This window comes from Balaenoptera musculus, chromosome 10 (genome assembly GCF_009873245.2).
Source record: "Balaenoptera musculus isolate JJ_BM4_2016_0621 chromosome 10, mBalMus1.pri.v3, whole genome shotgun sequence".
Classification (NCBI taxonomy): Eukaryota; Metazoa; Chordata; class Mammalia; order Artiodactyla; family Balaenopteridae; genus Balaenoptera; species Balaenoptera musculus.
This window is the reverse complement of record NC_045794.1, coordinates 41,807,514-41,931,186: the sequence shown is the minus strand read 5'-3', so window position 1 is coordinate 41,931,186 and position 123,673 is coordinate 41,807,514. Positions and strand designations below refer to the sequence as shown.

At 51.0% G+C, this 123,673-nt stretch overlaps 3 protein-coding genes and 1 pseudogene across 8 annotated transcripts; 1 reads left to right on the top strand and 3 right to left on the bottom strand.

The window, feature by feature from the left end:
- Window positions 1–24,963: 24,963 nt before the first annotated feature.
- ACVRL1 (activin A receptor like type 1) lies at window positions 24,964–39,761 on the bottom strand. Of its 4 annotated transcripts, none has more exons than XM_036866854.1 (11): window positions 39,372–39,761; window positions 37,495–37,731; window positions 34,753–34,821; window positions 33,929–34,180; window positions 33,531–33,742; window positions 33,185–33,284; window positions 32,658–32,804; window positions 32,091–32,366; window positions 31,303–31,500; window positions 28,629–28,759; window positions 24,964–27,420 (listed from the first exon to the last, which is right to left on the bottom strand). In XM_036866854.1, the coding sequence occupies exons 3-11, from the start codon at window positions 34,814–34,816 to the stop codon at window positions 27,286–27,288; spliced, it is 1,515 nt and encodes a 504-aa protein (XP_036722749.1). In that variant the 5' UTR covers window positions 34,817–34,821; window positions 37,495–37,731; window positions 39,372–39,761; the 3' UTR covers window positions 24,964–27,285. The 4 variants fall into 4 exon arrangements, with proteins under 4 accessions (XP_036722749.1, XP_036722750.1, XP_036722751.1 ...); XM_036866855.1 differs by having other exon boundaries at window positions 37,562–37,731; XM_036866856.1 differs by having other exon boundaries at window positions 37,495–37,703.
- An 11,947-nt stretch (window positions 39,762–51,708) lies between these two features.
- Window positions 51,709–54,709, bottom strand: ANKRD33 (ankyrin repeat domain 33). Of its 3 annotated transcripts, XM_036864737.1 has the most exons (5): window positions 54,631–54,709; window positions 54,256–54,381; window positions 53,934–54,074; window positions 52,417–52,812; window positions 51,709–52,222 (listed from the first exon to the last, which is right to left on the bottom strand). In XM_036864737.1, exons 2-5 carry the CDS (start codon window positions 54,374–54,376, stop codon window positions 52,071–52,073), a joined length of 810 nt encoding a protein of 269 aa, XP_036720632.1. In that variant the 5' UTR covers window positions 54,377–54,381; window positions 54,631–54,709; the 3' UTR covers window positions 51,709–52,070. The 3 variants fall into 3 exon arrangements, with proteins under 3 accessions (XP_036720632.1, XP_036720630.1, XP_036720631.1); XM_036864735.1 differs by having other exon boundaries at window positions 51,709–52,812; XM_036864736.1 differs by lacking the exon at window positions 53,934–54,074 and having other exon boundaries at window positions 51,709–52,812.
- Window positions 54,710–60,585: 5,876 nt separating this feature from the next.
- On the bottom strand, window positions 60,586–91,755 carry LOC118902769 (annotated as a pseudogene).
- A 2,747-nt stretch (window positions 91,756–94,502) lies between these two features.
- FIGNL2 (fidgetin like 2) lies at window positions 94,503–120,406 on the top strand. The gene is made up of 2 exons (XM_036864807.1): window positions 94,503–94,687; window positions 117,761–120,406. Exon 2 carries the CDS (start codon window positions 117,772–117,774, stop codon window positions 119,740–119,742), a length of 1,971 nt encoding a protein of 656 aa, XP_036720702.1. The 5' UTR covers window positions 94,503–94,687; window positions 117,761–117,771; the 3' UTR covers window positions 119,743–120,406.
- Window positions 120,407–123,673: the final 3,267 nt, after the last annotated feature.

The window sequence follows — 123,673 nt, the reverse complement described above, 5'->3', positions numbered from 1 at the left end:
TACTTTCAAATTTAGAAAAAAATGCTTATAAAAGGTAAACTGAATCACCCATAACTTTCTGAAAAGAGTTCACTTTCCTTAGCTTGAAAAAGCACTTGAGATCACAAAAAGGACAGGGTTTTGGACCCAGAGTTCTGGATCTGAAATCTCCTTTTCTTACTAAGTGACATGAAAACTTAGGCAAGCTTTTTAACCTCTCTAAGCACAGTTTCATCATCCGAGATGTAGGGGTGGAGAGGATGACCAAAGGTGGGAGTCGGGGTAGAGGGGAGCTTCTCAAATGGAATCCCCACCTTTGAAGTTGTCACAAACCTGAAGAACACCCCTCCTCATATAAAGAAAACAACTGGACTGTAGAGACACTCCCCAGACACAACTCACACACAAACACACGTGTACAAAGTCTTACAGAGGCACCATGTACACAAGGGTCAGTAGCTGGATGAGCAAACACCTTACTTTTATACTGCTCTGCCTCACGCCCCCAAAATGGGCATTGCCCCTCCATTTTATCTAACTGGTCTCCCAAACTCTGTTCCACCCACCCTTAAGGGCTCCCAGCTGTGGTGGGCACAGTGTAAGCTTACTGTGTTAGTTTCCTAGGGCTGCCTTAACAGAGTACCACGAACTGGGTGGCTTAAAAGAACAGAAATTTATTCTCTCAGTTCTGGAGGCTAGAAATCTGAAACTAAGGTGTCAGAAGCCCCATCCTCTCTCTGAAGGCTCTAGGGAAGAATCCTTTCTTGTCTCTAGTTTCTGGTGGTTCCCAGAATTCTTAGTGTTCCTTGGCTTGTGGAAGCATAACTTCAATCTCTGCCTCCGTCTTCACATGGCTGTCTTCCCTCTGTGTCTGTATCTCTGTGTCCAAATTTCTCTCTTCTTATAAAGACCCCAACCAGTCATCGGATTAGAGCCCACCCTAATCCAGTATGAGTTAAAATCATTTTAACTTGATTGCATCTGTGAAGATCCTATTTCCAAATAAAATCACATTCACGGGTTCTGAGTAGACATGAATACTGGGGGCACACTATTCAACACAGGACATTCACCAACACATGCAGTTGGGAAGGGAAAGCTGACCCCTCAGGAGCACATTACTGAGACCAAGACAGAGGAACTGTCCTTCCTTATACCTTGCTAAGTGCTGCCACTGTGGCTGCAAGACCCAGAGTCGCAGAGGGGACCTGTGGTTGCTTTACTCCTAAATTACAAGGGCAGTCACATAACTGAAGGTAAAGCCCAGGGAATCAGAACGCTGGGTCCACAGACCAAATACCAGCTCACTTGATAGCCTTTGACTTTGGACAAGATATTTTACCTCCCTAAACCTCAATTCCCTCATCTGTAAATTGGAACTGATGTTAGTTCTACCTCATGGAGATATTGTGGGGATGGATGAAGATACTGTCTTTAAAGCATTTGGCACAGTCTCTGACACCTAGGAAGTGATATAAAAAGAAAAGCTATTGTGATGATGATGATTTAATCTTTACTATAATCCTATGAAGTGGTTGAGGCATGTCAGGGTGTGCTCAATTTACAGGTGAGGCAACTGAGACCTAAGGAAGGTGAGCCACTCGCCCAAGCTCACGTCTAATTAAGTGTTGAAGCCACAGCCTTCTGGTCCTGTGCTTCTTCAACATCACAGCATCTCATGCTTTTCCAGGGACTGGTTTTCAAGAGCCAGCTGAAGGTGGGAAATTAGACTTGAAGGGGTCGGGGAGGGGTGCGTTATACTCCTCATACCCTATTCCTGAGAGTTTGCAACATCTCCTCAAGTCAGAGTTTTACCAGATGATGCATCTACCTTCCCTTTTAGGTCCCAGGCAGTACGGAGACAGACCGCCCAATCTCCCTGTGCTGCCTCCCACAGCCTGGCTCTCCTCCCATCCCTGAAGACCTCAGCAAAGCATCCATTTCTGTAAGCCTCCTGAATCTTAGGACTGGACCCACATCACATCTACGAACTACTCATCCGCCTTGCCCTGTCCCTTTGTCATGGGATTCCCCAGAGCTACCAGGATTTACTTCTCCAGGAAAAAGTCTTACTCCCCAAGTTCCACTGACTAGACCACCCAGTGTTACAGCTGCCATCTTGTTTACAACACACCAAGACACTCCACCTCCTGGGGGATTCAGCACAGTTTGCCTTGGTGAGCAGCAGGGTCATTAATTCCAAGAAGACAATAGCTCATCTTCATCCGTTCTGCAAGTGCATATTGAGCACTGGCAGTACACCAGGCGTAACTTATAAACGTGGATAAGTCATGGTCCTTGCCGCCCGTGAAATTTACAATCTAATAGAGATGAGAGTGAAAAAAAACACAACATATTATATATGCTATAACACACCTGTAAAGGGTCAGCAGGGAGACTCAGGAACGGCATGGATGGTGCAACTCTGGAAGGCTAAGGAGGTGGGAAAGGTTTCACGAAGAGACCATGCTCCAGCTGACTCCTGGAAGATCTAAGAGTGTTCCTTAGATAGACAGGCTTGTGTGGGGCAGGGGAAGGCGGGAGATCATTCCTGGCAGAGGGAGCAGTATGAGCAAGATACCAAGGTGCAATTGCCCGATGTTTAGGCATGGCAGCACGCGCAGAGGGTGCAGGGTGAAGGGGGCTGGTGGTGGAGCTGAAAGGTAATGTGGGAGAGAGAGACAGATGTGGAAGTCCACATGCAAGTGTCCTTTTCTCCAGTATTCCTGGATGGGTTCTAAGCAGGGGGGTAAAGTGATCATATTTGTATTTTAGAAAGACCACTTTGTTGAACCAAATGACCTTGAACTTTGTGCAGATGGTTTGGTGGTAAGGAAACCAAAGAGCCAGTAGCTCAGACAAAATAGGAGGAGGACCTGACCCTAGGCAGCAGCAATGGAGATGGGAAAGAAAAATAGATTCAAGAGATTTTAAAGAGGTAGAAACTACAAGATTGATTGGATGTGAGAAGTGAGGAGGAAACAGAGAAGCCCATTATGTTTCCAGTATAATCTGATGTGGGTGACTGGCTGCTTGGTGGCTAATTCAGCAGATTAGCAAGAGCAAGTTTGGGAAAAAGATGATGAGCTCCCCATTGGACATACTGAGTTTGAAGGGCCTCTTGTAGGAACCTGGAGCCATGGAGCTGTTGATTGGAAATCAGCAGCATATCATAGTTATGCAGACAGCTCAGGGGTGTGCAGTAGTTCTGGAAGCACAGCAACAAAGACAGGAAAGAGGAGACAGAGAAGAAACAGTCAGAGAAATAGGAAAAGAACCTGGAAAAAAACAGAATCATGGAAACCAAGGCAGGAGAGGGTTTCAAGAGATCAGTAGTTTCCAATGTTGAGAAGGAGTCAAGTAAGTTGGGAAACAAAGAATGTCTAGGATTTGATAACTTGAAACCCAGTGGTGACTTTTACTTGAGCAGGTTCAGTGGAAGGTGGAGTGGAGGCCTAACTTCAGGGGACTACAAGTAAACGAAAGGTGAAAGCTTAGAAAGACTGAGTGTCAGACTTCCCTGGTGGCGCAGTGGTTAAGAATCCACCTGCCAATGCAGAGGACACGGGTTCGAGCCCTGGTCCAGGAAGATCCCACATGCCGCAGAGCAACTAAGCCTGTGGGCCACAACTACTGAGCCTGTGCTCTAGAGCCCGCGAGCCACAACTACTGAGCCCGCATGCCACAACTACTGAAGCCTGCATGCCTAGAGCCCGTGCTTCGCAACAAGAGAAGCCACCACAATGAGAGGCCTGAGAACCGCAACAAAAGAGTAGCCACCGCTCGCCACAATTAGAGAAAGCCCACATGCAGCAACGAAGACCCAACACAGCCAAAAATAAGAGAGAAAGAAAGAAAGAAAGAAAGAAAGAAAGAAAGAAAGAAAGAAAGAAAGAAAGAAAGAAAGGAAGAAAGAGAAAGAATTAAAAAAAAAAAAAAAGACCGAGTGTCATCTGTTCTTTAAAAGAACTTGGCTGTGATGGGAGGGGGAGATTTGAATTTCCTTCAGAATGATAGACCAGGTTCCCTGAGCAAAATTTCTGCTAAAGAAACAACCCAAAATGCTTGGTAAAGTAGGAAGAAAGTGAAGAATACTCAAGTCAAAAACTAAGGAACAAAGAGAGGAAAGCAGAGAACCAAAGCTGGCTTTCACCTTGAGAGCATTTGTATACCAGGTGAACTTGAACTTTGGTGTTCTGAAGGTGAGCAGGATGCAGGGGACAAAAGAGAAAGTCCAGGACTGCCCAAGGTGTGGGAGTCTAATAAATTTTCCTCTGCTCAAATCTGAGACCCACAAGAGATAAGACGACACTCGGTCAAAGGATGAACTAGAAATTATTCACTCCTCCAGGAGGCTGCCAGGAAAACTGCCTGACTTGAACCTTGGTTCTGAGTGAGAAAAGGGGAAAATCTTCCCTGAGAATTCTGAACTACAAGTTGGCCTGCATCATTTAATTTCATTCCAAATTAACCCTACCTGGGTGGTCTGAAAAACTATACACTATTTAGATTCAAGTGGGCCTGGGCTGGTAGTACCCCGTGGTAGTACCTGGAAGAAAGAAGAGCAAATAATCTCTAGAGGACCCACCTTCAACTCAGGCTACAAGGAATTCTCACAGACAAAATTCCAAGAAATATAATCTATGTAGTCAAAAATCCAAAAACAAGTAGGGCTGAGAGAAAAATAACAGTCAACCTAGAATTATATACTCGTAGAAAATGTCTTTAAAAAATGTATAAATTATGTATGAATTCATGCCTACTTTACAAATTGTCAGATATTCCCTAATAGAAGAGAAACAGACTATATAACTTCCAGGTTAAGAGAAGGAAAAAGATAGAATAAGAAAATATAAGCAATCCTGGGCTTCCCTGGTAGCATAGTGGTTAAGAATCCGTCTGCCAGTGCAGGGGACACGGGTTCGAGCCCTGGTCTGGGAAGATCCCACATGCCGTGGAGCGACTAAGCCCATGCGCCACAACTACTGAGCCTGCACTCTAGAGCCCCCGAGCCACAACTACTGAGTCCCGTGTGCCACAACTACTGAAGCCCGCACACCTAGAGCCTGTGCTCTGTAACAAGAGAAGCCACTGCAATGAGAAGCCCGCACACTGCAATGAAGAGTAGCCCCCACTTGCCACAATGAGAGAAAGCCCGTGAGCAGCAACGAAGACCCAACACAGCCAAAAATAAATAATAAATAAATAAATAAATTCTTTAAAATAAATAAATAAAGGGGGGAAAGAAAGAAAATAAAAGCAATCCAAAAGAAGGCAAGAAAGGGGGAAAAAAAGGATAGTATTAAGGTGAGATAAATAGAATGCACAAAATAAGATGGTGAAAGTAAATTCAAATACATCTGCGATACAATAAATATGAATGGGCTAAATAATCCAAATTAAAAATACAGATTTCTAGACTAGAGAAGAGAAAGAGAGAAAAGGGGATTTCCAGAGGATATACAAGGTCAAAGAAGTGTTTGCTGTGTTTTGTTGCTTTAATAAGAAGGGAGAGATTGCAACTTAGACTGCAATAAAGGAGCCAGGAAGAGTTCAAAAATATGGAAGAAGAAGAAGTAAGTGATGGAGCCAGAAGCTGGAGGAGGAGGTGAAAGGAAGTTTATAGGCATGAGAGGGTCACCTGGATGTTCTCAGTCAAGTTTCGGGCATGGCCTGTTTTGATACAACATGGTCAGGAGGCAGGATAGCATATGATGGAGGACATGCTTGAAGAGAGTAGGGAGAATTTGCAAAAGCCACTGTGGGGAATGGGATGGTGTCCAGGAACATAGGAAAGCAGAAGGTAATTGCCAGGGTGGCTCTGGGGCCCAGCCAGAGTTGCCGAACATTAAGTTGAGGTCATAACAAGCCTCTTTGATGGTACAGTTTCTTCCAGAAATGCTCAGCATCCCAGAGTGGGAGCTGAAGAGGGGATGTTTGGAGGCTGAAGGGGTGGGGGAAGTGGTATAGGGTCTGGTGGGAGAATGGGTGGGCCAGGGATTTGAGGGAAGCGGAGGGAGGGCAGCTAAGGCAATGGAAGGGACAGGAATGTGATGTAGCTGGTGGCTAAGGATGGGAGGCTGGCTAGAGGCACTGTTATGGGCCTGAGAATCCCGAAGGCCCCAGTCAGTGTTAGGGACCTGACAGAGTCAGCGGCTGCAGTCTGTGCTCAGGGGCCCCATGGGATGGTGCTGAGCTCTGCTGTTCTTGAAAAAAACCCTCCCCAGGCTTTTCCCCCTCACTTTCTGCTCCAGAGGCCATGGCATGATTGTAGATTACTATAACCCCCACACTGACCTCGTTCCACCCCAGTGCCTCCTTGGTAAACAGGCCCGGTGCCCTCAGCCTTGACGATTCATACATTAGTTCTATCCGGACATGCCCAGTGGCCAAGCAGGATGTCTCTCCTGGTCATTCTCCTTTTGCTGTGGACCTCTGAGCTTTTGCCTATCTGTACCCGCCTCTTCTCCATGCCCCTAAAGAAGCCCCCATCCAGAGCCTCATATCATACACCACTGATACTGCTAGCACTGTAACCTCCCCACCTCCTGGTCACCCTTCCTGCAGTTACCAGGCATGCCATGGCAAACCCATGTTCCCTCTCACTTTGTCATCTGCCTTCCTGAGAACATACGGGCTACCTATTGCCCATGACACCAAGCCAAAAGCATGGCATTCTAAATCTGCAGGGGATTTCTAGAGATTATTTAGTCTGACCTCATTGTTTTACAGATGGAAAAACTGAGGTCCAGAGAAGATAAATGACTTTTCCAGGGCAAAACCAAAACTGGCAGTCAAGACCTCTACACGACAAGCCCTTAATATCCATCCAGACTTACTTCCCCTACACATAAAAAATAGCATACAGAGACTGACCATGTACTCTCCTAAGAGCCCTTTGTGGATTATTTATTTAATCTGCACAACAACCCCGTGGGAACAGTACTACTGTTCACCCTATTGTAGAGATGGAGAACTGAGGTACAGAGAGATCAGATAATTTGCCCAAGATCACCCAGCTAATCCCAGTTCTGACAGCTCCCCTGTCATCCTGGCTCCTCTCTCTCTCTCTCTCAATCCCTCCCCCTTTTACACACTTATACACTTGCAAGCACACCTGCCAAGTCCTCAGTCATAGTCTTCCCCCTGCTTGGACAACCCCTGCTCCCTTTTTTTCCATGTGGATTACAAGGGTGTATAGCTCTCACCTGCCTACACCCCCTTCTCCTAGATGAATACATGGTCTGCCCTCTGGCCACAGATGATTGCACCAGGGTTGGGCATCTGAACCAAGGGAAAGTAGTAAATAGACTGGCTGAGTTATTCAGCTTCTCTTTCATGAGCATTTGAACTAAGGAGGCGTAGAAACTGTGTTACTTAGATGGTGGCAGGAGCTACAGAGTAGTAACTGGAAACCATGTGGTATCAGGATGAGCTAGGAGAAGAGAATGGAATGGAGCTGAGGCAGGGAGAAGGCTGGGGGTGGTCACCAAGGTGTGCTTGTGCACACGCACCCCCAGCCTCAGCCACTCTAACAGTCAAATTGTCCTCCACACATACCCAGTCCAGTGTCTTCAAGACCCCATGAGATCTGGCCATATTTTCCCATTACCAGTTTCTCTGAGACTCCCATGTATCTTTCCAGGAAATCCTCTTTTTTCACTTCTACTGGTTTGAGTGTGTTAATCCTTGTAGCCTAGGGTTCCTGGCTAGAATCCCAGGTCAAGGAGTTCTACCCATCGTTCAGAAGAAGCACAGAGCCTGACTACTCTAGGAAGCCTTCCCCCTTCCTGGGTGTGTAGCCTCTCCTTCCTCAGACAGATCATTAACCCTACCACTTCCATCTCCCTCCCAATGTTCAGGAAATACTAACTTTGGGGCACCCAGTTCTGATTTTGCCATTTGAAGCTGGACTATCTTTATTGTTATCATTTTATGTTCTAGCAAATCCATGGATCCAGGCATCATTTATTCATCCTGGAACATGTTTCGAGTGTCTTTGTGCCAGGCACCGGGCAAGGCCCTGGGAATGATTCAGATGAAGTTCTTAGTTCTTTGCCTTACAGGAGTTCACAGGCCAGGAGGGAAGTCTATATTCCCCTTGCCAAACTGGTCACACCAACACAGCCTCCGGTTTCATGATCCCAGACACACACACACACACACACACACACACACACACCAGACGTGACTATGAATGCTGTCACATTGTCACACACACACACCCAGACACGGGCTGTATCTTGTCTTCTCCTCCCTGTTCCTTCATCCCCTTCCTTATGCCATGTGCCCACCCATCTGGGGCCTGAGCTCACACTCACACTGCTCTCCGCTCAGGAAGATGCCCCGGAGTTCCTGCTCCACTCTCTTTTCGATCATTCTGTGGTACGGGAATTGACACCATAGTCTGAGTGTGTGTGTGCCTTCATGCTATTTTAAGACCCCAGCACTCTGCAAAAACCTGGTGGAGAATACTGCCAAAGCCAGAGGGCGGGGGAGGGGAGGCCAAGCAACCTGAGCCCAGACGGCTGGGCCTCTGAGAACCCGGTTAGCGGAGCCAGCTGCAGACTCCGCTGTGAACTGCTGGTTGCCCGGCCCGGCCTGACCTGGGCCTCTACCATCTCTTTGCCATGTCCAGCCCTCATCCCTCCCCAGGAGTTGTTTTGGAGTTTGCACACCAGGCAGCATGTAAAATTGTTTGTGTTTCTGGAAACGCACGCGCGCGCAGAGAAGTCTTGAAATTCTTCTTGGAACGGTTCCAGGGATTTATTTATGAAATTCCCAGGGGGTGGGAGAAACAGAAGTCTGGACTTTGCAGACTGAGTGCTGTGCCGTCATCTCATCAACATAAACAGCAGCTCTGGTGTGCACTTACTAAATACCCACCGCGAGCCTGGGCCAGGCTGGAGGGGTGGGGGCAGGGGAGCCTGCACAGGTGCTCCGTCCCCAAGGCAGCAGGGGTGCCCTCCCTGCCATCCCACAAGAGGGGAAAACAAACATGATACTGACAGATTTTGGCCATGGTCCCTCCTGCCTCTGCTCTCTCTTCTACCAGCCTCCACTTCCTCACTCTCTGGCTCTCTTTCTCCCGGAACCTGCAGCCTCTCTCCCCCTGCCCTCTCCACTGCGGAGTCCATGCTATCCTGTGGATGGATGTCTCGGTCCTCTAAAGAAAGGCTTCGTGGCTAGTTTCTCCACAAGTGAGAAGCTGAGAGCTGGCTGTCCTGTGCTGCCATCCCCGGGTCGGATCGTTCTGCTCTGATCCCTGGCAGTTTGGCAGGGAACAGAAATGGGGTTGAGGCACAGGCATGGCAGAGTCTGCCAGCTGCTGGAGAAAGCTGAGGTGTCCAGGCCTCTGAGGATGGTTTCTAAGTTGTCCCCCACGACGTGCTGTGGGAGCTTCCGAGGGGAACTGAATGGAGGCAGATAGTCAAGCTAATGGAGTTGGGGACAGAGCCTTAATTCTGCTCCCAGTGGAAAAGAGTGTAGAAGCTTCCTGCTGCAAGACAGGCTTCAGCAGGTCTTCCAGCCCCAGTCAAACCTTCTGATGACTGAAGCCCCAATCAATGTTATAACTGCAACCTCATGAAAAACCCTGGGCCAGAACCACCAGTAAGCCACTCCCAAATTCTAGAACCACAGAAATTATTATGTGAGATAATAAGTGTTTATTATTGTTGAAAGCTGCTAAAGTGTGGAGTAATTTGTTGCATAGCAACAATACATGACTTCCAGGCTTGCCTGGTATATCCCCTTCTTTGGCCCTTAGACCCCATCGCCTACAACCCTCTCCCTTGTTCATTCAGCTCCAGCCAAAATTTACCTAGTTGGATTTACCAAGTGTTCTTTTTTTTTTTAACATCTTTATTGGAGTATAATTGCTTTACAATGGTGTGTTAGTTTCTGCTATATAACAAAGTGAATCAGTTATATGTATACATATACCCCCATATCCCCTCCCTCTTGCGCCTCCCTCCCACCCTCCCATCCCACCCTTCTAGGTGGTCACCAAGACTGATCTCCCTGTGTTATGCAGCTGCTTCCCACTAGCTATCTATTTTACATTTGGTAGTGTATATATGTCAATGCTACTCTTTCATTTCATCCCAGCTTACCCTTCCCCCTCCCCATGTCCTCAAGTCCATTCTCTACCTCTGCATCTTTATTCCTGTCCTGCCCCTAGGTTCATCAGAACCAGTTTTTAATTTTAGATTCCATATATATGCGTTAGAATACAGTATTTGTTTTTCTCTTTCTGACCTACTTCACTCTGTATGACAGACTCTAGGTCCATCCACCTCACTACAAATAACTCAATTTCATTTCTTTTTATGGCTGAGTAATATTCCATTGTATATATGTGCCACATCTTCTTTATCCATTCATCTGTCGATGGACATTTAGTTTGCTTCTATGTCCACATGACTATTGTAAATAGTGCTGCAATGAACATTGTGGTGCATGTGTCTTTTTGAATTATGGTTTTCTCAGGGTATATGCCCAGTAGTGGGATTGCTGGGTCATATGGTAGTTCTATTTTTAGTTTTTTAAGGAACCTCCATACTGTTCTCCATAGTGGCTGTAGCAATTTACATTCCCACCAACAGTGCAAGAGGGTTCCCTTTTCTCCACACCCTCTCCAGCATTTATTGTTTGTAGATTTTTTGATGATGGCCATTCTGACTAATGTTAGGTGATACCTCACCGTGGTTTTGATTTGCATTTCTCTAATGATTAGTGATGTTGAGCATCCTTTCATGTGTTTGTTGGCAACCTGTATATCTTCTTTGGAGAAGGTTTGGCAACCTGTATATCTTCTTCCTCCCATTTTTGGATTGGGTTGTTTGTTTTTCTGATATTGAGCTGCATGAGCTGCTTGTATATTTTGGAGATTAATTCTTTGTCAGTTGCTTCATTTGCAAATATTTTCTCCCATTCTGAGGGTTGTCTTTTCGCCTTGTTTATGGTTTCCTACCAAGTGTTCTTTAAAATCACTTATAAGCATGAGGTTTTAGAATACAGATCCTAGAAAATAAACTAAGAAACAAAATCATCTATGATTAAGAAATAGACTCACAGATGTAGAAAACAAACTTATGGTATAGTTTGTTTGTATGATATATATATACAAACACTGTATAGTGCAGGGAACTATATTCAAGATCTTGTAATAACTTATAATGGAAAAGAATCTGAAAAAGAATATGTATAATTGAATCACTTTGCTGTATACGTGAAACATTGTAAATCAACTATACTTCAATTAAAATTTTTTTTTAAATCAAAAAAAAAAAAAAAAAAGACAGGCTTCAGGTCTCTGCCCCTTATCTAGCCCACCATCTGAGAGGAACTTGCAGAACTTGAGGTTCTGTGGCCGCCCTTGCAAATATTGTGGTTTAACTTCAAGACCTTAAAGGTAAGCTCCCAGGTGAAAATATGGAATGGTCTGGCAGAGCTGAGACAGAAGGCCACAGAAGGCCACTGTACTTACCGCAGGGGTTGTAGGACTTTTAAAAATAAAAGTCACCACCCAGAAAATAATCAAATCAGGGGACAAGTAATTAAATATATTAAGTAAAAAAGGGACATTGGAAGAATGATAGGGACAATGTCCTTCCAACAGAACCTCCCCTTCCCTAAGCAGCCCAGGTTCCAAGCTCTGAAGTTTAGGCTCCCCACTCTCTTTAGGAAAAAAATCCCCAAAAGTCCCAGTGGCCTCACAGACTTCCGGAAGTTTCTCCCTCTGTTGGGAAGCCCCAGACCTGGTTACTCAGCATGAGCTGGGGTGGGGAGATGTGCCTTCTAGCAGCCTTTCCCAGCTGAGGCAAGCAGGTGTGGGCAAGTTTACTCCTGGGAAGGCTGTTGCGAATGGGCTGGCCCATTCCTGGCTGGAAGGAGGGCAGCTTCTTCAGCCTGCCAGGGCCTGTGTGCATGCATGTGTGTGTGTGTGTGTGTGTGTGTGTGTGTGTGTGTGTGTGTTGGCACAGTGCTAAAGGCACAGAAACACATACCCCCCACACACCTCTAAAGCTGTACTAAGCAACCATGACCTGCCTCTTCAGGCTTTATGGACAAATGTACCCAGGTGAAGATGTGAAGGACCAGATGGATTTCCTTAGTGAGAAGGGCCATGGGCTCTGGGTTCAGACAGATCTGAGTTCATATCCCAGCTCTGTTACTTACTAGCTGTGTGATTTGGGGCCCATCACTTAACCTCTCTGACCTTTGGTTTCCTCATCTGTAATATGGGAATAATGACTTTTATCTTGCAAAAATTTTGTGAGGATAGAATGAAGCTGTCCTTTATCACTTGCCAAAGGCTGTAGGCAGGAGAGTTATGACTTCCAACAGGTCCGTGACGCAGGCACTGAAGTCGGACTGCCAGTTTTTAACCTTACCATGCTGGTCTCCTCACCTGTAAAATAGGTAAAAGAATGGTCCTGCCCCATAGGTTTGTCCTGAGGATCAGACGAGTCAGTACATATACAGCAGCACATTTAATAGTGTCCGGCCACAGGAAGTGTTCCAAACATGTCAGATATTGTTCTATAGACTGCCTAGCACTGAGCCTGAGCTCACACCGCTGTGGTCTTTGTCTCAGGACCCAGCCCCGTCACAGAGCCCCTGTCCCAGCTCGCCTTGCCTGTGGCTTCTGACCAGTTTTTCTTACAGCAAAATCTGGTTTTTCCTCAAGCTGGTCCTTCCCAGGCGTGCTGTTGTCATGGGAACCTTCAGGGGCCGCCTGGGTTTGGGGGAGGAAAGGGTTGTGGATGAAAGCTGAAGAATCCCACCGCTGCTGTTGCAGCCACTACAACAGTAGGCTGGCCACCATTCTAGCCCCCAGAATAGACCCCGACAATGCCAGAGGGGAGAGTTTATGGGCGCTTACTCCTGCCCTGCCCCGGCGCTGGTCAGGTGGGTGAAATCCCATGATCCAACACTCTCCACCGTCATGTCTCCATCCTACTGTCAGAAGTGGATCCTGACACTAAATACCACTGTTTCTTTCTGCGGCTGAACAAATACACAGCTTAGAATAGGGATTTGTAATTGACATATCACTACTTCACCTTCAAGACAAACTATAGGACTCCAGGGTGGGTATAATTAGCCTCACTTTACAGATGGAGAAACTGAGGCCTCAGAACACCTAAGTGACTTGCCTGAGTCATTTAGCCAGGAAAATGTGGAACCAGCCCCTGGAACCCAAGTCTTTTGATCTTTGCCATTGCCCCGAAATGCCTGCGACTGGAGGGGAGTTTGCCCTGGAGGGTGCAGGGAAGGGAGGGAGGAGGGCCAACAGCCAGTCCCCGTAACCCAGTGTGCACCACCTGCCTCTCCTCTGGGAGGTGATTCTGAGAGGACAAAAACCACTCTCCTCTCCTCCCCCACTAAAATTCCACTCAGAAATTCAGGCAGCCTTTTTTTTTTTTTTTGAGTCCTGAAGAATTTCTAAACTCGGACTTCAGAACTCCACTCCTAGGAATTATCCCAAGCATATCCATATACTTCTTGACCCTACAAGTCCAGCTGTAGGAATTCATCCTAAAGAAATATTGTAATCGGACACTTGCATAAAGATTTGAAAATCGGGAATGTCAACACAGCTTCAGCTGAAATAGTAAAATATTGGTAACAAATGAATCTTCAAAAAGAGAGAATCGTTCATGTAAGGTACATCTATACACATGGTTGTAGAAACTTTAATGATGCAACAAGATGTTTATGACATACAGTTAAAAGGGGAAAAGCAGGTTATAAAATATGTACTAAAATATAGTATATTCTAATATTTATGTTTTAATTATCATAAAAAAGAGCTGGAAGGATATTTAGCAAAATGTTTACAAGAGTTATCTCTAGGCAGTGAAATTACAAATATTTTCCTCTTGACTATATTATCAACATTTTCAAAGATGACTATATATTAATTTTACTTTTGTAATTAAAACAATCAATGTAGGTATAAGGTAAGTAAGACACAAGGATGTACTGTAAAGCACAGGGAATATAAGCAATATTTTGTAATAACTTTAAATGGAGTATAATCTATAAAAATATCAAATCACTATGTTGTACACTGGAAATTAATATAACATTGTAAATCAACTATACTTCAACTAAAAAAAGTAAACTGATTTAAAATAGACTTATCCACAAAGATACACATTGCAGCATGATTTACAATAGAAAAAAACAGAAAAGATATGTATATGTATATATATATATGTATATATATATGGAATGACTTAATAAATTACATAATACACTGTTATTAAATATTATGAAATCATTAACATGATGATGAATTCTGTATAGAAATATTAAAATGTTTATGATATAAGTGAAAAATACTGGACACAAAATAGACTGTGCCCCATGATCATAAGTATGTAAAGTATGTATGCAAATATTTGCTTCAATTTGGTAGGGCGAGATTATGCATAATTTTTTTCCTTTCTTTCAAATTTACCAAAATATGATACCTAGCCTTTTCAATAAAACAAAATACTCGGGCTTCCCTGGTGGCACAGTGGTTAAGAATCCGTCTGCCAATGCAGGGGACACAGGTTCGAGCCCTGGTCCGGGAAGGTCCCACATGCCACGGAGCAACTAAGCCCGTGAGCCACAACTACTGAGCCTGCATGCTACAACTACTGAAGCCCGCGCGCCTAGAGCCTGTGCTCCACAACAAGAGAAGCCACCACAATGAGAAGCCCACACACCACAACAAAGAGTAGTCTCTGCTCACCGCAACTACAGAAAGCCCGTGCACAGCAGCAAAGACCCAACACAGTCAAAAATAAATAAATAAAATAAAAAGGGAACAATAAGGTATTAAAAAAAATTTTTTTTTAAATACTCATGGGATGATACAGTGCACTGAACCTTATTTCTGAAACTATTCTAGAGAAATGGGTGCAGAGAGTTCTGACATCCCTTCCTCAGTCATTCATCCTTTGAATGTAAAAATAATAACATTATTGTAATTATTTCTTGATTACTTACTGTATGTATACATACCTCATTTCTAACTTTCACAATAACTCTGTAAGACAGTAGATTACTTAAAACTGTGTTGATTCTAAGTGAATCAAGAAATCCAGTCTAGCTATTTAAGAAAAAACAATTTTTTTTTCTTCTTTAGTTTCTCCCAGACTCAGTGCAGCTGGTCTCAGGCAGTGCCTGGAAGCAGGATATCAAATGGACAAGACTCTTTCTCCGTTTCCACCCTCTTCCTCCCTGGGCCTCTGCTTCATCTGTGCCTCTGCTTCCCTCTTCTCTGATGCAGACCAGCATTCTCTGCATCCCATCCACAAGGAACATATGTCTCCTGACAGTCATTAGGTCTAAGCTCAGTACAGCTGCACAGGAAAGATTGTGCTGTGACGCTCTCTGGGTCACAACTCCTCATTCAGGAGGTAGGGACTGATGGTCCAGCTTGGGTCAAGTGTCAACCTCTGGCCCAAATATCTGTGGGGAGTGGGCTTGGTCATGTTGTACAAACACGGCTATCAGGGACCACCACTGTTCCTATAGAAATAGGGAAGAAGGGGCGATTCCCAGAAAAAGTGTGTGAGCGTGGAGAGGTGGAGGTGGGTCAGGTAGTTGGAAAGAAAAATCTATATATGCTAGACAAAGCAGGTATTACTATTCCTCTTTCTACAGATGAGGACCCAGAGGCTCAGAGAGGTTAGTCTACAGGCTCAACATCATACGCAGAGCTTGAAAACAACAGAGCTGGAATTCAAACCCAGGTCTGCCTCTCTCCGAAGTCCACTTCATCACACCACCACACATATTTACTGATGAATGCAAGTAGTCAGGCCAAGAATGTCCTAGACAGTGGGGAGAGCATATGCAAAGGCCCAGAGACAAAGGGAATGGTGGGTCTAAGGAGCTAAAAGGAAGAAGTCTAGTGTGGCTGGAGCATGAAGATGGAGGAGGGCTGTGGAAAGAGATGTGGTCAGAGCTGCGGGCTAGGTCAGATCGAGCAATAGGGGCCTGTTAATAAGGAGTTTAGACTTTAACCTGAGGGCAGTGACATTCAGTGGAGAGCATTATGGAGTGTCCATTTGTATTTTAGAGGAACGTCTCCAGCCTTCAGTGTAAAGGATGAATTGGAAGGGCTAGATGTATGCAGGAGAGCAGGGGGACGTTCCACTAACCTAGAGGAGGGAGGCTGGTAGCTGGGACCAGGATGGGGACAGAAAGAGGTGGATGGAGTTGGAAAGATGACTGGGAGGTAGAATGGACAAGAATTTGTGTTTAATTGATGGGGGCGGGGGTTGGTGTTTGGGAGAAGGTGGTCATAAACGGATCTCCTGTGTTTTCTTGGATAGTAACACCTTTCTCTGAACATCAGGGGCAGAGCAGGTTTGGGGTGACAGATAACGAGTTCTGTTTTGGACATGATGCATTTGAGATGTCTGGGAGACATCCAAGGAGCCGTTCGGAAACAGCTGGGTCTTGAGGTCTAGAGCTCAGGGTGGAGGTGGGGGCTGGAGACACAGATCTGAAAGTCGTCATCAATGAGCCTTAAAGCCAAGGTGTGATGAGCTTACGCAGTAGGCGTGTGCAGATGGAGAAGAGGACCTCGGACTGAAAGCCAGGAACACCAGCATTTACAGGAGAGGTAAAGAGAGGCCTTCAAAGACATCTGAAAAGGAGCCGCCAGAAAAGCTGGAGAGAGACCGGCAGCGTGTGGCAGGAAAGCCAAGAGGCGGGAGTGGTCAGCGGTCAAATGTTGCCGAGAGGTCGAGTTAAAAAAGGAAGGACTGATAAGGGTGCACGGGATTTCGCAACAAGGAGGCCAGGGGTAACCTCCAGGAGATCAGTTTCCATGGCAGAGCCAGCAGGTGGTGGATTGAGGAGTGAGTGGGAGGTGCGGAAGCAGAGACTTCACCAATAAATAGGACCATGAAGGCAAGGGGAGAGGGGTTGGGGTGGTTGGAAGGGGGTGGGGCTGAGACTATTTGGTTTGCAGCAAGTTTATACCCTGGTGGGAAGGACTCCATAGAGAAGGGCAAGTAGAGGATTCATTTTGAAAAGTGAAGGGCCCTTAAGAGTGAGGACCTGAGAGGGGGACCTGAGGAGGGAGAGGTACGAGTGCAGTGAGTCCATGGGTTTGGTGTCTGCAGTTGTGGGCATCCTGGGGCTTACCATTTTCTATGCAGGAAAAGGCAAAATCAGCGGAAATCTGAGAGTCGCAAGCCTCTCATTTACACAACTGTGATAAATCCGTTTTTGTGTTTTTACCTCAATACTATGGGATCAAATTTGAAAAAAAAATTCAAATTTTTATTGAAATACAATAAAAGTGCAGATCCAGTAGCACTGTGGAAAGGCTAGTTTGAATGAGTATTGGTTACAAAATAATAATAATTTTATTCATTTCAGGTACATACAGTAACACAAAATATTACCTAGTGGTTGGGAAAGAATCATTTGTAATTAGCATAGAAATTGTTTGGAATGTAAATTAGTTTTTCTGAAGTACTTGACTATGCTTAAAAACAGTACTTTAGTATTTTAAGAATTTCCCTTGTGGGGTGAAACCACTTTATATCTATTTTAAGACGTTGTTAAGTCTGCTTAAATGTAGTTATTTTTTTTTTTTTTTCTGGAAAAGGTACTGGCTACATCAGAAAACAGTTTCTGGCAAAGGTAAGATTGTGCAACTGTGCACCGCATGGCACTTTCCAAAGGCCATTTCCACCAGAGAGCAGATCTGATTGCCGGAGATTGTTACTAAGGAAACGGTGGGCGTGAATATAAATTTCATTTCACAAAAGACCTAACCAAAGTATTGATCCAAAAGGAGCAGCCAGGAAGGACAGGATGAGGAGTCTTCTTCTAATGGAAATAGATACATATATATACATTCATACACATGTACCTATACGTATAGGTGCATATACACATATATCTGCAACCATAAACTTTCACCTTGCCCTGCAAATCTCTCTTTTTAAGCTGCCGCCCAGATGAGGAGGCCGGGGAGATTAGAGAGCCAGGGGCTAGGGAGAGGGTTTGCTTTTCTTTCCCCTGATTTGAGAGAGGGACAAAGCAAGAGTTTTTTTTATTTGTTTGCTGGGTTGTTTTTTTTTTTTGGTGGCACTGCTCGGCATGCGCGACCTTAGTTCCCTGACCAGGGATCACCAGGGATCGAACCCGTGCCCCCTGCAGTTGAAGCGCCGAGTCCTAACCACTGGACCACCAGGGAATTCCCAGCAAGAGGAATTGACGCAAAGCCAGCTTGCAGCTCTGCAGAACCGAAGCCATGAGCAGTACTGGTGAGAAGAGTGCAGTCTCACTGGTATTATTATTCTTTATTGAACAACAGTTCTGGCCAGGCCCCTTGGCCAACATGATCATGATTCCTCACATTATTCCCATTTCAAGGTGAAGAAGCCGAGTATTCTGTGTTGTTTCATGCCCAGGATCACAAGCTTCTGAGCGGCTGAGTCAGGACTCGGACTCTGTGGTTTTGTTGTCTTTTCCGCCTGTACTTATGGGCCTCAGGTTAATCACGCGGTAGCTTGTTACCACCACTGGCCTGTGCAAGGTGGCAAGGCCTCTCTCAGATTGTATTTTCCACCTCTTTCTCCGATCCCCTTTTCAATCTCCGTCCACCTTGCTCCCCTCACTGCACAAACATTCTAGCCAGCTTGTGTCCTTAAGTACAGGGGTATCCTTGTTAAGAATGTAGTGTTGTTTTGAATATGTATGAATTCTATTCTTATTGTGTGTGTGTGTGTGTGTGTGTGTGTGTGTAAGAACACTTGACATAAGGTCTCCCCCGTAGCATATTTTTAAGTATACAATACAGTATTATTAACTAGAGGCTCTTTGCTATACAGTAGATCTCTAGACCTTGTTCATCTTGCATAAATTAAACTTTGTACCCTTTGACTACTACCACCCCATTTCCACCTCACCCCAGCCCTGGGAGCCACCATTCTACTTTTTTCTTCTATGAGTCTGACTATTTTAGATTCCTCATCTAAGTGGTATCCTGTAGTATTTGTCCTTCTGTGTCTGGCTTATTTCACTTAGCACGACGTTCTCCATGTTCATCTATGTTGTCGCACACAGCAGGATTTCCTTCTTTTTATTTTTAAATATTTATTTTATTTTATTTTATTTTTTTGCCACACGGCATGCGGGATCTTAGTTCCCTGACCAGGGGTCGAACCAGCACCCCCTGCACTGGAAGCGTGGAGTCTTACCCACCGAACCACCAGCGAAGTCCCAAGATTTCCTACTTTTTAAATATTCATATTAAAATTAATTAATGGCTGGATAATATTCCTTTGTTTGTATATACTACATCATTTTCTTTGTCCATTTGTCTGTCGATGGACATTATTTTGTTTCATGTCTTGGCTATTGTGAGTAATGCTGCAATGTACACAGAAGTGCAGAGGTCTTTTTAGGATCCTGATTTCAATTCCTTTGGATATATACCCAGAAGTAGGATTGCTGCATCATAGGATAGTTCTATTATGCATTCCAAATTTATGTAAAAGGCACTGTGCTATAGCCCGCCTTCTCTTTCTGCCAATCAGTTCTATATTTTAAAGATCTATCCACGTTGCTGTATGTATATCTGGTTCCTTGCTTCTGATGGATGACATAATGCTCTGAAATATTCATCCACAACATTTTACTTATCTGTTCCCCCAGTGATGGACACCAAGGTTGGCTCCAGCTCCCTGCTACCACAAGCACTACTGTGTTGAACGTCCTCATGCATGTCCCCCTGGGGACTTGTATGAGAATTTCTCTGAGATGCGACCCAGAAATGGTATCACGAGGCATAGGCACACCCATTCTCACTAAGCAATGCTACAAAGGCTACACCAGTTTATACTTTATAAGAACTGAACAACAGTTCCTATTTCCCCACCTCCTTGCTAATACTTGGCACTACTCACTTTTCTAATTTTGCCATTTTGATAGATATTAGTTTTATGTCATTTGAATACGCATTTCTCTGACCCCTAGTGAGTCTTAGCATTCCTTTTTATACTTGTTAGTCATTTGGGTTTCCTTTTTTGTGAATGAACTCTTCATGTATTTTGCCCATTTTTTTATGGAGTCTTGTTGATTTGAAGGAGTTTCTCATATATTGTAGATAGTATTCTCATATCTTGTAGATATTAATGCTTAACAGTCTTTTAGGGATCGTAAATATCTTTTGGTCTACCATTTATCTATTAATTTTATTAATTCATTAATGTTAAATTTATGGTGTATCTTTGAAGAGTATACTGATATCATCATATCCATATAGTTCTTCGCTTTGTAGTTTGTGTTTTAAGAGTCTTGTTTAAATCCTTCCTCATACCTAGGTCACAAGGATGTTCTCTTCCATTTTCTTTTTTTCTTAAATTTATTTTATTTATTTATTTTTGGCTGCGCTGGGTCTTGGTTGCTGCGCACGGTCTTTCTCTAGTTGCAGCGAGCGGGGGCTATTCTGCATTGCGGTGCGTGGGCTTCTCATTGCAGTGTCCTCTCTTGTTGCGGAGCACAAATTAACCTAAAATAAGGGAATATTGACTTAGCTCTTCATGAATTTATATTTTCCATATAAAATTTAGAATGCATTTATTGAATTACTAAAAAAAATTACTGATTCACTTTATAACAAAGTGAATCAGTTATACATATACATATGTTCCCATATCTTCCATATGAAATTTAGAATACATTTATCGAATTACTAAAAAAAAAAATCCAAGTCTTGACTAGGATAAAACCCTCTGCTCCTCCCCTCAAGGGTCAGAAGTACGCTGACAGCTTTGAGGGCCTGAAGCCAAGAGAAGGCCCTGGTCAGGTGGTAACCAGGACTGGAAACAGTTTCGAATTCAGGAGAAAGACCTCAAGTTGTAGATGGCTGTTGGTTTTCTTTTAAACCCTGGCCATTTAGAACCATCTATTCTGCTCCTTTATGTTTGCCTGACTGTTTTATTAAGGAATGATCTCTCCAGGGAAGAGGGGAAAAGAAGTATCTAGTATAAATCTTTAAAACAATCCTGTCTGAACTTCCCTGGTGGTGCAGTGGTTAAGAATCCGCCTGCCAACACAGGGGACACGGGTTTGAGCCCTGGTCCGGGAAGATCCCACATGCCGCGGAGCAACTAAGCCCATGGGTCGCAACTACTGCGCCCATGTGCCACAACTACTGAAGCCTGGGCACCTAGAACTCGTGCTCCGCAACAAGAGAAGCCACTGCAATGAGAAGCCCGCGCACCGCAGTGAAGACTGGCCCCGGCTCGCCACAACTAAAGCGCGTGCACAGCAACGAGGACCCAACGCAGCCAAAATAAATAAATAAATAAATTAATTAATTAAAAAAAAAAAAAACCCTGTCCATGATCCATGACTACTTGCACTAGTGAGGACAAAGCCTCATCACCCACCTGGTGGCAGGTTATCTTAACTGCAGGCCGAGTGCTTGAGAAAAGGGCCTTTGTTGAGCTGAGCTTACAAAACCAAACCCAAGAAGGGCAGCTGGACACGCTTTGCAAACTTGTTTGTTTTCTTTCCCTAAACATCAGTCCAGCTTCTTGTCCCAAAGGATCATAGACTCCAAATTAGTAGAGTCAAAATTAATGAGATTTTCCAGTAATGAGCCCGAGACTAAAATGATGGAAAATCCACTAATTATAGACTATGCAGCCACCTAACCACGACTTGGATCCAGGCCTCCGGCGGGGAGGGAGGAGAAGGGAAGAGGGAAGGTCGTGGATGCAACCTGCGCCTGACAGTCCTTCCTTCCTGCTGCCACTGCCCTTTTCCCTGGACTTGGGGGCCTCGCAGCACCCGGAGTTTCCTGCCTCTGAACTCCTACCCACCTCCTGCCCCCAGGTCAAACCAGGCCCTGCTTCTAAGGGCTCTGTAAGGCTAAATTCCTGGAAACTGCAAAATAGGGCCCATAGTGGAGGTGGGGGGTATGTTTTTGCCTCAGTTCTGGGAAGCAGTGGGGGAGGAGTGCAGGGAGAAGGAAGAAGGGTAGAAAAGGCAGACAAAATGCCCATTATACCCAAGCCCTGTCAATTTCCTTTTTTCATCTCTTTATCAGTGTTTGTTGACTGAGCTTCTTATCAACAGGAAACGCCTGCCTAAGGGGATGAGGCAGGTCCAGGGGGACTGGACGCCAGGGGCCAGGAGCTCTGGGTGGTATGGTGCTGCTATCCAGCCTGACTGAGTGGCCTCATGATTCCCAGGACCCAGCAAGTCTCCCAGGCTCCTCACCTTGGCATCTGGTGAATCCTTAGGTCTCCGTAGTAAGACACTACAGCAGACAGGCCCTGATGATCCCCTTGCCGGGGCTCCAGCCCTAGCCTTCTGTGACCAAGGACAGGTCACCAAACGGCTCAAGCTGTGACATGAGAATTGTCCTTGCCCCTAAAACCCACCAGCCCCCCTCTTTTCTAGCTGAGAGGCCAAGTGACTTGCCAAGGTCAACAGACGTCTAGTAAGTCACCCTAACTGGCCCTTCTAGCATGTTTGCCATGAGCCCTCAGTGCATGGTGCCTATTCTGGGCATCCAGGCCTGGGACAATTAGGTGCTTGGCACAGACTTCTGAAGGAGAGGAGGGGACTCTAGCATTGATTGACCTCCTACTATGTGCCAGATGCTTTAAAAACATTGATCATCAGACTAGGATACCGGTGTCCCAGGTGGGACTCCCGGGAGAGGGACAGACTGAGGGTCAGATTTCACAGGAGGCTAAGAGCAAGTCTTAGTGCTGAAAGTAAACATCCAAGAGGGATAGCTGGGCCAAGCCAGCTTTATGGTGGCCGAGAGGAACAGGTTTATCTAGATGTCTTCCTTCAAACTGGCAGAAGACTGAATCAACCGTATGGGAACTGGCTGTTCTGGTAGAAGAGGCAGAAAAGGTTTGTGTAGAACAGAATATGGGCCACCTTGCTTCCCGTTCCTTGCCTCTGCTTACCAGTTGCCCCTGAGCAGCCCCACTCTGCTTTTGGTGGTGCTGGTGGTAGTAAAGGAAATGCCAGTGTGCCTCTTGCCCTGCCCCTCTGGCTCCCCAGACAAGCCTGCTCTGGCCCCCACCTCACCACTTGCTCCTGCAGTTGGGGATCTAGGTCAGTAAGAGTGGGTGGGTGAGAAAGAACAGAGAAGAGACTCATCCAGACGTGACACCCGCAGGGCAGCAGTGACAACACTTTAACCTGAAAGCTGCCTGAAAATAGACTGTGTGTCTATGACATTATGCAGATCATATGCAAAGACAAGAAGCCCTCTGTCTCTATTTCTAGCAATCTGAACGCGGCCCTGGTAGAAGCAGCTCGTTCCAAGAGTCGCCCACCCGGAGTGATGGCTGCACAGTCAGGATCAGTCCCCGCCCTGGGAGACTGGACTCCGGACGTGCACCCCTCCGCTCCATCCCTAGGGCTGGATCTTTTAGGCATGGGGATTTGCCACTTCTTGGTCTGTTAATCTGGATGTGAGTGAGGCTCTGGAGGGGGAAGAGCCACCCTCTGAGGGTAGATGTGGGGCAGGACTGAGGGAGAACGGTGACCGGGAGAATAGGGAGAACTGGGTACCACGAGGGCTTGGCAGGGGAGGGCGTGGTCCTCAGCATCAAAGCTCATGCTCCAGGAACCAGCTTCACTCTCATTTGGGCATGTTACACAGACGCTCATCACCCCTCAGAGAGAACCCTTACCACACAGATGATCCTCTCCCTCTTTATATACGTAAGGAAATTGGAGCCTGGGGTCCCCCAGGAAAGCAGAACAAAGCTGCGAAGAAGTTGATGGGTTTTCTTCTTTCAAAGGCAGGCAGGTTCCCTGAGGCTCTACGTGGAGGCAGGGGCTTAGATGCCGCGACCTCCCACCGAGTCTTCTAACCCTGGAGGGCAACGAGCCAATTCTCCTTTCCCAGATCCCAGCCTGTCTTCTTGTGATTTCTCTTCTGTAATATTCTTACGGACCTTCTGCCCACACGCCAACCATAATGTGGACATCAGGGTGGGGATTTAAGGACCAGAGACTGACAGGCACAGGAGGAGGGGAAAAGCTGCCTTTGCAGGATGCCAGGAACGCTCTTATTTCCCCAAAGCTGGTGTAAGAGGTCCTCTGGGAAGGAGGGTACTGTCTCTTGTGGAGGTCCATGGACATAGGCATCCAGAGTCCTAGCCGGCTCCAGGCCTGAGGCCGCCTTGGGGTCTGCTGGGAGGAGGGCAGGTCCTCGTGGTAAAACGATTTGGGATACCTTTTTACCAAGGGTACCCCTTTCTGTGGCTCCCTAAGGGGGTCTCTACTGCAAAGGCACAGATTTTCTAGGCTGGGCGGTCAAATGGAAAAGTCACCTCTTGTCTTCTTTCAGTACCTGCCTCCTCCATGGTATGTCCCCGCCCCCAATTTCCCGGGGTTGGGGGAGAGGGAAAGGTGCTGTCTGAGCCCGCCCAGGACGCCAAGGTGGGTTCCCGAGGATGGCGGTCACCTTCTCATTCTGGGGATGAAGACTGACTCCAGGCAAGGCGGGGGGCCCCATTTAAGGAGGGGATTGAGAACAGGGAATTAAGGCGGGCGGGTCCAAGCTGCCTCTGAGTGAGGACGCAGCTCCTTTCTAGATGTGGTTTTCGGGGGACAGTCCCTACAGAACAGAAGCATGGGGAAGGTCAAGCACGCTAGCGCCGGGTGAGGAGCTCCTGGGCGGGTAAAGGCAGGCGATCCCCCGCGCGGGGGCGGGGCGGGAGGCGGCCGCTGGGTAGCCCTTCGGCCAGCAGAGGGCGATCCGGAGGCGCCGCGAGCAGGCTACTCCCAGCCGGCGGTGGGAACTGAGATTTGGCTCCAAGTAGGGGCCTGAGCCAACTGTGACTTGTCTCTCAAGGGCAAAGCCCGGGCAGGATACCCTGGGACCCTCTCCTTCCCCGTACCCTCTGGTTCCCTCTGCGATGGGCCACTGCAGAGGCACCGGGCTGCGAAGACTCAGCAGGAGCTCCGGACCTTCAACCATGCTTTATTGAGGACCTACTATGTGCTAAGCACGAGCTAAATGCTCCCACGAACAGTATCTCCAGGTTAAGAGACTGTCATTTCGGCCTTGGAACCCCGTCCTGAATTCAGAAGCATTATGCAGACTGCTCTCACCAATGCCTCCTTCTCTCCCTGGCCACAGCTGCCCTCCCAACTCTGGCCCCTTCCCTCAACCCTCCCCCATCACTCCGCCTCTTGCCTCAGACCTTCTCCTCTTAGGGATTTTCCAGCCTTTGGGGAGCTGCTGCCTTCAGTTTCTGGCTGTAGAGTCTCAGGAGACTTTTAACCCCCAAATCCAGTGGAGATAAAACCCTTGAGGAGTGTCCTGATTCCTGGGCTAGGTGGGTTCCAGTGACCAGAAGACGTGACACTACCGGGAAGCAGAGTGCCCCACGACGATGTGGGAACGTGGCAGGTCCATGTAGCTTTCTGTTTCACCCAGTTTCACTTCCTGGTTCTCCTCCGGGCCTTGCACAATGCTGGGAGGCAGCCTGGGAAGGTGCCTCTCTGACGGTGGAAGGAAGAAACACTCGAGAAGCCGAGAAGCTGGCCAGGGAGGCTGTGCTGGGGCGTTTCCAGCAGGAGGGGAAGGAGGCTGTGTTTCCTTAATCTCCTGTGGACAACTGAGGGTCCTTCTCCACCCTGTCCCAGGCTGAGGGCTGCGAGGCCACGTCTTCCCAAGTTTGGGGCTGTCATGTCCCTAGCCGGAGCCCTGCTCCTCACCCCCAACCCTTAGGCCCCACCTCCAGCCCCATCACCCTCCAGCCCATCTACCCGCCTAGGATTCAGGGTAACCTCCTCAGCACATGGACATACACCCTTGATATTTCCAAACGCCGAACTTTCCATGTGTTTCTCTACAGCCACCAGGTTCTTCCTAGACACACACTCTCTGGGGCCCGGTCAAGGGTGTGGGCCCGGGCCAGGGGCCAGTGGGGAGCAGGAACCTGGGTGCTGCAGGCTTGCTGGCTGGAGCCAGATTTCTTCTGAGCTTTGAGGCCCTGCAGGAAGCTGGCCCCTGGCCCCTCTCAGCCCTGGGCGGAGAAGGCGAAGCTACAGAGCAGGTGAGTGGCTGGCTGGCTTGCCTTCCAGAAGGCCCAGGGCTGTGTGAGCCCAAGGATGGCCACAGACATGGGTTAAGGCAGGAACTGGAGCTTGGAGAATTAAACTAGGAGGCATTTCAGACACCCTTGGCCTCAGCTAAAGTTATTTTCAAATCTCCATCTTGAGGCAAATTGCCAGGGGCTGGGGCACAAGGAGTACAAGGGACTGATGAACTGAGTTCTGACACAGGCTAAACATTTCAAAGAACTTTAGAGCTGAAAAAAACCTCAAAAGACATCAGGACCAAATCTTCATCTACAAATCTTTCAATATGTAGATAAAGAAACAAAGGTCCTGGGCCAGCGAAGGCCTCCTTCTTGTCCTGTAGAGCATGCACCCGGACCAGACCCTGGGTCTCCTGACTCCCAGCTGAGCCCTTCCCTGGTGGCCATGCTTGGCTCCGACATCCTCTCAGTTTATTCTGAAAGTCCTGGGCCTTGCCCATCTGACCTGCCACCTCTCCACTGGCCTATGACTCTGCCACACCCGCAGCAAGACTCCTTGGGTTTAATGCCACAATAAGTCAGCTAGGAGGGGAGTGGAGGAGGGCCCCAGGATCAGGCAACCTGCTCTCCTGGGCAGCTAGCATTCAGCTAGCGGGGGTCCTGTCTAGGAGACAGCGGCCCACGGCGGCCTGGAGCTGAGATACAAACCCACGGAGAAAAACCAATGGGCCTGGGTGTCTGGGGCTTGGGACAGAGGCTAAAGCCTGGCAGGGCAGGGTGTCTACTGAAGGCTGGACGGGGCCCTGTGCCACCCTGGCAGCTCTGGTGGGGCGGTGGGGTTGACTGACGGCAGGGGGTAAAGTGCAGGCCCAGACTCTGGGCCCGGGACTGGGATTCCCTGGCTTGGCCACCCTGGCTCTGAGGCCTCTTTTGCATCGGGTCCTGGGGGTGGTAGGGGGTGCACCCAGGGCGTGGGAGTGGGGAGGGAGCCCGGCGTCAGGGAGCCTGCTGCCTTGAGCGGGCCAGACGGTGGCGGGTGAGGTGGGGGGATCGGGTTTCAGCCCAGCTGTATTTTTGGCTGAATGGGCTGGGGGCCGAGTTGGGCAGGCACAGCTGCCCACAGAGGGGCACTCCCCTCCCCAGCACACACACTCACAGAACCTCTACCCAGACAGGCCACCAACCACTGCCCACCACACACACACTGCAGGCAGAGGGGAGTCAGGCTTCAGGCCTGTGGCTAGTGAATCACTTTGGGCTTCTGGAGACCGTTGCTGAGCTTCTGTAGTGTCTTCTTGATCCGCAGCGCAGTGAGGCGGGCAGAGGGGTTTGGATACCAGCACTCCCGCATCATCTGAGCCAGGCCTGAGAGGACCTGTGGGGAGGGAGAGCGAAGCAGAGGAGAGAAAGCAGAGACACGGGTCAGGGAAGGTGGAAAGGAAGAGGCAAGGAGGATGCCCAGTAGTGGGGAGACATGAGCAGAACAGAAAGGATGAGAAGACGGAAACGAGAGTGTCAGAAAGGAGGAGGAGAGGAGGGCCAGAAGTGGTAAGAGGGAGAATGGCAGGAACCAGGCAAGGATGAAAAAGAAAGATAAAAATGGAAGAGGAAGGGAGTGGAGTGAGAAGGGGATGGAGAAAGGCAGGCAGGACGGAAAGAGAGATGTAACTCAGATCTTCGGGGACACCCTCTGGTGAGTACACCCCACCCTCATCTCCACCAAGATCCAGGAAAGGGGAGATCTGCAGGCCTCAGGGCTCCCACATGCCCATCTGCAGCGGGACCCCAGTGTAGAGGGCAGTGGCTCCCAGCACCTCCACCAACCCTGGCTGCGTCCTCAAAATGAATGTGTCTAGGGAGGAACCCATCCCAGGAAGCTCAGCGGTCCCAGAGTGAGCCAGCCTCACTCCACCTCAGAGCTCAAGCCGGTTCCTGAGACAGAGTGTATGTGTGTGTGCACAGGAGTGCATATGAGTGGCTTTTTGTGGATCTGTATGTTGTGCAGAAATATACACGTGTCTATGTATACATACATGTATACACATGTGTACATGTATTCATTCTTTCCATAAACATTTATTGAGTACCTATTGTGTGCCAGGCACTGTGACAGGTAACAGGGAGATAAGGGTCAGCAAAGGAGACACGCTTTTCCTCTTCATGGGGTCAACAGTCTGGCATATATGTGCATGTGTGTGTACCTGTGAGTGTGTGTTTGTGTAGAAGCGCGTGCATGCCCCTGTGTGTCTATATACACATATGCATGTGTCCTGTATAAGTATATGGAGTGTTTTGAGAAAGAACAAAAATGAGCAACAACAACAAAACCTTCATGGCAGGAAATGCAGCAGAGAGACTCTGACTTTTCAGGCGAGGTGAAGGGTTCTGGTTACCAGAATAACCAGAGGGTCCCGGAGGTCCACAGGCAGGGACGTGGGAGGGAGTACCCAGAGAAGTACCCTGGACTCTGTCCCCCAGAATCTATCCAGGTGAAGCAGAGGCCAGACGCAAGTTCCTGGGCCCAGAAATCCCAGCTGTGAGCCACGACCCCACACCATCCCAGCCCCACCAGAGAGGCCTTACCGGGTCCGCAGCCAGCCGGTTGGGGATAGTGGGGGTCTGCTGGTCAACACACACCACCTTCTTCATGTCCTCAAAGCTGGGATCATTAGGCACCACATCATAGAAGGGTGGCCTGTAGTCCTCCACGATGCCTAGGGATGGAGGGCAATGGGACAGTCACTTGGGACCTCAAGGAGGCCCAATATCACCCAGAGGAGAGCCTTGCCCACCCTCTGTCCCAGGGTCCAGGAAACCAGTTGCCTGGCCATGCTACCCCTGAGAGAGACACCATAATATAATAAATATATTTATAAATAATAATAATTACTGACATTTATTTTACATTTACCATATATGCCAGGCATTGTGCTATAAACACTTTACATGCATTATCCTGTTCGTCTTCACAGCAACCCAAAGACCCATTTTACAGATGAAGAAACTGATGCTCAGAGAAGTTGAGTCCAAGGTTAAACAGCTAGTAATGGCAGAGTCAAGACTTAAACTCATTGTATTCCTAGGCCAGATCTTGTTCCAGTCTTTCCACAGCTGCCTCCCACTCAGGGCCTGGGTACTGCTCCGAGGCCCCAACTATCACAGATGCCCCCAAATACCTAATGTTCACTGAGCACTTACTATGTGCCAGGCACTGTCCTAACTGCATGGCATTAAATCCTCACAACAACTCTATGAGGTAAGCAATACTATTAGCTCCACTTTATAAGCAATGAAATTCAGGCCAGAGAAGTTAAGAAACTTGTCTAAAATCACACAGGTAGTAAGTGACAGAGCTAGGATTTAAGCCCAGAAAGTCTAACCAAAGCCCATGCTCTTGACCTCCAAGCTACACTTAAGGAAGGGAGGCTGGTTGACTGCTGGACGAGGATGTGGAATGAGGGAAAGGGGGAGAAAACACATCTCCTCAGAGAAAGAGATTTTTACCCAGGTCCAGATCACATCCACCCACTCTCAGGGATGGCACAGGCCTCTGCTGACCCCTTCAGCCAGCAGCGCCCCCTCCCCTCGTCATCCGAAGTGCGTGGTCCTTAGCAGGAGCTTTCTGAAGATGATGCCTGTGGAGCTGCAGGCACTGGGGCAGAAGAGGCCAGACCCCAGAAAAGCGCCCCAGGCCACACCCTGCTTCTAGCCCCAGGCTGGGAGCCGCGGCCACACAGCACAGCCGCAACCTCGGTAGAGCCCACGCCAGCTGTGCTCCCCGTGGCGGGCTTCCAGGCCAGCCCCTGTGCTGCTCGAGCCCTAATCAGTGCTGCACAGAGGCCTGAGCGTGTCTAATGGGCCTTTAATCAGCGCCGGGGCTGACACCAGATTACAGTGTTTATAATGCGCCACGAATCTGTGTGGGGCTGACAGAGCTTCCCTCCGCTCCAGGAGTCGGCAATCAGCCTCCCCCTCAGCCCAGGCTGGTCCAGCCTTCCTCTCCTGCCTGAGGCCTGGTCCAAGGGGCTTCGGCTCCTTCCAGGTGCCCCCTTCCCCAGCCCCTGCCTCTAGAGCTCATGTCTGAAGGGGCAGGGACCTGAGCCCATCCAGAGGGTGGTCCCCAACCTGTCAGGACTCCCAGCAGCCTCTCCCCATGGACAGCCTCCGCAAAGACTGATCACTTCCCCACCTGGTCCAGACCGTCACCCAGCACCCATCCACCCCAGGGCTGGGAGGGCACCAGCCACAGGGCGGCCCCCTATATGGGGCCATCAGGAACGAGGTCCCTCTGCCTGCTCTCAGCCCCTCCAAATCTGAGTCCCCTGTGGCACCCACGGTAATAAAGAGGCAGCAGGGAATTCTCTGGCAGTCCAGTGGTTAAGACTCTACACTCCCAATGCAGGGGACACGGGTTCGATTCCTGGTCGGGGAACTAAGATCCCACATGCTGCACGGCTTGGCTAATAATAATAATAAGGCAGTAATAAGCAGGCACTGCAAACACTATTATATCCCGCATTTTTGTGGTCAAGGAAACCAAGGACCAGAGAGGTATAAAAAGCACGGTAATAAAGAGCACTGGCCCCCAGAGTCAGATTGCCTGGTTTCAGACCCCAGTGCTGCCTCTAGCCAGCTGTAATTCTGTGCCTCAATCCCCTCATCTGTAAAATGGGGATGATACTGTGTCAAGCATGCGTCATTACAACAATAATTGCCACTAACATTCACTGAGCTACAGAACAGCTCCAGATACTGCCCTGAACACACTATTTGGATTATCTCAACAACTAGAAATTATTTTATTCTCATCTTACAAATGAGGAAACTGAGGCACAGAGAGGTTAAGTACCTTGCACACGGCAAAATCAGGAACTGAACTTAGGCAGTCCGATTCCCAACCCACGCTCTTAACCACTAAGCAATACCACCTCCCTGCCAACAAAGGACGATTCAATAAGATAATACATGTATACAGCGTGGCATCTGGCACATATTTAAACTCAGTAAATGTTAGCTGCTCTTAATATTTTTATTATTATCACTTACCCAAGATTTCACAGCCAGAACCAGACTCAGATGAACCTTAAAAGGTCATTCAGCTGGACCAGCTGGTGAGTGGCAGTAAAGGGAATATGGGAGGTCTGACCACAAGCCCCTCAGGCCACGGGCACCAGCCACGGCAGGAAGTCCCATCTCCTGCCTGTCTATCCACCCACCCTATTCCCCTTTCCCCATCCTGTGCAGGGGGGATCCTCACCATTGACAATGGTCCGGCGGGCGATTTCCCACAGCACCAGGCCAAAGGCCCAGATGTCCGTCCACTTGTAGGACTCGAAGCAGTCAGTTCGGATCTGCTCTTCCAGCACCTCGGGGGCCATGTACCGCTTGGTGCCCACTCGCGGGTTGTTGCCGATGTCCAGGTAGTCACTACCCTGGGAGTGCATTACAGCCAGGCCTGTGGGTACCGGGCCTGTCACTCCTGCCGCTCATCCCAGCCCACAGACAGGATGGGCCCTGGGAGGCTGGGGTCCGGGGGTGAGGTGGGATGGAGAGAGACGGTAGGACATAAGAGGGGCCGGCAAATGGAGACCCGCCCTGAGGTGGGCTGGGAGACAGCAGCCACGGGGAGAATAACTGTCCCAGTTACACTGTGCTTGTGTGGTGCTCTCTAGGTGCAAGAACCCAGCGAGATGTGAGTAGGGGAGGCAGGCATTATGATGCCCATTTCACAGAGCTGAACCCCAAGGCCTGGTGACGGGGAGCGATGTAGTCAGCGAAGCCAGGCTGAGAACCCAGGTTGCTGGCTCCCTGCCCCTTTCTCCTAACTCCTGGAGCTCGGCTGGTGTGGGCTTGAAAAGAACGTTAAGGCAACTTGTGGGGCTCTTGCAGAGGTGAGATGAGACCAAACACATGTCTGTAAGTTTTAAAGCGCCAATCAGTGTCATCACCGATGCCAGGCATCCAAACCAGCAAAGGCAGTACCGCGTGGAAAGGGAGAGCTCACGGACCCCGCCCCCCGCGAAGGGCCCGCCCCTCCCCGCTCACCGAGGTCCGCGATGCAGCACTGCAGGTTGCTCTTGACCAGCACGTTGCGGCTCTTGAGGTCGCGGTGGGCGATGGCCGGCTTGCCCTGTGTGCCGAAGATCTCCACGTGCAGATGCGCCAGGCCGCAGGCCGCGGACACGGCTAGCCTCAGGGCCAGCTGGGGCTCCAGCGTCTGCCTCTGCAGAAAGTCGTAGAGCGAGCCGTGCTCGTGGTAGTGCGTGATAAGCCACAGCTGCGTGCTTGAGTTGCGGGAAGTCATGTCCGAGGCGATAAAGCCTGTGGGCGGAGGGTCAGGTGGCTCACCAAGGGTCTAGGGATGAAGGAGGCTCGACGGGTCAGGGTCAGGGCTGGGGACAGAGGATGGACTAGGTCAGGGCAAAGCTGGGGCTGGGGTGGGGGCTGGTCTGGCTTAGGTCAGAGGGGAAGCTGGAATCAGAGGGCTGAGGAAGCTGAGGGCCGGCTGGGAGTCCTGCAGGGTTAGGTCAGTGTCCAGAGGCGAGGTGGTGGTCCAGCCCTGAGTGCGGGGGGATGAGAGCTGGGGGCCTGGCACAGCACCCTCCCGCTTGCCTAGGATGTTGTCATGTCTGAGCAGCACTGTGTTGTAGATCTCAGTTTCCCGGAACCAGGATTGTTCATCCCTCGAGGAGAAGATCTTGACGGCCACACTCTCACCGTGCCACAGGCCCCGCCATACCTCGCCATAGCGGCCCTTTCCTGATCCGACGGCCGGAGAGGAAGGAGGGGGTCACATACCGGACACACAGAGCCCTTGGGCACAGTAATCCCCAGAGGAGTCCCCCATCATTATGCTGCACTGACTTCATCTGCAGAACCTCTGATGATTATGTTTTAACTTAATCCAGACCCAAAGGCAGCCGGCAGGCCACCCCCATTTGCCTCTTGCTCCACCCCAGCTCCTGCAGAAGGGTCTGGCACTCACCCATCTCCAACCCCCTCCCTGGCCAGCAGAATTCCCATTCGGAGCCAGGCCTGGCCCCCACCCCTGTGACTCCGGAGGCCAAGAGCTCCCTCGCCCCTCCCCCAAGCTCACGGGAGCTCTTGGTCCCCATCCCCCGGGCTCACCCACTGCTCACCCACACACTCCACCAGGGCGACCTGCCGCGCCACTGTCCTCTGCACCAGGAAGGGGAGCCCTGAGCCACTGCCGGTGGTGCACTCACTGTCCAGGAGGTCCTGGGAGCACCGAGAGGCCGCTGAGAGGCAGCACCCACCCAACCCGTTTCTCCCTCCTCAACCTGGGCCCCACTGCTGTGTCTCTCCAGGCTTCTCACTCACCAAGCCCTCCCGTCCAGCGCCCAATCAAATCTCTGAGTGCCTGCCATTGTGCCTTTCTCGGCTACCTGCCCCTCTGGGTCCCCTCTGGCTCTGTCTCCTGTCTACCCTCACCACCCTGTGTCCCAGGGTCTCCCAGTCCCATACCCCCAGCATGCTGTCCCCCTGCTCGGATGCCTTCAGGATGAGGCTGGACTCGCCCAGCTCGCTGTTCAGTCCCCGCTGCTTCTCCTGCCTCCGCCGGACATGCCACAGGCCCAGGGCACCCAGAGCCACGAGGACCAGCAAGGCCAGCACGGGGCCCAGGATCAGAGGCAGCTGGCCATCTTCTCGCGGCTGCTCTGGCGGAGTCTGGGTGGCTGGCACAGGAGGGACACTGAGGCCCAGCTTCCACCGGGCCAGACGCCCCCCACCTTGCCACTCTGCCAGTCAGATCCCAGGGTCCTGCCTCCCCCGCCCTCCAGGCCAGAGCACGAGAGGCAAGCAGGGCGGGGAGGGCAGAGTCTGAGAAGACAGGGAGGGGTTGCTGGAGCAGCTGGACGTACCCTCCAGCTCCAGGGACACGTTGTGGTTGCAGAAGGGGCTGTAGCAACAGTAGTGGTTGAAGAACTCGGTGGGCCGCCCCTTGCAGAGCTCCTGGTTCAGGTTCCCGCAGCCCCGATGTTCCTGGGGGTGTGTGCCCTCCTCCCGCACCAGCACTACTGTGCACCAGGCCCCCTGGCAGGTAGGCCCCTTGCAGTGTGGGTTCGCACACGTGCAGGTCACCAGCGGGCCCCGAGAGGGCTTCACGGGGTCGCCTGGGAGACACACTGGAAGCTCAGCTGCTCTGGGCCCAACTCCCCAGGATGAGCCTAATACCCAGGTGTGCCCCCTGCACACCCCCCCCGCCCCCGCCTTCTGAGCTCTCAAATCTTTGAGGCCTTGGCCCTTCAGTTCCATCCTCAGATTATCCTTCCCTCCAGTGACTTATCCCTGCCAGGGGCAGCTGCCACCAGGGGAACCAGGCTTCTGTCCCTTCCCTGATCCTAGGACCTCCCCTCTCAGTTCCAGGCCCAGCCCAGCCCCCAGTGCCAACTCTGAGGGCTCTCCCAGGCCCTCCCTGCCAACATCCCCACTGCCCGCACCCCCAGATAGCGGTCCCACCCTGGAGTCCGACAGAGCAGCAGTCTGCGGGTTTGGATCAGGAGGACAGCACAGGAGGGTTGGGGTAGCCGGGAGCTTAGTCCCACTGAGCCCGTCTCCCGCCCTCCAGCCAAGCTCCTAAGTCCCCCTCCTCCCCAGCTCCTCAAATTCAGCCCAACAAGAGCTGAGCCCAGATAGCCCTTTCTCCACCCAGGCCCCTGTTCCATACTTGCTCCCCAGTACTCACCCTGGGTCAGGCCCAAAGCCGTCAGTAGCATCAGAAGGGTTCTCCTGGGAGGGTCCAAGGTCATGGTCCCTGGAGAGGAGAAGGGGCGCAATAACATCTATGAAATGTGATCCCTTCAGTGTTTTCAGCCACTGACCGTGGGTCCCTCCCACCCGGAGGAAATCACTGGGAGTTTTTTTGTGGGGGGGGCAGGGAGGCCTCCTCCCTCCTCCCTGTGTCTGGCTTTGGGGAGGGGCCTGCAGGGGAAGTCCTGGTTCACTTCCCCATGGAAACCATCCTGTTAGGGGTAAAGGGTGGGGAGCCATGTTTAAGTGACTGAGAGCTTGGGGGACTCCCAGCTCTCCTGCTGCTGAGTTCAGACTGGAGGGTGCAGAGGGCAGAAGGAGACTACGGGACTAGGGTAGAAAGAGCATCTCTTCAGCAGTACCACCACCCTTCTGTCCCCTGCCCGCTTGCCCACCCCTTCCCAGCCTCCACCCCTGCCCACCCCTTTCCCAGTGCCCCCGCCCCCCCCCCCCCCCGGCCTGGCTGCCTCAAACATAAACAGGCTCCTGTCTTCACTTCCTGCCATTCAGGGTCCCGCCAAGCTGGGAACAGGAATCAAGATTGTTTAGATTGGGGTCTGGATAGAACAGGCAGGAGTCACGCACAGCAGGGAGCAGGACGTATTCTCAGGGCAGGCTGGAGTGGCTACAGGGTCTGCAGGAGCCACCCGGGGCTGGGACACCCCCATGATGGAGTCCTAGGAGGACACCTTGTGAATCACAAAGCCCAGCTCTTATTTTAGAGAAGATGGGGATTAAGACTCAGTCAGGAGAGAAGGCTTGTGCAAGGTCGGGCAGGATTCAGTGGCAATACCAGGAGTACAACCCAGGTGTCCAGACTCCCAGTCCCGTGTTTTTCTACTCCATATCCCAATCCAGGGTGGCTGCCCATGTCTGAGCCCTCAGGGCTGTAACAATGATACAAAGCTTGGACAGTGCTGGGCTGTGCCAGGTGTGAAGGAACCTCTCTGCACCCTCATCAGAGTATAAGACGCCCTCTCCGAGCCACTCCCCGGCCCCCTTCTCTCTCCTTGCCGTCCTGGGAAAGAGTGGGGGTAGGGCCAGTGATGTGGAAGGGAAGTGAAACATACTTAGACGTTGAATGTTTGACCTTCTGTGGCTGGTTGAACTTTTCCAGAAGTTTGGTGGAGAGCATTAGGGGAGTAATTCTGATCTATAACAGTCCCCATCTCAGCTCCCAAACCACCTAGTGCTTCAGAAGCCACCCCCTTCTTCATTTCTCAAAGGTTTAGAATGAGAAGATTAGGGCTGAGGCTGCAGCAAGAAGGACTGAGGTCAGACAGCAAGAAGGACTTTTGAATGGTGGAGAGTATGCAGGTGTGTGCCTGGGGACTGGATCCCCAGGTAGGGGCAGCTGCCACGAGGGAGGGGGAGTGTCTTCTGGCATGACGTGGTAAGGCTGGTAGGGCTGGGCATATGGCCATATAGGCTGCAGAAGACCCCTAGTCTAAGAATGGTGCCAAATGAAGATCCATGATGCTGAGGCTCTGAGGGCAGGATGACTCGGGGGGGGGGCGAGGGGGGCGCTTCGTGGGCCTCTCTGGCTGGTGGCAGCTCTGGCCTTCCTGCCTGGGCTTCCTCTGCCCCAGAGGCCCAGGGCTGGGGGAGGAAACGGAGCCCTGGGCTGCTGCAGCTGTGTCCCCAGCCTCTGCCTGACCTCCTGCCTCTTGCTCCTCCCAGAAGGCAGTGGGGAGTCTGGCAAGCACTCTACAGTGGGACTGGTGGCTGGAGAGGGAGCCCCAGACAAGCTGAATTTGCCCACTGGGGTAAGGGCGAGAATCCATCCTTGGCAGTCTTTGCCCAGAAAGCAGCTAGGGAGACAGTATGCAGCAAGAAGCAAAAGGGGGTAACAATAGGATGATAGCCGGCAGCCTTCTAGAATCCTCTACCCATGCTTTCACTTCTCTGTGCTCCAGTGCACCCTCTCACCTACACAATTACGCAGCAGAATCACCTGAAGTGCTTCATTAGAAATGCACATTCTTTGGTCTCACCCCCACTCCAGATTCTGATTTAGTCCATTGGGACCAGTAAGAAACATGCATTTTAAAAAATTTCCCCAGGTAATTCTGATCAGTTTGTGTGGGTACCACACTTTGAGAACTGGGTCCTACACAGTGCTGACTGGTCCCCGTGCTTTCATTTCACTGGGCAGGACCCCGCTGGGTGAGTGGGAGTGGAGTGCAGGGGGCAGGGACCCTAATTCCTACCCGGGGACCTCTCCCCCCTTCTACTGGAGAAGGGACAGACAAGGCTAAACGCTGGAACCGGGGACTCAGAGACACTGCAGAGGGAGGGCAGGGCGCGGGCTTTGTTCAGGACACGTCCAGCCTCTGGGGCCCAGGAACAGTGCAGGGAGGGCTTGGCAGCATTTGCAGAATCCGCCTCTGGTCTAATCCTGGGAATGTAGTGGAGGCAAACTGCGACTGTCCAATTTTTAACTGGGCCTGACGTAAGATTAAGTACAGGAGGGTGCTGAGTCCAGATCAGTCCCAACTCCGAGCTGACCCTGCCTGATTCGCCCTGAGACTTGGCTCTAGCACAAACAGACTCCTGGAGACTGGTGGACTCCTTTCACGTCTAACAGAACTTCTTGAAAGAACGCCTGCTGACTAGAAGCATCACAGTTTTAAGCCAGAAATCACAAATGCTAAACTAATTTCAAATATTAACTTACCGCTGTGAAATTCTTAGTAATAAGCGTTAAGCTTCTCTGAGTGATACTTATGTGCTAAGCACCGAACCCTGACGGCTGATCTCCGTCCTCACGACAATCCAATAGGGAAACGGAAGCTCGGGGATGTCAGGTTTCTTGCCCAGAATCACCAGGTATGTCTTGATCAACTTAAATTGCTGGTGATAAATCCTCACTTGGTCATTTTATTTCTGCAGTTGTTTGGTGTTAGGTAGGTCCCTCAAAAGAGAAAAAAGAGCAAGCGGGGATTGCATTAAGAGACTGCAGTTTTCATCACCTGCTGCCCAAATGGCGGGTTTGTTTAGAAATCATCTGTTTGCTGTAGGCTTAGCCCTAGTTGGGGAGAAGCAGAGTAGAGCTGTGCTCAGAAGGTGGATGTCAATCCCTTTCTCCCCAGCACACCTGAGGGATTGATATAACCGGCTCGCATCCGCAGCAGTGGCTCAGCACAGCAGTGACTGTCATGGGGCTGGAAGCGCCTTGCTCTGCACATCGGCACAGGACCATAAAGCAGAGGACCAGACTGAGCTGCTCATCCTGGGTTGCCCCTTACCGTCACAAAGGGGCACTTTCATCTGCATCGCTTCACAGCGCTGGGATGTAGCATCAAGTCTGGATTTTAGGATCTCAGACAGAATGCAAATGCAGCACAGTATAGCACAGAGGTCAGGTTGTGGTCTCTGGATCATGTAGACCCGGATTCAAATCCTGCTTCTACCACTTAGGGCTATGAGATTTGGGGCAAGTTACTTGAACTTTCTGAGGCTTAGGCTCCCCTATGAAAAATGGGGAATAATAATAGTGCTCATTTCATAGGTATAATGTAGTAAAATTATTTAGCCGAGTACTAAGTGGTACACAGCAAGCACTTAACAAATGTTACCAAAAACCCAACCATCCACGGAGCTTTGGACAAGTGATTCAAATCTGAATCTCTTTCCTCTTCTGTAGGATGGACATAATAACACCTCTTCTGCTAGGCTGTGGCCAGGATTACATGACAAAAATGTATCTAAGTGTCTACATAGTAAGTACTCAATAAATGGTAGCTATTTTTAACCACCTGATAAGATGAGAGGACAGGTACCAGGACAAACAAACAGTAAGGGGTAAGAGATGTCGGACAGACCCTGACTCAGCCAGAAGCTGCCCGTATAGAGAGGGTGAGAGCTATCGTCCACTCTGCCCTTGTCCTCAGAGAAGAAAAGAGGGGGTGGGTGGCCAGTCTTGAGATGGTCATAACAGCACTGGCCTCCAGACTGACCTCCAGGGCAGACTGAAAACCTGGGGTCCCAGGCTGGAGGGAGACTTGGATCCCCTCTGACCTGGATCCTGAAGGAAGTCCATGCATTGGGGATTATCTGACCACACAGGGTTGGAACTGAGGTTTGGGGGAGGGAGTTACAGTGTCAGATTCCTTTGGCAAGAGTGGCCAGGACTGGTCTGGGAAAGATGGGCTTCAAGGGGAGGCTCAGCAGTGCTGGGAGTAGACACCACCCCCAGGTCAATCCAGGTTCCTGGAAGGACATGTGACCCCCTTCTCTGTAAGTGAAGGAGGGCAGGGATCCTTCTGCCCATTTTATGGATGAGGATGAGAGAAGAGAGAAGCTAAGTGACGGGCCCCAGGAGCAAAGTTTTCTGATTCCCAGTGCGGGTTCGGTCCAGCCCCCTCCAGTCTTAGGTGGGGTGATGGGCAGATGCTGGTGCAGGGCGAGGGGCGGCTTGCACTACGAGGAGCTGGGACTGACCCTACGGCGACCTCTCCGAGGGTCTCTCTGGGATATGCCATGGGGAAGGGCCCACTGGGGTTGGGGTCAGCCGCACCCTCCCAACGGCCCGGCCCGCGGACCTCGACTCACCTCTGGGCCTGCCCTGCGGGCAGCGCGGCGCGAGCGTGCAGCGGGCGGCCTCCTCCCCTCCCCGGCGGCGGCCGCACGACGGGCGCTGGACAGCGGGCCAGGGTCTGGGGTCCGGGCGCGGCCCCGGGCAGGGCTGGGGCCGGGGAGGGGCTGGCTCGGCGCGGCTGGCGCGGCGGCCTCCCGGGACTGGGAAAGGGGCCGGAGCAAAAATGTTTCTTATTCCAGCGTCTTCCTGCCTGGCCCGGCTCCACCACTCCCTCCTAATAAACCGTTTCCTATTGCCCAGCTAGCCGACGGCCGCCCGCTCGACCCTCGCCAGGGCTCAGGGCCGGACCCTCCCCTGCGAGGCTGCAGATCCGAGGGCGGCATCCCCCTCGGCTGCCCCCGCCCGGGATCAAGGCCGCGCTCCCGCCCCCAGCCTCCCACATCCGCCTCCCCGAGGGGGCGGGCCTTGGCCTTGGGCCGCGGGGGTCTCGTGGGGTTCAGGCGCAGAGCCGTGGGGGCCAGTGCTGGGACGCTAGGCACCGTACGAGGGCCGGCCGGGGGAGGGGTGGAGGTGGAGGTGCCCCTCCCCGCTCAGAGCCGCTGAGGGGCGGCCTGGAATCCTGGACGGGTAGGGGGGCACCGAGGGAACGACATGCGGGGAGGGCAGAATGGAGAGAAGTTACCTGTCTTCCCACCCCAAACTCCAGGTCCTCCGCCTAGAAGGCTCAGAAGCACGGGCAGACTTTGGGGCTGGCAGGGTCCGAAATATTTTGGCTCCGCCCTCCCTCCCCCTCCCTCGGGGACTCCCCAGTCTGTCCAAATTCTTCAGCCTCCCCCCTCGGCCCCTTCACCCCCTTCCGCAGCCTCGCACTGCTCAGCGCTCAGCGCAGGGTAAACAGGCCCAGATGGGGCAGCTCTGAGTCAGTGGTGACGGTCTGAGCCCCTCTGGCTGTAGCACAGCTCAGTGACAGGGATACCTCTCTCCACCATGGGCGGCCAGAATGGAGGGAGAGGCTGGGAACTGCCTTGGACTGCCCCCCTTCGAGGCCGGCCCCTCACCCCACCAAATGGAGCTTTAGAGTTGGGGACGGGGAGCCTCCCTCGGGACACTGCTGGGACAAGGCGGACAAGATGCTTTGGGGAGGGGAGCAGAATGGCTTCTCCTGGAGAGAGAAGCAAACCCTTCCTCCTCATGCCCTTGCCTGGGCTCAGAACAGTGACATTGTTGTCTTGCCTTGCTCCAACCACTGTGAGCACCCTGAAGGCAGGACTCCACTTTATCCCTCGCCTCCAGGTTATCCACAAAGACTCTGAAGTCAGAATCCAGACTAGTCGTGTAACCCTAGACAAGTGACAGCTCTCCATGCCTCAGTCCCCCATCTGCTAAATGGGCATAATAAACAGTGCCAGCCTCATAGGGTTGTCAGGAGAATGAAGGGACATGATGCTTATCTCAGTTCATAGCAGAGATGCCAGCTGGCTGAGCCTGGCACAGGACCTCCATGAAAGTGTTTAATTAAATTAATAAATGACAAGGTTGGGGAGGTGATGGCCTCAGAGCCAGGTGGAAAGATGTTGGTGTTAGAAGCAGAAGCAGACTTCCAAGGTGTCTTGCTCTAATATGGGGATTCTGTAAGATGGGCCAGGACATCCCTCCCAGCCCCCCACACCCTCTTCGACAGGAATAGAGGCTGGGGGAGACAATGACTAAAGGCTCAGACAAGCATCAATTGTTGACTGACCTCACTTCCTCTGCTGAAACCCTTCCCAGCCCCCACCCACAGCTGCTTCACAACTTGTGAGCCTTGTGAATTCCAGAACCAAGGCACACCCAAATTTCAGTGTCAGGGCAGAACTGTGTCCTGCAGCCAATAGGAAGTACTATGGGATTACAGTATCTGCTCTTTCAGATTATAGTGGCCGTTTCAGCACACTATTAGCTGGAGAACTGGGAGTGTGGCTGGTGTCCATCTTTCATAGCCACTCTCCCCCATGCCTCGCTGTGGTTTCTGATAAACCCTCCCCAATCCCAGCCCATGGGTCTGTGTCCTGAGAGGTGGAAGGGGGGGCTTCCCCAAGGGAAGCATTCAGTCTGAAACACACACTGAGAACAGAAACATCGAGATGGACAAGAACTGAGCATCGCTGGGGAGAGTCAGTGGGGACGGGGGACTTTATCTGGGAAGAGTTCATGAGACAGATAAAAGGAGAGTAGGGTTTGGAGGAGGAAGACGGGGCCCGATGCAGGGTGGCTGTTCCTCAGTGCTGGAGTCTCCCCACCTCTCCAGAGCATGGAGCCCTCTGGACCCTGACGCGTGCTCTTTGGGGCTTCTTGTGGACCCCATGCTTTCCACAAAACACAGAGAACCTGGGGAAGGCATCAGAGGAGGGACGCAGAGTTGGAGAAAGCACTGGAGACTCAGCCCAGTGAGGAAAGGGAAAAGGAATTACAGACTGCATCCAAGTCTACAAGAATTAATTACTCAAAAGGACCAGCTGTTCCCCATATTCAGTGAGGACAGAATAAGAGGAAACAGGCGTAAATGGCTAAGACTTAGATTCAGACATTCAGAAGAATTTCCCAGCAGTGTGTGAAGCAGAGGCCTGGAGATCCTAGGAAAGGTATGTGGGGTGAAACTTCAAGGAGATTCTCACCTATGGAAGGCAGGTGAAATGAAGGCAGGGGATTGGGCAACTTGACCTTTCAGGACAAGCTGTGAGTATTGAGTTCAAGCATTGATCTTGATACTAGGGCAGGGCCGACTTCGTGCATGTCCAACCTGTACAGACACCACGCTTGGTTTAAAGCTCTGCTGGCACCATCTTGGAATTCTTAATCATGTTTGAAAAGAGGGCCCAGCATTTTGCACTGGGCCCCACAAATTATGTAGCCAGTTCTGCACCGGGATGAGTAGGAAGGAAGAGCAAGGAGTGGGACTTCCCTGGTGGTCCAGCGGTAAAGAATCGGCCTTCCAAGGCAGGGGATGTGGGTTCGATCCCTGGTCTGGGAACTAAGATCCCACATGCCACGGGGCAACTAAGCCCTCACACCACAACTACTGAGCTCGCACGCCTCAACAAGAGAGTCCGCATGCCACAAACTACAGAGCCCACGCGCCCTGGAGCCTGCGTGCCACAACTAGAGAGAGAAAACCCACAGGCCACAACTAGAGAGAAGCTGGCACGCCACAACAAAGACCCATAGCAGCCAAAAATAAAAAACAAACCAAAAAACCCAAATAAATAAAGAAAATAAATAAATATTTAAAAAAAAAAAAAGCAAAGCAAGGAGGGTGGGGCGGTTAGCAGAGGGTGAGGTGGGCTTTGCTCCATTTAAATGGCAGAGTGGGAGATTTAGATCAGACAACCTAGGGAGTTTTTCAAATGAAAACAGTAGAACAGGATACATAAGGAGGAAGAACTGTGGGTCTCCTTTAGGAGAGAAGCGGGGCAGATTCCTATGAAATCCATTTATCCATCTGTTCAAAACAGAGGAGAGAGTCTCAGCTCTGAGGGCTGCAGGGAGAGGACGTGCCCTCCCTAGGTCTCCTCCGCTCAGGCCAGAGGCACCCTTACACCATTACTCCATTACCATGGAGTCCTGAGAAGAGCAGTAAACCAGGGGGCGTGGGGCCTTGGTTCCAGCCTGGCTTAGACCGGATCCTCGCAAAGGTTCTTCCCAGCCTTGTGTTATCTCCTTTGGCTGTAAGATTCAGGAAACCACCTGGTCCTGGGCCCTGACACCACAGCTCAGGTGAAAAGACAGTTTGGCCACTGCTAATGTTTGGGGAGGGGAGGGCAGCCAGAGCTCTGTCCAGCACCTCAGGAAGAGGCTGGCAGACAGGGGCCACACTTTGAGCCACTGGGTCACCTTCCTCTTCCTCTCCAGCTCTTCCAGGATGTCCCCTAGATGGGTCTGGCCACTCCTTGCCCAGCCGGAGCCCTGAGGATGAGTCATCTCAGGAGGGAAGCTCTTAAGAAAGGGACGGCACTTCAGGGCAGGAGGCTGAGATGAGACGGCGCCCGCACAATGCCTCGGGGGCCTGGGCTCTGTTGAGAAGCTGCCCCAGTCCCATCTCCTCCTCGGCAGTCCAGCAACCTGTGGATTGCCCCTCCCCGCGGGCCTCCTCGAGGCCCTGACTCTCCTCCTCCAAACCGGCCCCAGTGCTGGAGGAGGGGACCCAGGCTCAGCCTCTATAACTGTAAAAAGGGGCTGCGAATTCCATCTGTACCACGTTCTCCAAATAAAAGCAAAATACCTGGGAACATTCTTCTCTAGCTGTGCAACTCTCACAGCTGTCTGGTTTTGAGAGAAGGAGACTGAGCTGTGAGGCAGGAGAAGGAGCATGAACTGAGAGTCTCCAGGAGGGCACAGGCTTGCCTGTGTGACAAGGGCCTCAGTCTCCTTACCTGTTCGGAGAGGAGCACTAAATACTGCCTCTTCTATGAATAGCTCTCTGAGGGGTTGCTGTATAGGTGAATGTAGAGCCACTGCAGAGGGCTCTACAGGTTCCTGGCCCCTCCCCTGCCCTTCCTATCCCCTGTGCCCCCAACACGTTGCAGTCCCCCGTCCAACCGGCTCCATACACAGCCTGTGTGACGGTGGTCGAGGCTGCAGAGTCTGTCTAACCATTGGGAGCAGGAGTTAGGGGGTTGAGGGAGGGCCAGGCCTGACCCTCGAGTCCTCGCCACAGACCTAGGTATCATCTGTAACTATGAAATCCATGGTCCCTCTCAGGGAAAGGAGAGAGGTGGTGGGGACTTCCCTGGTGGTCCAGTGGTAAAGAATCCACCTTCCAATGCAGGGGACTGGGGTTCGATCCCTGGCCGGGGAGGCATGGGGCAGCCATTCTGAAAATAACTCAGGAGATCCCAAATAAGCGCAGAATAAATACACCTTAAAAATTCTGCAGAAGAGTTTATAATGAGAAGTGACTGTGTCCATCCCCAGACCCTCTTGCTGGGGCCGTCCCCTTCCCAAAGCTATTTATTTCTCTGACATTTACTTCTATAACTCTAAATAATATGTTTACACTTCTATCTCTAGATTGTTTTCAGCTTTATTGAGGTATAACTGACAAACACAATTGTAAGGTATTTAAAGTATAAACATTGTACATCAACTATACTTCAATTTTTAAACAGATGCAAGGTTTTACCAAAAGATATTTAAAATGTACATCGTGATGATTTGATATACGTATCCATTGTGACTGGATTCTTCCCATCTAGTTAATTAACACATCCATCACCTCACATATTTATCTTTTTATTTTGTTTTTTTTTTGATGAGAAGTTTTTTGGTGAGTAAAATTTAAGTGCTACTCTCTCAGCTAATTTCAATTATACAATAAAGTGTTATCAACTATAGTTGTCACTGAGCAAAGGGCTTGTGGGCCCATCACGCAGAAAGTCCAACTCTGCCAGCAGGAGTTTGCAGCAAAGTAAGGATTTACTGCAGGGCAGCAAGTAAAGGAGGAGGAGAGAAGCCTCAGATCCACTCCCACGTGGTCTCTAAGTTAGGGGTTTTTTTAAGGGGAAGAACAAAGAGGCTAGGATTAATCATCGTCTTCTGACATTTCTGTGACATTTCTTAATCGTAGTTTCGAAAGTCAGGATGTTTCTGGTTTACGATTCTCTGGCTAGTTGGTCCATGGATTAGGGGTCCGTTAGCTGATCTTGCCTTAGAGAAACAACCTAAAGTTTGTACGTTAATGGTGATATTTATAATAACAATTTTAGTCATGAATAATGTTATCAACAACTGCAATTTTAGTCATCTGACTCTGGTTGATTAGTGTTCAGTTAGCACAGGATTGAGGTCAGAGGGGACCAGAAAGGGAATAAATTTTGGATAAAGAGATTAATCATAAACTTGGTAAGGGAACTCGGTTTTAGGGGGACTCAGTTTCATAGTCACCATGTTATATGTTAGATCCTCAGACCTTATTCACCTTACAGCTGAAAGTTTGTACCCTTTACCAACCTCTCCCTGTTTCTTCACCCCTCAGCCTCTGGCAAGCACTTTTCTACTCCCAGTTTCTATGAGTTTGACTTGTTTTTAGATTCCACGTGTAAGGGATCCCATGCAGTATTTGTCTTTCTGCTATCTCTAGATTTAAAAGCTTTGGAATTTAGGTCATTTAGGTTCTCTCCCTTCTAATTATTGATCATATGTTATTCTTTTGTAAATTTAATAATATACCTTTAGTTCCTTTCTGTTGGTATCACACAGTATCTCTTGACTCTTCACTAAGTCAGAAGCATGGTATCTCCACTCTTCCCTAGAGTTGCAATTTTGCTGCAATAAAGGAAGATGTGTCCACTAGCTGAGGTGAATGATCTTGTTTTGGGGGGATGTTCCACTGAGTCTCAGGACTTGAAGATGTCCTGAGGGTCTGGCTGAGCGTTTTGGGTGTCACAGGAGTTCCCAGGGGCATCAAGACTTTTGCCCACTCTAAACACAAGCAGGACCTGAGTTTGCTGTGGTGAGAGTGGGCAGAGTTGCCTGGCAAGGGGGTAGAGGCCTGGCAGGCTCTTGGGTGCTACTGCAGGGACCCTTGCTGCCTGAGGAGAGAGTCTGAGGAGTTAAAGGAACCATCCCCAATGGAGAAGGCTTGTTATTTGGACAAGGAGGGGGTCCCCAGGATTTGAGAGCTGGTAATGGCCCCAGCTGGGACAGTCATTGTTTGAAAGAGAGGCTGAGTGGCTGGGTGAGGCCAGAGGCCAGCGGGATTTCCTTCAGCTCCAGCCACTCGGGTGGGTGGGACCAGATTGCTGGAGCTGGACACAGGAATGTGCCTTTGTTTCCAGCTGGAGGGGAAATGCCACAAATCCTGCCCCTTTCCTACCCCTCCAGCATCCGTGCCTAGTCTCTGCCCTTCCCAGCGCCAGGGGGCCTGGTACTGAGGGCTCTCAGCGAGCTCTTGTCTCCAAGACTCCCTCATCTACAGGCCTCTGCCCCTTGTCCCCCAGGGCAAATCACAGATGTAGTATGTAGGGGATGGGGGGTAGCCAAGCCTGGGCTGGAGGAAACAACCACAAAGAAGGATTTAGGCTTTAGCTGCCCACCTCCCTCCTTTCTTTCTTTCTTTCTTTCTTTATTTTTTTGGCTGCGGTGGTTCTTTGTGGCATGCGGGATCCTTGTTCAGGCATGCGGGATCCTCACTGAGGCATGAGGGATCTTTTTTGTTGCGGCACGTGGGCTCTTCTTTGCGGATTGCAGGCTTCTCTCTAGTTGTGGCGTGTGGGTTTTCTCTCTCTAGTTGTGGCGCGCAGGCTCCAGGGCACGTGGGCTCTGTAGTTGAGGCGCGCGAGATCAATAGTTGTGGCGCCTGGGCTTAGTTGCCCTGCAGCATGTAGGATCTTAGTTCCCCGGCCAGGGATCGAACCCCAGTCCCCTGCATTGGAAGGTGGATTCTTTACCACTGGACCACCAGGGAAGTCCCCACCACCTCTCTCCTTTCCCTGAGAGGGACCATGGATTTCATAGTTACAGATGATACCTAGGTCTGTGGCGAGGACTCGAGGGTCAGGCCTGGCCCTCCCTCAACCCCCTAACTCCTGCTCCCAATGACTAGACAGACTCTGCAGCCTCGACCACCGTCACACAGGCTGTGTATGGAGCCGGTTGGACGGGGGACTGCAACGTGTTGGGGGCACAGGGGATAGGAAGGGCAGGGGAGGGGCCAGGAACCTCAGGGAGTGGGGAGACCCTGTCTTTATTTTTTCCTTTGTCAGTGAACCTATGTGTTTGTGCACCTGTGTGATGGGGTGTGTTTGTACGGCTGGCCTCTCTGTATGGTACTAGAAGTTTGTGGACCCGTGGGCCTGTGTGTACTTCTGTGCCTGTGAGCCTGCAGGCCCCTAGGGCCCCTGGCTGACCCTGTGTCCGCATGTGACGTTGCCTGTGTGACCCTGAGGGATGTTGCAGAGTCCATCCAACCCCAAGCCTTGCCCTCAAGTCCTCCCTTCAAACGCAGTATCTTCCTTAACCACGAGAAGCTGTGGTCCCTCTGAGGAGGAGGGGCACGGCTGGCCTGGTGGCTGGTGTGATGGGAGGTACATAGATGTGTTCAACCATTTGGAAAGTACGGCTGCTGGAGAGGAGGGAATCCTGTCAAGATGCCCCAGTTTGGGAAAAAGGGGACCCAAACAAATGAGCCCCCGCTTGTCTTTCTGTCCTCCCCACATATATGTACTCCTTTGCCTTCTCTTGACCCAACAGGGGTTTCCTAGGCTGTGCCCTGGAATAGCCAGGGCCACTGCCACTCCTGGAACCAGGGCAGCCCCTGAAAAGAAGCGGGAGATGATAATGGCCCCTCTGAGCATCCCAGACCTTGGTGGAGCCTGAACTCAGTTCTTTTCTATACACATTTATTGAGCCTGTATGGGTCGGGCACAGACCTAGGGGTTAGGGAGACAGACACGGTTTCTGCCCTCACAGAAGTGAGGGGAGGGTTCCCCAGGAGTCCCCACAGCCTGGCCGACATCCCAGTGTGCGTCAGGACAGCCAACCTTGCAGTCCCCTCTGTAGGAGCCCCTGTCTGCCAGGTTGGCACGCCATCAGCGCTATGGTGATGGGGAGTGGGCTGGGCTTGGGGGTGCTGGGCTGCAGAGCCGTGTGGGAGCCGGTCTGAGAAGGCTGTCTGGGATAAGTGTGTGCTTTCACTTCAGGGGCCTCCAGAATAATAGCCTAGAATCACAGGGGAGGCCATTGGGTTCCAAGGACACGTCCGCTGGCCTCCTCCACGGAACTGCCCCCTTGGCCGTTTCCTTACCCGTTGCCGCCCAGCACAGTAACAAAAGCTGCTGTTTACCGGGCGCTGACCGTGAGCCAGGCCGTGCTCCATGCCTCGCATGCCTCGCGCTGTTTAGGCCGCACAACAACTCTGGGAAGCAGCGATGAAATATTATCACCATTGGATGTTACAGAGGAGGAGACCGAGGCTGGGAGAGGACCTGGTCACAGAGATAAGAGGCGGGGTCAGGATTCGAACCCACGTCTGTGGGCCGTAGCAGAGCGGCTTTGATGTGGCCTGTGTGCTTCACCACCAGGGACCTTGTCCTGGGCTCCTTGGCCTCTGCTCACAGGGACTCAGTTCGGAAGCCGCAGGAGCCAGGCTGGGGGTGCTAGTGGAGACGTGGACTTAGGGCAGCCCACTAGACTTCTTTCCTTGCTGGTGGCCTGAAAGGCTGTCAGGAGCTGTTAGAGGGTTAGAGAGAAATGGCTTGGCCTAGGACTCTAGCGGCCCCGGAGATGGTCAGGGATGGAGGGGTGGGTCTTCTCCAAGGTGGAGAGGCTCCCTCTGCTGGAAACTGTTGTCTGACCCATGGACAAGGCATTACCACCTGCTAGCCCAGATCTATCCCAAGCCAGCGAGCCTGGAGGGAGAGCCACAGAGGGATAGTTCTCTGGCCCGGGCGTGCTGCAACGGAAGGGACATGGGCTTCCAAGTCCGACAGACTTGAACTCCAAGTCCGACAGACTTGAACTCCAAGTACTACTTAGCCGCTTACCAGCTGGTGACCTTGGGCAAGTACCTTAACCTTCACAGCCTCAGTTTCCTCAGCTGTAAACGAGGAAGGTTGTGAGGATTACATAGGATAATGATGGCATTAAGGCCAGGCACAGTGCGGAGTGCTGCATTAGCTCATTTAATTCTCACAACAGCCCTTTGGTGACAAGTCATTATAACCTTCACTCTACATATAAGAGCCTTGAGGCTCAGAAAGGTCCAATAACTTGCCCAAGGCCACAGGCCAACTCTCAGGCTGAAGCATGTAACTTCCATGCTGTTCCAAGCCTGTAGATGTAGTTTCTTTCCCTGGCTGCAATGCCCAGGGCCAGGGCTGGCTTCGTGTGCTTTGATTTCAGCAGTGGGTGGGGAGGAAAGAACTCTAGCTCCATCCCAGAGGTTCGGAAGCAACTCGGTCAAACTCGGTTCCCCAGGGCCCTTCCATAGCACCTCAACTCTTGGCAGCTCTTTACGGTTTACAGAGCCTTTTAACCCATATTAGTTAATGGATCTTTCCAATAACCCTATTTGCCCCCAATTAACAGATGAGAAAAGAGGCAAGAGAAACTTAAGTGTCTTACTCAGGATCACACAGGTAGGAAATGGCAAAGTTAACCTTGAACCCATTCTGGTTCACCATAGTTGCCTTCAGAACCCTCTGGGGGAAATCACACACTATCTAACCCTAATATCATTGTCACCTCAGTGTGTGTGTGTGTGTGTGTGTGTGTATGTGTATGTTTTCCTCTATTCAAAGAACAGATGTGTTTTACTTATTTATTCTTAACTGAGGTATAGTTGATTACAATATTATATAAATTTCAGTTGTAGGACATAGTAATCCACAATTTTAAAGGTTATATTCCGTTTATAGTTATTATAAAGTACTGGCTATATTCCCTGTGTTGTACAATATATCCTTGTAGCTTATTTATTTTATACAAGGTAGTATGTACGTCTTAATCCCCTAACCCTATCTTGCTCCTCCCCACTTCCCTCTCCCCACAGGTAGCCACTAGTTTGTTCTTTATATCTGTGAGTCTGTTTCTTTTTTGTTAGATTCACTAGTTTGTTTTATTCTTTAAGATTCCACAAGTAAGTGATATCATGCAGTGTTTGTCTTTCTCTGTCTGATTTATTTCACTTAGCATAATGCCCTCCGAGTCCATCCATGTTGTTGCAAATGGCAAAATTTTATTCTTTTTTATGGCTGAGTAGTATTCCATTGTGTGTGTGTATATGTACATATATATAACACATCTTCTTTATGCATTCATCTTTTGATGGACACAAGAGCAGATTTATTTTCAAGTCTTTCAAAATTTGGTAATACTTGACTAAAAAGTTGAAACATTCTGTATAGAAGAATTCCAAATAATTTATGTAGATACTCCACCCCCAAGGAGACGGAGTATAACTCCCCACTCCTTAAGTGTGGGCTTCATATAATGACTTCTTTCTGAAGAGTACCATATAGAAAGGCGGTAAAAAGAGGAACATAACAGTGGAGAAACCTGACAAACACCATCTCAGCCAGGTGATCAAGTCATTTCATAGGAGGTACCCTGAATATGATGTGAGGAGAATGGTACATCTTCCTCCCGAGAACCCATAAACCTCATCTCTTCAGAAAAACATCAGACAAATCCCAACTGAGAGACAGTCTACAAAATATCTGACCAATCCTCCTCAAAACTGTCAAGGTCATCAGAAACAAGGAAAATCTGCGAAAACTGTCACATTCAAGAGGAATCTATGGAAACATGATGACTAAATGTAATGTGGTATCCTGAAAGGAATTCTAGACAGAAAAAGGATATTAGGGAAAAACTAAGGAAACCTGAATTAAGAATGGATTTTATTAACAGTCATGTATTAACATTCGTTCATTAATTGTAACAAATGTACTACACTCATGTTAATAAAAGAGGACACTGGGTATGGGGTACATGCCACCTCTCTGCATGATCTTCACAACTTTTCTATAAATCTACGAAAGTTTGAAAAAATTAAGTTTATTTTTTACAAAGGCCTAAAGTTTCAAAAAGATACTTAGTGAAAAGTCTCCCTTCCACCCTTGATCAGCTGCTTAGTCTTCTTCCCTAAAAATCTGTCATGTCTCTTTCCAGAAAGGTGCTGTGAGGCAGCATGGTTTGGTATGAAGAGTCTGGCCCCTACAACTGGAATGGCTGGCTCTCAATCTTGATCTCTGCCAGTTTCTAGCTGTGTGAACCTGGGCAATTCCTTACCCTCTCTGTATCTTGTGTCCTCAAAGATAAAATCCTCATAGGATTATTGGGAGTGTTAAATGTCTTAATGAATATAGTAAGCACCTTATAAGTGGTTGCTTTCATTATCACAAATAAGCAAGCAAATATATTTATGCAACAAATATGTTAAGAAAAAATACCCAAAACTTGTAAATAAGGCACACCAAAAAATCACTAAGTGCCCTTTCAAAGATATTTTAGATCATTGGCTAATAACCCCACCTATGGGTCATTCAGGGGAAGTAACTAAGTTTGCTATACGATTTACTATTGATTAGTGCGCAGACTATAAAGTTAAGAGGTTAACTAGTAGAAGATTGATAAATAGCAAATTATTTTTGTCTGGTAGGAAAAAAAAAAAACAGTTATGGTTTTATTGCCAGGTAGCAATTGATTTTTTTGTATCTAACTTTGCAATCTTATTCAAGCATTCTTTTTTCCCCTGAATGTCAATAAGAGTTTTTCATTTCTTCCTTTGATCCATCCTGCTAGTTTGCTCATTAAGTAGTTAAATAAATCTTCGTACTCACTACATGTCTGTATTAGTCAAGTTTATCTTGGTGCAGATCTTACTTTGACAAATAGTAGCATGCCATATACACTGTTCCAGCCCTTGTTTTTTTGGTTTTTGTTTTTTTTCACTTAATACACCTTGAAGATAGTTTCACATCAGAACATAAAGAGCTTCCTTACTCTTGTTTTGCCACTGTATAGAATACATCATATGGGTGCAGTATTTACACTCAGAATCAATTTAGCCAGTCCCCTTTTGATGGACACCTAGGTTGTTTCCACTCTTTTATTGTTGCAAACGATGCTGTATGAATAACCTTGTACACAGGCTGAGAGTACAGTCACTTAGACAGAGGTGGATGGGAAGGCAGAAGGGGCTCTAGAGGGCAAAGGAGCCCCAGGGAGCGGCCTGATTACCTGTTCCCAGCCCGGCCTATCCCGTTGTCCCCTGGCTCTGTGCCAACCTGGCCACCTCCTGCCTCCTCCTCTCCATCCTGAGCTCCTGGTATCTCCAGACAGGAAGGGACAGCCTTCGATTCCCTGCAGACCTGGGCTCTGGCTTCCACTGAATGCCAGATGAGGGTGCCTTGGAGAAGAGGATCTTAGGGGCTTGGGGCCTGGGGCTGGTACTATCTCTGGGCTGGAGCCACTGATGGCACATGCTCAATACACCCTGAGGGCTCTGGTAGGGAATGAAGACCCGGGGGCCAGGGACTTCCGGGGGGAGTTGGGGTACTGGGGGAGGGGGCGGGGCAGTGCCTAGCAGCTCTGGCACAGACTGGCTTCGGGTGCCCAGTGCAGGTGGGTGGTCAGGGCACAGAGTGTGGCAGGCAGTGGTGAGGAAAGGACTCGCCAGGCTGGTCGTGACGGTCACAAGGTGGTCCAGGACACCCCCCTCCTGAGGAGACTGCGCAAAGGGGAGGCTCAAGGTGGCCTGAAGTCGTTCTAGGAAAGACGGGGCGGCCTGAGCCTGGGCCTGGGCCACAAGCCCAGGCAAGGCTGGCCACTCAGGCTGGTAATGATGGCTGAGCTGCTCCACTTGGGGCCGCCGCAGCAGCTGCTGGATCCTTTGCACCGTGTCGAAGCTGTCGGTCAGAAATGCCCACTCCAGGGCTGTCTTGCCCCGGACAGGATCCACTGCAGTCAGGTCAGCACCTGGGGGCGGGCACGGGGTGACATGGGGTAGGACAGGGATTGGTGACTTGCAGAAGGGCAGACTCTTTAGCAGCAGGACTGATTGGGGTTACATGCAAAGCCACAGAGTCCCATCCTGTTGCAGCTGGAAGCTGGGGCCCCTCTGTGGCTACAGCCCAGAGACAGTACCAGTCCCAGATCCCAACTTCCGGTTTAGGACTGATAGAGAAATTGGAGTCCAGCGAGGGGAAAAGACTTCACAGAGACCTACTGGGGGGATGGGTATCTCCAAACCTGGGGAAGAATAGAGACCTCCTGAGCCAAGGCACTGACCAGAGGGGTGGTGTGAAGTTTGCCCAGGATGGGTGGGGGGCGAGCTGTACCCTCTGGAGCAGGTGGAGGGGGGATCCTGATGGTTCCCACTCCTGGTTCTTCTCTTCACCACCACACACCCCTAATCCTGGGAGCGAGGGGAGTGGCAGTCACTCTGAGACAAAGGAGCGGGTGTAGAGCTTCCTCCCTTCTCACCCCAAACCCAGTCTGACCGGATTGGAAAGGGAAAAGCTGGAGGCTGGGGTCCCCCAGAGTGAACAACAGAGGGCAGCCCCACTTCAGGGAGTAATGAGGGCCCGAGACTCCACAGACAGTGTGGACTTCACCCCAGAACAACTCTACACGGCCACACGTCTCAACTACCCGTCACTGCATTCCTGGAACCCTGGCTCGTCAGAGCTGGAAATCAGCCCAGAGAAAGCCATCACTCTCATCTTACACTGGTGAGGCCCAGAGAGGGAAGCTGTTTGCCCACGGTCACTCAGCTGGTGGCAGAGCCGGGATGAGAACTTAGGAATCTGGTTCCAGATACCAGCCTTCTTTGTATTAGGTTCTCCAGCTGGTCTAGGTTATCCTCCCAAGCTTTCTTTTCTGGGACCGCCACTCGCAATGCAAATAGAGCTATCAATAGCTGGACTTTGTCGCTTGTGAGAAGCCCCAGCACACTCCCCTCCTCCAGGAAGTCAGCCTGGATTGACCTTCCATCTCCACCTCTCTCCTCATTGCAACTATGACAGCTGATTTATGTCTGGTGGGGAGGCGTGGGGGAGGGACTGGAGGCCACACATCTTGGTTCAGGCCCCATGCACCTGCCATGAGGAGGGCAGCCACGCATTCGGAGCGGTCCCGCATGGCGGCCTTCATCAGCGCAGTTAGCCCCCGCTGGTCCCGGCGCTCCAGGTCAAGGCCAGCATAGTAGTTGATCAGGAGACTCACCAGAGGCACATGGCCTGCAGGGCACCAAGGGCAGAGCTTAGCTACCCAAGAAAGGGAAGACAAAGCCCCAAACCCACCCTCCACCCAACAAGGCAGCATCTGGGGTGGGCGAACGTCGGTGCAAAGAGTGTGGGGCTGTGGCCGGGTCTGGGGGGTGATGGGGTTTGGTAAAGGGTGGGGTTAGCAGCCTCTCACCTGCTTGGGCAGCCAGCATGAGGGCTGTGTCTCCTTCTTTGTCCTGCTGGTTCACATCCAGGAAAGGACAGCGGCTGAGCAGGGCCACAACACTTTGGAAGCCGTGGTAGCATGCGACCATGAGGCCTGTCTGGGGGAGGGACAGCTCAGCCCCGGTGCTTTCCTCCAGGAGCTCCTTGGGGGGCCCTGTGCCTTCTAAACCCACAACTGTCCCAGAGATGTACCAGCCCCTGTGAAGACCCACTCTCACCCACTCCCTCCCTCCTGAGGACCCAGGCTGTGGGTGTTGATCCTGAGACTCTCTAAGGATGAGTGTGGCGTGGTGAGGACACAGAGCGCCCCCTGCTGCCCTGTGAAGCACCCAGGGTAGCTCACCCTCCCATTGCTGTCCACCTGGGTGGCCTCCTCTGGAGAGACCCCATCATCCAGCATGGCTTGGAGCTGGGCAGTGTCATTGCGGAAACAGGCCCAGTACAGGGCGCCCAGCGTGCAGCTTGGGGTAAAGGTCTCATTGTCGGGGCGGGACAGGGCCTCAGAGACGTCCAGCCCTCCTTTCTGCAACATCAGCTCCTCCTCTTCCATCCTGGGGGCAAGAAGGCGAGTCTCCCCTCCTCACGCAGTTGGCATCTATAACACAGAATGAAGGGAACAGTCTCCCTGGATTCCGGGGGGGGGTCTCAGCAGCTGCGAATCGCCCAACTGGCCCTGGGGAGAGCTTTTTCCCACGGGAGCCTCCGGTCCCATCCCCTGGCAGGGATGCCGAAGGGCAAGAACCCTAAGTGGGCCGAAGTCGTTCACTGCAAGTGAGGATCCTAGTGAGAGTCAAGGAGAGAGGCGGTCTTCTCTTTCCCATGGGACCTTACCTGGGGTTTGGAGGGTCCCTAGGAGGCAGTCATTGCTGGGGCCCAGCCTGGAGCCCACAGCACCCCCCCCCAGACTCCTGGGAGCACACGCACGGGGTCTCTGGAGTGTCTCGAGGTGGACAATCTGCCCCAGTAAGCAACGCAGGTAACAGATGGCGCGACTTAGAAAAAGCTGCCTCAGACACCTCGGGGCTGAGCTGGATCAAGCCGGGTTTGTTAGGGATGGGGGGAGCGGGCGGGGACGCTACTCTCCTCTCCAAGCCGACCAACACCCGCCCCAAGAGCCTAGCCGGAGTGGGCGGGGCCCGAGTCAGGGCGGCTCCTCCCCCGCGGAGGCGGCTCTGAGAGTAAGACCCGCCTCTCCGGCGACGCGCTCACCTTCGGCCTTCTGGGGAGACTAGCTGCCGCAGAACCAGACCTTTCGGCGATGGAAGGGCTGCCAGGTTTCCGAACTCGGCCCCGAAAGCTGAAGTCCCTTCCTCCTTGGTGGAGCAGGGCTTGGTGAGGCGGGGTGGTGGGAGAGAGTGCAGGTGAAGACATCTCACTAAATAGGGGCTGGGACGGAGGTGGGATGCCAGGGGTCACCTGAATCTATTTTTTGAGGTTCTGGGAAAATTAAAGTATAAAGAATTGCTGAATTCGGGGTACAAAAATCATGATATATTAAGTTTAATGGATTAATCTGGTGTGGTAAATTAAAAATGAAATATTTAAATTGTGTTAATACTTAAATCATTTAAATTAAACCATTTATTTACAATTATTTATTAAATTAATAAATTATTATTAAATTATTCTTTAAGTTAAATTACTATTAAATATCAAATTTAATGAATTGGTTTTGGACCTCAGCTGTAGAAAATGGAGCCAATCATATTGCTCTGCTTATATCACTCCCACTATCAGACTGTACAAGATCTCTCTCTTGTTTTATTTTACTTTATTTGGTTTATCTCTTTCATCCCTGATCCCCACAGCCCATTCTCCTCCTTTCCTTTACCAATTGACACATATATCCTTGAAAATGTACATTTCATTGAAAAAGGTAGTGTTGATTTGTGTATGTTTTAAGTAACACCTTAGATTGCACTACAGAGCTCATCGTGTTTGTTCTTTTTACTCAGCGTTATGTTTTTGGGATCTGGCCTTGTTGCATTCTGTGCAGTGTGCCAGTCATGAGTGCCTTTGGTTGTAAGTAACCAAAAGCTGACCTCACTGGTGTGGTGACTGCCACATTCTGGCAGTTCAACATCCATCCAAAACTACAGAAGCTGGAAAGCTAAAGTGACACCTCCTAGATTCTTGTGAGCTAGGAATCTGTGATTTAGGTTCTACTCTTGTGTGAGGCATAAATTTGGAATAGAACTAAGTAGCATGGGACATCCGTTTTGCTGTCACAGGTCATGACAGATGCAGGAGGGTCCTGGTGAGCAGCTTCCTGATTCATCATCTTCCTGTAGTAGTGACTGTTGTTTTCCCCATCATAGGCAGAGGTCACATGCCTCTCAAAGCTGGGAGTTGTTCCAGGACCTAGAGCCTGCTTCTCCATTTAAACTAGCCAGATTTATTTCTGTTGTCTGCAATTGAACCCTAACTGACACATGTGGCTTAAACAAATAGAGGTTTATTCTTCATACGGGATAAAAAGCTCAGGCATAAGAAGCTGTTGGTGTTGATTTAGTAACTTTATGTTGTCAGGGCCTTCTCTAGGAGTCTCTTGACTTTTCCTCTTGGTCACAAGATGACTGCTGTACCTCTAGCCATCACAGTAAAATGTGGTGAATGCACACTATGGACTCTATGCAGCAGTTAGAAGAAATCTACCAGATTATGTGTCAGAAATCACTGATTAGATGATAGAATCCCTATCCATAACCTCCCTTCTCTCTAGTCACCTTTTATTATAGTTTGGTGTGACCAGGTAACACAATTTTGGCCAATGAAATGCAAGCAGCAGTCTGATGGGTGAGGCTCCTGAAAAAAAATCTTTGCTCTCTTGATAAAATATGTGAGGTGTACCTTTTAACCTCTTTCTTTCTTCCCTCTTATTCCTGCTGCATAGAATTCCATAGTGTGCATCCATCACATATTACTTATCTACTCTTCCAGTGATGGACACCTATGTTGCCTCCAACTTCATGCCACTGCAAATAATGCTGCAGTGAGCATCCTTGTACATATCTAGTTGTAGACCTGAAAAAGAGCATCTCTGAGACTGCTAGGTCATAGGGAACATACATACTTATTGACCAGGTACTGTCAGATTGCTTCCTATTTTGCAGTGCACCCACTAACAGTGCATAAAAGTCTCCCAAATCATTACAAACCCTTGTACTTATTCGGCCTTCTAATATTTGTCAATCTGATGGTACAGAACTATAAAGGGATATTGCTATTTTACATTGGATTTTTCTGGTTATCAACAAGTTGAGCATCTCTCCACATACCTGATAGCCATTCTTGTTTCCCCTCCTGTGAATCACCTGTTCATAGCCTGGGTCCAATGTTCTATTAGAATTTCCTGTCTTTTTCTTATTGAGTTTTCAGGAATTCCTTTTAATATTCTAGATAATAAACCCATTGTCAGATGGGTTTTAAATGTGGCAACTGTAATATAAACCTTTCTGTTAGCTTTATCTGTGGTGAACTTCATCGAAAGAAATCCTGAATTTTGATGTGGTTAAATTCATAAAAAATCTCCTTCTACTTTGTGCTTTTGGGTCTTGCTTAAGAAGAATTTCCCACTCCAAGATCACAAGGATCTTCATCTCTCTTATTAATCTTGCAGTTTTACTTTTAATATTTAGTTTTTAATCCATCTGGAATTTACTTTTATATATGGTGTGAGGAAGAGAGCTGTTATGAACTGAATTGTGTCCCCCTAAAATTCATATGTGGAAGGCTTAACCCCCAATGTGGCTGTATTTGGAGACAGGGATATTATGGAGGTACTTAAGACTAAATGAGTTCATAGGGGGCCCTAATCCAATAGGATTGCTGTCCTTTTAGAAAAGGGGAGACACCAGAGCACACTCTCTTTCTCTTTTTCTCTCCTCCCTTCCCCCACCCCTGTGTGAGCACAGTGGAAAGACCATGTGAGGATACAGTGAGAAGAGGCCATCTACAAGCCAAGGAGAGAGCTCTCACCAGAAACCAACCCTGCTGGCATCTTGATCTTGGACTTCCAGCCTCCAGAACAGTGAGAAAATAGATTTCTATGGTTTAAGCTTCCCAGTCTGTGGTATTTTGTTATGGCAGCTCAAACAGACTAATACAAGATCCAGCCTTTTCTCCAACTAGTGAAATAACCCCATCTATTAAACAATTCTCTTTCCCCTGATTTGTAGCATCATCTTTATCATATATAAACTTCAAGTTTTCTTTAATGTTTTATGTTGTGTTTGAGTTCTTATATCATTTTACTAGACTGTTCCAGAGCTGATGCAACACTGATTTTATTACTCCGGCTTTGTAGTGTGTCTGACTACCTGATAGGGTGAGTTCTCCATATTTCATTTTCTTTTTCAAAATTGATTTTTATTCTTTCATATAAAATTGCAGGACTTCCCTGGTGGCGCAGTGGTCAAGAATCTGCCTGCCAACGCAGGGGACACGGGTTCAAGCCCTGGTCTGGGAAGATCCCACATGCCGTGGAGCAACTAAGCCCATGTGCCACAACTACTGAGCCCGTGAGCCACAACTACTGAGCCCGCGTGCCACAACTGCTGAAGCCTGCACGCCTAGAGCTGGTGCTCCACAACAAGAGAAGCCACCACAATGAGAAGCCTGTGCACCACCACAAAGAATAGCCCCTGCTCGCCGCAAATAGAGAAAGCCCACGCGCAGCAGCGAAGACCCAACACAGCCAAAAAAAAAAAAAAAAATGCAAATAAGTTTGTTGAATTCTTTAGAAAAAATTTGCTGGCATTTTGATAGGAATTGCATTGAATTTATAGATTAATTTGGAGAAAGTTGACTGCCTCACAATGTTAAATTTTCTCCTCCACAAACATGGTATATATCCATTTTCCAGGTTTTCCTTTATGTTCTTTAATAGTGTTAAATTTTCTCCAGCATGGTCTTATACATTCATTGTTAGGTTGATTCCTAGATTCTTTATAGTTTTTCTTGCTATCGTAATTAAAGTCTCATGTTTCTGTTTTTGTTTTGCTTATTGTTGATGTAGATTTAATTTTTTCTCTTTCTCTTTCTTAGACCTCATATATGCTGAATCAAATTAATCACAATACCCAGTTCTCATTATTGGTGCCTGTATAGTCTGCTTTTATTTAGCTTATTAATTAGTTAATTATTTTTAACAAGGCAATAAACACCCATAATACCACCTCCAAACGAAAGCTTGAACTTGACAATACACTACGTGATTTTCCCAGTGTATCCCCTGCCTCTCCCCACCCAAGGCAGCTATAATCCTGAATTTCATGCCCTTTGTTTTGTTCCTTTATATATTGTTTTATTGCATCTTTAGGTATTCCTTCAAAGTATATATATTATGTATATTACACATATATAATTCTAGTATTTTAGCTTAAAGGATGTAAATGCTGTATGTAGCCTTTTGCTGTCTACTTTTATCACTGAATAACATATTGCTAAGATTCATTCATATTGTCGTGTGGTGCTACAGTCCGGTCATCTTTGTTGCTATGTGTATATTCACTCCATTGTGTGAATATACCACAGTTATCATGCTACTTTATTGATGGATATTTGGGGTGTTTCCAAGTTTCTGCTACTATAAATTGTGCAGCTATGAACACTCTTTTTTTTTTTTGATCCAGCAGGGAGGTATGCAATATCTTAGTTACCTGACTAGGGATCGAACCCGCTCCCCCCTGTAGTGGAAGCGCGGAGTCTTAACCACTGGACCGCCAGGGAAGTCCCAAACACTCTTCTTTTTTTAATGAGAAATTTCCATTTTAATATAAAAGTGGTCCTGTGCCTGATAACTTCAGTTAGGGACTCACACAGAACAGACTGAGTACTAGCATTTAGTAAAATTCAGTTGAAGATTATAGTGCATTTTAAATATAAAAATAAGACTTTTAGTTTAAAAAGAGTACATAGCCCTGGATACATCCATAAAACAATGGAAAAGTATAAAGCAGGGCTACATCTAGTTGTGGGTCCATAAACCACAGGATTCTCAAACCTCACAGGATGTTTGATACCGAATTTTCTTAAACTTTTAAATAATGCAAGTGATCTTCTCAAGCAAGATGCATTTGAAAGGAGGCCTACTGAGTAATAATTTGGAGGCTCTTCTGAAGTGACGGGATCCTCTTGGCTCTGGCGCAGAGGCCCATGGGATTACCTGACGGAGAGGACAAACCGGGCTGCTATTTGAACAGGTGGGCACCCACATCCATCCATGAGAGATTTACATTTGCTGGCACAGGAGGGTTCCAAACCACAATTGGAATCTTCCTTTTTCAACTTGCATCTTCTAACAATTCTCTGTATGGTTAGAATGTCCAGATTCCCCCACAGTGCATCTGGAGGAAGGCTGAGCCGAAGGATCCCCACACTTGGTCTCCCCTGGCCACTGTCTGTCCTTGGTGCTCCTCCCGGCTCCAGGATTCCAGGGTGCTCGCCTTCACCTGGGGGCAGCCCTGCTCCTGTGCAGCTGCCTCCAATCTCCTGCAGGCCCGTTTCCAGTTCCCTGGAATCTGCAGCTCCTCTGGCCTCTGCCATCGCCACTGGACCGGGGCCAGAGCGTCCACACGGCCCCAGGCCTGAGTCTGCCCAGCCTCTCATCAAACGCTCTTGCATGATTGTGTATGCAAGAGTATTCTAGGAGTGGAATTGCTGAGTCAAAAATCATTTAATTATACAATTTTAGGAGATAATGCAAACTTGTTTTCCAAATTGTTTGTACCATTTATAACTGAACCCAGTAATGTAAAAGAGATCCTGTGAGTCTGTATCTTCTTCCACTCTTGTATTGTCACTTTAAATTTTTGCTGGTTAGAAGGATGTAAAGTGGTATCTCATTATGATCTTGATTTGCATTTTCCTAATAACTAATATTGTTGCACATCTCTTCATGTGTTTGTGGACTGTATGTAATAGAATTCTCTCGCTGGACACAGGCTACCCAACTAGAGAGTACATTTTCTAGCCATCCTTGCGTTGAGTATGACTATGTGATTAAGCTCTGGCCTAAATTGACTCTTTGTAAGTGGACATGGTATGCTCAGTTTCTAGAAGTATCTTTAATGCGATGGGAGTGTGTTCTTCTTGTCTTCACCATCTTGCCTTCTGGCTGCAGAAGTTATAGCTGGCGCTAAATCAATCATCTTGGACCATGAGGCAGAAGCCATATGTTAAAGGTGAAGGAACTACAGAGAAGGTACCTGGTTTATTTGTCTATACCTGGGCCCAAATCACACTGTCCTAATTACTGAAGCTTTAAAATAAATCATGGTATGCCAAAACAAGTATTCCCACTTTCTTTTTCTCCTTTAACAATGTCTTGACTACTCTTGGTCCTTTGAACTACTGGAATTTTGAATGTCTGTCAAATGTGACAGATTGAAGATGGCCACAAATCCTTTGACACTTCTACTGGGAGGTATTCTATTTACCTTTCCCTTGAATCTGGCTGGTCTTAGGGGCTCATGGCAGAAGTGATGCTTTGTGACATATGAAGCTGGATCAGAAGAAACCTTTCAGCTTCCCCCTTGGAAGTCTCACTCTCCACTCTCTCAAGTTATTCCCTCAGGATGCGGCCACCATGCTATGAGAAGTCCAGCTTGTAGGTGCTATAGTTGACAGCCCCAGCTGAGTTTCCAGCCTCCAGCCGGCATCAACAGCATCATGGGAGTGAGCCACCTTAGGCATCCAGACTAGTTGAGCCTTCAGGTGACTCCAGCTTTGCAATGAACACCTGTCTGCGACCATATAAGAGACTCTTCTATTTAATCTGTAGATCAATTTAAAGAAAACTGATACCTCTATAATATTGAATCTTCTAATCCTTAAATATGGTCTATCTTCTGTTTATTTAGATTTCTTTAATGTCTTCAATATTTTATAGTTTTCTCCCTAAAGGTCTGTGCTGGAGACTTATTGTGCCCACCCATATTCAATTCTTCTATCTCTTCCAGACATATGGAGGATTATACTTCCCCAGCTCTCTTGCAACTAAGTGAAGTTGTGTGGTTAATTTGTCTAATAGGTTGTGAGTGGAATTGACAATGTCCCTTTTGAGCCTGTGCATTCACTTGCTAATGTAAGACTCTCCAGCAGCTTTTTTCCTACCTTGGTGATGGGGGAGGATGCCTCATGGCAAGATGATGGAGCCACAGGATCAAAGCAACCTGAATTACCAGATTGCTACCTGGATAATCACCCAGACACATGGCAGATTTTGAGTGAATGAGAGTGAGAAATCAACTTTTTGTGTCTGTTAAAGTACTGATATGTGGTTGACTAATAGAACATTTTATATTGTACATGTTTTGATAGATTTTTTCCTACATACATTCTGATGGTAGGTAACTAGTATCCTTTTATTAATTTTATTAATATTTTCTAACTGCTTATTCCTATAGTCTATATTTCTATATATTATTTTTATGTTCTGTTTTATATTTTATGTTTTATTCTAATAGAATATATTTTGCATATTAATTTTATATGCAACAAGCTTTCTAAACTTTCTTATTGATTTTAATAATTTATCTATAAATGCTTTTGGATTTTTGCACCTATATTCATGGATGAAATTGACCTCTAATTCTCACTTCTTATCACCCTTGTCAGGTTTTGATATCATAAAATAATAATTCATAAAATAGGCTCATATAGTAAGTTGAGAAGTATTCTCTCATTCTCTCTTTTCTGGAAGAGTCTGTGAGGGGATCATGATTATTTGTTCCTTAATATTTGTTACTCTTCCCAGTGAAATCAACCAGGCTGTAGTTTTCTTGTTGGGAATATTTTTGACCACTAACTCAATATTTTTAATGGTAATAGGACTATTCATTTTTTGAATTTCTTTTTAAGTCAATTTTGAAAGTTATCTTTTTCTAGGAATTTGTCCATTTCATCCAAAAATTTTAATATATTGGCATAAAGTTGTTCATAATATCTTCTTCTTACAGTCTTTTTATGAATGTGACATGTATAGTTAAATCCCTGTTTGTGTTCTTATGTCAGTCATTTGTGCCTCCTCCTCTTATTTTTCTTGAGCAATCTCACCAAAATTTGACAATTTTATTAGTCTTTTCAAAGAATTTTTTGATCTTCTTGTTGTTTGTTTGTTTTCTAATGCGTTGGTTTCCTCTTATCTTTTAAAATATATTTTCTTCTACTTTCTTTTATTTATTTTGCTATTATTTTTCTAATTTTTTGAGATATAAATATAGATAATTAATTCTCATCCTTTCTTCTCTTTGAATATCCACATTTAAGACTTTAAATTTCCCAGTAATTACTGTTTTAGTTGTTCCATTTTTATATCCTCTTTGACCAATGAATTATTTTTAAGTATGTTTATTAACTTCCAAACAAATGGTGATTATATTTTTGCTACTGATTTCTAGTACTATGGTGATAGAACATAATTTTAAATATTTATATTAATTGAGACTTGCTTTATGGTCTAGTATATGGTTAAATTTTGCCAAATATTTCATGTATACTTGAAAAGAATGTGTATGTTGCAGTTGTTGGGTGCGATAATACATTGAAACTATCTCACTGATTTCTGGCTTTCATTGCACTATTGAGAGTTCTTTGTTTCCTTTAAAGTTTGTCCTTTTTCTCTTGCTGTCTTTAAAATCTTCTCTTTGTCTTTGGTGTTCTAAAGTTTTTTCTTATGTGTAGGTATGGATTTCTTATTGTTTACCTTTCTCTGGATTTTTATTTATCCTGCTTTTGGATCTATAAATTGTTGTCTTTCATCAATTCTGGAAAATTCTCTTCACATACTGCCTCTGTCTCATTCTTTGCTTCCTCTGTTTCTGGAACTCCATTTAAACATATGTTAACTTTATCACTCTATTATCCATGTCTCTTAACATCTCCTTAAACTTTTCATCTCTTTTTTCTCTGTGCATTCTGGGTAATTTCTTTTGAACCGCATCCAGTCTACTAATTCTCTCTTCAATTGTTTCTTGTCTGCTGTTAAATTTGTCCATTTAATTATTTTAAAGTTCTATGATTTCAAACTTTGTGGAATGAGGTAACATTGTTGTCATAGGCTGAACAATAGCCTCCCCAAAGATGTTCACATCCTAATCCTCAGAACCTGTGAATATGTTACCTTACATGGCAAAAGGACTTTACAGATAAGATTAAATTAAGGATCTATAGATTGGGAGATTGTCCTGGATTATATGGGTGGGCTGGATCTTGCTGATAGTCTTTTTTCCTTTTGTGTTTAGTGTTTTTTGGTTTTAAACTGTGAGCTATTTATTTTCCCTGGAATATTTTGTTGGAAATTCCTTGAAGCTGAGGATGAAGGTGTCTTCTTTCAGAGAGTGTGAGCTTGCTTCTGCCAGGCACTTAGAGGTACCACCAGTCTTGAACCACTTTCAATGGAATGCCTGACTTGGAGGTTTTTGGATCACCCAGGATAATGTAAACTTGGGCTGCAGATCAGCTCAAGTGGATAGAGGGGATAAGAACCTTTCCATCAGTTTAGCACTGAGGAGGCTTTCATTAAAGTCCCCTGGAGGTGACAGTGGGGTGGATTTATCTGAGGTTCAATCTTATATTCAGAACATACCCTTTGGACTACTAGCTTTTTTTTTTTTTTTTTTTTATTTATGGCTGTGTTGGGTCTTCGTTTCTGTGCGAGGGCTTTCTCTAGTTGTGGTGAGCGGGGGCCATTCTTCATCGTGGTGCGCGGGCCTCTCACCATCGCGGCCTCTCTTGTTGCGGAGCACAAGCTCCAGACGCGCAGGCTCAGCAGTTGTGGCTCACGGGCCTAGTTGCTCCGCGGCATGTGGGATCTTCCCAGACCAGGGCTCGAACCCGTGTCCCCTGCATTGGCAGGCGGATTCTCAACCACTGCGCCACCAGGGAAGCCCGGACTCCTAGCTTTTTAAAGAAATCTTCTATGAAATTCCTCACCTTGATTCTGTCAGATATGAAGGCTATGGAAATTGAAGCTCAAGTTTGCCTAATTCAACAGCTGTCCTCAAGCTAAAGCATATTCTTTGCTCTGTTTCCCTGAGTTTCTGCCTTCCCTTAGATTTTAACCTAATAAATTCTTGCTCTCTGGCCAGCTCTTCTATGCTTTTAAAATAATTTGTATTTTAACTTGCATTTTTACTGTTTTACTCAGAAAGATTAGTACAGAGTCCAGCCAGTCATATTATTGGAAATAAAATTTCCTCTAATCCTAATTAAAAATCAACCTAATAGGAAAATTGGCAAAAGACATGGTAATTAATTCGTAGAAGAAATACAAATGGCCAAAATAGATATATGAAAAGATGCTTCATCTCACAAGTAAGCAGGAAAAGGCAAATTAAAACAATAATGGGGACTTTCCTGGTGGCACAGTGGTTAAGAATCCTCCTGCCAATGCAGGGGACACGGGTTCGAGCCCTGGTCTGGGAAGATCCCACACGCCGCAGAGCAACTAAGCCTGTGCGCCACAACTACTGAGCCCACGTGCCACAAATACTGAAGCTTGCACGCCTGGAACCCGTGCTCTGCAACAAGAGAAGCCACCGCAATGAGAAGCCCACACACTGCAACGAAGAGTAGCCCCCGCTCCCCACAACTAGAGAAAGCCCGCGCGCAGCAACAAAGACCCAACGCAGCCAAAAATAAATAAATAAATAAATTTTTTTAAAAAAAGATAATGAAATATCAATATTACTCTGGACCATCAGCTTAGCAAAAATTAAACACTAGTAATATTAAATGCTTACACTGTTGGAAGAATGTAAATTAGTGAAGTATTTATGGAAAGCATTTTGACAGTGTCTATCAAAATAACAAATGTACATACACATTAACCCAGAAATTCTGATTTTAGAAACCTTTCCCAAAACAGCACTTGCATATGTGAACAAAGATATACTGTGTATAACTTTGCAGCATTATTTGTATTTGTAAAAAAATTTAGAAACCACTTAAATGTTCATCAGTAGAGGAAGGGCTTGGGAAAATATGCATGTGTAGATTTTGCCTTCATTAAAAAAAAAAAATAAGATAGGGGAATTCCCTGGCAGTCCAGTGGTTAGGGCTCCACACTTCCACTGCAGGGGGCACGGGTTCGATCCCTGGTCGGGGAACTAAGATCCCACATACCGTGTAGCATGGCCAAAAAAAAAAAAAAAAAAAGGATAGATCCATATGGATTGCTCTGAAAATATCTCTGAGAAATGTTGTTAATTGAGAAGAAAAACTCAATGTAATATATATATCATGTGTGTGTGTGCACCCATGTACAGTTGGCTGCTTACATGTATGTAAATGCATAGAAAGGCCTGAAACAGTAGTTCTCAACATTGGCTGCACAGTGTAATCACTTGGGGACTTTTAAAAATACTGATGCCTGGGGACTTCCCTGGTGGTCCAGTGGGTAAGACGCCACACTCCCAATACAGGGGGCCTGGGTTCGATCCCTGGTCGGGGAACTAGGTCCCACATGCATGCCGCAACTAAGAGTTCGCATGCCACAACTAAAGATCCAAGTGCTGCAACTAAGACCTGGCACAGCCAAAATAAATAAATAAATATTAAAAAAAAATAGTGATGCCTGGAATGCACCCCAGAGATTCTGAGGTAATTGGTCAACTTGGGCAAGGGGATTTTAAAAATCTCCTCATGTGATTCTAGTGTGCAGCCAAAGTTGAGGACTACTGTAAAGAATGAAGCTCATTAAAATGTTGGCAGTGGGGACTTCCCTGGTGACACAGTGGTTATGACTCTGTGCTCCCAATGCAGGGGGCCCTGGTTTGATCCCTGGTCGGGAACTAGATCCCACATGCATGCTGCAACTAAGAGTTTGCATGCCACAACTAAGGAGCCCTGGAGCCACAACTAAGGAGCCTGCGAGGCACAACTAAGGAGCCCACCTGCCAGAACTAAGACCTGGTACAACCAAATAAATAAATAAATAAATATTTTTTTAAAATGTTGACAGTGATTAACTTAAGGAGGGGGATAGGAATGAGATGAAAGGGAACCTTCATATTTTGCTTTTTAATGTTTGAATCTTCCACCAGGATAATTACTACTTGATAACAAAAGGGGGAAAGAAAAGAATCAGAAAGATTTCCCTATTTCCTCCTCTTCCTCCACAATCTCTCCTGTACAGAGTTCATAATTCCTCAGTGCTGTCTCAGAAATTCATTCATTCACTCAATAACTATTAATTGAAACCTACTTTGTGTCAGGCATATATTTTGGCTCCGGTGCTTTTCATACTAGTTATCATTAATCTCATACTTGGCTATTTCCCTCACCTTGGTCCCTCTGTCTCCTGCGTCTAGCACAGTGTCCGCCACTCAGGAAATGTGAATTTCCTGAGGCTCTCCTCTGGCCTGAAGAACCCCTCAGCACCATTCAGGAGTGACTGTACTAGAAAGATAGGAGCCTTTAACTTGTGCTGAGAGGCCCCAGGAACATCTAGCTAGGTAAAAGGGGATTTCACATTTTGCTTTTCAAATTCTCTTCCCCCAAGCCTTGAGAAGCTCCTGCCAGTTCAGTACACACCACCCCCCAGCCTCCGCAAGGGTCCCGTTTCTGCAAGGCTACTCTCAGCCAGCAGGTGGCAGCCCTGTGCAGGGATTGGGACAGCATCCCCACCCCACAGAGTGGAGGCTATAGCAGAGGGTTCTGGGGTCAGGTGCAGGTGCAGGGTCTTGGCAGGACTAGTGCACAGGGGGAGAGTGGTAGAGTTCGATTTATGGCACAAACCACAAAGGACAGGAGAATTTTTTTTGTAGGTCATCATTAGTCAACTTGTCTGGGTACCCAGAAGTTTCATGAGTTTTCTTTTACATTCCATCTGCAGCGATGCCCATTTGGAGGTGCCCCGTCCAGGCCTTGGTCCTCGGGAGACCTCTATGTCCCTCCCTCACCACTGCTCAGTTCCTCAGCCTGGGTCTTGACCCTTCCTGTGTATGTCTTTGCTGATAGAGATGATTGTGGCAGTGGGGGAGTGGAGGTTGCTGGTTAATGTGTCAAATAATGGGTAACATCCTGGGTGACACAGGTGCCTGTCAGGTACATTTCCTTCTGGAGTCTCCGTGTGGCGGCCTTAAGGATTAACAGTGAAGGAACTGTGCAGGTTATCCTCCTTTTGATCTCTGAGCTGCTGGGGTCTGACAGGAGTTTACCAGAATGCTCTTTTCTTGTCACTCCAGTTTCTCTTCAGCCTAGTTCTCTTCACTGCCTTCTGTCTGTCTTCCTTCTGTCTGGCTTCACCTTTTCTCCATCTTTTCGGTTTTTGATCTTTCTCATCTTACTGTCTGGATCTTTGCATCTTTTTACCCCTCTAACTCTCTCTCTTAAGCCCTGATAATGTGCATTGTTTGGAGCACCAGCTTGATTCTCTCTCTATCTTGCTCTCTGACTGTCATGCCATATCTCCAGCCGTCTAATCCTCTGGGCTGGGGTTTGCAGGAGTCTTGACATGTGGAATTCAATCAGAAAAAAAGGGGAAGTTTGGGGGAGAGCACAGTGGCAAATCTGCAGATAAAGAGCTCAGAAAACGCTTGGGTCCAGTTTGGAGCACAGACCAGCTACCTGTCAGGAGCCAAGTGTCCTCTCATCTCATTCTCTTCCTTTCTTCCAGGATCTTTTTGCAGCATGAACCCCCCTATTCCTACCCTACAGGTCTGGTGGCAGGTACAGCTGGGGCCAGAGGTCAGTAGGGAAACGGCCCAACCCAGCTTAAGGACTAGGAATGGTACCCAGCAGGGTGGGGCGGAGAATGGAGGAGGTGGCCTCTGACCCCAGCTCTGGCCCCTTCTGGGGGTCCTGTGTGACCTGCCATAGGTCATGCCCCCTCCTCCCCAACCACGATCTACATCACAAAACCCACAGCTCGTAACTCAATGCCAACCAGGGAAGCCTGGGATTGATTTAGGGCCCCCTCTGACCAGTTCACCCTCACTAGACTGTGGCCCCTGGGGTGGGGGTGGGGATGAGGGTCATGGGTGAAGTTCAGGCAGGGGGGTCCTGCCCACCGCTACATCATACCTGTTGCACTCTTAGTGGACTTTTGTGGGAGGGGTCCAGGCACAGGAGTTCAAGGTTCCCACTGACCAGCCCATTCTTGCTGGCTCAGCTCAGGGCCCTGCTGAGGGAGCAGCATCCGTGGCTTAGCAGGTGTTCAGGGTCACCATCCTCAGGATTCAGGCCCCAGGCATCTTCCAAAGCAAAGAGAGCCTCCTTACGCACCGAGAGAGCAGATAGGTCCTAAGTAAGCCCCTCCACCCATCGCCACCAACCTCAGTTATACTGAGCTTCTCAGGGCTCATCTTCCCAGCCTGGGGTTCCACAGTCCACCACCAATTACACATATGTTTCACCTGGTGCATTTCTTGTTGTTGGCTTCCATCCATCCACTCTTCCTTTCTGGAGATCTCACTAAAGAATCTCCTCCATTTGGAATGTTTCAAACTTTTTTGACCATCACCCACAGTAAATACATCTACCTTCAGCCCCAGGACACATGAACATACCTATAACTAAAAGCAAAGTTTTATAAAACTATGTGATGCACTGTGATATTTTCTTTTTTTTTTTTTTAAATTAATTTATTTTTGGCTGTGTTGGGTCTTCGTTGCTGTGCGTGGGCTTTCTCTAGTTGCCGTGAGCAGGGGCTACTCTTTGTTGCGGTGCGAGGGCTTCTCATTGCGGTGGCTTCTCTTGTTGCGGAGCATGGGCTCTAGGCACGCGGGCTTCAGTAGTTGTGGCACGCTCTAATGTTTTCTACTCCATTTTATTTTGTTGTAAGAAAAAATGTTTAAAAAATAATTTTACAAACAACTAAGGTGCTGCCACTTACAGTTTATAAGTAACCTCTTACATTTTTACACCTTCACAAGTTGTAAAGCCCATTTTACAAAGAGGAAAATCCACATCATCTTCATAAAAGCCAGTGAGAAGGTAAGGCAGGGTTCTTTCATTGACCCATTTTATAGATGAAGAAACACAGACTCTGAGAGGTTAATGGACCTGCTTGAGATCACCCAGCTGGTGAGTGGCAGGGATGGGCTTCCAAGCCAGGTCTTTTCCGTGCTGGTTTGTGGTCCCCTGTACCCTGTGGCTTCCCTTCCTCTCCTCCTCAACCCTCCCAACTGATATCATTATCTCTTTTCAGTTTGAAGGCCATCCCTTCTGGGGGGAAGATGGAGGGACAGAACATCTGAGTAATTCTGTTTTCCATGTCATCTGTTAGCCTTGCGCCATCTGCCGATTCCACTCTCAGCCCCAGCCCTCTCTCCCTGAGAAGCCGGAGTGGGGGGAGAGGCTGCTTTCTGGGGTCTGCACTCAGAATACCCACAGAACGCTCACTTTTCTGCTCAGAACCAACAGCAGTGGACTCGAATTACAGGGCGCGCAAGGGAGTGGAGCGAAATGGGGGAGAGGACTTTCTGACGTCAGAGGGATAAAACAGTAGGAGTCCCCCACCACTCGCAGGGTCTTGTCTTCATGCCCCTCACACCTCCACCTTGGTGAGGCTCCAGAGCTGCTGGGAGGATGAACTGATCCCAGCAGCCAGAGCCCTGCAAGCTGCTCGGGGTGAAAGCAAAGGAAGTCCATCTTACAGGGAGCTGGGGCAGATTTATGGGGCCTCGGGTGTGGCCGGCTGTTACTCAGCCTCTGACTTTTTAATTCCCCAGCCTCCTCACCCACCCCATCTCCTCCCCAAGAAAGCCTTTGTGCAGGACAATGAAGAATCTATAAATTCCGGGGGACAGGGATGTCGGGGGAGGGGAGCACCAGACACTTCAGCTCAGCATAGATAGCAAAGGGGGGCCTCCATGGACCTGCTGCATCTCATCTGATCCACGCTGGAGCTCAGAGAGAACAGTGGGCCAAGCCTTTCCACTGCTTTTGACAGATGAAGAAACAGGCTCAGAGGCAGAGGGTGTCTCTAGTCCCTGCTTCGTTCACTCTACCTTTGAGTTTGGGTGTCAATACATCACGGTATTTATTTTCCCTCTCTTACTCATCCCCTGGTCATTCCCTCAAGCCAGGCATTCACTCAACAAACACGTGTATTCACTCAACAAACACTCATTGAGTACTAACTGTGCCAGGCCCAGGACAGAGGCAGACCCTGGCCCGCCCTGGAGGAGCACACAACAGAGGGCTGTGACTTAGAGGGGCCAAAAGTGTAGCTCTAACCCCAGTTTTTCAGGCTGGCAACGTGCACTCTGATCTCTTTCCTCAGCAAGCCCTCTGCAGCTGATGACTTCCACAAGCAATTTTTTTTTTTTTTTGGATTGAAGTATAGCTGATTTACAACGTTGTGTTAGTTCCAGGCATACAGCAAAGTGATTCAGTTATACATACATATATATCTTTTCTTTTTCTTTCCAGATACTTTTCCCTTATAGGTTAGGGCATTTTTTAATGTAATCCTGCCCAGGGTTCTGGGAGTTAGATATTGTGTATGCCTCCCCCGACACTACGTTAATATGGCCCTGAGAAGGTAAGTGGTTGCCCTCTGGCGGAGGGCAGAACACCAGGACCCAGGCCCTTGCCTCTGCATCACAGCTGCACCTCTGAGTGCTGTGGGGACCCAGAGCAAGGGCACAGTCTGTGGCCTAAACGTCCTCTACTACTCACTTGCCCAAACTAGCCCTGTGCCCCCATGCTGCCCCTTCCCTGGTGTTCTGTTCTCCTGTTCTGTTCCACCTTGCTGCGGTAGTTATTAAATGCCCCAGCTTCAACCGTATATTACTCACCTCACGCATCTATTGTACAATGAAAATTAATGAATCCAACGCTGATGATGCGTGTGTATGTTTGCTGAACGATCACCCATCGTGTGTGTCCTGTGTGTCTCTACTTGTAAACTGACGATATTAGTATGTACTTTGTCACACAAATTAAATTAATTAAGCCATGTAAAGCACCTAATGCCTGGCACATAGTAAATGCTCAGTAAGTGTTGGCTGCTAAGATTACCGTGACTGGAAACCACAGGCCTGCCCACGTGTATGAGGCATTTGGGTGAACACAGCGGTTTGCAGCTGGCCCCTCCCAGGGAGTAGGCCCCTTAGAGGTGACCAGGTGGACTAATGTCCAGTTCATTTCCCAGGGACTCCCGCATTCCTGAAATGTATGGAAATACTGAGCACCTTCTAGGTTTGTGCTGGGCATCATGCTAGCAGAGAACTAGAAAGACACCTGAATTCATGAAGCTGGCATTCTGGTAGGTGAAACAGACCACAAACCAAGTGAATGAAGAAGATAGTTACAGAAAGTGGTAAGTTCTGTGGAAGACACAGATGAGGTTAAGTGACACAGTACATCAGGCAGATGGGTGTGGGGCTGCTTCAGTATTGTGGTCAGGGCTGATGGGGAGGTGACATACCTGTGAAGGAGCTGGGCAGAGCGTTCCAGGCAAAGGGACCTGCAAGGCCAAGGCCAGAGGTGGGGAAAAGCTTGTCTAGTTCAAGGAACAGAAAGGCAGCCAGGGTGAGCAGTGCCTAAGCAGAGGGGGGAATGACGGAGGAGAGGTCGGCATAGGCAGGGGCAGGGTGAGAAGTTGGGGCTCTCTTCCAGAGGAAGCCATGGAGGTTGTTTAGCAGGGAGTGACATGCTCTGATTTGTTTTCTGATTGGTATTTTTAACGCCCCCCTGGCAGCTGTATGAGTTGACTGTTGGGGAACCAGGAGAGCAGACAGAAGCCTCTGAAGCTGTGCAAGGAAGTAGGAGTAATAGGGGCTTGCACGCTGGAGAGGTCGGGGGCGGGGTCTGATCCAAGATACAGCTTAGAGACAGAAAGGCCAAATTTTGCTAATGAACTGGACAAGGGAAGGATGGAAGAGGAATTCGGGAAGAGAGAAAGGGCCAGGGAAGCCCAGTTTGTAGAGCCGTGTCCTGGGTCTTGAGAGCCCTCTTGTTCTCTCTGGCCCTGCCCCTGCCCCACACAGGCCACCTCGAGCCATCCGCTCCCCGGCACACAGACCGCTGCCCTAAAGCGGGGGCAGTCCAGGCTTGCTCCTTCCATCCCTCAGTGAGAAAAGGTGTCCCTTGCCTTCCTCCAGAGTCAACACCTGCCAAGGCCCGAGCTTGGACTCCGGACCCCATTCTAAACTCCCGGCCCTTCTTTAGATCACAACCTGCACAACCGTACAGCTCCCCTCTCCCCAGCCTGAACCCCTGGCCGGACCTGAACATCCTAGGAGCTCTGAGACCTACAGGCGCGGGGCTTGGAGGGACAACCGGCCTGAACCCACTCGGGCTGGGAGCGGGAAGGGAGGACTTGGCCTTTCCTAAGGGAATCTCCCAGCCCCGCTCCCCGGGGGAAGGAAGTCCCCTCCCGGACCTGCGCCCCTCACCCCGCTCGCGGCCCAGTCGAGTCCAGGCCGCAGAGGCCGCCGCCCCTCCCGCCCGCGAAAGCTTGCGAGGCCGATCTTCCGGCCTCAGGCTAAGGGCGGGGGAGGGTCCGAGCGGTAATTGCTGCCATCTGCTCCCTCCTCCCCTCCCCCTCCCCCAAGCCTGGGGGAGGGGCTGGGGCGTACCGAACGCCCCCCCTCTTACGCGCACCCCCGCCTCGGGAGGGGAGGGCGGGAGCTCCGGGGTGACCCGCGAACCCACCTTGGGGCGAATGCTGGGGGGTACCGAGAGCGCCCCGACCCGCCTCTCTGGCTGGGGACGGGGATTCGCCTCCTGGAGTCACACAGCTTTACAAGACACAGAATCCCAGCGTTCAGGTTCTGCTCCCGGTGGCGTCGAGAATTCTGAAGCATCCTGGGGGTTGTCCCTCCTCAACTCGCTGACGCACGCATTGGTCCGTGGTTAAGTCTTGCTTTGGGATATTAACGCATCAATCTCTGAACAGGATGGCTGTGACTGGTGTGGGTGGGAGGGGAGGGTGAGGAACCCAGGGGAGGGCCTGGAACCCCCTGGAAGAGGCAGGGTGGAGGAGACAGAACTTGGCTCTCAGACACCTCCCTCGGGCTGGGCTGAAATTCTCGTCCAGTTACTCCTCAAGGGTGGGGCATCTTGAATACGTTCCTTCCCCGCTGTTTCCTCCTCTGTAAAATGGGGATACCCCAGTATCTACCTCTTGGGTGATTCCACAGAGGGCTAGTTGCTAGCCTTGGGGAGACCAGGAGCATCAGGCCCGCCCCTGGTCTTGGGGAACCCCCGGGGCAGGGGGAGTGATGACAGGGGTTGCCTGGGTCCTGTGGAAGGTGCTGTGACAGCTGGGGACCCTGAGGAAGCAAAGACTCCGCTGGGGAAGAGGGGGTGGGCTAGGGACAGGAGGCCAGGGAACAGATGATGCGAGCAGCCTCACTGGTTTCAAGCCCATCTCCTGGGGTCTCTGCCACATCAGCTTCAAGTGGTGAGGGACATTGTCGTCTCCATCCCTGTACTGATGGCAGCTCTGGGGGCATTGGGAGTGCTCACAGGGCAGAGTACCCCACTGCCCTGGCACAAGGAAGCACTGCCCAAATGCTTACACATCTTCACACACCCCTCAGGGGTCTAAACAATCCCCCAGGAGCAGAAGCACAGGTGATCCGGAGTGAGATTAGGCTCCCATATAGATCAAGCCCTCACCCACCTTCTCATGTCAAGGCCCCTGGGTGACACAGGTGTCCTTCCTGCCGAGGACCGAGGACCTCACCTTGCAGCACAGAACGCCTGCTACCTCCCCTCCTGCAACCTTGCCAACTCCAACAAACCTGTGTTTGCCACTGAGGCCAGCTCCAGAGGGGCGAAGCTACAACCCCTCCCCCCAACCATCCCCATCACCCACCTGATGGCCTGATTCCTCAACACAGGTGAGCCCTGGGGATGCTCAGCAGGCCTGCTCCCAGCCCTGGAGGGGCTGTCACTATAGGGTGGGGATGCAGTGTGAGATGTTCTGGAATCCTAGGGACCACTGGACAACCTGAAGGTATTGCCTGCCGGAGGCGTCAGGAGGCTTCTGGGTTTGGGCTGAAAGAAGAAATAGAAGTTCATGGGGCAGGAAGAACAGCACGTATGTTCAATATCCTGTGATAAACCATAATGGAAAAGAATATTTAAAAAGAATGTAGGGGACTTCCCCAGTGGTCCAGTGGTTAAGAATCCGCCTGCCAATGCACGGGACATGGGCTTGATCCCTGGTCCGGGAAGATCCCACATGCCTCGGGGCAGCTAAGCCCATGTAGGACAACTACTGAGCCTGCGCTCTAGAGCCCCTGAGCCACAACTGCTGAAGCCGGCGCGCCTAGGGCCCATGCTCTGCAACAATGAGAAGCTCGCGCGCCGCAATGAAGAGTAGCCCCTGCTCACTGCAACTAGAGAAAGCCCATGCACAGCAACGAAGACCCAGCACACCCCCCCCCCCCAAAAAAAAAATGTAGGGACTTCCCTGGTGGTTAAGACTCCGAGTTTCCACCGCAGGGGGCGCAGGTTCCATCCCTAGTCTGGGAACTAAGGTCCCACATTCCGTAGGCCAAAAAATAAATTGAAGAAAAAAAAAAAGAATGTCTATATGTGTATAACTGAGTCACTTTGCTGTACAGCAGAGATGGGCACAACATTGTAAATCAACTATACTTCAAAAAAAATGTTAAAAATTAAAAAAAAAAAGAACAGCATGTGCAAAGACTCGGGACTGTGAAGGTAGTGATGTGTCTGGAGCAGGAGTGTTGGAGGGGAGGAGCTGACTGGGATAAGGAGCAGAGAGGTGTGTGAAGGAGGCTGAAGAGACACATACCTTAGACTTGGGTTTGTTGTAGCAAATTGAAGTGTCAGCACCGGGAGGGACAGAAAGGAGCATAAGATGCTGGAAGGAGTGAAACTGACAGGAAGTAAGATAAAAAGGTCAGTGCCAGCCCAGTGATTAAAAAGGCCATTCACTCATCTGGGCCTCAGACCTGGGAGGCAATAGGGACTGGTGGGGACTGTGGTGCTCACGTCAGCCCCAGGGATCCCTTCTGGAAGACCAGTTGCTACTCAGCTCCGGCCAGTTGTTGCCATGGCAGCCTGTGAGCTTAGTATTGTCAGCTATTTTCAAGAAAAATTACAAGTGTAGATTTTTATGTGTTGCCTCCTGGTTTTTAAATGTTGACAACTATTTTTTAAATCTTTAAAATGGTGTGTGTGTCTAAAACACACATAGCACAGATATATCTGAGGATGCAAACATACTGGAAGGCTGTTGGAAGTTTTGTAAGAGGGAAATGATCTGAATAACAGGCCTGGGTTTTAGAACGCCCACTCAGGGGCATTATGGAGGAAAGGCCTGGTCAGTGAGGTCAGTTGCAAGCGTCAGGACCAGAGGGGCTGAGGCCTGAACAAAAGCAGCTAACCTGGAGAGGAGGGAAGGCCCCAGGCACAGTGTAGGGGTCTTCAGGGATTAGCCTTCCCTGGGGGGTTATAAGTCGCCTATCCCTTTGTCCCCTTTGACACTGCAAAACATCATCTAGCGGGCAGGGAGGCCTATTTGGAGTGGGATGCCCCAGAAAATCCCCAAGGTTGCACTTTAGCAGGCCACCTGGAAGAACTGGGTAAGATATTCCAAACAGCCCCAAGAGGGAGGGGCTGTGTTGGGGGAGGGGCTCAGGAATCCGCCTGGCCTTCAGGAAGACCCCAGCCAGCCCTAATGGGAACCACACGTGGGGTGAGCTGGAATCCTGGATTGCCTGTGACGTCTGGCTTTGGAATCAGACACTTGGCTCAGGTCACTCCTGACCTGCTGAAGTCTGAGGCCTCTCAGCCCCAGCTCCCTTCGTAATCGCTGCCAGACATATTCTGCCCTGCACCCAGCTCTGGGGCCTGCCTGGGTCCTGGAGAGGAGGTGCTTCTCACCCCCATTTCCTGCTAGGAGAGCACCTAAGTTCTGGGGGACTGGGGGTTCTCAGACCAGAATCCTAGGCTTCCTGCTGGGCCAAGGGTTGATGATCTCAGAGTAGCAGAACAAGAAGTCCTTTCCAGTGTCCCCCCAAACAGCGTGCCCTGAACTTCACATGCCTCCTGGTGCCCTGAGCTGCTTCTGGCCTTGTAGTAACTGGTGCCCTCGGCCTCCATCCCTCCCCTGTAGCATCTATGAGGCGCTCTGTGGCTCTGGCAGTCACAGCCTCTGCCATGCCCCACAGGGTTAATTTCCTGCAGGACCTCAGGCACCAGGAGCAGGGAGCAGTCCAAAGGGCAGGGGAAGAGCCTTGTGAACAGGTGGTTTGCTCCTGAGGATTCTCTGTAAAACCGGGGAAGGGAACAGGTTTCTCCTAGCATATGTCCTGGTGCTCTCTCTTCCCCCTAACTCAAGCACCTCCAGGCCCAGGAACTGGAGCTGTGTCACATGATATTTCAATACAACATGGAGGGTCTAGGAAAATTCCCAGTCCTTATTTGAGTGGCTCACTCCAGCCTTTGGGCCATGGCTGTCATCACACCTGCTAAACCCTCTTTGTAACCCTCCAACTATAGTGTGTATGTGTGGGTGGGTGAGTGGGGATGCACTTCCTGCTCGGTCCAGGACCCTCCCCATGACCCCCTACAGGCCCTCAGCCCCAGCCCCCTCCTCCTGGGTACCCTCCTTGAGAACTTCCAGGCAGCCTGCTCAGCATCAGGCCAGGGGCCCAGGCGCTCGGACAGGCTGCATTCCTGGGGGAAGGGGAGAGGAGAGGAGGACTGCACAGAGCCCCCTCCTCCCTTCCGGCACAGACCAGGCTGCCCAGCCTGGAGCTCTCTCCAGCCTGCTGAAGATGGCCAGAGTAGCGCCAGCAAAGCCCCTGGCAAAGGCAGCAGGACCAGGCACGTAGGGGCCCCTACTGGTCTCTGCTAAGGATGAAGTCATCTGTACCTTGGAGCTATTCTACTCCTGTGGGGACCTAAGGTTCCAGCATTAATAATGACCCACAGTGGGCACTGACTGGGTGAGAGGTCCATGGGGTGAGGTGCCCAGGCATGGAGGGGATGCAAGGCAGAGGAACAGGGCAGCCCCTCGGCATAACTTAACACCACACTCCTGCAGGGCAGCTCAATCTCCCAGGAGTCTCTAGAGAGGGCTTAGGGACTTCCAGAGAGAAATCAGGTCCAGCAGGATGGAAATCAGGCAGCAGTTGTGGGATATGAGAGAGTACTGGGGAGGAACAGGGAGCCTCCTCCGGAGCTGGTAGATTCGGATAGTCCCTCCAACCCAATCCATCCCCATCCCCCAGCCTGGTTTCGGGAAGCTCTCCTGATGAATATTTAATAGCTCAGCGCTGGGCCTGATTGAATTTTAATGCTGGCGACCCGAGCCCGGAGCCAGTCCAGGCAATTAGTCAGGAGCCATTAACGCTGACGGAGCTGATTTATGGGCGGGACCGACCTGTGGGGGGCGGGGGGTGGGGGTGGGGTGGGGTGGAGTGCTGGAGCCCAAGCTGCCGGGAGGCCCGGGATTGGGCAGACAAAGTCTCCGGCGTCAGCCAATCCCTACAGCTCTCTTGGCTTGCTTTGCATCTCATTTGCATAGCACTCCCAGTCGGCAAACCTGGGCGATGGGGAAACCCAAGGGTAGGGGCGACTGGCTGAGAGTGGGACCCAGGCTTGGCCCTCATCCTGAGACCTGACTAGCATTTATGGCGAGGGAAATGTCTCTGTTTTGCACGTGGGATTCCATTGGACAGTCCCATTGTTCAAAGGACCTGCCCCCAAATCTTGGTAGGGCCCGGTTCTGGGGGAAAATTCCAAAGGAGGAGGAGGGGAGCAGAGAGGAGGGCGGACCTGGGAACTCTGGGCAAAGATGCTGGGTCTCAGGACCTAACAAAGGACTCTGGGTTAAAACAGACAGGAGCCTTAAGGAGCCCTTACTGTGTTCCAGGCTCTGTGACTCCATGGGTTCCACGGCTCTGCCACCTCCCTGATCCGCTTCCCCTACCGGTTCCCAGTCCCTACTTCGCCTCTCAGATGGAGGTTCTGCACTGATGGGGATGAGGGTTGTGGGTTTTCATGGTGCTGAATTATGCCTCCGAGGCCTGGGAATGAATCCAAGGGGCTCTTGGAGGAGATGGCCCTCCTCCCCTCCCTACTCCTCATCCCCCTGACCTGTGTGAATGAGCTGGGACTCAGCCTGGAGTGCTCTATTGAACTATGCCCGACCCCTTAAATCGTAGGTCAAGGATTTAGCTGGCCTGTCTGCTGCCACTCTGGCAGGTGGCCTCCTCCTTACCAGCCCCCCACCCCTGTCTGAGCTTTCAACCACTGGAGATGTGGTGGAGAGCCAGCGTCCTTCCCCATGGGTCCAGGCCTTATCTAAGCTGGAGTGGTCTTTACCGAGGGAGGGGCAATGGAAGGGAGTGGCTAGAACTCTGGGCTGAGAAGCCAGTCCCTACAGGGAGGCTTGTGGAGGGGTTGGCAGGGAAGGGGGAGGCATTAGTCAAGGAAGGCTTCCTGGAAGAGGGAGGGCAGAGTAGAGCCTGGAAGGAAGGGAGGAACGGGTAAAAGAAAAAGAAAAGGAGAGGAAATCTTCTGCAAGGGAACACCCTGTTTGAATCAGGAGAAGGTGAAGTGTAAGCTCAAAACTCTCCATCCCTTTCAGCAGTAACTCAGTGTGAGGCTGCCTGCCAAGGCAGATGAGGCAGGGTGTGAAGGGATGATGAAAATTAGTGTCGCTATTTAATGAGCACCTACTGTGTGCTAGGCACTATGCTGAGCACTTTAAATATACTGTTTCATCTAATCTTTAGAGCAACCTAATGAGGTAGTATTCTAAGAATTCCCATTTTACGGATGAGGACACTGAGGCTCTGAGAGAAGCGGTAACTTGTCCAAGATCACATAGCTACTTGGTGGCAGAGCCCTTGCTCTTGTCCACCCCTTCATACTGCTCACAGTCATCTCAAATTCAACTTATACTCTTCTTTTTAATTTCCAAATCTCCTCCTCCTCCCATGTTTCTTATCTCCCTTTACCAGCATCTACCTAGTGATAAAAACAGATACTGCAGGTAATCTTTGCCAAAATCCTGAGAAACAATCCCACTTACATTGTCACCCAAGCCTGAGACCTTGGTGTCATCAATCATTTACAGTTCCAGGATCTGCTCCCTAAAGATTTCTGAATTCTATTCCCACCTCTCCCGCTTGGTTCAGGCCCAGGTAATCCTCACGAGGGCCAGGTGAGGTAAGACAAGAGCCTTATGGAGCCTTTACTATGTGCCAGGCACTGTGCTAAGAGCTTTCCTGCATTTTCTCTTAACTAATCCTCACCAGAAGTCTGAGAGTAGGTCCTTTGATTGCTAGGTCACTATGTTACAAATGGGGTGGAGAAGGTCAGGAAAACGGCGGGAAGAAACCCCCAGTTGTCCTGGGCTCACTATGATGGTGGGGTGGGAAGCAGACCCCACCAGATCAGATGGAGCCCCCAAGTCTCTTGCCCTTTTCAGCTGTTCCTTGAAGCCTACAGTTTCCCAGGCTGGATCTGTGTCCTGATCTCTGGGTGCCTCTCCCCACTTTGACAAGAGGAATTGGGTTTCAAGTTAACAGAAGACCCAACTTAAAAATGCCCTAAACAGCAAGGATGTTTATTTATTATGGTTGCAAAACAAGACATAATAGGTGGGACTGTTGGTTAATTCAGTGACTCAACAGTGTTGTCAAGGACCAAGGAAGGACCCAGTGTTCCTTCCTTCCTTCCTTGTTTGTTTCTTTTTTCTTTATTTCTTTTGTCAACTTTACTGAAATATAATTTACATGCAGTAGAATGCACAGATTTTAAAAGTACAGTTTGATGAGTTTTGACAAATGTATACCTAGTAGCCACCATTCCAATCAAGATGTGGAACATTGACATCATGCCAGAAAGTCCTCTTGTGACCACATGTGGTCAGTCCCTCCCTCACCCCCACTGGTAACCACTGATCTGATTTCTACCCCCATAGGTCAGTCTTGCATGTTCTAGACCTTTCTATGAATGGAATCATATTATATATACTCTTTTGTGCCTGACCCTTTTGCTTCAGTGTTTTTGAGATTCATCCAAATAGTTGCATGTATCAGTAGTTCATTTTTATTACTGAGTAGGATTCCATTTTATGAATATTCCACCGTCTTGCATTCTCTTTTTTCTGCCATCTGTATCGTGTTGGTTTTTGTCCTTGTACCCTAACTTCTCTTAAAGTCACAAGATGGCTCTGCAGTTCCAGATATCACATGCAGACAACAACATTCAGAAGCTAAGAAAAGGTGTTTCTCCTTTGGCCTCTGAGAAGTCTTTCCAGAAGTCTCCCAAAGAACATCCCTTCATGTGTCATAGGCCAAAATCATATTACACGTCCAATCTTAAACCAAACACTAGTAGAGAGAATGGAATTCCCACAGACTAATCCAGATTCACCCCTGGGACTGGGGAGGGGCTCAGCCTCTCCTGAAGAACTGGCAGTCTGGTCCCTGAACAAAATCAAGGTTCTGTTAGCAAGAAAGGTGGGGAGGGGCAATGATTGTTGGTCAATAACCAGTAGTGACTGCTTTATCTGCTTCTTCAATGTTAACAGTTCAGGTTTTCCATTTGCAGCAACATGGGTGGACCTAAAGATTGTCAGACTGAGTGAAGTTAAGTCAGACAAAGACAAATATTATATGATATCGCTTATACATGGAATCTCAAAAAGGGGTACAAATGAACTTATCTACAAAACAGAAATAGAGTTACAGATGTAGAAAACAAACTTATGGTTACCAGGGGGGAAGTGGGGGGAGGGATAAATTAGGAGACTGAAATTGACATATACACACTACTATATAAAAAATAGATAACGAATAAGGACCTACTGTATAGCACAGGGACTCTACTCAGTACTCTGTAATGGCCTATATGGGAAAAGAATCTAAGAAAGAGTGGATATATGTAGATGTATAACTGATTTATTTTGCTGTACACCTGAAACTAACACAACATTATAAATCAACTATACTCCAATAAAATTTTTTTTTAAAATGCATCCAAGTTGCATGTATCAATTGTTTGCTTTTATTGCTGAGTATTGTTCCATGGAATGGATGTACTACAGCCTGTTTAACCATTAACCTTTGAGGAACATCTGGGTCTTTTCCAGTTTTGGGTTATTACAAATAAAAAGCTGCCATAAATATTCATGTAAAAAATAAAAAAAATTTTGTGTGACCATTAAGTCTTCTTTTTCTGGAATAAATGTCCATGAATGAAAACAAAACAAAACAATTCGGGTTTTGTTCAGGGATCCACCTCTCAAGGAATGTAACCCGTGTCCACCCAGGAGTAAATCTTGATGCATCTGCATCAATCCTAGTAATCCTGCCCCCTGACCAGGGCTTGGTTTAAGCATGAGGACTGTGGACGACACAGATTGCAGCACCTAACATCCATTCTCCTGTCTTCTTCCTTAATAATAAAGAGTCACATTTTATTTAGGGTGACACAATGCTCTGCTGAAAAATGTTTCTAGATTTTTTTGCAGCTAGATACGGCCATCTGACCAATAAGATGTAAATAGAAATGCTCGTGGAACATCTGAGAAGGTTGCTGACTCTGCTGAGGAACAAACATTGGCCCTTTGTTTTGCTACTTCTGGTCTACAACGTGGATCTGATGGCTGGAATTCCAGCAGCTATTTTGGAACATGAGGTGAATTTGAGAATGAAATCACGTAAGCTAGGTGGTGGGTCTCCAATAATACCGAAACTATGGAGCCGGCACGCCAGCACCACCTATTTTCAGATTTCTTTTATGTAAGAAAGAATAAACTTCAGTCTTGTTTAAATCACTCTGAGTTTTGCCAACATATGCAACTGACAAACACAGGCAGTAACAATTTCCCGTCAATGAGGCAAGAGGGAAAATCTTCTGGATGTCTCTGGGAAAGGTTTCTTTGTTCTCAAAAGGAGGCACTTGAGGGGAACAGTTGGGCCCACATGGGATGATTAGAATTGCAGTCAGGCATTTTGTGATTTGAGGGGAAACATCCAGGGACACAGCAGATATGCTGAGGGTGTTAGATGTGAAGATGGAAGGAACCTGGGTCCCTGAAGAAGGTGTTGAGTCTCTGAGTTAACTCTGGAGCCACCATTTCTCATTCTTATGTAAAATATTGTATTTGATGAATTCTGAAATGCACATTTGGTCACATGATAATATTTCTGAAATCAGTAAACATCTTACCATCAACAGCACCTTAACCTGCTGTCAGCCAGACAGAAGATGTGCTTAGCTGTCCTTGCTGCACATGTACACATTTTGGTGGCTTTCCTGGTGTCATGACAGGACAACTGCAACCCCATGATGTTTCACTCCACAAACCATGTAAGGACTCTTTGAGTCCTGACTGATATCTAGAAATTTTTATCGACTATCTGACAAGATCATCTGCCAGCATCGAAACTTCCAGAATGGATGTCAGTGGCTTAGAGGGAAACCCCAAGGGTAATAGTGGATGTGGTTGGCAACCTGCAAAATGGTCCTCAATGGTCCTCACCTTCTGCTAGTCACACCCTATGTAGCCCCTTCCCACATCGTTCTGGGCTGGTCTTTGTGACCAGTAGCATAGGGAAGAAATCATGATACTATGTGACTTCCAATATTAGGTTATAAAAAGACTGTGGCTTCTGTCTTGAATGATTGTGCTCTCTCTTGGATTGTTTATTGAGGAAGCCAGCTGCCATGTCATGAAGACAGTCAGGCGGCCTATGGAGAGGCCCACGTGGTGAAGAACTGAGGTATCAGCCAACAGTCACCTAAGAACTGAGGTCTGCCAACACCCACGTGCCTGAGCTGGGAAGTGGAATCTGCTGCCCACAGCTTGAGTGCTAGCTCATGGGAGACCCTGACCCAGAAACACCAGCTAAACCGCTCCCAGATTCCAGATCCATAGAAACTATAACATAATAAATGTTTGTTGCTTTAAGCTTCTAAGATTTGGGGTAATTTTTTATAGAGCAACAGATAATTCATTCAGTAGAGCAGTCTTTTAAGAAATGCTTTCTCACCAACCCTTAAATCGGCCCCGATGATGAGTCCATATAGAAAAACATTGACATCTCAAAGCTGAAAAGTGATTCCAAGAATCAGACTCTGAATATGATAAATTTAAAGAAATTCTTAAGCAATTTATTTTACCCATGTTTTCCTTGTTATATAGGTGCAAGAGTAATTTATGTTAAAAAGTATATTTCAGGGACTTCCCTGGTGGCACAGTGGTTAAGAGTCCACCTGCCAATGCAGGGGACATGGGTTCGAGCCCTGGTCCGGGAAGATCCCACGTGCTGCGGAGCAACTATGCCCACGCGTCACAACTACTGAAGACTGCATGCCTACAGCCCATGCTCCGCAATAAGAGAAGCCACCGCAATGAGAAGCCTGCGCAAGGCAACGAAGAGTAGCCCCCACTTGCTGCAACTAGAGAAAGACCACGTGTAGCATCAAAGACCCAATGCAGCCAAAAATAAATTAATTAATTTATTATTTTTTTAAATGTATATTTCAGACTTCCCTGGTGGTCCGGTGGGTAAAACTCCACGCTCCCTATGCAGGGGGTCCAGGTTTGATCCCTGGTTGGGGAACTAGATCCCGCATGCATGCCGCAACTAAGGAGTCCGCATGCCACAACTAAAGATCCCGCATGCAACTAAGACCCGGTGCAGCCAAAATAAATAAGTAAATGAATAATAAAATAAATAAATATTTTTAAAAATATATTTCCATCTAAGTCCAAAAGAACTCTTTTTTTCTTTTTAATTAATTAATTTATTTATTTTTGGCTGTGTTGGGTCTTCGTTTCTGTGCGAGGGCTTTCTCTAGTTGCGGCGAGCGGGGGCCACTCTTCATTGCGGTGCGCGGGCCTCTCACTGTCGTGGCCTCTCTTGTTGTGGGGCACAGGCTCCAGACACGCAGGCTCAGTAGTTGTGGCTCACGGGCTCAGTTGCTCCGCGGCATGTGGGATCTTCCCAGACCAGGGCTCGAACCCGTGTCTCCTGCATTGGCAGGCAGATTCTCAACCACTGCGCCACCAGGGAAGCCCCAGAACTCTTTTTAATAAACGTAACATAAAAATTCCAAGTGATAAGAAATCATTATGTCAGTTTAATTGGCAGTGCTTTTTCTTTCTAATGGTACGTAAAGTAACAGTGCTTCGTGTTTTTTTTGTTTTTTTTTTTTAACTTCATTTTCTTTATTTATTTTATTTTATTTTTTTGGCTGCGTTGGGTCCTTGTTGCTGCGCACAGGCTTTCTCTAGTTGCGGCGAGCGGGGGCTACGCTTCATTGTGGTGCGCAGGCTTCTCATTGCAGTGGCTTCTCTTGTTGCGGAGCACGGGCTCTAGGCGCGCAGGCTTCAGTAGTTGTGGCTCGCGGGCTCTAGAGCGCCGGCTCGGTAGTTGTGATGCACGGGCATCGTTGCTCCGCAGCATGTGGGATCTTCCTGGGCCGGGGCTCAAACCCGTGTCCCTTGCATTGGCAGGCAGGTTCTTAACCACTGCGCCACCAGGGAAGCCTAACAGTGCTTCTTAATATCAGTGGCATATAGGGCTTCCCTGGTGGCACAGTGGTTAAGAACCTGCCTGCCAATGCAAGGGACACGGGTTTGAGCCCCGGCCCAGGAAGATCCCACATGCCGCGGAGCAACTAAGCCCGTGCGCCACAACTACTGAGCCTAAGCTCTAGAGCCTGCGAGCCACAACTACTGAGCCCACGTGCCACAGCTACTGAAGCCTGCGTGCCTAGAGCCCATCCTCCACAACAAGAGAAGCCAATGCAATGAGAAGCCCGCACACAGCAAGGAAGAGTAGCCCCCGCTCACCACAACTAGAGAAAGCCCACGCACAGCAGCAAAGACCCAACACAGCCAAAAGTAAATAAATAAATAAATAAATAAATTTATTTTAAAAATAATCGGTGGCATCTAAATTGGATGAAACATGATCATACGTTTTCCTTATTGTATAAGCCATTGTGAGGCGAGTTTTCTGGTACTTGCAGCAGAGGATTTTTGTTTGTGTTTTTTTTTAAATCTTTATTGGAGTACAATTGTTTTACAATGGTGTGTTAGTTTCTGCTTTATAACAAAGTGAATCAGCTATATGTAAACATATATCCCCATATCCCCTCCCTCTTGCGTCTCCCTCCCACCCTCCCTATCCCATCCCTCCAGGTGGTCACAAAGCACTGAGCTGATCTCCCTGTGCTATGCAGCTGCTTCCCACTAGCTATCTATTTTACATTTGGTAGTGTATATATGTCCATGCCACTCTCTCACTTCGTCCCAGTTTACCCCTCCCCCTCCCCGTGTCCTCAAGTCCATTCTCTACGTCTGCGTCTTTATTCCTGTCCTGTCCCTAGGTTCTTCATAACCAATTTTTTTTTTTTTTTAGATTCCATATATGTGTTAGCATACGGTATTTGTTTTTCTCTTTCTGACTTACTTCACTCTGTATGACAGACTCTAGGTCCATCCACCTCACTACAAATAACTCAATTTCATTTCTTTTTATGACAGCAGAGGATTTTAATTCGGGAGTATTGGATAGGGTTGAGGAGGAGGTGTGTAAGGAGAAGCAGAGAACAAGTGTGTGAGGGAGAGTAGGAGGAGGTTGGGTAGGGGTCTGTGGCAAACAGCTCAAAAATATTTATGGGAAACCCATATTGCTCACTGTTCAAGTGTGTTAGTCCTAAGCCTCCGATGTGTTACTGAGGGCCTGGAATCCTGTCACCCATGGTGTGTAGCAATTGCTGGCTGCATTGGAAATGCTTGCAGTTCCCAAACAAAAATGGAGACATGTGACCTGACACAGGAGTTTTTCTGTATTTTAAATTTTACTTGCCCCCAAAAGGCTTTACAGTTTTACAGCTTTATGGCTTTATGGCTCATACAAGGGCAAGTGGAAACATGCCGGACAGAGGCTTCCCTGGGACATCCATTGCCCCTCATCTCCCAGAGGTGTGGCCAGTTGTTGGGAAAATGTCCAGGGGCCAAAATCTCAACTGGGCAAGAGAGGGGACTGGGGCTAGGGATCCAGTTAGCTGTAGAGGTAAGTGTGAATCACTATTCATAGATTTTGATGACTCAGCCATTTGTTTCATGAGCATCTTCTCATCCTTCCTCAGGAAAGCCCCGTGAGGGCTGGGCGTCTATCATCAATCCACTTTACAGATGGGGAAGCTGAGGCGGGAATGTTAAATTTACAGGGTAAAGGGCAAACCAAGAGTTGAACTCGGGCAGTCTGGCTCCAGAGCCTGTGCCTGTCTTAGCCACTACCTTATGGCATTTTAGATGCGTGGGGAATTTAGCAGTCGCTGAATCCAAGCCCCTGATTTTACAGTTGAGGAAGCAGGGATTTTACAGAGAGAGCAGGACTTGCCCAAGATCCACAGGGAAGGGGTGGCTGGGCGGGACTCGGACTGAGGCGTCCCGGCTTACAGTTGGTGAAACAAGGGGGCGGGGGAGGGGGGTGTAGGCACGAAGAAGCACTGCCCCTCCCCACCCCGTCCCCTGTGCAAAGCGCCCTTTCTTTCCATTTCGGGAACGGGTTCAACTTGGTGCGGGGGTGGCTGGGGGTGGCCTCGGGAAGCCACCCGGCCTCCTTCATTCTCGGGATTCCCTGAGGCAGCCATTGTCCCGGGAGGAATGTTCGGCCAGCAGCCCCGAGGGGGCGGAGCCTCTCTCCGTGCCCCAGACAAGCTTTGTGCTTTGTGCTCTCCACCCAGGGCCCCTCCTGGCCTTCACCAGCCGGGACTTCCGAGCATTTTTCAGGGCTTCCAGGCCAGGTCGCTTAAGGAGGAAGCTATTGGGAAAGGCGTGGGCCTTGGGAGATGCACTGGGCCCTGAAACGCCAGTCTGGGAGGGCTGCCTGGAGGAAATGTGAGGGCACCGCCCAGAGGCCTGGGGTAGTGGCTCCTCAAAGCTTAAAATATGCATTCCCAGCCTCTCATTACTAGGATTTTTATCTTAACCAGACATATGCACAAAGGTGGGTGTTACACGTCAGTTCATCAAGCTTTTATTTCTGGAAAGAAAAATCTACAGCAAAGGAAATTTGTTATTCTTGCATGTCCATATGATGGAATATTAAACTGTCATTAAAAGTTATGTGGTGTAGATAAACAACAAAGATTTACTGTATAACACAGGGAACTATATTCAATATCTTGTAATAAACTATAGAGCTTCCCTGGTGGCACAGTGGTTAAGAATCCGCCTGCCAACGCAGGGGACATGGGTTCAATCCCTGGTCCAGGAAGATTCCACATGCCATGGAGCAACTAAGCCCGAGCGCCACAACTACTGAGCCTGTGCTCTAGAGCCCACGCGCCACAACTACTGAAGCCCGCGCGCCCAGAGCCCATGCTCCGCAACAGGAGAAGCCACTGCAATGAGAAGCCCACGCACCGCAACGAAGAGTAGCGCGCGCTCGCTGCAGCTAAAGAAAGCCTACACGCAGCAACGAAGACCCAACACAGCCAAAAATAAATAATTAATTAATTATTAAAAAAAACTATAATGGAAAAGAATCAGAAAAAAAGGAATATATATATATATATGCATAACTGAATCACTTCGCTGTACAAGCAATATCGTAAATCAACCACACTTTAATAAAAAAAATTCTGTGGTTTAAGTATATTTATAGACAAGAAAAGATACTCAAAATACTTGCCTACTGAGAAAAGCAGATTACAAGATAGTGTGGCAATCTCTTACTATATCGACATCTAGAAAAATAACCTGTCTTACTCCAAAGTCTTACCAGTGGTTATCTCTGGGTAGTGGGATTAAGGGTGTTCGATTTTTAAAAATTTTTTTGTTTTGTGCTTCTCTATATTTTCTAATTTTTAAAGTTACTTTAAAAATGTGTTTTACTTATGTAACAAAAGTATTACGTGTGTGTGGATCCTAACTGCCCGCTGCTTGGGCTGGGTGTCCCCCACAGGAGAAGTTTCTCCAACTCTCAGATGGTAGGCAGGGACAGCTGTTCAGGCAACAGAAAAATGAGCGGTGACCATCAGACAGGCAATGTGCCTGAGCCCGGTAATAATAGCAACAACTCACTTAGCGTTTCACAAAGTGCTTCCACACACACAATCTTATTGAATTCCACCACAACCCTCTCAGGACACATCACTCACCTTTTCCAGGTGAGGAGCCAAGCTCCAGCAGCTAAGTGCTCCTCCGCTGCCCGCCTGGAGCGACAGCAGGCAAGTAGCTGGATTGAACCCAGGGTCTCCCATCTTCAACCACTGCACCCCACTGCCTCCCCACTCATGTCCATTGCAGCATCTTACATTATCCACCTGTCCCTCTCGTCCTCTGACTGTGAGCTTCTCTACGGAGCACTGGGGTCTTACTCAAGTCTGTATTCCCAGAACCTAGTATACATAGCATCAGTACATGCTATTGAACTAATGAATGAATGAACAAATATTCAAACCTGGACCCCTGGTGAAGCAGGTCTTGGTAGTTCCCAGACCTGTTCTTTGTAGGCTGTGTCCTTTTCTATTTGCTGCATTTTCTGTATTTATTTCCCTTTTGTTCTTTAATACTTGCAAAGTCTTTTGGAAAATGGCTGACAGCGAGAGTTGTGGGAACAGCTCTCTGTCTGGATCTGAACCAAAGCTTTAAAAAGGCTCCCAATACCCACTACACACCACACCAGTAACTGGAGGCAACCACCCTGGAGGCCAAGGGCACAGAGGAGAAGCTCTTCATCAGCTCTCCTCCCTGCCTGGGGGAAGGGTTTCTATCCAGGACCAATGCTTGGAAAGGATGGGGCTCCACATATTGAGTGCACACCCTTCCAGACCCCAGACCCAGAGAGGTGGAGGTTCAAGAGTGGGCTGTGGTAACAGAGGCTGGGCCAATCAGGGAAGGCTTCCTGGAGGAGAGACCTGGGAGGCTGGTTTAAGAAGGGGAGGAGGCCAGGCCAGAGGGGAGAAAAGCAGGGAACATGCCTGGGCAGTTGGGCGCTGGATGATTTAAGTACAACCAGATGTGCTGGGAATCTCCTGTCAGGCCCAGCCCCAGTGAGGGCAGTGGGGGTGGGGAAATCTCTGAGCCACTTGGATTTTCAGTTCCTCGTTCTTCCTTGGGTTGTAAGCTTTAGGGAGGGGAGAAGCTCAATGGGGTTCCAGAGGAGCTGGCATGTGAGCGAGTAAGCCAGGCAGGCTCGAGTGGAGTCTTCCGCCTTTGGATAGGGTGTAGGATGGGAAGGGCTCTTCTAGGAAGCAGGGTATTGGGCTCAACCCCTGGAACCTAGAAAAAAGGATTAGGAGAGCTCTGGAGTAGGATCTACCAGCTCTGCTGGGGGTAGGGGATAGCTAGGGAAGCATTACAGAAGAGGACATATCTGAGTTGGGGTTCTGAAGGATAAATGATACTCCAGGGAGAGAGACTCTGCGGTATTAAAATGGTGTGGGTGCTTAGTGAGAGGTTCTGTGGTGCTGTATTATAAAGGCGCGTGGTGGGATGACAGTTCAGTTTGGGGTGCTGGCCCAAAGGCTGTGATGCAGGATGGGGGTGGGATGGGTGTGCTTCTGCTCACAGACCAAATGGCAGAGCCAGAGAAGGTATGAGGATTTTGGAAGTGGGTCCCAGGGTCCCCAAGTGTTGGGCCCCTGGGGGAAAGGAGGGGACTGATAGCCAGCCCCAGCACCTCCTCCCAAGTCTTAGGTTGTCTGGCACAGAGCTGTGTCTGCCCAGAGGGAGGGATGCTTTTTCTCATTCTCACGGAGGCTCTTACTTGCCCCTGGCCGGCTGTGGGGTGGGGATTGGACCCAGACACAGCCTGTAGCTCACTGGGAAGGCAAAGCTGGTATAAGCACACAAACAGAGAGTGAGGGCATGAACAGGGTTGGGGAGGCACTGGGAACTGGGCCTTGAAGTCCAAACAGCCAGAAAGAGAAGGGTTAGGGCTTCCACTTGTGGGGGGAGCAGCCTGAGCCCAGGGTGAGTGGGAGGTGTGGCAGCCAGCTGGGTGTGGTGTGCTCTGGGCACGCACCCCAGTCGCCCAGCCTGGACACATTTCCTTCCTTTCCTGCTTCTTAATGACTCCTGAGTGGCTGATCCAGAGGACTACAAAGAGAGGTCTCCCCACCCTTTCCTCTTCCTCCCTTCCATTTCTTTCTCCCTTCCTCCCCCCACCCCCATCCTTCCCCAAGGCCCTTTTCTTTCCTTCCTCCTCACCCCACCTGCTCCTCCCTCCCTCCCTCTCTGGCTTCCACATCTTCCCTAACTCTCCTCTCTCCCTTCAAAACCCGTAACGCTGATTCTCCCTGGGCCAGCTGGGTTATTTTCCTTGATGTTTTCGGAAAGGCCTTGTTGCAAATCTCTGGACCAGGAAGGTCACACACACACCCCTGCACGCATACCCATGCCCCCCTCCTCACCCCCCATGCTCGGGCACTCAGCAGCACACCCAAGCACAGCACCTGCCTCCACCTTGGATGTGATACAAGCAAAAGGGCTGGGAAAGAATGGAGGGCCCTCAGCAGAAGCTGAGCAGAGCATTACCGCCATCACTACCACTATTATTATCCAATCCATTGCCAGGCACTTGACCTAGGCCGGGATGATCATAAGACCTGCCAGAACCCTGTCCTCAGCAGGGGGCTCTTAGGGCACAGATCTGTTGACTGGGGACAGCCAGGAGAGGGGTCAGCAGGGAGTCCTCAGAGAACAGACCCCCAAGGCCCCGCCCAGGAGGGCAGACACGATGAAGGGCCATTTGCCAGGATTGAGTATTTGTCAGCCCAGGAGGCTGGATGATGTATTAACAGGACTTTAATGAGCCTGGGATGGGGAGCCACACTTCATTGCCTGAGCCTGGTGGGCAGAGGGGTGAAGAGACCAACCTCACCCCCATCTGCTAAATAAACACTTTAAGTCAACCTATGCCTCTTTGCCCATCAGAAACAATTCAGCACCCCCGAGATGCAGCACCTTCCCACGTGAAGTCCAGCAAAGGCCTCTCAGCATGCTGACCTGCCTTACTGTCTTACTGGAAAGGCCTTCCTGAGGTCTAACCTTGTCTTTCATACTGGAGGGACCTGGGGGGTGAAGGAGAACCTGATCCCTGCTCCAGGGGAGCACCTTATCAACTCCTTTCTCCACCCTCACCCCTGTCATCCACCCCACCCTGGAGCCTGGGGGAGCATGGCCCCCAGTGACACCTAGCCACAATGCCCTGGCAATGCTGGGCTTGGCCTCCAGGCACTAGTCCTGCTGGTTGGGGTCACTCAGTTCATGCGGACATTGGCCTCTCCCTTAGCTCCTACCCCTGACCCTTGAGGAGCCTGACAGATAGGGTAGAAAGAGTACAGTGGATTCTAGATCCAGCTTTGCTGTGTGACCCCAAGCGCGTCTCTTCTCTCTGGTCCTCAGATCCCCCATCAGTAAAGAAATACTCAACAAATTCCTTCCCCCTCTGTTGTCCCGGGATTGCCCCTTCAGCTAGGGGTTCAGCTCTCCTAGGGTGGCAGCTGTGGCTCCCTTTATCCTGCCTTTCTGATTTTGAAGCCACGGGTTGCCCTACCATTCTGACCCTGTGCCAGGGTGTGGTCCTAGGGGTGTGGCATAGAGAGGAAGAGAGGGTTCTGGGGTTGGAGAAGATCCTGACCTTGGTGAATTCCAGGACCTGCCTGGGTGCTAGTCTTGCTTCCATATGTGGGTTGGGAAAAATATGGGAGCCTCCCCCTTTCCCTGAGTGGCACCTATAGGGGTGCCCTGGGAGATCAGAACGCAGAGCTTCCAGAGGGGACCAGTGAGACCCCAGAGACTCCAGAGGAACCATCACTAGGAGAAGGGAAGGGGAGAGTTTAGAATTCTGCAAAACACTGAGGACAGAGCACTACCGGGCAGTTGGGGGTGAGAGCACAAGGGCAACCTTGTCCAACTAGTACTCAGAGAGTCTGAGCAGCACCCAAAAGAAAAAAATCAAAAACCACACCTCAGAAGAGAGGACCCTCAGACACTACCCTTGCATGGGAACACAGAAGGCCTTGGGACCCTCTGGGTGCTCAACATCTCCTCTGGGAAATGTATCTGTAACTTCCAACCTAAGCTCAGACCCCTCTCCTCCTGGGGCAAAGTGGGTTCCGCTGCGGGCTGCTCGCCCTGCAGATTTCCTTTCCTGCCTGGATCACCGCTCAAGACTTGCTTCAGTGTGTCTGATAGAATTCTGTCTGCCCTTGTACTGGGAGCTCCACCGGGAGAGGGATGTGTCTTTGGGACTTTCTCGGGTGTCCCCAGCGCCTAGCCCAATGCCCAGGCACAGAGTAGACGCTCAATATATAGCTGCTGAATGAATGCACCAATCAACGAACGCCTTTGGACACCTCCAAGCCGATCACAGGTCTGGGATTCATCCTGTTGGCCCAGTGTGAATGCTGCCTTCTTGGGGAAGCCCTCCAGGGAAGCCCACGGTTTAGACGTCACATCGCATTCTCCACTGCCCACCTCCAGGGCTCTCGGTCCTCCCCCGAACCCACCCCACTCGGAGTGGCATTAGTGTAGAGCGGTGGACTTGCTGGGCTGTGTGTGTCCCACCCTCTGCATCCCGGGCAGGCGCAGCCAACTGTTCACCTGGGGGCGGAGGGGCGGGGGTGGGGAGGAGAATGAAAGAGTGAGTCTACTAGGCTTAGGCTGAGAGGCCGAGGCAGTCCAGGGAGTGGGGGTCGAAGGCGGCTAGCGGACGGGGCGGGCCGGGCCGGCTGTCTTCCCCTTTGCCCTTCGACCCAGGAAGCCGCTCACACCCGGCGGACACGCTCGGCCGCCCTATTGCTCCGTCCCGGCCCCCCCCCCCTCGGGGACTGCTCCTCACCCTGCTCGGCCTCCACCCCCACCCCAACTTCCCGCTCCAACGGCCCGGGAGAGGCGGGAGCGGGCCTGAGAGTGGCGCAATGACACTCCACACCAAGGGTCATTTGCTCTTTTTCCCCCACTGTGGCTAATTTATTTTAGAGCTCGGGGAGGAGAGGGGCGGGGCCGGGCCGGGCGGGTAGAGAGGAGGGGCCGGGCGAGCCCAGGGGAGGTGGGGGCGGGGCGGGGGCGAGGAGGGGAGGGCGGGGAAGCAGCCGGGGTGGAGAGGGCCGGGGAAGGGGCGGGAGTTGGGGGGAAGGGAGGGGCACGAGGTGAGGGGAGGAGCAGGGAAAGGGGAGGGGAGCAAAGGCCTGCGAGGGAGGGCGCTGGGGGCGGGCGAGGGGAGGCGGGGGTGGGGGTGGGGGTCCTGCCTGCGGGGGGAGCCGGGGCGGCCCCTTGTCCGGCCACCCCCACTGCCCAGTCCCGCTCCCGCCCGCGGCGGCCGCAGCAGCCGCAGCAGTAGCGGCTCCAGGATGGTGAGCGCCGCTGCCCCCCAGCCCCGGCCTGTCGCCCCCGGCCCGCGCCCCAGCCCCGGGGCCGGACGCCCCCCCAGGCCGCGCACACTCACCTAGGACCCGGCCGGGATGCCGAGGTACGGGGCCGCGGGCCCGGCGGGGGCAGGCACGGGAGCGCGCGGGCGGGCCGGGGTCAGGGGGTGGTGACCGTTCGTTCGGTCGGGGTGTCCGGAGCTTTGTCCGCGGGCGCGGGGCAGTGCGAGGGCCGGAGAGGGCGGGGGCTGCGGGGCGCGGGGTTCAACGAGGCGGGGGTCGAAGGGCAAGGCCAGCGAGAGACCCCAGCGGGTGCGTGGGAGCCGAGGGTCACTTCCCGGGGGGAGGGGGCGGGCAGAGAAGGGGCTCTCCTCTCCGCCGCCGATGGGCACCCTCTTCGCCGCCCCCTTTGGTGCGGAGGCTGCAGCAATAGCGAGCAGCAGGCTCTGGGGGGAGCCTGCGGGATTGGGGGTGGGGAACCAGAATTTGCGGGTTCGGGTCCCAGAAGGATCCAGTGTCCGGAGCCCGAGGGCCGGCCCGAGGCCCCTCCCACTCCGTCAGGTCTTTGTCCAGCGGCCCCTGTGTGTGAGGGAGGGGGGTGGGGACTGGGTTCCAGGCCCGGAGATTCCCCAGCATCGTGACGGGGCAGTGACAGGAGACTGAGGCCACTTCGGGCCCTGCGGGTCCTGCGTCCCTCACGCCCAACCCCTGCCTTTCTTCTCTTCTGGCCCGGGAGAGCATAGCCCCCATCTCAGAGTCAGGGTGTTGCAGGAAGCAACTTACCTTCACCCGTGCGCTACAGGCTGCGAGGGTGACCCTCTGAGCTCCCGGCCCTCTCTCCCGAGAGCCCTTTAAACTTCCCCACTCCAAGAGCCCTCTCTTGGTCTGTCTACACAGAGATTCCCTTGCTAAGGAACCCGCTCGATAGAGGTCCTCCGCTAGGGTTGGGCACACAGTAGGTGCTCAGCAAATGTAGGCCCCCTTCTCGGGCCCTGGGCGGAGGAGGCCTGGGAAGGGGTCTGCGCGGGGGCGAGTGTAAGTGGCCTGGAGTCTGCGTCCAGAGGCAGCCAGGAGCCCAGAGCGCAGCGGTGGGTGGACGGGTGGGTGGGCTGTTAAAGGGACGGTCACTAAATCAGGATTAGGCCGTGGGGCTGTCAGGCTGCCAGGCCCTGTCTCCATGGATACCTAATTTGGAGGAGAATAGAGGACGGAAGAATGTTTGTGTTGTCGTCCGCGCGGGCTGCCGCGGCTGAGCGGACTCCAGCCTTCGGCCAGGCAGCGAGGAATGGGGATCCGTTTCGAAGCCCACTCTGGGCTTCCGCGGGGCGGGAGAACTTCTCGGTTCTCGGGGCCCAGAGCCTTCCCTGTAGAGTCGCTGGAGTGGGCCAGGTGATGCAGTGGTCCAAGGAACTCTGACCCTGCCCAGGGGAGCCCCAGACCCTTCCAGAGCCCAACCTGAACCCCTGTGCATCGTCCTGGAAGCGGCCGGGCTGGGGTTCCTCAGAGCCCCCATCCCGGAGCTTCTAGCCGGGAGCAAGCGCGTCCTCCGCTGCGCTGTGACCCCGGAGGACGGACGCGCTGCGCGGCTCGTGGCTGAGCGCCGCGGGGACCCAGCCGCACGCCGGTACCCGGCGGCCGCCGGAGCGGCGGGGCAGGGGGCGGGACGGGACTTACTGGGGTGGGCGAGAAAGGGGCGGGGCCTACCGTCCAGCTTCGCTCCACCGGGTGACAGGCCTCGTAAATCCCCCTCTCCCATATTTAACGCCATTTCATTTATTTCCACTTGATTCCACGGGTGTCCTCAGCAACCACCCCTGTAAGGAGCGACCCTCGTGCCCTCCCTGTAATATCTTCTCGAGGAAAGCCCTCTTGCGCCAAAGGGAATTAGCTCTGTGGGGCAGCGGAGTTGCTCCGGGGGAGGCCCAATAACCCCCACTTTTCAGGGGGACCCCCGTCTCCTCAGGAGAAGAAGAGGAGAGCTGAGAGACACAGGGATGAGTTTGACCTCCGAGGGCCTGCGGGATTTTCGGGCTGTGGTGTAAGGGTGGGCTGGGCTGGGCTGGGCTGAGGATCCCATGAGTGGACAATTCCACTGCGCCGACTGGAGCGGGGCATGAGAGGGACCAGACCGGAGTGTGTTGTTCTCAGAGCCCTTTCCTGCCTTCCTCCTGGTCATCCATGGCCACAGCTTTTTATGGAGCAAGAATCCCCTCCCCTCCCCTCCCCTGCCTGGGCTGCAGCTTTATTGCTGAGACCTCAGACTCTCTCCACGCAATTTCACGCCTCTCTGCCTTTGCTCTGGCTGTTCCCTCGGCCAAATGCTTTCCCATTGTCCCTGTCTCTCCACAACCTCCTCATTCTTCAGGGCCCGACTCGGATGCCACACTTCCTCCATATACCCTCTCCAGAGCCCGCAGCTCTTGTCACTTGCTCCTCCCTACATGTTCTCCTAACCCTGCACCTGTGCCTCCTGTCAGCCTCTGAGGCTGAGTCCACACTAGGCTCTTCCTCCTGGAGGACAGGGGTGGAGCATATACTTCCCCGCGCCCTGTCCCCACTGGGGATGCCTGGCACCTTGTGGGTGCTCCATAAATATTTGTTGGCTGAATAAAAGGGGTTTTGTAAGGGCAGCCTGCAAAGCATGGCATCTGGACACTTCCAGGCAAATAACTCTGTGCTCCTGGGTGGGTGGAGACCCCTGGGTGGGTCTCTTCCTCCTCCTCATTTGCTGACCCTCCCCCATCCCCAAGTCCGGGGAGGACTTTGCCCCTTCCTTTCCCCACAGACCAGCATTCTTTCCCTGCCATTATCATCCTGTTAAACAGAGAGGCCAGTCAGGATCCATATGGATCACATTAACAATTGCTTATTATCTGGGCCAAGACTGCCCCCACTCTCCACCCCCAGCTCCTACTGCTGCAGTTGCTGGACCCTTAGGAGCCCAGCCTTCCCGCCTCCCCCTCCCCCCACCTCGGTCAGCCAGGGATCGCAGGGGACAGGCTGGTCTCCCTTGCTCTCCCTATGCCTTCTAGCAGAAGTTTGCTTCTTCTTGACTTGGCTGGCAGCTAATGACTCCTCTACCCGATTTAATGAAAACCAGGTTCTTTGCAGGAGCATGGCTCAGTGAGGTTCCAGGGCCGCTGTGGAGAGAGGTGGACCTGAGGCCGGGTACACCTGTGGTCCACAACACCGAGAGCCTCCGCCTTCCCGTGGTCAGAGGCTGTGGGCTGGGGTAAGCCCCACTAGGCCGACCATGGGGTATAGTGGTGCCTTCTGCCATCTCAGCCCTGGGCTGGCCCTGCTCCCTTTTTGGAGCTGGCAGGCTAGTGAAGAAGATCAAGGCAGGAGAGACCCTACAAGGCTATGTGGGTCCCAAGCCTTATGCTGCAGTCAAAGAAGCAAGAAATCTTAGAGTTTTCTAGAGTGGCTACTGAGGTTGGCCTTGAAGGATGAGGAGTGGAGTTTATGTTTAAATGCATGTAGCCCAAGAATACTAGGAATGGGAGGGGTCTTCAAGATTACCCAGTCCTGGGTCCATAACTTTTTTTTGATTTACAGACCCCTCAAAAGCCATCCCCAGAAAAATGCACTTCCATCACTCAATACTACACTTCGCTTTCTGCTTTAGAGGGTTCTTGGACCCCGTGACACCCATGGGAACCCTACATCAAGAAACCCTCACCCCAATCCAGACCCCCCTGAAGTGCTGAGAGCAGAGTGGGGCCTGCAGCCCAGCACTCCTGCCCTCCACTTGGTGCTGTCTCCATGGAAGGTTGACAGGATGAGCCAAGAGACCAGGGGTATCGGACGGAGCTGCTGGGCCAGCCTTTGAGTGGGAAAGGTTCACACTGCCTGGGTCGGGGTATGGGCTAGTCACCTCTGAATGTGTCACCTGGAGAGAGGAGGTCCAGGGGTTGTTTTGTTTTAGGACCCACTCATCCCCAGGAACAAGGATGAGTGGCAAGAGAGTCTAGCTCTTTTCTGAGTACTCTCTTAAGCGACTTGATGAATCATAGGTAATATTTACTTACATAGTGCTTATTAAATATTCTATATCTCATCTGAGAAATGGGACTAATCATGGTGCCCTCCTCATAAACATTATCGTGAGGATTAAATGAGGCAGGAGCCGGACGCCCTGAGTCCCAGTCTTGAAGGACTGTGGGCCTGTGAGGGCCTGGTCAGAAATGCAGGGGACAGTTCTCAGGGCTATACAGATCTCCCTTAACTTACGATGGGGTTATGTCCTGATAGAACCATCGTAAGTTAAAATTATTGTAAGTCAAAAACACATTTAATACACCTAGCCTACTGAACATCATAGCTTAGCCTAGCCTACCTTACAGGTGACTAGAAAACTTCCATTAGCTTACAGTTGGGCAAAATCATCAAACACAAAGCGTATTTTATAACGAAGTGTTCAAAATCTCATGTAAGTTATTGAAGACTGTACCGAAAGTGAAAAACAGAATGGCTTAATGGGTGCAAAATGGTTGTTTTGTATCAGTTGTTTACCCTCGTGGTGGCATGGCTGACTGGGAGCTGCGGCTCACTGCCACTGCCCAGCATCACGAGAGAGGATCCTACTGCATATTGATCGCTAGCCCGGGAAAAGATCAACATTCACAATTCAAAGTACGGTTTCTACTGAATGCGTATCGCACCATTGTAAAGTCAAAAAGTTGTAAGTCAAACCATCGTGAGTTGGGACCGTCTCTGATTGCTGATGATGTTGACATTTTCCTGCTTGGGCCAGCCAAGGAGAAGGGATTGCAGTGGGAGCCATCCAGGTGCCTGGCTCTCTTTTCCTTTAGTACGGAGGCGTGGACAGTCAGCCTTTGCAATTCACCTTGGGGACTGGTGGTGGGGTGGGGTGTTCTCAGTGAATGGGAGCGTTAGGCAGTGGCCTCGGACCAACCTCCGTAGGCCCCAATCCCAATTTATGATGACCAATCATGCGCCCTACCCGAGGGGCCAAGCCCTGGGCTGCAATGACCCTGCCACTAATCAGGTCTAATTGCCCTGGACAAGTCACATACTCTGTTTGTGTCTCGATGTGTTCATCTGCAAAATGGGGGTAAGAACACTAGTGCGTGAGTTCATAGGTGATAGAGGTGTTGGTTTCACATAGTGTGTCCTTTGTCTCTGAAGTATATGCCTACCTCTGGTGACCCACTCGGTGATTCAGAACCCACTGCAGAGAACCAACTCCCAACATAGGAGCAAGGAGAAAGAGGGGACATGTGTGTGAAAGTTCTGGCCCAGGGCAGGGCTTGCCCAGGTCATCTTTGAAGCTCTCTCCAAAGTAGATAGAGTCAGGGCAGGAGCGGGGCTCAGGAGGTGGGTGAGAGGGGAGCCAGCTTGGCTACCTCTGGAATCCAGGAGGTGGAAGCTGCCTCCCCCCTGCCTCCCCTCACCGCCTGGCAGATTCAGGCCACCTGATCCCCTGCCCAGTGCTGGAATTAATCAATCGGGGATGGATGGGAAGATGTGGCAAAGAGGCTGCATTTTATTCTAACGAACCTGGGTCAAGCACCTGCTGGGTGCTGGCACTGTGCCAGGTCCTGGGCATATCTCAGCGAGGTTCCAGACGGTGCCCAGCCAGTGCTGGGATTCCTGGGCCCCTGAGACTCCCCACACACTCCCCAGGCACCTACCTACCAGCCCCTGAGTGGGGCTTTCCTGCCTCGGATCTTCCATAACAACCCTCGGCTTCCCATGTGGCCTGGAAGGAGCAGAGCGCATCCTTAGCCCTGGCGCTGTTTGCTTTGCTACAGGCACCCCCGTGAAGCACTGCTGCACTCACCTCACACTCAGCAGGGCCCTGAGCCAGGCCCAGATACTTTATGTGGGCAGGCTTTCATCCAACAAGCATTATTTCTTAAATTTATTTCTTTATTTATGGCTGTGTTGGGTCTTCGTTTCTGTGCGAGGGCTTTCTCTAGTTGCAGCAAGCAGGGGCCACTCTTCATCGCTGTGCGCGGGCCTCTCACTATCGCGGCTTCTCTTGTTACGGAGCACAGGCTCCAGACGCGCAGGCTCAGTAGTTGTGGCTCACGGGCCCAGTCGCTCCGCGGCATGTGGGATCTTCCCAGACCAGGGCTCGAACCCGTGTCCCCTGCATTGGCAGGCGGATTCTCAACCACTGCGCCACCAGGGAAGCCCCAACAACAAGCATTATTTCTGATGTGGTCCCACTTTCCAGGAGCTTACAAGACAGTCAAGGACCAGAGAATAGGCAAAAGGACAGGCTAAGCTTTCAGAACCGCTCTCCTTGTTTTCCCTGCGTAGGAGGGAGCCTCCGAAGGCGCTTGAGCTGGGGAGCGGTGGACAGGACCCAGGATGGGATGGAGAGGAGAGACTTGGGAAAAGACCACTTCCTTCACAGCAGGGCCTTGCATCTTCGGCAGAGTCCCGAGGAGACTTCTTTTTCCCGAGGGAGGCTGTTCATAGGTGACAGAGGCCCCAGTTCGGGCTCTTCCTCTCCTCTCTGCAATTTTTCTGGGTCATCCCCACTTACATGTCTAATAGGCACTGCAAACCCAACAAGTCTAAAAACTGAACTCCTGACCACCCCACCCCGATGAGGCAGCTCCATCTTTTTGACAGTGGGAATTAGGAAACTGGGAGAGTCCACCTGCTGCTGACTGGCCTGTTGGGCCCTTGGATGCTTGAGAGTCTGGGGTGTTTTTTCTTCTTTCCAGGCCAGTGGGGAAAGAAAACTGGCGAGATTCGGGTTATACTGCAAAAAGACACCTCCCCCTGCCTCATGTTCTTCCACATCTACCCGGTCTACCTGGAGGTTTCTGTTGGGGCAGAGGGGCTCCAGTGGGACTTTGGCCACCAGGGGGGATCGCCCCTCCCACCCAGCTCCTCAGAGAGACAGCGGTCATTGGTGGCCAGATGCTCACCCCTCTAGGAAGGGGCTCCTTTTCCAGGTGACCTGTGTTCTATGTGGGATGGCCATTCTCCTGTCACCATCTTCCATACTGTAGCCCTCTCGGGTCAGAGTTTTGGGGTTTGAGCCCCTTATTGGGAAAGATGGAGCTGCCTCATCGGGGTGGGGAGGTCAGGAGTTCAGTTTTTAGACTTGTTGGGTTTGCAGTGCCTATTAGACATGTAAGTGGGGATGACCCAGAAAAATTGCAGAGAGGAGAGGAAGAGCCCATCAACCTGCCCAAGAGTGCCCCTCCCTGTAGACAGCCTCTCGTGTTGAATGCCTCTACTGATGGGGAGCTTATCACTTCCAGAGACAACCTACATGTTCTCAGACAGCTAACATTAAGCCAAAAATCTTTCATGGCAGATTCACCTCATTCGAGGATGGGGTGGGGGGGAGCCGAGGGCCTGCACAGAGCTGCCACCCAGCACCGTGTCCTAGCTTGGTGACTTCGACAAGTTAACTATGCCTCAGTTTCCTCCTCTGTAACATGGGAGTAACAGTCATACTTCCTTCCTGGGGTTATTGTGAGGATTACATGAGCTCATGTGCTTACAGCAGTGCTTGGCACACGTGCTGGGGTCCCAGACCGGAGCAGACAGGAGTTGCTGTGGTTGTTTGGTTTTTGCCCAGCACCATCCCTCCCCCCGATTTCTCTTTCTGTTCCTGTGGCCCCGCAGGTGTAGGGGGCCACCCCCTCGAGGACAGCCCTGCCCACTCACGCCCAGGTAGACCGGCCAGGCTGCATAGCTGGAGTTACTCAGCTCGGCTCCCCCAGGGCTGGGAAGGGAGTAGGAGGGGGCAGAGGCAGCTGCTGGGGAAGCCTGGGTAGGCTGCCTGGGCCTGCTCCCTTACCGCTGCTCTGCTCTGGCCCTGTGCGGGGTGTCTCTCACACACCCCTATGCACGGGGAGGGGGGTATATTTGGGGCCTGGGAACATAGGATCACACAGACTTTAAAGCTTAAGCCTTTTGGAGGTCACATGCCACCCAAACTGACTCAAGTCAACCTTGGATCCTAAGCTTGGCTGGGGGGAAGGGGGTGGAGTCTGAGAGGGGGCCTTTGTCTCTTGGGCTAAACACCCATGATCCGTGATCCCGGAGGAGCTCATGAATAGCGTTGTATTCCAATGTTATTAATTCCCTGTGTAGCCCCATGTATTGAATATTTTAAGAATTCTACCCCCTCCCCAGGTTTATTAAGGTATAATTGACAAAGTAGTCCCATGTATTATTTGTTTCTTAATTGAGGTATAATTGACATATAACATTAGTTTCAGGTGTACAACATAATGATTTGATTTTCGTATATAGTATGAAATGGTCACCACAATAAGTCTAGCTAACATCTGTCACGATATATAGTTACACCTTTTTCTTCTCTTGTGTATTTTTATCTTATGCACTGACAAATACTTTTGAGAACAGGCCACAGGTTTACTAGATTGCACAAGGGGCCTACGACTGAACACTGGTCAAGAGCCCTGACCTCTTCCCCCTCCCACAGCCATGCAGGGCCAAGTCCCAAGGGACGAGGGCCCCCAGATGCAGATCCACGAGGAGACAGGCACTGGGAGGGTCTCACCCAGCCCCGGGGAGCAGGCCAGTAACCTCAGTGACCACAGCCTCCTCCACCAGTGCCCGCTGCTGTCCCCACTCTGTGTTGAGAAGCCGAGTGCTCCCCAAGATTCCCAGGGACAGGAAAAGTGTGGCTCGGGAGGAAGTTGGGTCTGGCAGGGCGGGTTCTCAAGAGGGACCTGAAGGGACATGTGACATTATCTGGGCATTTTCTAAGTTGGACAGAGGGCAGAGAGGGGGCAGGCCCCGGGGCTCCTCCTTCTACTGGCAGAGGAGGAGTGGGTGAGAGGTGCTCCAGGACACAGGGCAGCAGGGCCAGGGGTCAGGCAGGACGTCCAGGGAAGCCGTGGGCTTCAGCCGTGGAGCTCAGTTCTCAGTTACCCCCACGGTCCCACCCAGCAGTCGAGAGGGGCAGGACAGGGGCCTTACACTGCAGGGTGATGCCTCCGCTCTGGGGCCCAGCTTGGAAAATGCCCTTCTCTCCTAGGGGTCTCTCGAGCGCATTGGATCCTTTTGGCGCCAGAGAGTCTCCCCGACCCCGCCTTTTTCAGGCTGAAGTGCCTGGCCAGGCCTCTTGGGAGCCAAGTCAGAGCCAGGCCTGGTGTCTTGCCCCAACCCCTGGCTCCCTCCAGCCATTCTTGAGAGTACCACCCTTCCTTCACTGCCCTCGTGCCAGCCTGGGGGCATGCTGGGACATGCTGGTTCCCCCATTTCACGCAGGAGGAAACAGAGAGGTTGAGACACTTGCCCCACATCTCAGAGGCTGACCCACTCCCTGCATCATCTGAGCCCTAGGAAGGAGGTGGGACTGTGACCTCCAGATGGACCCCTGGGCTTGCCAGGTGGGCTCAGAGACCCCCAGCCCCAGGTCAGTCTTCAGACACCTGCCTAACTGAAGTCACCAGTGAGTCCAGGCTGCATTTGAGGGTCCCTGGGAGCAGCCAGTGAAGGTGAGGAAAGGAGGAAGAAGGGAAGGAGTGTGTCCTGCTGTCCAGTGGGCTCGCACCATAAACCCCTCCTAGCAGTCTGTTGGGGGGACTCAATGACGTCATGGAGATCGAGCTCCGGGCCCAGGAGGCAATGTCCTCTGGGAGATAGCAGCCTGACCCACCAAGCCCTCCGGAAAGCATGGACATAGGGTGAGCCCTCCCTCCCTTTCTGTCCTGTCCCAGGGCCCAGCAGTTAAAGCCCCCACTGACCTGCTCCAACACAGCTCAGGTAGTGAGAAGAGGGCGTAGTAGGGTGGGCTGTGCTGCCCTTAATGCAGTTACCAGCCCCGAAGACTCGCTTTACTTGGCCTTGATGAAAATTCTACTTGCTCAGTAGGGCCACTCTCAAGCAGGCATGGAGAGAAGCCAATCAGCTTTGCTAACCTTCATTGAGGGCCGAGTGGCTGATAGCTCAGAATCTCCCGGAGCTGTAGGTAGTTTAAAAGAGGATGCCTGTTAACCAGCATGGTTTTCTGTTACTGAAATTTCAGGCAGCCTAAATAAAGCAAACAAAATCGAGGTAGGTGGAGACAAATTGAGTTCTCTTTGGGGGAAGGGGGAAGGGTGATAACTAGGCCAGTTCTCCCTACCTGCTGTCTCCAGGGAGATAGATGAGTTGGGGATAGGAAACCCGTATTCCTTGCCCTGTGTTTCTGGATATCTTCCCAGCCTGCGGAAGGGGTGAAATTGTGTGGCTGGAAGGAAAGGGCTTAGAGCATCTCCCAGCAGCTACAGCCACCAGGATGAGGGTCAAGAGAAAACATGGAGGGGCTGTCGGAAAGAAGGGAGTGGGCAGGAGAGTAGGGCTTCGGAGCTGGAAAAGTGATTAGCAGCTCTGATGAGGCTGAAGTCAGCCCCGGCAGCCCTGGGGCAGCACAGGAGAGAAGAAGAGCTGTCATTCAGAGGGCAGACCTGACGAGTCCCACCAAAGGCAGCCAGATCACAGTGGGTACAGGCAGGTCCCCAAGCCCTGGGAATGGGTGTGCCTCATGGGGATCGGGGATGGGACTGAGTCTGCAGATAAAGCGTTGGCTGCCTGTGTCCTGGGTCTGGCACCCCAGCACCTTCTGCAAGAGAGGGGAAAGCCCAGGAGCCTTGCCCAAGTTCCTAGGGGAGTAGATGGGCCGTTTGATCAGTGAGTGTGTAAATTGGGATTTTATGGATCGCTTATTCACTGCTGGAGCTGGGGCCCCCAAATTCCTCTGTGCCCCAGAATGCTTAATTTAGTCCTGAGCTTTCCTCTGGGAGAGGAGGGAGGACAGCTCCCCACAGGCCCCCCTCCCCTCCTGCTGTGTCTCCTCCCAAGGCCCCAGGCTTTGTCATTGCAGGTTGAGCGGTTCAAATGTGCTAATACACTCCCTGGGGGCCGCTGGGCAGTGGGACTTACCCTTCAGTGCTGTGATTGGCTAGAAAGACCATGGGAGGGAGTTCATGGCAGCAGCTGGGAGTGTGTGTGTGTGTGTGTGTGTGTGTGTGTGTGTGTGTGTGCGCGTGCGCACGCGCGAGCGCGCACACGCGCTGTGCGCCTGTTTGGGGGGGTGGTTTGAGGGAGGCTGTCCATCCTGCTTAGACCACTGGGCAGAGACAAAGGATCTTCATCTAGCCCGCAACGAGGATTAAGTCCAGAATAAGCCACGTCCCTACCTGGTCAAGCTGGTTAGGGAGCCCACCTGTCCATCTTTACACCCTCTTATTACCTCTTGACGTGGTGGGACTTATTCAGTGTGCGCTGAATGGATGGATGGATGAGTGACCACATGACTGACTGCATTTTTAACTGGGGTTGTGTCTGCTGGAATAATCCAGCATCTACAGATTCCTAAATCTCCCACTAAGATTCCTAAGTACCCCCCCTTCTCTCACTGCTGACACAAGGGCGGGCATGAAGGACTGGCCAGGCCTCAGGGGACACAGCTGTGACCCCCAGACTCTGTTGCACTGGAGAGTGCTTTCACAGTGGTCACGTTTTCCCCTGCCGGCCCCCATCTGTCCATGGGATTTGATGAGGATGAGGATGGTAGGCGAGGGGGGATGGGTGTTGAGCAGCTGAGGGGGGAGGGAAGGAAGCACAGCCTGAAGGGCCAGATGACAAACTGCCCTGTCCTACTGTCCTCTCCTCTTCAGCCTGCCCCTCCTCTGCTGGTGGCAGGCGGGACAGGCTGGGCTGGCGGGGAGTGGTGGGTTCAGCTCGTCTGCCCTCCCTCCCTGGCTCCTGGGGAAGCTGGAGTCCTGAGGAACAGAATCCGAGTCCTAGGGATGTCTTACCTGGAGACCCTAAGAAATGAGACTCCATTCAAGTTCAAGAGAAAGCGGCGGAGGCTGCAGCTGTAGCGGGAGGCACCCCGGCTGCAGAAGCAAGTCCCGGCTGGAATGAGAGCAGCACTGTGCCGTGGAACTTTCTGCAGTGATAGGGGTGCTCTGTGTCCGCGCTGACCATGCAGGTGCCACTACCCCATGTGACTAGTGAGAGCTTGGAGTGTGGCTAGTGCTGTCGAGGAAATTCCTTTAATTGAATGTCACTTTAATCATACATTTTTTATTTTTAAATAATTAATAAGTAATCATAAGTGATTTAATTTTAAATAATTAGTACCTTTTAATGAATTTAAATAGCTCCCTGTGGCTAGCAGCTGCGATGTGGGCAGCACAGGATTAGAGGCTGTGTTCAGAGGTGGAAGCCAGGCTCTTGGGTGCAGATCCCTTCCTGCCTGTGTGACCTTAGACGGGGTTCTTTGCAGCGTGCGGTGCCCCCTCCCCAGTCTGTCAGAGCACCCCGGCCCCAATGCGGGTGGGTGACTGAGCGGCCCTTAAGAGGTCCTGGCCGGTGAGGGGGCCCAATACCCAGGGACAGACCAACAGCCCAGGGTGGGAAAGGAGTGGCTGTATAGAGCTCTAGACTTTGAAGTGTCTTAGAACTTCCTTGGGGGTGTCAGTCCTAGAAGGCTTCCTGGAAGAGGGGGTGGGGAGCAGGCTTGGGCTGGAGCTGTGCCTGAGAGCCTAGCCCTGAGGGGGCCCTGTGTTTGGCACCCAGGCACCTTGGCCAAGGCTGAGATAGGGAGGGGCTGGCAGCATGGACTAAGAATCTCAGCTTCCCCTCTTACTAGCTGTTGTGACCTTGGGAGAATCACTCCCCCTTCTCTGAGCCTCCATTTCCTCTTCTGTAAAATGGGGAGAATATGTTTATCTAGCAGGGAAGTCGAGAGGATGAAACTGAATGGTAATTATTCAAGTTCTCTGCAAACACTAGAAGGCTGGGAGAAAGGGAAGGTTTATCCTCAAGGGTGCTCGGCCCCTGGCCTGGCCTCTCAAGACGACAACAGATGGTCACAGCTTGTCTGTGGCCCTGACCGCGGACACAAGCAGGGATTTCTGCACTCTCCCCTCCCCCCAGCGCGTGTGCACACACACAGCCCAGATGGGGGCTGCTTGGCCAGCCTCCTGCTGTTTGGCATTTGACATATGAGGAGTCCGGGGCCAGAGCACACCCGACACCCCCTGCCACCCCCATCCCAGAGAGGAGCCAGACTGGCGGGGAGGCCTTACTACCTTGAGGAAGCAGGATCCCAAGGGCCCTGATCTCTTTACCATGTGTCCGGTGGCCTTTGATGGGAATTCCATTGCCCCTTTTGTCCTCTCCCAGAGGCCTGGCTGGGGGAAGAGAGGAGGAGGAAGATGTTTTGGGGAAAAAGAAAAAAAAAAAAAGAAGGCCAGGTGGGGTCCCTGGGAGGCTGGGTGTCCTTCAGCTCCAGCCAGATCAGGGCTGGGTATTTCCTCTGGTGTTCACAGACACGGATTCCCCTTCCAGGCAATCCCTCCCCATCCACTCCTGAAGTAATTCCCTGGCTTTGCCTCTTGCCACCCTCAACAGCTCATGTGGGCTCAAATTTAGTCACCTGGATTTTTTTCTTTATTTGGACACAGAAGCACTTTCAAGCCTCTTTGCTCATCCATCCATCCATCCATCCATCCACTCTACAGAGTCTATTAAGAACTTACTGTGCGCTAGGTACTGTACTAGGTGCTTGGGATATGACAGTGAACAAAACCAAGTACCTGCTTTCTTGTAAGTTTCCAGTGGGTACAAGAAGATAAAGCAACAAGTAGGTCAGATTATGATGAGTGCTACAGAGGACATCAGGTTGGGGGGTCAGGGTCTGATGAGGTGACAGTTGAACAGAGGCCTGGAGTGAGTGAGGGTGTGAGCCGTGCAGAGATCTGGGGAAAGAGTGTCTCAGGCACAGAGTGCAGCAAGGCCAGGGCCTCTGAGGTGGGAGCAAAGCCAGTGTGCCGGGAGCAGTGAGGAAGCCAGTGTAACTGGAGGGGAGGTGCCAGGGGACAGTGGTGGGAGGGGAGGCCTGGAGGTGAGGGGAAGCAGATCGGTGGGATGAGGTCGGCTACTAGGGGGACCCTGGCTTTTATTCCCAGTGAGATAGGAGCCTCTGGAAGCTTCTGGGCAGAAGAATGACATGCTCAGACATGTTTTCAAAGGTCCTGTGGCTACTACGTTGCGACTAGAGAGTGGGGGACAAGAGTGGACATGGGGAGGGGAGAGTGGGAAGCTGCTGCCGTCCTCTGGGTAAGAGATGTCGCCGGAGTGGTGAGAGGTGGCTGCAGTTTGGATAGATTTGGAAGCCGGGGCCAGTCTGATTTGCTGGTCTGAGGTGTGAAGGAGAGAAGTTAGAGGTGACCCCCAGGTTTCTGGCCTGAGCACCTAGAAGGGATGAGGCTGCCATTTCCTGAGGTGGGGAGGACCCAGGGTGGGAGTAGTGGGTGGTGGGTAGGTCGGGGGTGGGTGAGAAAGTCCGAAGTTTGATTTTTGGACATGTCAATTATGTCCATTAAACATTTAAGCGGGGAGGGGTCAGGAAGAAGGTTGACTATGCCAGTGGGGTGTGCATGGGGGGGAACTAGGCTGGAGAATCCTCAGTGTACAGCCGATGGTCAAGGCCGTGAGCCTGGATGGGGTCTCCAAGGAATTAATGTGGAGAGAAGGCTCCAAGGACTGAGCCCTGGGCTCAGCAAGGCTCAGAGGGGAGGGGTGAAAGGAGGGTATGAAAGAGGTGGAGGAGGAGAGGGGGCGGGGCGCCCAGTGAAGAAGCTTCGGGAAGGAGGGGGGATCGGCTGAGTCCAATGCCGCTGAGCTGAGGACTGGCCATCTGACTGACTGTCAGACTTAACAGCACGCACGCAGACAGCTGGAACGCTGGGTGTGAAAGCCTGGATGGGGGGCGTTCAAGAGAGAATGGGAGGGGAGGAATCAGAACTTGTAGTATAGGCATCTTTTAAACTCTTTCTTGCTTTGTTTTGTTTTTTTATTTTGGTAAAAAGCAAGCAGAGTGCAATAGGATGTAGTTGGAAAGGGATAAAGAGATCCTCTTGAGCTCCCCCGACCCCAAGATGGGAAAAGGAGCAGCATGTTTGCGGGCTGATGAGGATGACCCAGTAGACGGGGAAACTGATCATGCAGGAGGGGGGAGAGTTGAGGGAACACAGTCCCTGAGCACTGAAAGGGGATGGGATCCAGGCGCAAGAGGAAGAACAGCCTGTGTTCTTCTTGCCAGGAGGGACTTTCTCCAGCTCTCCCCAAAAGGCAAGGGGTCAGTTAGGGCTGGAGTGGCCAAGGAGGATGCATGAAGGAGGAAGGACCTGCCATGGGCCTTGAAAGATGGGAAAGAGCTAGTTGGCACAGGGAGAGCTTTCCAGTGAGTGGACCTGGGTGAGCAAAGCCCTGTAGGCTGGAATGAGCAGGGCTGTTTTCCAGGTTTCTTTTGGCTCCGACCATTCCCACCTCCTGGCATGTGACCCCTTCCTCATCTCCCTATGGCTCTCCCTTCCCCCTTCCCCAGCTCCAGTTCTCCATTTTTCCAGCCAAGGAGTGAGTTTAGGGACATGGAGGGGAGTGTTGAGATCTGCTGGGTGGACCCCTGCTCCCCTCCAGGGTCTGCTCCTCAATTTGTATCCTTGCCTTACCAGAGCCTGTGGAGGTGCGAAAACGCTCGCCAGAAGGAGGAGGCCCTCTTTCTGACCTTGGGCAAGCAGGACCTCCTCCCTGGGACTCAGTTTTATCATCTGTAAATACTGTCTACTTAGGTGGGGTGTTAGGTGGTGAGTGATGACACGGATGTGCCAGCACTCCCTGCTCAGCTCGGCTGCGAACACACCCCAGTGCTTTCTGTCTGCAGAGACCCATTTTAGGTGCTGCTCTGATTCCCCACCGAAAATAGGCTCCACTGCCGCCCAACTGCCAGTATTAATTCTTTTCTTTTCTTTCTTGCTCTTTCATTCTTTCCTCCTCTTTCCTTCTCTTTCTTCCCTTCTTTCTTTCTCTTTCTCTCCATTCCTCTTCCTTTCCTTTCTCTTCTCTTCCCTTCCTACCTATGACCATAACCACTTTCACCTTATCTTCCCTGTGAGATGGTAGAGTTGCAAGGAAGGGTTTGATCCAGTTGTGCCCCTGTGACAGCTGCTGCTCAGTGGCTGGCACTCTGAAGGTATACGAAAGTGTTTGCTGGCTGGACGGAAACAAGACAGTGAACCTGAAGAAAATGGGCTGCGGCCCTTGTGGCACAGAGTTTTGTAGCTGCCTCTCTGGCCTCCTCTGGTTCATCCCCTAAACACTTACTGAGCCCTACCCATGCTAGGCCCTGTGTCTAGGGCGGGGTGCTGGGGGTCCAGCTGTGCTGGGGGAACAGCTTCCTAGATAGTGGGTGCAAGGGCTGAGGCAGGTGACCTGTCCTGTCCTCCAGAGGCTCCCGGGTGCCCTCCCTCTCCTCTCCTCTTGCAGTAACTGGGGGTTGGCGCGAGGGGGCAGGGCCCAGTGGATGGGGGAACCGTCCCCTTCAAGCTCTGCCAGGCAGCCAGAGACCCCCCGGGGCATCAGTTGTGAGCGGGAGACAAAAAGCCTGGGACAAAAGGCCTGTGGGAGCCGTGGTGAATAGATTAATGAGATTTCCATACGAGGCCCAACAATGGGATTCTCCACTCCAGCCCCTTTGTCCCAGGCTGAGATAATGGAGCCCGAGGAGCTGGCCCAGGAGGGTGACATCGGCCCTTCTCCACCCAGGCCTGGAGCCGCCACACAGCTGCCCCTCCTTCCTGCCCCGCCCCCAGCCCTGTGGGTCAGGGAATTCTGAACCAGAGAACTTCTGTGAGATGGGGAGGGCGTGTTAGGGGCCCCCTTAGGGAGTCGGAAGGGGGTGTTGACACGGCACGGTTGGGGTCCCTTCCCACCTCAGCCTGTATAAAACTCATTTAAAGGGTTCCTAGTGAGAGCGAGTTTGCTGTCCATCATCTACACCATCTCATTTGACAGCTGAAGAAAGTGAGGCTTGGAGAGGTTGGGTGTCTTGCCCGTGGTCACACAGGGACAGCTCAGGGTGTCTGCTGCCTCTAGATGTCAGAGTGAGGGTGGAGGGTTGTGTGAGGGAGAGACACTCTCCCCCTGCGTGTCCCCCTTTCTCTCACACTGCTTCACTTCCAACACCAGCCAGTTCTGGGACACCAGCTGGGTGTCCTACACATTTAACTCAATTCTGACACAATCTACTGGAGTTAGCGGCAGCTCCCACCGGTTAAGGGCCCAGTCCTACAAGACTGCCCCCTTCAGATGCCAATCACGAGTCTGGGCTGTTACCTGTGCTTCTGACCAATGGAGTGTAAATCAGAGGTTCCCATGACCCCCTCCTCCAGTTCAATTAATTTGCTAGAGTTGCTCACGGAGCTCAAGAAACCAGTTTACTTACTAGATTATTGGTTTATTATAAAAGGATTTAAGTCAGGAACAGCTGGATGGAAGAGATGCAAAAGGCAGGTATATGGGAAGATGCATGGAGCTTCCATGCCCTTTCCCAGCAGCCACCCTCCCAGCACCTCCACGTGTTCGCCAACCCAGAAGCTCTCCCAACCCCGTCCTCTGGGGTTTTTGTGGAGGCCTCCTACACAGCCAACAGCGATTAAGCCATTGGCCACTGGCGATGGAGCTCAGTCTCCAGCCCCTCTCCTTTTCCTGGGAGGTGGGGTGGGGGGCGCTGAGAGTTCCAACCCTCTAATCATGGCTGCTTCCCCTTGCAACCAGCCTTCATCCTTAGGTTTCCTAGGAGCTTTCCAAAAATCACCTCATTAACATAAACTCAGGTGTGGTCGAAAGGGGCGTGTTAGGAATCACAGGACACCAATTTCATCTTTATTGCTCTGAAGCTATTTCAGGAACTCCGACAAGAGACCAACTATTATAATGAAAGATGCTCCCGTCACTCTTATGCTTAGGAAATTCCAAGGGTTTGGGGAGCTGTGAGTCAGGAACAGTGGATGAAGACTAAATATTGGGCTGGCCAGAAAGTTCGTTCGGTCTTTTCTGTAAGATGTTACAGAAAAATCCGAACGAATTCTTTGGCCAACCCATATATATTTCTTATCGTAAATCACACTATCACAGCCTGTGTTAGACCTGATGCACGGAGTGTCCTGGGCCTGGTCCACGGGGATCGGAGAGGCCCACGAGGACTGATATCAGTGCATTGAGTGCCTTGGCCATTTGTAAAGGCCCAATCACTTCCCTCTTTGATCCTGGAAGACTTCCTACAAATGAGGGGAGGGTTTTATAGGATTCTTTCCTCCCCTTCCATCCAGCAATTCTTTCTGTTACTATTTATTGACCACCTATGAGTTTAAAGGACTGCATTCTGTGTGTGGAGTCAAGTGGAGTTCCAGCCTCCAAGGGTCTGCAGAGAAAGAGCTGCTTCAGGAGCCTGACCTCCTTTGCTCCCCAAAGGGTGCAGTTTCAAAAAGTGGCGTTTTCTCCACAGAGTCCCAGCCACCCCCAGCGAAGGCCACACACCCAAATAAGGAACTGTCTGCCCAGCCTAGGGGTGTGAGTGCTTATCAGATGGCAAGGTTGTGGGGGGGAAGGGACAGTTCTACTTGGGCTGTTTTGCAGTGAGAGGGCACACATTCTTCTGCGTGTGGGGCGCAGTTAACTTGGGATCCCCCAGGGGGAGGTGCTTCCAACTGCAGGTTTGAAGGGTAAGCATACAGCACTTGAAGCATAGCCACATTCCCAGGTAAACACCGAAAACACGTTTCCTTAGGGCCAAGGAAACGAGCCTTGGTGGAGGCTGTGTCATGGCCTCAGGCTCTTCTCTGGCTGTAAGTACCAAGGGCTAGACTAGGGAGATAGTGCAGCCAAGAGGTCAGAGCCTGGGCCCTGTAGTTAGACTGCTGGGGTCTGAATCCTGCTCCCCTGGGTAACAGCTGTGTGACCTTAGGGATGTATTAATCTCTCTGTACCTCAGTCTCTTCATCTGCCAAATGGGGATGATGACAATAGTATTTCTCACTGGGCTGTTGTGAGGGCTACACAAGACAGTGCATAAAGCACAGAGAAGGGGCTGGCTCTGCCCCCAGTGGGGACAGAGAGGAAATGGCATAAGGACCAGTCTGTCATATCAGAGCTGGAACATTCTTCACATTCCCCCAACCCCAAGGGGAAGTGACTTGTTCGGATTCACTCAGCAAGGTTGGGCCACTGCTCAGGTTCCTAATTGTACCATTTATCATTCTACTTTATATCCGACGCTGGACTGTGTACTTATGTTATCTTTTTAAATCCTCATGGCCATTCTGCAAGGCATATGTTATGCCCTTTAACAGATGGAGAAATTGAGCTTCAGTGAGGTTAGGCAGCCTGCTCAGGCTCACGCCGTAAGTGTTTGAGCCTGGATTCAAACCCAGGTTTCTCTGATTCAAAACCCATACCTTCCCCCGAGTCCCCCAGGCCTTCCGTCATGTGTAGCTCAGCTGACGTAGGGACTGCAGTGTGCCCTATGAACCTGGGAAGGAGCTGGGGTCCCTCTCCAGGGGAGACCCCTCCAGCTCGTGCGGAAGGCTGACTAGCAGCAGCTTGGGCGGGCCACAGGCAGGCCCCGCTCCCCGTGTGAGAGGAGAGGGCTGTGACTGGCCTGAGGGTGAGGGTGAGGGCAGGGAGACTGCACGCTCTCCTCTGCTATCACTGCAGGCAGAGAGTGACGCTTGAGGGAAGAATGAAGGAGAAGGGCAAGAGCGATGGGCTGGTAGTTAGTGGGGGACTTAGGGTACAGGAAGTCTTTTTGAAAATGGGAAAGAATTAAGCTTGCTGTGGGGATGGAGCCAGGCCATGGTAGTGGGGAAGAATAGTTAATTAACGGGGCATGGTCCCAGCCTGGGCCAGATGGGGTCATGGGTTGGGGTGGAGGGACCCTCAGGCCGCCTGGCCTGCAAAATGGATGCAGATGTAGATAAAGGTGAAAATAGAAGGCCAGAGGTGAGGGAGACGTGCCCCTGGCGAAAATGGAAGAGAACGGCCTGAAGCGGAAGGCCAGTATCTGAGGGGATTGAGGGAAGAGACAATCTCAAAGTGGGTGGGATGAGCTGCGGTGGACAAGGGCCCCTTTGGGCAGGGGCTAGGAGAGCCTGGAAGGGGCTAAGCCCGGAGCAGATGAGATAGACGGGTGTGCAGCTGGGAGGACAGGTTTGGAGGGCCAGAGGTAGTGGGTTCCTGGAGTCCACAATGGCTGAGGTGGAGTGGTTCAATGCGGCCCAGGGCCTGAGTGCTTGGTCTGGAGAGTGGGGACCTGAGTGAAGGCGGCTGCAGGCCAGGGCAGGAGCTGGCTGAGAGGGGCAGGGAGGATACTGCATGACAGCGACGAGGAGGAACAGCGGATCTGGCAGTGGGTGAGGGAAATGTGTGTGAACAAGTCCAGACCCAGAGCTTTCCTTGCTGTGTCTATGTATGTCCTTCTGGGAGGGGCCACCCTTTACCCCCAGCATGCCCAGTTTAATAAGTTCAGGGAAAGTGCTCTCATCAAGTTCAAATCTCTTTCCCCTATATTAAGGAGCCAAAGCTCCTTATCTATATTCACAGATAATAGTGAATTTAAAAAAAACAGGTTTGGGGGGCTACATCATAACACAATTTTTGCATTTTTATGACTCTGACGTTACCACATATGACCCTGCAAGTAGAACCACTTGGGATTTCTGATATCCCAGGACGTTACCTCTTTGACAATAGGTAAAGCCTCTGTTCTTTGGAGACCCCTCAGTAGGAGCTGCATATCTGCATCCCTCAGACCTCACCCTCAGTTCTGCTGTCTCTGCTCTGCTCTCCCGCCATTGGTGGCCAGGATCACCTCTCAGATGGAGGCGAAACAAATCTAAGAACTCCTCTTTTAAAGATTTAGTATCCGTGGCTCATGCCTTCCCTAGGGCAGCGGGGATGAGAGTAAATAGTTTTATTTTCAAAGACTGTCCTCACCCACTGACATCAGGTTACAGCCATAAGAGGTGATACAGTCAGGCTGCTGCAAGTAAGGGCAACTGTGGAGAGCCTGAGAAGCGGTCTGATTACTTTCAGCCTCTTCTTCTACCACTCCCCCCACATATACCCACTTGCAAGGCTCCAGGGACCCAACAGTTCTTGGTGCTCCCCCTAGGCTTACAGCATATGGTTATGTAGGTTGTGCACTGCACAGGAGCCCTACTTCTAAAGGGGCACAGTTCACATCATAGACGTGGTAGATTTGTAGATTTATTATGATTTTCCAGAAGGTGGCAGTAAGGCATCTTGAAGGAGGAGAGAGGGCATATGAACTATTCCAGCCCTGGCTTTCTCAACGCACTGTGCTCTGCATCTTTGAAGGGGCTGGAACCCTCCAGCCGGTCTGGTCAGTTTTGGTCTCTCACCCTTCAAGGTCCAGCAAAGATACCCCTCCCTGGTGAGGCCTTCTCAACCAGGCATGGCACGTTCCCCCGAGCCCTAGAGCTCTTGGCACACACCTCTGTTTTCCCACCTCATAAAGGATGTTGTCTGTCTCCTCCACCTGGTTGAACCATCATATTCACCTTTCAACCTGCCCCCATGCCCAGCGCAGCTCTTAGTATGTGCTCAATAAAAAAATTTTTTTTTAAATTTTATTTATTTATGGCTGCGTTGGGTCTTCGTTGCTGCGCGCAGGCTTTCTCTAGTTACGGCGAGTGGGGGCTGCTCTTCGTCGCGGTGCGCGGGCTTCTCACTGCAGTGGCTTCTCTTGTTGCAGAGCATGGCCTCTAGGGCGCGCGGGCTTCAGTAGTTGTGGCATGCAGGCTCAGTAGTTGTGGCTCGCAGGCTCTAGAGCGCAGGCTCAGTAGTTGTGGCACGCAGGCTTAGTTGCTCCGCGGCATGTGGGATCTTCCTGGACCAGGGCTCAAACCCATGTCCCCTGCATTGGTAGGCAGATTCTTAACCACTGTGCCACCAGGGAAGTCCCTCGATAAAATTTTGTTGAAGAAAGAATATTGAACCTGTAAGGTTAACTTGTCTTATCAAAAGCTTAGGTTTGAAAAATAATCATCAGCAAAAATCTTCTCTGGCATGTCATGGGCCCATTTAGTCTTTGAGGTGTTATCCTCGGATCAGGCCAACCAGTTGGAGCCATATGCCTGGAGAGTGCTGTTCCCCAGGCCTTGAATCCCTTTTACCAGTGTGGCCCACGCCTGGACTGGTGCTGAGGGACAGTGTACAAAACAGCCATGTTAACACTTCTGCCGTGTTTATGGCACGGCCACTGAAGAGGCCACTTTTATTACATCTCACCGGTCGGCTTCCTGAGGTCCATGAAAAAAAGTTCCATGATCTCTATGCCAGGAACATTTTTGCTTCTTTTGAGTATGATGGTGTTTTTTTTTTTACTTTGCAAGGTGAGTTATTTGGTTCCTGGGAAGCTCAGAGACAAATTTGTGACCCACTTTCTATGATGTGCACTAACTTCACACTGCTGTGAACTAACTTTGTCCCATCTTCTCTAGAAGACATATATGTCTTTTCTAAACAAACTTTTTGTACTGTGGTGTAACATTTTGTGAACGAGGCAGGTGGCAGCACCTGCTCTGGGCACCCAGTCGTCATGGGCAGAATTGGGTCTGGAACCCAGGTGCTCTAACTTCATCAGGTAGAGACTAAAAGAAACCAAGTAGAAAGGAAGTGAATGCTTCTGGGTCAGCCTCTGGGGTTTCCCAGGGACGATATGGTGCTGCCACTGACACTGGCATCCCTCACTTCAGGCCCAAAGGGATCCCTGGAGCCTCAGGGAAGGCTAAGGTGAACAGAGCACTTAGGACTATCAGACTGCGGGGCCACCGCTAGGCCAGGGGCCTTTACACAACCCCAGTGCCCCTGTAGTGCCTAGCACATGGTGGGTGTGCAGCAAATATCTGTTACTGAATGAGCCCCACCTGGGTTTGACTACTCCCAGGGCTGGGGGTGGGGGAAGGGAGGACTACCCATTGCCTGACCCTTCACTACAACAGGTCTAAAAGTAAGGGCCATGTGTCCTAGAGGGCAGGGCTGGAGGGGCCAGGACAAAACAATAGTTGTCACCTAGAAGGTGAAGTTAGGGCCAAACATGTCATTTTCAGATCCATCTTGGATCTGCGGAAAGTATCTTCAGATAACTTTAATTGTGGGACATGAGGAACAAGTCAAATATGGTGTTTCTGGTGCCAGAAGACAGCCTGGGGAGGGTGGAACGGTGTGGGTGGATGCCGGAAAACCAACCTGTCCCAAGCTAAGGTTTAAGAAGATCGGCCTGTGGCTGGCAGTCGACGGGTTCTCAGAGGCTCTGCAGGGTCTCACTAGACTCTCCTCTCTCTTGCCTGAAGCTCTGTCGAAGATGCACTGGACACCGGAACACGCCCAGCCCCTCAACCAGTGGCCAGAGCAGCACCTGGACGTCTCCTCCACCACCCCGTCGCCGGCCCACAAGTTGGAGTTGCCCCCCGGGGGTCGCCAGCGCTGCCACTATGCTTGGGCACACGACGACATCTCTGCCCTCACTGCCTCCAACCTCCTCAAGCGCTACGCAGAGAAGTACTCGGGGGTCCTGGACTCGCCTTACGAGCGCCCCACCCTGGGCGGCTACGGCGACGCCGCCTTCCTCAACGGCGCCAAGGGGGACCCCGAGCCCTGGCCGGGGCCGGAGACCCCCTACCCCTTGGCCTCGCTCCACGAGGGCCTCCCGGGAACCAAGTCGGGCACTGGGGGCGGCTCCGGGGGCCTCGGGGGTTCCCCGGTTTTAGCCGGTAACCTGCCTGAACCCCTCTACGCCGGCAACGCGTGCGGGGGCCCGTCGGCGGCGCCCGAGTACGCGGCGGGCTACGGCGGGGGATACCTGGCGCCCGGTTACTGTACGCAGACCGGCGCCGCGCTGCCCCCGCCGCCCCCGGCCGCGCTCCTGCAGCCCCCGCCCCCGCCGGGCTACGGCCCCTCTGGGCCTCTGTACAACTACCCAGCGGGGGGCTACGCCGCGCAGCCGGGCTATGGGACCCTCCCACCGCCGCCCGCCCCGCCCCCGGCCCCCTACCTAACCTCGGGCTTGGCGGCGCCCACGCCCCTGCCCACGCCCGCCCCGTCCCGGCCACCGCCCTCCTCCTACGGCTTCCAGGGGGCCTCGGAGGCCGGGGTGTCGCTGAAGCGCAAGGCCGCCGACGAAGGCGCCGAGGGCCGCTACCGCAAGTACGCCTTCGAGCCCGCCAAGGCCCCGGCGGCCGACGGCGCCTCCTACCCCGCCGCGGACAACGGCGAGTGTCGGGGCAACGGGTTCCGGGCGAAGCCGCCGGGAGCGGCGGAGGAGGCATCAGGCAAGTACGGTGGCGGCGTCCCCCTCAAGGTCCTGGGCTCCCCCGTCTACGGCCCGCAACTCGAGCCCTTTGAGAAGTTTCCGGAGCGATCCCCGGCGCCGGCTCCCCGCGGGGGCTTCGCGGTGCCGTCGGGGGAGCCTCCCAAAGGTGTGGACCCGGGGGCCCTGGAGCTGGTGACCAGCAAGATGGTGGACTGCGGGCCGCCGGTGCAGTGGGCGGACGTGGCGGGCCAGGGCGCGCTCAAGGCGGCGCTGGAGGAGGAGCTGGTGTGGCCCCTGCTGAGGCCGCCCGCCTACCCCGGCAGCCCGCGCCCGCCGCGGACCGTGCTGCTCTTTGGGCCGCGGGGCGCCGGCAAAGCGCTGCTGGGTCGCTGCCTCGCCACACAGCTGGGCGCAACGCTGCTGCGCCTGCGCGGAGCCACGCTTGCCGCGCCGGGCTCTGCTGAGGGCGCGCGCCTCCTCCAGGCCGCCTTCGCGGCTGCGCGCTGCCGCCCGCCCGCCGTGCTCCTCATCAGCGAGGTGGACGCGCTGCTGTCGGCTCGGGAGGATGGCGCGACCGCCGCGGGCGCGCTGCAGGCGCCGCTCCTGGCCTGCCTGGACGGCGGCTGCGGCGCGGGAGCCGACGGCGTGCTGGTCGTGGGCACCACCTCGCGGCCCGCGGCCCTGGACGAGGCGACTCGCCGGCGCTTCGCTCTCCGCTTCTACGTGACGCTGCCCGACGGCCCGGCCCGCGGGCAGATCCTGCAGCGGGCGCTGGCCCAGCAGGGCTGCGCGCTGAGCGAGCGGGAGCTGGCGGCCCTGGTGCAGGGCACCCAGGGCTTCTCCGGGGGCGAGTTGGGGCAGCTGTGCCAGCAGGCGGCGGCCGGGGCGGGCCTCCCGGGGCTGCAGCGCCCCCTCTCCTACAAGGACTTGGAGGCGGCGCTGCCCAAGGTGGGCCCTAGGGCCTCGCCCAAGGAGCTGGACTCGTTCGTGGAGTGGGACAAAATGTACGGCTTCGGACACTGAAGGCGCTCCGTGAGGCCGCGGGAGCCGCCGCCCCCTCCCCGCCCCTCTGTTCGGGAGGGACGTCTTTAACCCCACCGGGCTGGGGGGTGCGGAGTGAGGGATATGGGGTGGGGGAGAGATGGGGGCTGCCGGTGGATGGTTTTTGTTCGTGGGAAGGAAAATGCTTCTGCTAGGCAGATAGATGCCGTATGCGCTGTGTACTCAGGTTTTTCCTATTTATTGTGGACGGGAAGCTCGCCATCTCCGCCCCGCGGACGGCCGGCCCGGGGGCCGAAGGAACTCCTGCTCTCTCGCCACAATCCTTTTGTCTCCTTGCTCTCTGAATGGCTCCCTCCCCCTCTTCCATTTCCCCCTTTCTCTGCGTTCGCGTAGTTTTCTTTCCCCGTCGCTTTGTCACTGACCATACCTCCCCCCCATCCCCCCGCCCCGCGCTGGCCCTGTTTCTCTTTTGCTTCTCCCTCCCCTGTCTCTCCATCTATCACCCTCTGTGCTTCTGTCTCCATCCCTTGCTCTCCAGCCCCTCTTGTCTCTTGGTCCCTCTCCCTGCCTTCTGTCCCTCACATTCAAAGACTGCAGTGTCCCTTTCAGGAGATATGGAGGTCTAGGGGCTGAAGAGGAGGGGTAGGGAGTCCCCTCCCACCCCGTATCCCTCACCCAGCTGAAACCTTGGGTCTGTGGGAGTCAAGCAGAAAAAAAAAAAAAAAAAAAAAAAGAAAAGAAAAAAGAAAAAAACACCCAAAGAAGGGTTTTTTGTTGTTGTTTGTTTTTGAGGGGGGAAATCCCAGAAATGTAGCTTGTTTAATATTTTAGGCCTCTTATTTTTGTAAGATGTGTAGAATTTGCTGTTTTTCTTTTTCTTTTGACAACTCAGGAAGAAACTGACCTCAGAAAGAATGTTAGATTTTGGCTGCTCTCCTGTGTGTCCCCCCCCCCACCCCTTCACCCCCAGGGAAGCAAGTTCTCCCAGAAGACTCAGAAAGTGAGACCTTTCTGAGTGGGGAAGAGGAGAGGAAGACCCAGAGGCCACACTTAAACCCCTGTGCTTCTTGGGACAGAAGCAGAATGTATTGCTAGGGCTTCCTGCTCAGGTCCAAGGTTGTAGGTAGGGGTGAGGGGGATTGGGTTGTGGAACTTGGGAGGAGGTGGGTCTTGTTCCCTTCCTGCTGGGCCCACCCCTCACCCTCAGCTTAGTGGGGTGTTTTCTGTGGAGGGTTGGTTATCCAGAGTTGGGATGCCCTTGTCTACTGCCTGCCCCAGACCCAGAAAGTAGGCTGAGAGGGCCCAAATGGGAAGATGATCCAGGCAGAAAGTACCCAGAGAGGTCATCCCACCTGGCCCTTGTCTAGGCAGAGGTCTCCTGTAACTTACGCTAAGGAGATTTCCTTGGGAGGGAAGATAGTCTGGCCACAAGTGTGGTTGGGCACAAAACTGACTACAGACTCCGCCTCCCGGGCCTTCTGGGAGGCCCTGAGGAGGGGTGAATGAGCATCCGTTACAGGAGAAGGTTCTGAGGGGACTTGTACCTCTCCCATTCTCGTAGGGTCCTAGGTCTAGAGCTCCAGGGGCTATGAGAGGGTGAAAGAGATGGGCAGGCTGTGTTCCCCTGAATAAACATTGGGGGTTTATTCTCAGTCCCACCCAAACTTTCCCCCGGAAGCCGAGGCTTGGGCGCCCTTCCTCGTGAGAACCGTATTCTTCTTCTTCCCACCAACTCTCCTTTGATGGGGCTTTGGCAGTTTGCCCCTCCCCCTCAGGGAGCCCATTTCACAACTCTGACCTTTGGTCCAAAGGTGGGGGGGACAAGCTGTCACCCCAACTCTTCTTTCTCCCGCCCCAGCCGCCTTTCCTGTTCCTCGCCACCCTTACAGCTCCTGCAGTCTCTGTACCATCTCCCACTACTAGCTGGAAGGAAGTCCGTGGGGGACATTTCAGGTGCCAAGGTGCTGAGGGCCTGTGCTGGCTTAGGAGTGCTAACAGGAAAGCTGCTCTGTTTCCCCCCCTTTCCCCCCTTGGTCCCTGGCCTTCCACTCCTTGGAGCTGGCTGATCGCAGGGCTTTGGTGCCTCAAAAGCAGTGGGTGCAGGGTCTTGGCTCTGAAAGGCCCTTGTGGGGAGCAGGGAGTGAGCAGGTCCTCTCAGGTGTGTATGTGTGTATGGGGGGGTGGTGGAGGGCATTGGGGAGGTGGGGTTGGGATCCCAGCCTTCCCTTCAAGAGGCAGGCAGCTCTGGGGGTTGGGGGAAGAGCTCACTGACCAGGACCCAGGGCCCCCACTGCCTCCTCTCCTGGCCTCGGGGAGCTTTGCACAAGGAGACAGCCTCCAGTCTATAGCACCTACCTCAGGGGCACTGCGGCGGGTGGGGAAGGGCAGGTCCAGCTCTGGCAATGTTTGGGGGGGCATACCAAAGAATCCAGGGGCAGGGATGGGGGGAGGGCAAGCTGGCCCTCTCCTTCCTCTGCCCAGATTGGGGTTGGGGTCCTCTCCTCCAGCTGTAACCATTTCTACCTCATTTTGATGCGTGTTGTACATGGACGTATTTATCTCCTGTCTGACGATGCTCTGCAGTTTGGTCTGTCTACCTCAGAAAAGACTGTATTTTAAAAGAAAGTATTACACAGTATTAAAACGATGATACGTGGTTTCCAGAGGATTTCTTGGGGGCAGCAGGATGTGGGGAGCCCTCTGGGGAATGCTTGGGCTTCCAGGTCTGCTGGAGCCATGGGTGTGGCTCTGTGGGTGTTTCTTTTCCTTCAGCAAAACATGACTGTGGGACTCCTGTTACTCACTGGCACAGCAAGGACCCACCATGTGCTGGGCACTGAGGCCACCAGATGAAAAGCCTGCAATTCTGAGCTCTTAGAGGCTCAGAATTGGGGCTGACATATCCCCAGAGCTCTGAATCATGAGGGATAAAGAAGGGCTCATATGTTTGTTGAATGAGTGAATGAATGAATAGATGTATGCATGGAGGAAAGGGGGGCTGAAGAGGAAGTTTCACTCAGAACCTGGACAGCAGCCCTTGCTGGCCAGAGCTAGGATCGTACTTGTATTCCATCCTTGGACGGAAGGAAAGTGGACAGAGGGCAGGGTGTGGACACAGTGTGTTCCAGTCTTTCAGGTCACATGGGATCCTTTGTCTGCCACCATCTATTTGTCAGTCCCCAACTCTGACAGCTCATCATAAACTGGGACACAGAAAACTAGGAAGGAACATCTTGCTGAAAAAGCTATATGGAGATGCCCATGAGAGGTTTTGACCCACAACTTCCTGAGGTCTTGAATGCGCTGAGCAAAATTATTGACAATGCACCGGAGCGCAAGGGACGTAGGCCCCCTGGCTTCCTCGGGCTCAGGCTAAGGGCATACCCAGGACTTTCAGGAGGCAAAGCAAGCCCAAGGCCAGACCCTGCAAAGCAGTTTCCCCTCCAAGAGAAACAGCTGGTGTACCTGGACATGGGGGCTCCAGGGCATTGCCCCAGGGCTCACCGACCCCAACCCTCTCGGCCCTTGGAGGTCCCGACCCCCCCCTTGCACTCTAGTTGGTTTATTACACACCTGCTCTGTGCAGACACCACGTAGCACTGAGGATACAGAAATGGTTAAGCACAGCCACCATTCTGGAGAGCCCACAGTACAGGGTGGGAAAAGCTCAAAAATGGATCGTTTGAAAATACAACTGGATAAAGCTGCTTGAGGAGGGGCCGTGTCAAAATTTTTATGTTCTCACATCTGGCACAGTATTTGGTACGCATAGAAGACACTGAGTAAATGTTGACTAAATCCTCGAATTAGTTAGTTTCCAGATAAGTGTCCCGATGGAGGATGCATAGGCTATCTCAAGAATGCCCAGAAAAGATCCTGACTCGCGGTGGTAGTGGTAGTGATGGGTCAGAAAAACTTCCTGGACAGGATTGGGTGGGTACAGCCTGACAAA

Bases quoted from the DNA above. Each gene is read 5' to 3' on its own strand.
- ACVRL1 (XM_036866854.1), bottom strand. From the start codon at position 34,816: ATGACCTTGGACCCTCCCAGGAGAACCCTTCTGATGCTACTGACGGCT. The intron at 34,181-34,752 runs GTGAGTACTGGG...TGTGTCTCCCAG, and splicing joins GGCTTTGGGCCTGACCCAGG to GCGACCCCGTGAAGCCCTCT. The intron at 32,805-33,184 runs GTGAGCAGTGGG...CCGTCGGATCAG, and splicing joins CGCCCTGGTGGAGTGTGTGG to GAAAGGGCCGCTATGGCGAG.
- ANKRD33 (XM_036864735.1), bottom strand. From the start codon at position 54,376: ATGGTCGCATGCTACCACGGCTTCCAAAGTGTTGTGGCCCTGCTCAGC. The intron at 54,075-54,255 runs GTGAGAGGCTGC...GGTGCCCTGCAG, and splicing joins CATGCTGGCTGCCCAAGCAG to GCCATGTGCCTCTGGTGAGT. The intron at 52,813-53,933 runs GTGCATGGGGCC...GCCCGCCCCCAG, and splicing joins GGCTGCCCTCCTCATGGCAG to GTGCTGACCTGACTGCAGTG.
- FIGNL2 (XM_036864807.1), top strand. From the start codon at position 117,772: ATGCACTGGACACCGGAACACGCCCAGCCCCTCAACCAGTGGCCAGAG.